General features: G+C 38.9%; 1 protein-coding gene across 1 annotated transcript; it reads left to right on the forward strand.

Annotated features, from left to right (window-relative positions):
- The first annotated feature begins 12733 nt into the window (after positions 1-12733).
- LOC138349766 (neuronal acetylcholine receptor subunit alpha-7-like) lies at positions 12734-80266 on the forward strand. The gene is made up of 10 exons (XM_069304848.1): positions 12734-13415; positions 55753-55898; positions 61374-61528; positions 66431-66614; positions 67264-67480; positions 69021-69155; positions 70341-70546; positions 73273-73450; positions 74026-74141; positions 77186-80266. Exons 1-10 carry the CDS (start codon positions 13349-13351, stop codon positions 77282-77284), a joined length of 1503 nt encoding a protein of 500 aa, XP_069160949.1. The 5' UTR covers positions 12734-13348; the 3' UTR covers positions 77285-80266.
- Positions 80267-125000: the final 44734 nt, after the last annotated feature.

Consider the following 125000-nt stretch of genomic DNA (forward strand, 5'->3'; position numbering starts at 1 on the left):
CTGTTATACGGATTAAAAATTGCAACTCGGGAGTGCATTCAACACCACCACAAGACCAGGGACTCCTGAAGTACAATATAGAAAGAAAAATACTGGACTAAATGACACGTTCAAACCATTAGTAGAATTATTCACATATATCAACAGTTGAATTATTCGTCAATATTAACAATAGAATTCAATCGGTGAATACATACTGCAAAATATATCATAGAATGTAACTGAAAGTTTATGCGTTATTCTTTTAACTGTTCATTCAGGCGCAATTGAATTGAATTTCACCAAACTTTGCCTAGTTTCCAAATTCCCTGAGGAAGGCTAAAGGCTTCCTACATCCCATCCACAAACTGTACTTGCTCAACTGAGGCTATGCCTAAAGGCACATTTATAAATGTTTTCATGTCATGTTATTAAAAACATCAGTTTGCTCAAATATAAATTAAATTTATATATGTATATTCCTAGATAGATTCTAGGAATCTACCTAGGAAATTTATAGGTAGATTCCTTCTGATTTTAATTCATTTTAATCCAGTCCATCCATATATTAAATGTTCATCCAACGAGACTTAGTTATTCAATTCAGTAATTTGATCGTATTTTAAAAATGAAAAACTATATTTTCTAGACTGTAGATGCCAAATACTTTCCTTATTATGAAGGCACACCTACATTAAGACAGTTCTGCTTTACTGAAAACTTCTCCATGACAAGAATATTTCTCTTGAAGTGAAAGAACCTCTCAGACCAATATTTTATTACCGTTCCTGAAAATAACTTTGGCATGATAATGCAACACCTTTATTTAGAGGAACTCCTCATTAGGAAGATTTCACCTTTATTGTGTGATGTTGAGAAGGACATATTTACAGTGATCTTAAATATAAACGCTGGTTACATTAAGACTTTGAGCTCAAGATTACGATAACTACGCATGGGATTATACTATAGGAATATAATCATGATATCCCACAAGAAGACTTTGGACAGAGTAGGCAAACATGAAAAAGGAAGGAAACAATAGTTAAAAACACAACTTTATTAGTAAAAAGTGTATGTGTTATATTAGGAAAGAAAATCCCTCTCAAACATTTTACAGAGAAAACCATACCATAATGAACTTTCTATGCCTAAGTCTGTTTCCTCTCCATACTTTCAACTGCAACACATATCCAGTTATCCCAAAAATCAACGAGAATAGATAACCAGCAAAACTCGAAATTTTTCCTTAAAAAGGACTAGTCCGCAAGACGGTTAACCAGCTTTCGGTGTAAGAAAAGGAGTAACTGCTTGACAGAGAACTGAGAGTTATGGTTAGAGAATGAAGTTTCAGTTGGAACAAGTGGCTAGACCCACAAGGGTCAACATAGGCATCTACCCTCTTCCTTTTAAGCAGAGGATAGAGGCCAACTGCAAAAAATAGCAAAACAATATGTCGCAATACAATACTGATCAAGAATGTGGATATTTGATTTCAATTATACTAAGTACAAGGTGATGAAGATGAAAATATAAAGAAGGCCAGTCCATGGGCTCACCACTAAGATGGCCCCTGAAATAACAAAGCAGTGACATCTACGAAGGCTAAATTAAATAATAGTTTTCGTTATTAGAAAAAAGACACACAGGAGATATGTTAACAATGTACAAAATCCTCAGATATATTCTCATGTAAATGTCGACCATCTATATGGCAAACGAACGATCAGGTAAACAATAAACTTAATCATTATTATGAAATGAGCCTAAATGACAAGAAAATAAATTGAGGAAAATATTTTGACGAAAGAGTATTTAGGAAAGCATATTGAACAAACTAGGTGAGAAGAACTGGAGGAAAACTCTACGTGTAAAATCACATTTGGTTACTGTGGAACTGAAAACTGCTAAGAAAATAGCTTTACCAATCTATTGATCAACGAGTGATGAGGTATAGATGCAAAAACACAGAGTTAAACTCGAGCAACACAACTAGTAACACCCACAGCAACACCAGACACCACATCACCAGATAATGCTCCATAACACCTGCAGATAACACCAGCAACAACACCAGCTAACACTTCACAGTACCTTGGAAGAAACACAACAGCTTACACTTTACAACACTAGCAAATAACACCCCAAAACACCAACAGCTAAAGCCCCCACAATGCTACCTAGCAACACCTCCCATTACACCCAGGAATACCCCACAACACCCAGAGGTAACAACCCCACAGTACCACTAGGTAATACTAGTAGCTGAGTCACAACAAACTATATTCCCTACCGTGACCTTTGAACTATTACAACCATTAACGACAACCAACTCGTGAGCTCTTTCTTGCTCCTTTAGGTCAACTTAATGACCTAAACTTATTCAACTCATCCTATTTCTGTGTGTGTGTGTGTGTGTGTGTGTGTGTGGTGTGTGTGTGTGTGTGTGTGTGTGTGTGTGTGTGTGTGTGTGTGTGTGTGTGTGTGTGTGTGTGAGTGTGTGTGTGTGTATGTGTGTATTTGTGTGTGTGTTCATACATGCATACATGAGTGAATGTAATAGTATGCATGCTCCATTATAATAATACCAACTTGTTTCAATCACTTAATGGACGAATGCCGACCATTTATGATTCAATGAATTTCTGGACAAAAAAAAGGTTCTGATTTTCCCATTCTCTTCTTTATGAGGAATTCCTCATATGTTTACATAGTATTTTGTAAACCTAACTATTTTCGACAACCAATGTTGAATTTCCACTCATTATTTTACCCAAGAGCGGGGGCGAGAGCTATAGCCAGAGAGAGAGAGAGAGAGAGAGAGAGAGAGAGAGAGAGAGAGAGAGAGAGAGAGAGAGAGAGAGAGAGAGAGAGAGAGAGAGAGAGAGAGAGAGTGAGTATACTAATTTCAGTGTACATCTAAAAATAACTGCAATAAATATAAGCTCAATAGGAAATGAATGAATGCTAGAAATCTAGATAAAGCAAATATATCCGAGACAATACACCTATTGAAAAGGAAACAGCATACAATTGCAATGATCTAGATCACGATGATGCCAATTCCACACACAATTTTAAAATTAAAAAACACTAAAAAACTACATATTTGAAAATCATTGCAAAAGGTGACCTAGAGATTTAAAATCCTGGATATTCATCTCCTTCTCCCATCACACACACACACACATACACACACAAACACACACATACACACACACACCCAAACACACACACAACACACACACTTTCCAACACTGGTTCATGAATATTTTACCAACGCTTGGAATGGGTTCAACCAGCACGGATTGCGTGTCATCGTTTCCTGCAAGTATTTGCTCTCAGTCAGTACGTTACGAGAGGAGAGTTCAATAGCGGGCACCGACCATTTCTCTTGAGTTGGTTCATCAAGCTGTATATCTGTATGTGGGAGTATATCCACATGTATACATGTATACAGGACTTGAGGATATGCACAATGAGAGATTGAGAGATTGAACAGGTCGCTGTCATTTAGGATGTATACGAAGGGAGGTATGCAAATATACATTTAGAATGTATTCACTAAGAAAAAGACAATGAATTCTATTAAATGTCGATCATTTAATGAACGTTGCAGACAGTGAGGTGAACGTGACTGAAATCTATGAAATCCTATAGACTCAACTATAGGCCCCCCGTGTCTAATATAGTTTATAGAATCTGAACAATCCAATATACAGCATCAAAAATGCTCCCATCACCACCAGCCACGATTCTCACCCTTCCTCGATTCAAGACAACTACGCATCTTCCCACGATTCAATGATTCAAGGGTGATGAGCACCCATTTACGATTCAAGGGGGGTACTCTAGGACGCACCGAAACGTGCTTGTAAATCAATTATGTGCGATGAATTTTTGTTTTTTACTAGTTTCCAGCAAAAAAACACCAAAGAAATATAGAGAGACGATATACTATTGAAAAGCTTTATTTTTTCTCGATTAGTGAATGTAAAAAAGATAGAACTATTAATTTGACTGTGCTTGCGTCCGGCTGTGAGTCAATAACAATTGTATATTCAGTTTACGGACGCTTTATTTCTCCGATGCATTTTAAAGGTAGTTATGTTACAGCGTTTGACAGTATTCACTGTTCTTCAGTGCTGTCAGGTGCTTGGTGGTCCAGTAATCCAGTGTGTTGATATACTGTGTTCCCCTCTGGGTCTAATGGTCTAGTGATCCAGTGTGTTGATATACTGTGTTCCCCTCTGGGTCTAATGGTCCAGTGATCCAGTATGTTGATATACTGTGTTCCTCTCTGGGTCTAATGGTCCAGTGATCCAGTATTGTGTTATATTGTGTTTCCCCTTATGTGTCTAGTGGTTCAGGGATCCAGTATAGCGTTACACAGTGTTTTCTTAAATGCCTAGTTTCCGATCATTAAATATATTGTTATACTGTATTCCCACTAAAAATCTACTTGCCCCCGACGTTCAAATAGATTCAGTATTAAAATTCAGTAGTGCTTGCTTTCTTCTGCTACCGCCATACGGCTCTTGGAAAGACCTGAGAACGCTCGCAAGAGTTGGACAAAGAGCAGAATACACTTAAGAGAGATCTAATGGAGAATACGGTAGAGGGGAGGGGGATGGGTTGCCTGCGTGAGGCGAGGGAGATGTGTGGTATTTGCTCTGTCTCCAAGATCGTAATATATTCAGACCTGATCCCCAAATGTTCTGTGAAGGAGGGTATAGCGAGCTCCTTCCTCTGCCAATCCATAATCTGTGATGTAAGTTGAGGGTAATGCATTTATTTCAGAAAGAATAATACATCTTAATTATTAAAAACCCTCGTAAGGGTAATTTATTATTTCAGTTTTCAAAAAGCCGATAATATGTATAGTGAAAGTAAAGGAAAAACCGAATTTATATTTGAGTTGAAAAAAACTAATTTTTAAAATGTAACCCTCCAGCCTTTTTCATGGTACTGTATACAATGTTCTGCTGTATGTAATGTTCAGCAGAACATTGTATACAGCACCTTGAGAAAGAATGTAAGTTACTTAAGAATTTTTTTTTTTATAAACACTTACGCATGCATTTGATCATTTCTTCACCTTCAATCAGACGCTACGGCATTGTAGTAAGTTTCTCCATATGCTTAATCCTAAATTTCATGTCTCAATAGTGTTGTATTTCGACTTTTTTATTTTAATTCTTAAACAAATAATTTTGCATCTAGGTAATTCAGTTTATTGGTTTTAATCCCTTCCTGAGAGCTTTAGTTCAGGGCTGCAAGCACAGGAAGTTGGTCCTTAAGACCAGTGAACAGAAAGCGACTGGGAGAGTTCACCTAAAAAATATCACCACTCAGGAATCGCTAAAGAATATACCAAAAACTTCTTCACAAAATTGCAATAATATAGCAAAAGAACATAGAGATAAACATTACGTTGAAGTGTGCTATATTATTTTATATGAGAAATTTGGTTTTAAAACCTGCTCAACATTTACATTTCCCAGTCTTCCTTGCATGAAACCAGCTAAGCATCTTTTGGCGCGGAAAATAATGCAGGTGAAGTAACTTACAGTCCTCAAAGAAATGTCCACGACCAGTTAATTTAACTACAGTAAGATCTCGACAAAATTTATTAGGTTTTTGTTTTGTTGGGAAAATGCATTAATGTCCCATTTCTCGGCCAGAGAAAGTATATTGCTGGATCAGAGTTGCTTACAGACCTTGCAAAATATTTTGGGGAATTCATGATTCTATATATCACGAGTTCGAGCATTTTTCATGTTCTGTGAAAACTCTATAAGATATGTTTGTGCAAGAATAAGAGAAAAATAAAGTTTCACGAAACTTAACCTCTTTGTGGATTGCCGGACATCGTTTTCTCGATGATACACGCGTTAATTTTGGAGTATTTTGCTTTAACAATAAACGTAAAAATCAAACCCACGCGTGTAGCCTATTGACGGCAATGATTATTAGTCTGAGGAACCGACAATATCAGAGTGCTTTTAAATTCACTCTTGTGACGGTAATTGCGACACTCTAAGTATACGTAAAGAGCTGTGTGGTAAACTTTATGAGCAGTGACATTAGTTACACAATGCCAATCAACATTGCTCATTGTGCAACAATGTTTCACAATGAAAGGGATAGATTGCAATCTTTCAATATTCTCTAGATTTGTCTACTCAGCTTGACGCTAATCATATGCAAATATGGTCAGGTCTTAACCGCATCACAAACAAAACAACGTAAAGTATTTTATAACGTCATTACGTTGCTGAAACGTCGCATCAACGTAACAATATAAAAAAAATAACGTTATCGTCATGCAAAGATACAGCAATACTGTTTTGTACAGCAATGCTGTTAATGCTGAGGCTAAAGCTAATACATCAGCTTGAACTGAAACATGTAAATAGGAATATGTACCACACATAAACACCCACGCAACCAGAGTTGCAGAGGAGGCCAACATAAATATTACTGAGGGATGCGAGGAACAGTATTCCTGAGAGAATGGCAGCACGTAAAACTTGGAACACAAACTTGGGAATCATATCCCAGGAGTGTGGCATCTGGATGATCAATACCTCTTACGGAAACACAAGGCCATGATGTTCTGGAGGAAGGAAGAAACTTGCTTGTAGTCATTTCCTAAGGAAGAATTCTATATCAAGTTTTCAAACAGAAAAATATACAATTAATTTATTTCATTCTTCACTCATTAACACACACGCACACACACACACACACACACACACACACACACACACACACACACACACACACACACACACACACAGTGGAAAAGTGGAATGCACTTGGGGAACAGGTTGTGGAAGCAAACTTTATTCATAAATTTAAAATTAGGTATGATAGGGAAATGGGACAGCAGTCATTGCTGTAAACAACCGATGCTCGAAAGGCGGGATCCAAGAGTCAATGCTCGATCCTACAGACACAACTAGGTGAGTACACACACACACAGACACACACAAACACACACACACACTCAAACACACACACACACACACACACAGTCCTAATGTCAGTGAAAGAGTACCTCTTTAGAAAGAAGCAATTTTCACAGTAAGAGCAATCAGAGAAGAAAGGGTTACGAGTCCCGAACTGTGAGGGTTGACTCTGGGGTGTATCCTGTTCTAATATTTGCAAACGACCTGACAAAGGGGTATTGTCACCTTTATGTAAATGTTTGCATACAATGCCAACTAATGAGAAGAATAAGGACAGAGACTGATATTCTTGACTCCTCAGAAGGGGCTTGAAAAGTGTCTGCTAGAGTTTAACACAACCAAATGCAAAGTTATGAAGACTGTAACAGAAGTGAGATGATCTCTACAACAAGAGATAGATAGCCCTATGAGTTCACATTAACCCGAATTTAATGCCAGAAGCACTCATTGGCAGAATAATGTGAGTGCTTCAGAAACATGCACAAAAGATCCTTCCGGGTCCTATTCACTTCCTGAATGAGACTTTCAGGCCCAAGCGCATCCTATGTGAGACCCAGTCTTCTGATATACAGCCCAGGCATGAAACCTTGCATGAAAATGACACGGTAAAATTATAAAAGTTTTAAAGTAATTAGACCAGGTTTGTTGCTGAACTGAAGGGCAAACACTGAGGGTATTATACTTCACCACACAGAAGGAAAGAAGGGTTGAAAGGGACATGATAACGGCGTTTACGATTATAAATGGAATTGATATGTTATGGCAAGCAGCATTTTTTTGTGCAAGGAGTCCCAGATATGTTATAAAGAACTTTAATAGTGCTAGAGCCGCTAGTTAGCCTAATGGGTTAAGCGATGAAATCGTTAAAGGTAAATAATGAAAAAATAATGGATGGACTACCCGGCGGTGCCCAGGTCGACCTTTGGTCAAGGTCTCACTCACACACTCTTGCATGTCTTGCTCCCCCTCACCTTTCCCATTTCCCTCATAGTTGTATCCCAACATACACCCTTCCCTTTTCCACACACCCAGCCACATATATTCATATCCCCCATATCACTGTAATCACTATCACCACACACTTTACATCACTGCAATCAAAAGATTGTATCGAGAATACAAATCTGTTATCAGAACCTTTGTTTTGTATGTCAAAATCAGAATGCCCTGATATTTAAATAAAGTCTGCGGACATTTGGTTGCACATTTCATTTACAGCGACTTCATGAGGAAGGGGTGTGGGTGAGAAGGTAGGTTTCTCATCAAGGTTGGCTGGTATAGTGTCAGACCTCAAACCCCTTTCTGAGATTTTCCATAAGGGGCCCCAGACACCATGCAAAGCTGTGTGAGGCTAGCCTGAAGCGTCGATATCCAATCTTTTGACAAACATATGGGGTAGCAAGCAGGTGTCCGAGTCTGTGTCTGTCCGTCTCCCATTCACCTTCAAGCGAGGTAACAACACAGAGAAAACATAGAGAACATAGCAAACCTCAACTCTAATATTCGTGAAGTCTTTCATTGGGGCCACAGATAATAATGTGATGTTTTATATAGATAAGTTCCAGCTCCTGCACTATTGGAAAACGAAAATATAGAAAAACGGACACCCTATATAAAACGCAGATTAATCACACTATAGAACGAAAAAAGCATTGCAAAGGATCTGGGAATAATCATGTCGGAAGACCTTATCATTAAAGAACTCAATTAAGTAGCTGTCACAACTGCGAGAAAAATGACCAAACCAAAATTTTTACCCAACCAAAAACGGTTGGATAAAAAAATAATATTTCAAACAAGGTGTCATAAAAATGATGATACTTTTCAAGACCTAGTATTCTCTAGAATGAAGTACTGTAGCACACTCACAGCTCCAATAAATCCACTCTAAATGCTATAAATCCACTCTAAATGCTATAAATCCACTCTAAATTACTGAAATAGCTTAAAAATTCTAAATCTATATTTTCTAGAGCAGAGGAGAGAGAGATACACAATAATTTAGACCTGGAAAATATGAGAGGGACTTGCTCAGAATCTGCCCACGAAAATAACATCACAGGAAATCAGTAGACATCGCTGGATATTCAAACTAGTCCTATTGAAAAGCAGAGATGCAATAGATACGCAGAAAGAGATACGCTATATCAACATCAAAGGCCCAAGACTGTTCAACACTCTCCCGCTATACATAAGAGGCATAACTGGCTGCCCCCTCTCAGTGTTCAAAAGAGAACTTGATAAACACCTCCAAAAGAGAGCTGTTCAACCAAGCTATGATACGTCAGGCTGCGAACAGTCGCATCCAACTGCCTGGTTGGCTTAACCACGAACCAGGAGAGCTGTTCAGAGACCGGGCCACGGGGAAGTTGATTCTCGGAACCTCCACATGGAAAGGTAGGTAGGTAGCTTCATACTTTCTCTCTCTTTCTCTCTCTCTCCCTCTCTTCTATTCTTCCATTCTCCCTTCATCCCATTCTACCCTCCTCTCTCCTTTTCCTTCTCCTTCCCTTCAGTTCTCCATCCTTCCCTTCCTCCCTCCCCTCCCATTTTACCTCATTTTGTACCTCACAGGCTCTCACAATGCCATTCCTCCCTCCCTCTTTTGCTTTCTCACTTTCCATTTATTTAATCCTTCATGTTCTCTCTCCCAATGAGCAAACTATGTTCCAGTTATACTGAATCAACATTATCCTCGTTGAAGGAACGTTATCGACGCCGAATCATTGTTATTGACGCAGAATCAACGTTATAAACACAGAATGAACGTCATCGACGCTGAATCAATGTTTTCGACGTTAATTCAACGCTGCTAACAGCGGATAAATTAATTGGAAAACCTTGGTGGGAAACTCGAACTCACATTTCAGGCTTCACACGATTCGCTGTTTGTTGCAATAGGAGTCAATTCTATTTATAGACGATCATGGGAGTCGAACCCCCCGAACAACCAGCCTGCTACACTTCCCATTCACTCACCATTTACCATGGAAAGTTGCGAGTGTGGCTAGCCGTGACCTTCTGGCCTTCAATCACAGATAGACAGACAGACATCTATCTCTTAGAGATATGGATGAAAACCCATGAAATAAGTCGGAAGTCAGGCCTAAGAATCCGAGTTCGTTCTTTGCAAGCGAGAATAGAACTAGTCGTTTTACTACGACTAGTAAACCTAATCACCTAGTTATCTAAGTCGGTATCAATCTAGGTGAGAACCCAAACAAGGGTGGAACTCTCGCACTATTTTTTTTACAGTCGTATATACAGTTTACGTTTATACTATACACAGTTTACAGTACTCACTCTCGACCAACTAGAAATGAGAGTGAGACGTGTAGAGAGTGGCTGGATCTTTAGGTATATATATATATATATATATATATATATATATATATATATATATATATATATATATATATATACATATATACGCTTGTATATATATATACAAGTATATATACATATATACTGCTCTTTTAATGCAGAACGCTTTAAAAGAGACCAACGTCGTCTATGCCTTCAAATGCGCTCTTGGGGATTGTAAGCCTCAAAAAACTCAGTATATAGGCAAGACAACAAAATCTCTTTCCAGGCGTTTATCGATGCATAAGCAACAGGGCTCCATTAAGGAACATATAGCCTCTTCCCACAACTAAACAATCACCAGAGAAATCTTAGCAAACAACACAGAAATCATCGATAGATACAGCGATAGCAGGCGGCTTGACGTCTGCGAGGCACTACACATCAAGAAGTCAACACCAGCAATCAACAGCCAATTAATGCACAACTATATTCTACCCACTTCAAGACTCCGCTCCAATATAGAAGCATCAAGAAATATGGGCCAATAAAAATTGGCCTTCTGCAGTTACCTACCTTTAATACCCATTGTTTCGTGTTCTGTCTTGTGTAAAAAGTTTATTTTCACCTCATCCAAAACTATTGTAACATGTCACCTCACCCAAATGTAGGTATAAAAAACTCGAAGATGTTTAAGCTCTATTCAGTTAAAGTTGTGTGTGTGTGTGTAAACTAAAGTCTTTGAAAATGTAATAAGTTTTACGAAACGCGCTCAAGTGTCGCGTCAGACTAGAAAAAAAAATGAATTTTGGAGAATTGATTTTTGAATTACCATCAACAGTGAAAAGAAACGTAAGAAAGATCGAGAAAATTCGTGTTAGAATTATTAATCTTACTTTTTCGGTCATATTTAATAATATATATATATATATATATATATATATATATATATATATATATATATATATATATATATATATATATATACATATATATATATATATATATATATATATATATATATATATATATATATAATTTATATATATATATATATATTTATATATATATATATATATATATATATATATATATATGTATATATATATATATATATATATATATATATACATATATATATATATGTATATATATATATATGTCGTACCTAGTAGCCAGAACTCACTTCTCAGCCTACTATGCATGGTCCGATTTGCCTAATAAGCCAAGTTTTCATGAATTAATTGTTTTTCGACTACCTAACCTACCTAACCTAACCTAACCTAAGTTTTTCGGCTACATAACCCAACCTAACCTATAGAGATAGGGTAGGTTAGGTTAGGTAGGGTTGGTTAGGTTCGGTCATATATCTACGTTAATTTTAGCTCCAATGAAAAAAAATTGACCTCATACATAATGAAATGGGTAGCTTTATCATTTCAAAAGAAAAAATTTAGAGAAAATATATTAATTCATGAAAACTTGGCTTATTAGGCAAATCGGGCCATGCATAGTAGGCTGAGAAGTGAGTTCTGGCTACTAGGTACGACATATATATATATATATATATATATATATATATATATATATATATATATATATATATATATATATATATATATATATATATAGTGAAATACCGGCAATATAGAAAATATGAACAAGGGTGTAATGTAGAGGATATGAAGCAGTATCACTCACATGCAGGGGACGGCCATATCACTGGAAAACACCAAGCCATTACGACTATATAGAACTTGGAAGGGTTCAGAATAAGGATTTAAGATACGATGGGGGTAGGTTGGGGGGAAGTGGTGCCCAACCACTTGGACGGTCGGGAATTGAACGCCAACCTGCATGAAGTATCACTCAGAGTATGTAAAGGTGCAGTTCCACAGAGAGGATGTGAAGGAGCAGTGGCCAGGCAGAGCGCCAAGGAAGAGAGAGAGAGAGAGACCTCAAAGAGCGGAACTATCAGGCGGTCGGTGCAGCAGAAAGAAAAATTCCAAGTGGGGGAAATGGCTTGTAAAAAAATGGCAAGTGAGGTGCCAAATACAGGGCGTCCCGAGAGGCCGGAAATGCGAATTCTCGACCGAAATTAAATGGCAAATAAGAGGATGGCAAGATTGCTGGCAATGTGCTTACCTATCAGTGACTTACCTATCAGTGACTACGGAGGAGGGAGCTCTAGCTCTTTAGCCCCCCCCTCTGTTGTGAGGCAATGTTGCGATGCAATTTAATTATTATGACTTGAATCCTCAACTTAAAGTTGAGGATAGAGATGACTTCCACAATTTCTTATTGCAGCGTATTTTACATTTTTGTTCACTTGGATAAGGTATACTTGTCTTTGCTTACATTCCTTCCATGTATTACTTATATATTATATGTATTATATATACATATATATTATATGTATTATATGTATTACATATATACATTGATGTGTTTTTATTATATTTTCAGAAAATGGGGAAAAAAATACTGCATTGGTATTAGAATATCTGTAAAACTGTTAGAAAGTGTTAACAAATGATCATTTATCTAAAATTTAAATAAACGAAGGGACAAAATAAATATTTAAGGGAAAAGTCCTATTTACTGATTTGAACGATTGAAGAACGATATATTTCAGCAGTGTGAATTAAAAATGAAAAAGTGTTATAATAAATTTATAAAATAAAATGAACAGATATGCAGTGTAATAGTTTACTCAACAAAATGACAAGTATTACTGAAAATAAATGACAACAGATTTAAGCTAATTTTTTACTCTCTAAAAGATGTAAATAGATTAGGGAAGCAGGAAAGCTAGGCATATTTTAGCTAGCTACATGAGGGCTCAAGTCTATGAAGGCTTCGTTGGAGGTGGATAACGAAGCCAGACTGCCAGATCCTGTAATCCACCTCGTACCAGAAGCGAGTGATTACACTCCAATCCATGGCGTGTAACTCACTTCCGATTGAATGCACTCTGACCCACATTCAGCGCCCAACCCCGTGACCCACCTCAAGAACCCGAACCCTGGGTCCCAGCTCCAGTGCCACAGTGCCAAACATCGTGACCTCCTCCAAGTGGAAGGAATAGCGAGATGCCCCGCGTGACCTCTCTCCGGAGAGTCAGTTTTCTCCTCTACGCGATCACTCTCAGTGTAAAAGGTCAGTACTAATCCAAGTCTTTTGTATTATTATTATTATTATTATTATTATTATTATTATTATTATTATTATTATATTTGCTCTTCTAAAACCTATTTTTTTTACCATGACCTATCTACTTGGACTGCATGGTACTGCGTCGGCCTAGCTTCTTGCAGGTCGGCGTTCGATTCCCTCTAGCCCTAGTGTTTGGACACAATTCCTTCACTCTGTCCCTTTATCTCAGCTTCAATCATATCCTCATATACCTTCTATGAGCTGTATATTAATACCGGCTTAGTAATTATATCGAGAATAACCTCTCTATTCAATTACAGTATACGAACAACTTGAGTCTAGAACAAGTCAATTAGCATATAGCTGAATATTTAGAATTTTGAAAGGGGGTTACTTTAGATATTGCGACAATGTCAGACCACGGAGGAAAAATGAAACAGGAAATTTCCTTAAGTACTTTCGTATATTAAATACATCTTGGAAGGTCTTCAGAATATCTATCTTTAGATATTGCGTCCATGCAGAAGTCTAAGGCTGAGTTCACTTATGTTGTGTACATTGGACTACATACCAACTTGGCCTGATTTCCGGCGGCTGCAGCCAGTAATTAATGTGTATCTGATGGGATTCTGTTAGTTTTTTGGCCTCTATGGTCAGATTTGGTTTAGTGTTAACTCACAATTTGTTATTCTGTTTTATATTATGGAATCTACATTTCACTCATTGTGTAATGGTTTTGTAGTCAACTCTCCTCTCTCCTTCTCTCTGCTGCTCTTAAAATTGTTGCTCTATTCATTCCTCTTTCCTATTTATATATGTCGTGTTTCTCCTCTGTTGTGTGCTCCCTGTATTTTTTCCTTGCTCTATTGTAGCTTTCTTTTTTTACCTTTGAAACATTGTCTATTAAACAATGGGCATATTTTTATCATGGTTAGTTTATCCCTTAGGGGCGGTATAAATCTTCCAGCTTCTTTGCTTTGGCAAGTTCTTTCATGTAGTCCTTCTTGCATTGTGCTGTTTTGTCTCTTAATTTTATTTCCCCCAAGGTATTTTCTCTAAAAATTTTCTGACCTGGTATTTGACTTTATGGAGAGCTAGTTTTACCCTCCCCTCTTCTCTTCCACTTGTCACGGCTTTCATAACAATTACATAATCAAAGATTAGTACACAACAGTCACTTGTCCCAATGGCATTTCACATTAAATGTTCTCAGTGTCCATTTCGCTCTGTGTGAAGATTAAGTCGAATGTTGCAGGGTCGTCTATGCCTTGTTTTCGTGTTTCCTCCATAACATGTTGTGTTAAGAAGTTTCTTTCTGCATCTTCTATTGGTTGTGCTCTCCATGTTTCATCTCCTCCCTCTCAAATACAATGATTCCAAGTGGGTCTGCCCTTGATTGTAATTTTCTCATTACTAGAAGGTTTGTTCTCAACCTATGAGATAATTCAGCCACACTTTGCATTTATGGAAGCGCAATTTGCATTCTCATATTCTTGTCTGGATCTTCTGTGATTCTTTGATAGACTGTAAATTACAGCCAAAGTTACTTTTTTTCCTTCCACTGAAATTATTTCTGTGACAATCTGCATTTTTTGGTATATTCCTCTACAGGGATCTCTTCAAAGCAGCTATCTTTTTTGACAGCAGTGATACTCGCCCTCCCCTTCTCTACTCTTTTTCTCTATTTTTTATCTATATTTATGGGAATATTGCGTTATTGAAAATTTCAGTTAATTTAGATTGAACTGTTGCTATTATTAGGGGGTTTGTTGCACCATTCCTATGTTTTAGGTTATCCACTTTGTTTGACATACCATCAGCATTTCTGTACCACATTTTTATTATTGATACTCTGGTCTTTGTATGGGCAGCTTGGGAATGAGATACTGGGTTAGTTCAGGTGTAGAAGGAATGGAAAAGGTTGGCAGTTTGGTTGGAGGAAGAGAGCATTGGACTGCAGAGCAGTGAGTTAACAGTGGCTAATTGGATAACAGGAGATTGGGAGGGAGGGAGGGAAGGGCTTGTAGGCTTTGGATATATGCTGTGGATTAGGAATTAGTGAGGTACAGAAATAATAGTTATGGAGTGAGGAAGAGAAGATAGGTGGAATGGTAAATGGGTGTTGGGAGGAATGGAGAAAGGTGTTGGGGGGAGGGATTGAAGTGTGAAGCCTCAGCTACTTTCATATTGGCAACACAGGTTACCTGTCGTAACTGTATACCTCCTTGGTTGTTGTTCTTGTTAGCTATCATACTCCTGCTTATTTCCTCTTTCTGCCTCATACAGAGTTCCCTCGTAACCTTAAGATCTTTTTTTCAGTCTTTTTTTTATTCTAACTTCTATCTGTTGATTTGCTACAGCGTAATTCTCCACTCGTGACGGATCTATACATTTTTTCTCTCTACATCTTCATCTACCATCTACAATGATTTAAACCATGAGTCCCATTGTCAGTTTTCTCTTCGCCATCCTGTGCATCCTCGGAAGTTTAATTCCAGCTGTGTGTGTATGTACTCACCTATTTGTGCTTGCGGGGGTTGAGCTCTAGCTCTTTGGTCCCGCCTCTCAACTGTCAATCAACTGGTGTACAGATTCCTGAGCCTACTGGGCTCTATCATATCTACATGTGTGTGTGTGTGTGGTGTGTGTGTGTGTGTGCATATGTGTGTGTGTGTGTGTGTGGTGTGTGTGTGTGTGTGTGTGTGTGTGTGTGTGTGTGTGTGTGTGTGTGTGTGTGTGTGTGTGTGTGTGTGTGTGTGTATGTGTGTACATTTGCGTCAACAAATACAGTTTTATGTGAATTCCTTGACATATTGTAGCAGGCATAAATCTCCCCCCTGTGGTAAACCCAGCTAACTGGAATATATAATAAATTGAAATGACTTGTAGATATATATTCTCACGGCGTTACTCAGCTCTGTGCTACAATCTCTCAAACTACAATCTTTCCTCAAAGTAATCTTCAGAAGCCTATTACTAATACACATCCCAGTCACCGTTGTCTAATGACTAACGACATAGTCTAACGACTATGATTTTTGTAGTATATATATATATATATATATATATATATATATATATATATATATTTATATATATATATATATATATATATATATATATATATATATATATATATATATATATATATATATATATATATATATATATTATATATCAGGCCATTCCCACATCAAGCACTGAAATGTTTATTAACAAAACACTGTCCAGCTTACTGATAACAAAAGTGCAGATAATGAAGCTTGAGTTAAGACCCCAAGGCAATACGACTGTAAACGAAATAACGAGGTAGTAACGGAGGTAAGACGTGTTGACATTCAGTACGACTAGACTCAAAAAACAATGTTATGAGATGTATTAAAGGCTTATTGCATGCCAAAGACGGCAACTATGTTGCAATATCCAGCTCTGGGATGTTGTTGTTGGACAAATCACATACAGATGTCAAATTGAGTTTGTATGAATGAACTCACTTGTAGTATATTAAATATTCCTGTAAGCTTGGCTTACCAGCGACAAACATTGGTTCTATTCCTGAATATTGGGGAATTTGTAAGAACTGTACTTTACACACACACACACACACACACACACACACACACACAAATACACACGCAAACACACGCATATATATATATATATATATATATATATATATATATATATATATATATATATATATATATATATATATATATATATATATATATATATATATATGTATTTGGGTTGGGTATATATATATATATATATATATATATATATATATATATATATATATATATATATATATATATATATATATATATATATGTATTTGGGTTGGGTATATATATATATATATATATATATATATATATATATATATATATATATATATATATATATATATATATATATATATATGTATTTGGGTTGGGTATATATATATATATATATATATATATATATATATATATATATATATATATATATATATATGTATTTGGGTTGGGTATATATATATATATATATATATATATATATATATATATATATATATATATATATATATATATATATAATATGAGAGTGTCCGACCACGGAGGATGAATTGAAACAGGAATTTCCTTAAGTACTTTCGTATATTAATACATCTTCAGAATGAATTCCTTCTGAAGATGTATTAATAAGCAATAATCATCAGGTAAAGAAACTCTGCTTTCTTTACCGAAGAGTTAATATTATTATTAACTTTGATTTATTATAACATTGGATTATTGAAGGGTTAGTATTCTAAAACGCTCCGTTCCTCCCTGGAACACCTTTAAATGAAACATGGTGTTAAGCATATATGGTAAGATGGGGGGGGGGTATATTTATATATATTTACACACGGATAGAAGTGAGGTAAATGATAAGTGAGTCGTGGGTCTCATCGACTTTGCCTCATTATCTACACTGAGGTCCAGACCTGAAAAAAGTTAAAGAGAATATCGTAGCAGAGGAAAACCCCAGCCCATACGTCAGCACCTGAACCCCACGGTCATCTACCCTTCCCTGCAACTCAGTTTCATAAACCCCATTACGAATGTTATCCTACATGTCACAACCCTTCTACATCCTACACACACATGGCTTGATAATAGTCCATGACGGACTGACGAATCTTCACTTTCAATATCTTAATATGTATTGGGTATGAACACTTTCTTTATATATATCTGGCTATACTGTACCCATATATATATATATATATATATATATATATATATATATATATATATATATATATATATATATATATATACATATATATATATATATATATATATATATATATATATATATATATATATATATATATATATATATATATATATATATATACCCAACCCAAATACATATACCCCCATTATAAACTCCCACTATAAGTACATTCCAACTCAAGTTATTCTGGACAAACCCGCAATTAGAAATATCCTGACTTTATCCTGCCACAAACCGAGATTTACCTCGTTGCCTTTCAGTGCTTTTCTTGACTCTACTCTTTCATAACTTATATCAAATTGCCTCTACTTCCTCCTGCTCTAGTGCTGTAGCTTCCCCCTTGTATTGTGATCCTTATTATATCTGGGCATAATTTGGTTTTAATTTCTTCCTCCATCATCCTCAATTATTTATTCATTTTCTAATCTTTAATAACTCTTAGCAACTGTGTGTATATATATATATATATATATATATATATATATATATATATATATATATATATATATATATATATATATATATATATATATATATTATATATATTATAAATGTGTATATATATATATTATATACACATTTATAGTGAACGTATCATAACAGTAATAGACATTTGCTGAGCATTTCAGGTTTTCATCCCCAAGAAATGTGCATATGTCTCTCCTCTCTGCTAAAGTGTGTTCTGTTATTACGTTTATATTAAATTATTGCATGTCGTCGCTTCACACAGTTGATGGAAATTCAGCACTTTGCCTCGTCGATGTGTACATGTGTACTTTCCAAGGTTAAAGTGCATTGGAAAAAAGTATATGTTGTAGTTTTGTGCAATGAGAGTTGATCTTCTTGTTGCCATCCTTTACCTGCCAAACTTTCAAATAAAATCTTCCTTAAGTGGAAGAAAATCATCATTATGTCTTGGTGATCACATGGACATCAAGTTTCACTCTCGTTTGTGGTATAGAGTGCTCTAAATGTCTCATTTTTGAATGTGTCTGAATCATGTTCTCATTTTTGCTAACATTGCGTATGTTATATATATCACTAACATATTCATGTGTATTATCGGCGATGACTGAACTTTAAAAGACGCCTATTTGGCCATTCCTCTTTTTCCTTACATAGCATGTGGCGTTAATCAGTAGTGCTCTGCCTTGACTATGCAAGCTATCATTTTTATATCATGTTAAATTTTCACATGTATTGGTTTAATATTCTTACATATTCGGTCCAAAGAGTGACTCTTTTGCAGCTCCACCTATACTCTATGGTGAATTTGTGTTATTTCACTACATATTAAGTTTCTTACCTTTTCTATTCACCTTATTCTTAATATTTTAATTTATTACCTCGTAAAGTGTAAATATTAGTGAACTGGTCTGTTGTTAAGTCCCACCGAACTTATCTACTTCCTCAAAGTTCTCAACCTGTGAGAGTGAACATAACAATGAAAACTTAGCATCGTATAAAATAATGTAATTGCATATGGGGTATTTTAAAGAAGAGTCTGAGAAGTTCATTATAGTCTCCTAGGCATCGCTTGAGATATAAGAACATTTCCATCGTCGATGCTTATATATAGGATACATGGATATATATCTGGGACCTGTTTATCAATTTTTTTAAGAAGTACACTGTCGTCTGTGGTCCCACTATTTGCATAGGTGACGAATGTGAAGAACTGCATGACTGGAAACCACGAGAGGATTGTGACAAAGCAGCGAGTGGCTTAAGATTCAAGATATTTGGTGAAGCTGCGGATCAGGTAAGGGAGAGAGGCTACCATGGAGGCTGTTTAAGACAACGAGGCTACAGGCTTCCTCTTGCCTGAGCTGAGGAAACACAGCGACAATTTGATTAGTGTAGAGACGCCTGAATTAAAGAGCGGGATTGAGGGAGGAAATTCGTGTCAGGAGTCACCCACTTGCTTCTACATGGGAGACGGCGACCCATGTAGAAGCAAGTTGGTGATGCTTGCATCTACATGGAAGACGGAACCGTGATGAGAAAGTGGCGACCGGAGAAATGAACCCCAGACAAGACCTGGCAAAGCAAGATTTACTGAGTGATACATGAAAACTTGTAGAGAATAGCTCTTACCGTTAGAAGTGAAAAACAAAGCTGAGAAAGGTGTCAATATTCGTGATATTCTCCAGGGTGTCAGTTTTACCTGTGTTCTTCGTGGTTTCAATTACACGTCTGTTCTTTAGCGAATTTGTGATCTCGGCGTTCTTGGTGATTTTACATATGCTGGTCTTAACCGTTGATTTAATCCTCTCTGTGTTTTTGTAGGTGCCTTTAACCAGGTGATCTCCATAGTTTGAGTGATCCTGGAGGTAGTAATCCGGGGTGTCAGCTAACCAGGTCTTATCGTTGGTGTTATATATCATATAGTTGTCTATTTTTTAATAATCACGTTATCAGTTATCAGGTGTTGTGTTTTCGGCAGTTTCAATAGTCAATGTGATCTCTGTGGTTTCAGTGATTCTGGGATTCAACGTTTATACGTTATTCACTGAGACTCTCACAGTGAGAGTCCCAGTGACTCACAATGTAAGCTTAAAGTTACCCACATTCACCGTTCATTTCCTCAAAAAACATGAACTGAAAAAAATACATTTTTCATGGGTGGGATTTTTTTTTTCCACTGTTATTTGTTTCCGTAGGGAGCGACCCTCTCACCCACGCTCACCGGAGACCCTTCATCAACGTGGGTCCGGACACACTCGTGATGGGTAAACACACTCAACTCCCTTCAGTTACCCTCTAACCTGCTCCACAATACTCGACGTCTCCGCGTTACTGCTCTCTCTCTTCCCCTTCAGAAGGACGCACTCGGGCCACGGTGGTGAACAGCATGAAAGAGAGAGAGAGGGAGAGATACTCACCGTGTGAGTAGTGAGTCAAGAGATACTCACCGTGTGAGTAGGGAGTCGAGAGGTACTTCTCGACTCACCGTGAAGTCGAGGCCTCTCACCACCCTAACGTTGTTAATCTGGCGCCAAAATACACCAAAAGCCTCAACACCTTTTGGTGTATTTTACCGGTGTAAAAAATCATTTTTGTGTATACCTCTTTAACGAACAATAGTTGGGTTTATTATATAAAGAAGCCTGATTACAATTCGCGATAGAGAAATGCTTTTGGAAACATATAACACAGAACTCTATAGTCTTAAATTTTGCAAAGTCGAAATTAAAGTCCACATTTTTCTCATAAAAAAAAATTCAAGACAGGTACGATACGTGTCCTTCAGGTTGGAACTTATAGAGGTTTAATAAGCATAGCTATATCACAGATGTAAAATATTTACTATTACAGCAATACTGTAAAAATGATAATTACAAATATATTATAATGCCAAAAGCTCTTATCTTGCTATATCTAATGTCTCAACCACAACTTCGGTTCGATTAGATTGTTGCAGATAATGTCAACAAAAACAGCTTGTAGGACAATCAGTTGTATAGCTAATCAAATCAAAATATACTTCGAGGAGGTTAGGCCAAATTAAACAACGTTGTTTGTTCTGGTATATCAAAACTATCTAAAATGACTTTGATAAAGAAAGTACTTGCAGTACTTAGAGATATTAGCTAACGTCAAGCAGCACCTCGAGGTTGAACAATACGTCAAGCAGCACCTCGAGGTTGAACAATACGTCAAGCAGCACCTCGAGGTTGAACAATACGTCAAGCAACACCTCGAGGTTGAACAATACGTCAAGCAGCACCTCGAGGTTGAACAATACGTCAAGCAGCACCTCGAGGTTGAACAATACGTCAAGCAGCACCTCGAGGTTGAACAATACGTCAAGCAGCACCTCGAGGTTGAACAATACGTCAAGCAGCACCTCGAGGTTGAACAATACGTCAAGCAACACCTCGAGGTTGAACAATACGTCAAGCAGCACCTCGAGGTTGAACAATACGTCAAGCAGCACCTCGAGGTTGAACAATACGTCAAGCAACACCTCGAGGTTGAACAATACGTCAAGCAGCACCTGAAGAAGACCAACCACACAGACGTTTCAGACAAAGTGATTGGCACTATAGCTATAATGGCATCTCATAAAACAGTTTGTCTGGTCAACAACCTCACTCACGGTATAATAAATGTGGAAGTTGGAAATTCTTGCCTCGCAGCAGACTCGTTTGACAGACCAAAGTGCCCATATAACGTGATGAGAGGTAGTAAGGATGTATTTCCTAAATATAATATGTCCACAGAAGCTGTAAAAATTACAAAGCTGTAAAAATTACAAAGCTGTAAAAATTACAAAGCTGTAAAAATTACAAAGCTGTAAAAATTACAAAGCTGTAAAATGTAGCTCAGCTGTAAAATTACAAAGTCAAACTTCGTCTTAATAGACACAGTCACACAGAATTAATAATCATGAAAAGATACTATTAAAACTATATAGTTTGTGGAATTTAATAGACTGAACTTCATCCTATGGATGGTAATTTAAAAAAAAAATAAAGGCTGTAACTTTCTAGTTATTATTAGTATCATTAATATATTATTATTGTTGTTGTTATTAAGTGTTGTTGGTAGCGAAAGACCTTCTGATGTTGTCTTTGTCTTAATTGTTTACCATGTAATATTTTGATGCCTCTTGGAGTAGATCTTAATGTGCTAGTCCGAGTCCATTGATTTAAACCCTTTTCCACACATTTATTTGGGCCGTGTGACGCGCTTGGATCTGTTACTTAACATCAGTATATGTTTTGATTGTCATACTTTCCTTAGCATCTGGAGGTATGTTGATTCTTATATCTTCTTTAGCATGTGGAGATGATTAGAAAAAAATACATACTTTTTCAAGCTTGTGGAAACTTTCCTTGGCATCTGGAGATATGTGGAGGGTAGTTTTTATCCCAAATATCCGGAGAGGTCTTGGATACCTTTCAGTGTACCTTCACTGAAGCTCTGAGATGTGCTGGGTTATCTTATATTGATAACGAGATCACTAATTGGTAATATCAACACATTTTCCTTGCCTGTTCACCATACAGAAAAAACTATACCTAATGAAAATTTAATACATATATTCATTAGTCATTTGAATTTCGCAGTATGATAGTACCTTATAAAATAATCAAATGAGAACTGGTAGGAAGAAAATCCTTGCATTTTAGTTATTATTTAATATTTTATTTAGCTCTAAACAGGAAGCTGTATTCTCCGATCACTAAGAATATTATAAAGATCAGAATCAGATCAGACCTTTGAAAGCAAAGATTGCTTTAAAAACTGAACCAACTAATTAGAAGAGGCTAAGTCTAATCTGAAGAATAAATAATTAAATCTTCATCTCAAGGGGGGGATGCTGTGACTTTGCTGAAAGACAATTTGGTTGAAAGATAACAGAGAATAGTTGCATTTTAATGGGTGATGACTGGCGATAACCCCTTGTATACCTGAGATTTGACCAGATATCTCCACAGCATAGAGGTCCACCGGTAGTGTTGTCGACGCGCACTTTGGGTGAAGGAACTGCCTTGAGGCGAATCCTGTGACTATGCATTTACAAGCACCACGTCTGTCGTACGTGAAGGCAGCCAGACTGAAGGCCATGCAGACAGCCGTGAGGAAATTGTCGGTTGACTTCAAGAGATAACATTTTCTCTTTTCCTTTGCCTCATAAGTTAGAAGAGGCAGAAAAACTTGTGAGCTGCGGGGCAGTGTGGAGTGACAGCTTTGCGTCGAGTGGACGCGACGTGACTGGCAGTCTTTACCGTGAACACATTCGTTTGTGAAAACATTCGCAAATAGGCAGGAGTGAAGTGTGATCAGCTCACACACACACACATCACCGAGTGTTGTTTTAATTCAATTAGCAGCATTAGATCTCACCCTGGTCAAAAAGGTATCTGGTGCTCAAGGGCTTGTAAATGTAAATTTAGTATTGGTAAATAATAGCACACGGTATTGGATGGTTACTGTGTGACCAACCCACCATCTCTTACGTTACTAACTCACCATTACCATACTAACCACATCACCATCACAATGCCAGTACACCATCACCAGTGCTCACTAACCCTCTGCATTGCATGTACGAAAACAGATTAATTCAACCCTGTCTCCCTAGGACAGATGTATGGAGGTTGGCATTGTTAAGGCTCTTAGACCACAATCTGTGGCTGCTCGTTCAGTAACTCACTACACAACATGGAGTCTAACAGACCTTTTACCCTGTCCTTGGAGGACAGAGGGAAAATGTATTTATGCTGGCTACCATTGTATAAATAAATGGCCACGTATATGGTAAATAATTTACTGTAGACAAAAATTGTTAGACATACACAAACTATTATTTATACACAAACTATTATATAAATAAAGTTAAATATTTAAAATGACTCGTGAGTGCAATGTTTGAGTCCATGCATTATTTTTGCTATTCTCTAATATTCCGGGCACTATGGTTTCTATATTCTATATTCATGGTGCTATGTTTGCAATAGTTCTTATTCCTGGTCCAATGTAAGCTGTATTCTTCATTGACGATGCCATGTTGCTTAATTTGGATATTGTTGGAACGATGTTTGTTTAGTTCCATCTTCTTTGTGCAATGTTTGCTATATTCCATATTCTTGGTGCCATTTTTGCTATATTCTATACTCGTAGTGCTATGTTTGCAATTTATCCTGTTTTTTTCCCAAATATTTTTGCTATGTTGCAAATTCCTACAACAATGTTTGCTATATAGCGTATTCTTGACACTATACATGCTCTGCACTCACCTAATTGCACTCACTTAATTGTGGTTGCGGGGATTGAGCTCTGGCTCTTTGGTCACGCCTCTCAACTGTATATACTCCTGGTATATGCCTGCTATCTATATCTGACAATAAAGATTGTATGTCTGTCTGTATGTCTGAGATTGGAGGGCGGATGTAAGAACATCTGAATGTTGGGAGGAGATGGGGAGTGTACTGTATGTGGGAGGACCTGAAGAGGGTGTGTGGGTGAAAAGGGGGAAGAGATGTGAGGGGGGGGGAGGAGACCAAGGTACCAGGTCGACCTGGGCACTACCGGGTTCCCCCTCATAGTAAAATACAATCAAGTCTGTATATTTTCTGAACTGCATTTCAAAAATATTTACTCAATATAAAATGAGCATTACAAGTATAATTAAAATTGCAATTGTTTCTGTGTTGCCTGTTGCTACACCTTCAGTGGAGCTAATTGAAATACGTAATTAAAAAGAGATTTATCAAAATATTTAAATTGTATATAAACTAATTTTGTTGTGGATACACAGTCCACTCATAAAGAACTTTTATCTGACATTATTTGACCACAAATTAAATTTATCCAGAGTTATTAGCGAAAATTGTATATATAAATGAAACATATTCCTGGGCCCTTGAATATAAACTTGCCTCGATATTTCAAGAGAATGTCGTATATCATTATCTCTGTGGCTCAGTTGGTCACTATATTCCCACCTGTGTCCCCTTGCCAGTGTATACTGACCCAGGGTCAGTATTGTTTGTCCTTGTGGATCCAAACTAATTCGTCCATGTATTTGGTATGTGGTGATTTATATTTCTCCGGTTTTTATCAGCTTCAGTGGCATTATGACTCGGTATTTCGTATGTGGTGATCATGTTTTCGCTCACTTTTCTCAGAATCACTGACTCGGTGTTTGGTTTCATTAGTTTTTGAATTGTGACACATATTGGCTGTATTTCTCAGCTCTGGCACTTGCTGGCAAAGTGTAACTAGAAATACCAGTGTTGTGTCTTTTGGGACAAGAAAAGTCCGAATTTTTCCAAGGTATGAAGTATGTGGTAAATGAGATGTCAAACAAAAATAGACTAGTTTCGGCCTCACATACATGGAGTCGGCAGTTCGAGTCTCCTAGAGCCCAGATGAATGGAAGATTACAAATAAATTATTACCCATATTTCTGAAGACAGTTCTTGTACTCGACTACAAATGCTGACTGGGTCGATAGATGGCGTTATTCTTTTACCATAAATTGACTGGTTAAGGCAGCTACTTTATTTTAATGGACATTATTATTTTTATCTGTGAAGCTGTGTATTAAGGATGCTGTAATAACTTTAATTTCTATCGATATCCAGTAATTTAAATCTTTTATACTTAAAAAAGTTATATATATATATCTTTGTGACTCAGTTGTGGTTCCTATTTCAAATGACAGTTTTTTGTTCCACCAAATTCCACGGAAATCTTCCATTTTTGGTACACTTTCTCGAATTGTCTTATAATTTTGAAAGTTTTATCATTGTCTTTCTTATTCCTCATGTTCTTCAGGATGAGATTTCTGAAATTTTTACTGAAGTTCATTTCTCTTCTTTCCAAAATATTTTTTTTTGCATATATCTTGACTTTATTTTGCGTTTCTTCATTTAGGTAGTCCTACCGAGAGGCGTACATGGAGGACTGAAATATGTTGCCAAGTTTTCTGAAAATTTCTTTGGAAATGTTTCTCTGAAGAATATTTTTTATCGTGGGTTCTTTTATAAATTTTGTCTTAATTTACATATATTTAGCGGCGCTCTAAAAGCATCTTTCTTGTTTCTAAAAATAAGTGCTTAAATAAATTACGAATCTTAATGGGATGCAAATCAAAGCATCATTCGTGAGTTTTTGTGGAAGATATTAGTGTGACCAGCGTTAAGTCTTTACAAGGGACAGAACGCAAGACGCAGCAAGACGCATTGTCGTGCGTCTTGATGCGTCATGCTACGTCTTGGGGTAAGGATCAAGTCTAAAAAAAACAGTAAAACTAACTTTGGTACAATTAGTTTATTTTAATTTTGGAGTGATCAGTTCGTAATGATTTACAATATGGCAAAACACAATTATAATAGTAATGGTAGTAATAGTTTAGAAACATAATGGTACAGCAAGATTTTTGATGAGGGTCACTTTGGCAGTGTCACACAGCCATTACTCTTAAAAATTACTAGCTCCAATCGTCTGCCCTTCAACATCAAACAGCCAGAGTTTTACAATTATAAAGATTTATAAGATTGTGTTCTTATGAAGACGTTTGCTTCAGAGAAAAGACTATATATATATATATATATATATATATATATATATATATATATATATATATATATATATATATATATATATATATATATATATATATATATATATCACTTTAGAACACTTTCCCACCAGGAGACTCGAACCCTAGCCAGCACAGAAGCCTTCCAGCAACTGGCATAACAGGTACGCCTAATGTGTTTTAGGTGTACCTGTTATGCCAGTTGCTGGAAGGCTTCTGTGCTGGCTAAGGTTCGAGTCTCCTGGTGGGAAAGTGTTCTAAAGTTCTATACTTCACTCTCGTGTTTAGGAGAGTTGTGCCTCATATATATATATATATATATATATATATATATATATATATATATATATATATATATATATATATATAGGAAGTATACTAAATTATATGCGACAAGCTGTAGAGCTCCCAAAGCCACACTCGTTGATGACAGGAACCAAGAATGTAGTGTGTGATGTTTCCTCTTTATTGCCTCACTGAGGCGCCAACAGATCTTGGCTTTCTTGTCGATTTATTGAACTTATAATCCAGGTTCTTTGATAAAGCTTCTTGGCAGTTTTATGCCATTGCATCAAGGGTCTCCGGAGCGTTGGGGTCAAAGTGATGATCCCGTTTCCTGTGCTCTCAAATCTTGGCTGATTCGCTGTGGGTGGCAGAGACGTCCACGTGCCAAATACTGAAGTCAATGAAGGAATCAGTCAAGGATTATATACATGTCAACTCCACACCATAATCTCACGGATCTCCCTGCTGGGCTACCTACAAGATGGGCAGAATTACAAGGACGTTAGGAAACTTGGCTCTTTGCTTGGCACCCTTCTGTGCTAAGGGTTCTCCTGGTGATTTTACTGTGCCTCGAGTGCCAGCCCCACGCTCTAGCAGAACCAGTGATGATCGTATATATTAGTAATAAGTTTATACAATTACATCACTTCCATCTACCCGTCTGTTTGTTTGCCATCATTTGTGTAGTCGTGTAGTTTGATCGTTCTTCGGTCAGATTTTCACGCTTATTACTCTAGCCTGTTAATCTGTTTGGTGTGTTTGCTCGTCTCTCATAATATCTATCTAACTGTTAACTTCTATCGACCTGTCGCGTGTCCTGCCGGCTCAGTGCTTCTGTTCTCTTTACCGTTATTAATGGTATTTTTCCTTAGGCAACCAATTTCCCATTTGGCTTAAAAAAGAATGTAATTCTGTTTTGTGCATACCAATAGACAGCCAACTAGTTGCGGTATGCAAGAGACAGCGCTACCGATCTATGTTCTGGTATTAATATTTACTAATTCCATCAGAATGATTACGTCGTTATGTGTCGTTTTATCACAGATTCTGCAGTCAATGATTCTTATTAACATTGGCTCCAGTAAATCATTTACATTGTCAACGAGGCTCTTATGAAAGTACCTATGTTATCACATTGGCAAGACTGGCTTAGTTTTACAAGCTTACACAACTTATAACACTAACATTACCCAAGCCTTCCTCCACTACTTCGGGAATAATAACATTTATACTCCCAACTGGCTCCCAGAAACCGATGCAGAGCTCCGGTGTTGGTACCTAAAGATCTTTAAAAGGGTGGCTCGTAGATTTCCTGGAAACAAATGTAGGGAAATTACACCTGCTACAATCCATGAACACATGTCGGGTGATCGTTATGTAGTTAAAACATGTAGTAGGAAAGTAGGAGGTGAATATGCTTCTTACAAGAAAGTCGAGGGCCCGAATACTCTCGGTAGAAAAATGCTGTGTGAAATATATCTTGGCAGGAATATTTTTTTTGGGGGAGCAGTTCATTTGCTCTGGTGAAACATACGTGTTTAAAACACAGCACAAGGAATTTGGTGATGCTTTTGTACAGGTTCAAACTAACAGTAATATTTTAAGAAAAAATAGCAATGATATATATATATATATATATATATATATATATATATATATATATATATATATATATATATATATATATATATTAAATATGACCGAAAAAGTAAGATTAATAATTCTAACACGAATTTTCTCAATATTTCTTATGTTTCTTTTCACTGTCGATGGTAATTGGTGATTTTTTGTCGATGGAGAATTGATTTTTCAATTACCATCGACAGTGAAATTAAGAAACATAAGAAATATTGAGAAAATTCGTGTTAGAATTATTAATCTTACTTTTTCGGTCATATTTAATAATATATGTTTACAAAAAAGACTGCTACCAAAATATACTAATATATATATATATATATATATATATATATATATATATATATATATATATATATATATATATATATATATATATATAATTTTGTCGGCAATGGGGATGATTTTAACCGGCTTTCTGGTGATTTAGACAACCTGCCATAACCCCACTCAGTCACCTTATTGCCCCAAAATGATTTTCTAACTGACATATCACGTCAGTGTGATTTCTTAGTGATCTGAAGAAGAAGGAGCGTGAGGGGTGTGAACATCATTACCCGGCGGGCAGAGTGTAGACGGGTCTATCGTAAAATCCTGTTTGGGTACCGGCTCTATCCTACAAATCCTCCCAGTGCATTCGATGGAGTTCAGGGATGATAGACTTTTGTCCTCTCGTGGCTGAGTGGATTAAGGCAAAGTCACTTCCATGCGCCAAAATTATTTTCTCATTGATATATCACATCATTGTGATTTATTTGTGATAACTTTATAAGACATAAACTTATCACAATACAATCATTCTTGTTGCGTTATATACACAACAAGAATGACTGTATGATGTATTATATACACAACATTTCGCTCCTGCCTGAAATACCTTCAAGACAGATGTGGTGCTTAACATGATTGATGAAGATTATGACTTCCTAGACTTGACACGGTCATGAATAACCCGTAAGTGGTAAAATTTTTGGGGGGTAAATGTAATCTTTGGCCGTGAAGCTTAACATGGATGGTAATGGAGATACATACTCAATTAGTGGTGAGTAAAAGGTTAGGTGACTCAAAAGGAAACTTTCCTTATTAAGACGACTCAATAGCTCGGTCGATAGAGCTTCGGCTTCACACGCTTGGGGTTCACAGTTCGAGTCTCCTAGTGCCCAGATGAATGGGAAGGTATGTGTCTCAAGCCGCGGAGCTCTGAGAAAGGTCGAATCTTCCTCAGCTGTTAAGCCATCGTCTATTGGTTGGCATCTATCCCTAAGTGTTGGTATTGAGGCAAACTATTGTTTTGAATGTAGATATTAATTCTTTTTTTTTTGTCTTTGATGAGGACAGCTTCTAGAATTTGTAATCTCCTGCTGTCAGTCGCAGAGATTACACATTCATGATTGTGCAATTGGCAGCAGGAGATGAAGATATGTGCATCTTATTAAAGATATTATGTGCTTTATAGTTTATGCTGGCACTTCTATCTTGTTTCTCACTCCTTAAGCTGGTACCTCTATCTTATCTCTCATCACGTATGTTAGTACCACTATCTAGTCTCTCACTTGTATCCTAGCACCTCTATCTTGTCTCTCATTGTATGCTTGCACCTCTATCTTGTCTCTCATCATTTGTGCTAAATCCTCTATCTCGTTCCTCATTAGTATGCTAACATCTCTATCATGTCTAACCCTGTATGATAACACCTTTATCTCCCACCGTGCATTATAGTACTTCTGTAATGTCTCTTACCCCGCATGCTTGCCTCTGTCTCATGTCAGTCATCCTGTATGTACCTCTGTCATGTCTCTATATTCTAACACGCCTTTCGTGTCTCTCATTCCGTATGCTATCAAATGCTATCATATGTCTCACCTTGAATGCTCGTACTTATATTGTGTTTTGCGCTGTGTGTTATCATTTCTATCATGTCTCCTCGCATTGAACGCTAGCTCCCTTATCATGTCTCTCCCCGCACACCAAATGGTTGAAATGTCACCTCACCAAATTCTCTTTTTCTCATTTTCGCCTTTAACTTGCGCATATTTTATGGAAATTTCCTTTTTTCGGCATTATTGCGTCAAGAGAGAATTATGATCATGCATTATCTGTGAAGTTTAGAGCTGGCGAATACTTATCTGTTAGTGTCGACGAGGAATGGAGCTCCAGCTCTTCATACCCCGACTACTGGTCTTCTTTCACCTGTTGTGTTGTCATTTACGTTTTCTAATCTTCGAATTCTTGGTCGGATCTGATCTTACAAACTGTGGGTGAAGGTGGGTTCTATAGAGTTTTCTTTCAGTGTATTAATCCACATGTTGATTACTCCTGTAAATGGGTATGAGTATTACTTTATATTCCTTATTAACTTATTAAAAAGGAACATATGTTATTAATCTGATGATCATAATTAACTTATATATTAGGTACTATTCTCACTTTACGGTTTCTAATACCATATATATATATATATATATATATATATATATATATATATATATATATATATATATATATATATATATATATATATATATATATGTCGTACCTAGTAGCCAGAACGCACTTCTCAGCCTACTATGCAAGGCCCGATTTGCCTAATAAGCCAAGTTTTACTGAATTAATGGTTTTTCGACTACCTAACCTAACCTAACCTAACTTTTTCGGCTACCTAACCTAACCTAACCTATGAAGATAGGTTAGGTTAGGTTAGGTAGGGTTGGTTAGGTTCGGTCATATATCTACGTTAATTTTAACTGCAATAAAAAAAATTGACCTCATACATAATGAAATGCGTAGCTTTATCATTTCACAAGAAAAAAATTAGAGAAAATATATTAATTCAGGAAAACTTGGCTTATTAGGCAAATCGGGCCTTGCATAGTACGCCGAGAAGTGCGTTCTTGCTACTAGGTACGCTATATATATATATATATATATATATATATATATATATATATATATATATATATATATATACATATATATATATATATATATATATATATATATACATATATATATATATATATATATATATATATATATATATATATATATGTATATATATATATATATATATATATATATATATATATATATATATATATATACATATATATATATATATATATATATATATATATATATATATATATGTATATATATATATATATATATATATATATATATATATATATATATATATATATATATATATATATATATATATATATATATATATTACAGTATTATTTTCCCTTTATACTAACTTATATGGACAAAATCACGCTCTCTTTCTTTCGGTATATGTTCTTTCTGTTCAGAATATCTCCCTAATTTTGTTCTACTTTTCTTTCGCGTTCTCTTAAGTTCTGCTTCATCTCAGATAACATGATCTAATCTAATGGTCCACTGCAATGATCTAATATAATTAGCCACAGGCATCGTATGTTCTAATGTCTGTCTGAGAGAGAGAGAGAGAGAGAGAGAGAGAGAGAGAGAGAGAGAGAGAGAGAGAGAGAGAGAGAGAGAGAGAGAGAGAGAGAGAGAGAGAGAGAGAGAGACACACACACACACAATCGACCGTGTCTAATGAGGAGGATATGATAGCACCATAGAGAAGTGCAAGGACTCTTCTGAAACGCCAGAGTAGTCATATAAGGAACAGGTGCAGCTGAAGAGTTACAATAACATGGCTGAAAAATGTTGATCAAACCACACACTAGAAATTGAAGAGACGTTTCGGTCCGTCTTAAAGGGCAGGTGACTGCCTTCACAACCTGTTGTGGCTTCCTTCCCAACTGGCAACTGCTTTCACAACCGGGTGTGGCTTCCTTCACAACTGGCGAATGCTTTCAGAACCGGTGACTTCTTTCAAAACTGGCGACTACATTCACAACTTTCAATTACCGTCACAACCGCATCTGTCTTCACAACTGGCGCCTACTATCACAACTGGCCACTGCCTTCACTGATGATTGCATTCACTGATGATTGCCTTCATCAGTTTGTGTGCGTGAATGCGCACAAAATACCACTTAGTAACGATTCATCTCCGCGATAACTCAGGTTTCACCCGCATATTTCAGGTCCCTTTTACCCTCTCCCACATTTCCTATTATGATAATGGAGCAGTTCCTTTGCTCTTCCCGAAGCTGATAACCATAAATTCCAAGGCTAACACATGCAGAAGCTTTTAGGGTCACGATCCATCCGAGATAAGTACAGGCTAGAGCAAATGGGGTACAAACGCACGTGTCTTCACTAGTATAGATGTATTATTGGTATACATAGTCACTCATACAGGATACTCTCACTGTGTAGTACTCACTCGCATACAATATTCACTCTGTAGGATATACACCTACAATCATTCCATGAAATGCTCATTCATACATATATCACTCTGTGGGATTCAAATTCCGACAGCACTCAGTCTGTGGGGTGCAGAATGCAAATACATAACACTGCCTTTGTGAAAAACACTCAACACCTACTTTCTGAGATATACACTCATTTATACTACACTCTCTGTGGAACACTGTGTTGTGTGATTTTAGGGAATACAACACTCTCTGAGAGATGCACTTTCACATACACATCACACTCGCTGTGGAACACACTTACAAAACTCGCACTCTTTGGGATACACACTTACACACACAACATTCGCCGTGGAATACTCATTTACAGAGTGTATTGTGAGTGTGTGTATCATCAACATGAACCACTCGGTCGTACGTACACATTAGAACATAAGAACAAAAAGAACAAAGGTAACTGCAGAAGACCTATTGGCCCCTACAAGGCAGCTCCTATTTATATCGACCCAATCCCACTCATATTCATGTCCAACCCACGTTTGAAACAATCGAGGGATCCCACCTTCACCACGATACGCGGTAATTAGTTCCACAAATCAACAACCCTGTTACGAAACTAGTATTTACCCATGTCTTTATTAAATCTAAACTTATCCAATTTATACCCATTGTATCGTGTTCTGTCTTGTGTTGATACTGTTAATACTCTATTACTATTCCTTTTGTTATGTCCATTCATTCACTTGTAAACCTCTATCATGTCACCCCTAACTCTTTGTCTTTCAGTGAATACAATTTAAGCTTTGTTAATCTTTCTTCATATGACAGGTTTCTAATTTTGGGAACTAACCTTGTCATTCTACACTGGACACGTTCAAGTGAATTTATATCCATTCTATAGTACGGCGACCAAAACTGAACTGCATAATCTAAATGGGGCCTAACCAGAGTAAGATATAACTGAAGAACAACACCAGGTGTCTTGTTACTAACGCTTCGATTAATAAATCCCAGTGTCCTATTTGCCTCATTACGAACATTCATGCATGGATCTTTTGGTTTTAAATTCTTACTAATCATAAATCCGAAATCCCTTTCGCAATCCGACTTCGCAATCTCAACACCATCTAGCTCGTATCTTGTAACTCTATCATCATTACCTAGCCTCAAAACCTTACATTTGTCGGTATTAAACTGCATCTGCCAATCTCTTGACCATTTCAAAACCCTATTTAGATCGCCTTGATGTGATAGTGAGTCTTTTTCAATGTTTATTTCCCTCCCGATTTTTGTATCATTGGCAAATTTGCAAATGTTGCTGCTCAAACTTGAATCTAATGCATTTATATATATTATGAATAACAGAGGTCCCAGGGCAGAGCCTTGAGGCACTCCACTTACAACATTTTCCCAGTCTGACTTAACCCCATTCATACTAACTCTCTGTTTTCTTTGGTATAGTCATGCCGTAATCCAACTTAATATAGCACCCCCAATACCATGAGCCTGTATCTTTTTAATCAGTCTTTCATGTAGCACCAACTCAAAAGCTTTGCTACAGTCAAGGTATACAACATCACAATCCTTACCCTTTTCAACTGCCACAACTATGCTGGAATAAAATGATAGCAAATTTGTTAAACATGAACGGCCATTTGTAAAACCATGTTGTGAAGTGGTTACCATGTTGTGAAATGATTGAATAACATACAACAGTCGATCTTTTGAACACACATACACACGACTCTGTGAAACGAACTCACACACACTATAAACACACACGCATGCAACACTGTACAACGCACTCTATAGAACACTCACAGTCACAGTTCTCCTGCTGTGGGTCACACACACACACACACACACAAGAGTCAAGAGTCAATGCTCGATCCTGCAGACACAACTAGGTGAGTACACACACACACACACACACACACACACACACACACACACACACACACACACACACACACACACACACACACACACACACACACACCAAAATGACCAAAGAGCCAAAGCTCAACCCCCGCAAGCACAACTAGGTGAGTACACACACATACAGATACACACACACACACGCGCGGGGGCCTGATAGCCTGGTGGATAGCGCGCAGGACTCGTAATTCTGTGGCGCGGGTTCGATTCCCGCACCAGGCAGAAACAAGTAGGCAAAGTTTCTTTCACCCTGAATGCCCCTGTTACCTAGCAATAAATAGGTACCTGGGAGTTAATCAGCTGTCACGGGCTGCTTCCTGGGGTGTGTGTGTGTGTAGTGTGGGGGGAAAAAAGTAGTCAGTAAACAGTTGATTGACAGTTGAGAGGCGGGCCGAAAGAGCAAAGCTCAACCCCCACAAACACAACTAGGTGAATACACAGGTGGACACAGGTGGACACAGGTGACACAGGTGGAAACTGAGTGCCCAAATGAGCCACAGAGATATTAGAAAGAACTTTTTTAGTGTCAGAGTGGTTGACAAATGGAATGCATTAGGAAGTGATGTGGTGGAGGCTGACTCCATACACAGTTTCAAGTGTAGATATGACAGAGCCCGATAGGCTCAGGAATCTGTACACCTGTTGATTGACGGTTGAGAGGCGGGACCAAAGAGCCAGAGCTCAACCCCCATAAACACAACTAGGTGAGTACAACTAGGTGAGTACACACACTGTGGAACATACACCCTCGACATTAAATAAACATACTCAGACAACGCACAACCTGAAACAAGCACGCGGAGCATCTTGAAGATACACAACGTTAAGTGTTGACACAGGCATTGCATTAAATACACATGTATCCACTTCGGGCGCCCGCGATACACACACCCACGCTCGCACCAAAGACAAAAACAATTTCAAGAAGTGAAGTGTCACTATTCCGTAGTGTTACCTTAAGGAAATCTGCTCGAGTCGCACAGAACCTCGTTATCTTGAGGTTATCTTGAGATGATTTCGGGGCTTTTAGTGTCCCCGCGGCCCGGTCCTCGACCAGGCCTCCACCCCCAGGAAGCAGCCCGTGACAGCTGACTAACACCCAGATACCTATGTACTGCTAGGTAACAGGGGCATAGGGTGAAAGAAACTTGGCCCATTTGTTTCTGCCTTGTGCGGGAATCGAACCCGCACCGCAGAATTACGAGTCGTGCGCGCTATCCACCAGGTAACGAGGCCCCCGGCAAACCTCGTCTGTGTTCTCAAATACCCCCTTAAAGTTTCCCATTTAAAGAGTCAACATTTAAAGTAATCAAGAGACAACTATGCACAAATACATAAATTATGTAAATGATTTACATAATTTTAAGATTAAAGGATGGCTAATGCCGTGGCCAGCATCTCTTCTTAATTAATAATTTTGTTTAAAAACTTCGTATACCGTTTCGAACAATTTCCGTCTTCACCATCTGATCTAGAAGACAATTTAGCAAGAATATGATAAATGCATTAAAAGTAAAAACGGTTAGATAAAATTCAACTATCAAAAACATAATGCTAGAAATTAAATGTAAAATTAACTTAAAATATTTATAAATTGACACTTAACTAAAAAAAGACGACATAGCTCTAATAACATTACGCTCGAAATAGAAAAGTAGATATTCAAGAAAATTTGAATTACTTACTCCAAAAAAATCGAAGAAAGCATAGCGAAACTGGGATTATATACACAAAACACACATAAAAGAAAATATATAAGAACTGTAAACCAACATTTAACATTTCAAACTCAATTATTAAACAGTAATTAACGTACACTAGTTTTCTAGTTACACTAGAAAATATATAAGAACTGTAAACCAACATTTAACATTTCAAACTCAATTATTAAACAGTAATTAACGTACACTAGTTTCTATAACCGATAACTACAAAATAACCAATTAACACACTCTAAATAAAACAAAATAACAAAAATCTAACCTTGAAACAAGGGGGGGGGGGGACTAAAAAATCTGACTTAAGTCTAAAAATTGCAAGATTGCAAAAAATGTGACATATTTATTCAATATATAGCCCGAAGTTTATTTATATACAAAGGCTCCATTATTTTCAGATCAAATAACCCGCTATTTCATATATTTAAAATCTGGAAACTAAAATGATTGAGAGGATGATTCTCTCCCTCGAGAATGATCTCTAATTTCAGACAACGACGGTTTCGATAATAGCATGTCAATATAATACGAGATTTCTTTATTCTCCATCATCCTTATTGTGAAGATCGTGATGGAGCTGCCAATGTGTCAGGCGTTACAGCTGGAACAGTTGTATGAGTAAACGATGTTGGAACACACCTCAATGAGTCCTTAAACTTAAAATGAGAACCAATGTTACTTTATTAATAAAGGTAAACCTAAAATCGTGAGGATAACACTGTTGAAATAATTAACTCGGCTTATGGAGAATAATAAAACCATAATATGGTAAATATAATATATTTTTTATATATTTTTCAGAATTTTTTCCACAGTGGAGACCTGAGTGGAGGACAAAATTTATCCTGTAAATGATATTTTTATTTATAATTGTACCATAGGGAGCCGGTCGGCCGAGCGGACAGCACGCTGGACTTGTGATCCTGTGGTCCTGGGTTCGATCCCAGGCGCCGGCGAGAAACAATGGGCAGAGTTTCTTTCACCCTATGCCCCTCTTACCTAGCAGTAAAATAGGTACCTGGGTGTTAGTCAGCTGTCACGGGCTGCTTCCTGGGGGTGGAGGCCTGGTCGAGGACCGGGCCGCGGGGACACTAAAAGCCCCGAAATCATCTCTCAAGATAACCTAACCATATGGAGTGGGACACGTTCCTGTAAGAAGTGGCGGACCCTCTGGGTTATAATGGATTTGTGGGCCTGCGGGCTGCTCCAAGCAAAAGCCTGTTGTACCCAATTATCATACGTCCAGCCTAATCCTAGTCCGGGGCTTGGAGAGTAGTAAAACTCCTAAACCCCACTCGAAGTATATTGATTAGTATTAGAACACCTCCATCCTCTTTCTGGCGGTAGCGGTAACAGCTTCCAAAACTCGCAGTCTCATTGCTGGTAGCCGACACAACTTCCTAAACTCGTAGTCTGCCAGCTGAGCTCTCTGTCGCCACAACTTTCTCAACACCATCACTGAAAAGCGGATTGAACGAGCATCCGCAAGGATTGTAACATAAGCGGATGGAACTAGGGAATATTCCAGTCTGGAGTGAGCTACGTGCTAAAGATTCACACACACACACACACACACACATACACACACACACACACACACACACACACACACACACACACACACACACACACACACACACACACACACACTCTCTACAATTCTGTCTTCTACCCTGTGGCTGCCAGGCGGTTGTGGTTGGGTATTGATGTGGTTTTTGTGTGTTTGTGATGTGGCTGGGTTGTGGTTTGGTGGGGGTGCGAATGGTATTGAGATGAAGTAGTGGCGTAGATTGGGGGAGCATAATTGGTGTGGTTGTCCGGTGGTTGTGTAGTTGTGCGGGTGTGGTGTATTATTGGTGCTGTAGTGTCGATCCAGATTGACGGTGTTGTTTTGAATATAGTGATGTGAAGGCAGACACTTTTATGTAGTCTGTATAATATATGTATAATGTATTATAAAAAAAATTAATCAATATTTTGTAAAAAATTAAAACTAAGATACAGTAAGTTATATGATAACAGAATAACACAAAATACATTTACATCAATTATCAGTTACAAATTGAAAGGCCAGTGTATGTGATTAAAACTACAAGTGAAAGCTAAATGTGATTAATTATCGCGTCGGACAAAGCCCTGATTCCTCAGGGCAGAAAATAACATTGAGGTTAAATCAATTTAGAGAGAAGGTAAACCGAGCCAATTTAAGTTGAGAGGAAGGTTACTGAATGGGAGGGAACTACAAGGGCCTAAATGGAGGGCGGTAATTGGAGGGTTTCACAGTGGGAAAACTCCTCCCTCGAGTCTGTGGATCTGCGTCAGAGTCTAATAGGACGAGTGGTGTGTAGTGTATGCATAGCGGGCTGAGCGCCGGTGGTGGTGGTGGTGGTCGTGTTGGGTTGACGCTGGTGGTAGAGCTAGTGATGGTGGTAGGGACATTGGTACTGATAGAGATGGTGATGGCGCTGTAGGTGGTGGTAGTGGTGATGATACTAGAGTTGCATATAGTACTAAAGGTGCAGGTAGATGAAATCTACCACACTCACTGCCAGATTGCAGAATGAAGTTTGACCAAACAATGCTTAGCAAACATAAGTTAGTGGATTCAAATGATATTTCCAATTCCTAAAATTGCCATATTGAATGTAAGATTCCTCAGTCTATATGTATTCGAAAATATTCGAAATATTCGAAAACTTTCAAATGTTCAACACTTCTTGACAACCCTAAATATATATATATATATATATATATATATATATATATATATATATATATATATATATATATATATATATATATATATATATATATATTAGTATATTTTGGTAGCAGTCTTTCCTGTAGACATATATTATTAAATATGACAGAAAAAGTAAGATTAATAATTCTAACACGAATTTTCTCAATCTTTCGTACATTTCTTTTCACTGTTGGTAAATCAAAAATCAATTCTCCAAGAATTGATTTGGAGAATTGATTTTTGATTTACCTCCAACAGTGAAAAGAAATGTACGAAAGATTGAGAAAATTCGTGTTAGAATTATTAATCTTACTTTTTCGGTCATATTTAATAATATATATATATATATATATATATATATATATATATATATATATATATATATATATATATATATATATATATATTTATATATATATAAATATATATATATATATATATATATATATATATATATATATATATATATATATATATATATATATATATATATATATATATGTTTTAAAATATAAAATGTACTCGGTAGAATGTCATACACATCAAGAAAACTGTAATATATAAGTCTGTGATAATTTGACTATATCCTTTAAACAAGAGGAGTCACTGGGGAGTTATGTCAAAAATTTTCATAGTAGGATCATAGTACATATATCGACGTACAACGCAAGTAGAAAGTACAAATCGGTACGATTGAATTTGGGCAAACTTGAAAACGATTTTTAAATATCTGCTTTACTAGGTCTAGGAATATTTAAATTTGTTTTACAGCTTAAATGTTTTCGGATTCTATAAAGTGAATAGTACATAATTCTACTATCGAATTGCTTACTGCGTCAATATTTGTACTATGCTGCACATAGTTACTAAAAGTAATATCTGAAACAGTAGGATGAGTTGTGTATATATGTATAATGAGCCTGAAGTTGATATGATCCAAACTTGTTCCAATAAATGAAAATTTTCCTTATCCCTGAACAAGTTTTGTAGTTCAGGAGAAGGTATAAAGAGCACTTAATATGCTTAACCAATATACACACGGTGATCACCTTATGCATCCAATATAAACTGCCTTAAAACGTTAAGCAATGAGATCAAGTTTGAAAGTTATAGCACACTTAGGATCCAAACTCCTTTGGCTCGATCTTGCTGCCCGCATTGCACTTTATTATAATTAAACTCATTTTGCATAATTCTACCAAACGTATTTAGCATAGCCATAAGAGCATTCCTCATGGGGATCAGTAATGTCTTCTGATATGTTAAGATAATTATGAGGGGTGTGTATGTGCATACACAAATCACAGCTGAAGATAACCTCCTTGAGAATGTCAGACTATCAGAGAGAGAACATCGTGAGTGTGTTATCTTATCTTGAGATCTTGAGATGATTTCGGGGCTTTAGTGTCCCCGCGGCCCGGTCCTCGACCAGGCCTCCACCCCCAGGAAGCAGCCCGTGACAGCTAACTAACACCCAGGTACCTATTTTACTGCTAGGTAACAGGGGCATAGAGTGAAAGAAACTCTGCCCATTGTTTCTCGCCGGCTCCTGGGATTGAACCCAGGACCACAGGATCACAAGTCCAGCGTGCTGTCCGCTCTGCCGACCGGTTCCCTAGGTTAGATCACAAGACAGAACCAGGCATCAATAAAGTCAATGAATAGTACCAGAATACCATTCAAACAATGAAGCATGTTTGTTCTTTAAATAAAGAGATATCAGAGAGAGAGAAAATAGACCGATATTTAATAAGCAAACAACCCATCAGTTCTGGAGGACCAAAACCGACCGTTCTGTTATTTCCAAAAACACACTGTTGTCCTCCTTCATAATCCGGATTAATTTATTGATTGTTTGCTAATGCGATTTGAAAATTTGCAGTGCAAACACACGCTCACCTATGGTGTGCGAAAATGATATATTGTGTCATCCCCTTCTAACGAAATGGAATTAAATAATATTCCTGTTGCATGGCAGTTGTTTAATATTTTAGTGACTGTTATTCTGTTATTTAACAAGTGATGTTTCCAGTCAGCCGTGACAATAGATGTATCAGTGCCCTGAGTGGTACAATGTTAGTACTGTGAGGCTTGTTTGGTACAGTGTTAGAAGTCAGTCACTTTACCGGTACGGTGTTTATAGTGAATACCCTGACTGGTACAATGCAACTAAAGGGTTTCCTGATCAGCACAATGCAAGTCCATAGTGTTCTGACTTGTTTGTGCAAATAGAGAGTATCCTGACTGTTGAAATATGAGAAGTGAGTTCCATGACAGCTATAATGCAAGCTGAGAGTACAATCACCAGTAAAATACCAGTACTAAATGTTCTGATTCATACAGCGTAAGCAGAGATTGCTCTGACCGGTATTATACAAACAGAGACTACCCTGAGCGGTTACAGTGCAAGCAGAGACTACCCTGAGCGGTTACAGTGCAAGCAGAGACTACCCTGAGCGGTTACAGTGCAAGCAGAGACTACCCTGAGCGGTTACAGTGCAAGCAGAGACTACCCTGAGCGGTTACAGTGCAAGCAGAGACTACCCTGAGCGGTTACAGTGCAAGCAGAGACTACCCTGAACGGTTACAGTGCAATCAGAGACTACCCTGAGCGGTTACAGTGCAAGCAGAGACTTCCCTGAGCGGTTACAGTGCAATCAGAGACTACCCTGAGCGGTTACAGTGCAAGCAGAGACTACCCTGAACGGTTACAGTGCAAGCAGAGCCTACCCTGAACGGTTACAGTGCAATCAGAGTGCCCTGACCGAAACGAGTAAAATATTTCCAATTCCAATATCCCCAATTTTTTCTTAAAACAATTAGCAAAATACCTTAGATATTGATAGCAAATGAAGGTATCCCCAACCGAAAAATAATGATTTAATTAGGTCTGGAAACCACTAGCAGAAGACTAGCAAATCGTAAATGGAAATTGTGTGTCGTTGAATTCAACGACGTGCCAAATAAAAGATACAAAAACCTTTTAAATCGGTGCTTATCCTCTTCCCTGAAAGCCTTCGTGGGATCCTATTTCCCTTGAGGCACAGCAAGTCTGTATTATATGGAATTGCATACCAATGTACTGCTTGATGGGGAGGTGTATACAATATACTGCATGATACTAACGTATTCCCAACACACTGCATCCTACTGAGGGGTACACAACACATTGTATGATACATATTTGCTCACAGCACACTACATGATTTTGGTGTATCATTCAGTGCACTCGATACAGCGTATGGAAGCGAAGTATTTCTGATACCCCCATAAAATACTGACGAATAAGTGACATTCCTTAAAATACTGAAGTTTATACGACCCTCTGCATGATACTTAGATATATACAACACTGTATGATACCGAAGTATACACAACACTGACATAGGATACTGAAGTATACACAACACAAGCATGATACTAAAGTATACACAACACTAACATGATACAAAGTATACACAACACTGACATATGATTCTGAAGTATACACAACACTGCATGATATCAGGAGGAGATAGCTTTCAAGAAGATCGCACGAACCTTAAATAAGAAGAAGCAATAGAAAAAGACGATATCATAGAGAATCTTACACAGCTCACACGAAATCCTGCAATCTTCCGAGCAAGACAAATATATATACAGCCCCCAGATTATATTTTCCAGTGATATCAATCCCTCACTCATCTTGAGCAACCATGTGGAATTAAGATTAAATTAATTTACATTCATTATACCAATTTAGCCAAATTTAAAGAAGATTCACGGTGTGTAATGGGGCGCCTCAATGCTCGTCCCCCATTTCCCCTGCACGACAGGGAGGGTATTTTCAAGAAAGCTAAACTAGATTAAGTCGGATTGTCAAGAGTGAGCCAAATGGGTTTCTCTCTTGTTACATGGGTCCTTACTCTGGCTCTTGTTTATGCCCAGTATAGGACACGTTCTCCAAGTATCCAATTTTCAGGGAAGCAGATGCAGGGGTGAAGATTAGAATTATATATTTTAAGCCAACCTGCTTATCAGGTCTAAAATAAATACATTTTGTTTGTTGTTATTAAGAGTATAGGAATAATTTTTTGGATGGGCAATGCAAAATTGCAGGTAAATAATATTTTATATGTACACATACATGTGTGTGTGTGTGTTATAGTGTATGTATCACATTTCCAAGTAAATATATTGCATTTCCGTTGGTCCTGAAACGAGGTATTCTCCTCACGTTCGTCCGGGTCGTGGAGCTTGGAAGAACGTTTCTCTTCCCTCTGAAGCTTTAAAAGCCCGTCACCAGATGCATCGAATAGGGACTCCTAAGGTGGAGATGGAAATTTTGAGATCGAACATCATTGCGGGAAGTATGAAAGAGCATGTATATGCATAGCTCTTAGTATCTGGACAATTTCCGAATGTCTACAAACTTAAACGAACAAACATTTACTTTGTAAATGAATGTTTCGATTATCCTGATAAAAATCCCACCGTTCGCCTTCATTTCGGGTAAATATTGTCATGGCACTTGAGAGGGTGATATTGTCGTGGTGTTTAGTGAGGGTGATATTGTAGTGGTGTTTAGTGAGGGTGATATTGTCGTGGTGTTTAATGAGGGTGATATTGTCGTGGTGTTTAGTGAGGGTGATATTGTCGTGGTGTTTAACGAGGGTGATATTGTAGTGGTGTTTAATGAGGGTGATATTGTCGTGGTGTTTAACGAGGGTGATATTGTAGTGGTGTTTAGTGAGGGTGATATTGCCGTGGTGTTTAGTGAGGGTGATATTGTCGTGGTATTTAGTGAGGGTGATATTGTCGTGGTGTTTAGTGAGGGTGATATTGTCGTGGTGTTTAATGAGGGTGATATTGTCGTGGTATTTAGTGAGGGTGATATTGTCGTAGTGTTTAATGAGGGTGATATTGTCGTGGTGTTTAATGAGGGTGATATTGTCGTGGTGCAGGCGAAGGAAATATTGTCAAATTGTTCAATGATAAGTAGAGGAGAATAACTCCACTCTCTGCCTCACATAAACATGAACAGTTAGGGCTGGTCGCCAATCTTTAAACCACACAATCGATACGTAAATTATAGGAACCAGGAGCTGGAGCTCATTCCTTGTTGTCATAACTATTATAACACATCACAAGTAAACAAATCAATTAAGGTGACAGCCGAAGTAGACACACAAAATACTTTTAGTTTAAGAGTAAAACAAAAGGTCATACTGATGCTGGAGATCCACTTGAGTCGCAGGAGAGCATGGAAACACCTCTTCAGTGGGGATTGAACAAGGGAATTGAAAACGAGGAAGATAGTGGAGGTAGACTCCACACACACAGCAACCTCCCCTAGCAAAGACCTGATACAATCTTCCGCTTTGTGACAGGATCGACTCCGGCCCTGTGGGGGTGAGTGTGTGAATGAGCTGGTGGCTTGTGTGTGTGTGAAGTTGTCGCTGAGGACGTCAGCACGGCTGCTGGTGGCTTGTGTGTGTGGGGGGTTGTCGCTTAGGACGTCAGCACGGCTGCTGGTGGGTTGTGTGTGTGTGGGGTTGTCGCTGAGGACGTCAGCACGGCGGCTGGTGGTGGCTTGTGTGTGTGTGGGGTTGTCGCTGAGGACATTAGCAACGCTACTTGTGTGTGTGTGTGTGGTTGTCGCTGAGGACATTAGCAACGCTACTTGTGTGTGGGTGTGGGGTTGTCGCTGAGGACGCCAGCACGGCTGCTGGTGGGTTGTGTGTTAGTGGCTTAAATCGTGTGTCTGAAGATATATTGCAATGCGGTTTATTTTGAACTCTGAATCTGGGTATTTTTTTATACAAATTGCTCAACAGTGAACGCCACGCACCGTGGCAGTCGATCACTTAATCCTTAGAGGATGCCACTTGAGTCCGTAGCTACCCTGATGCACTTAGCTCTCCTGAACGCTGAGAGGAATTTGAGTGCAGTGAAATATATATATTTTGTCATTACACGAGAGAGAGAATGATAGAGTAATCATACAGTAATAATTGTCTTAACCCGACCAGCTGCCCTACGTCACAGTAAGATAACCAACCAGCTATCCTACATCACAGTATGATAACCAACCAGTTGTCCCACTTCACAGTATGATAACCAACCAGCTATCCTACATCACAGTATGATAATCAACCAACTGCCCCACATCACAGTATGATAACCAACTAGCTACCCCACATCACAGTATGATAACCAACCAGTTGCCCCCCACACCACAGTATGATAACCAACCAGCTACTCCACACCACAGTATGATAACCAAACAGCTACCCCACACCACAGTATGATAACCAACCAGCTATCCTTATCACGGCCATAATATGAGGACAATTGGATTATCTTCCAAATTCTCTCAGCGCTGTAATCTATGTAATTTAATTAAGAGGAGGGTACTAGAGAACAGTCACCAAGACTTTCCAGTCACAACAATTTGGCAATGGTTGTGCTACTCACTAACTGTTGCTACTCTGACGAATGTAGAATCTTATGATACTGAGATACTGTGCTATAGGTATATGAAATTGTAATAATGGCTTTCGACGTAATGTTATTCAATTCATCCGCGAGAAATTGGTGATTATAAGCTATAGTGAGTATCTTTTAGAGGTACGTAAATGGGAACTGTTGCTATCAGAGGAAAGGCAACCTTTGTGCAATTGCTGTGGTAGTTAATAATAATAATAATAATAATTTTTATTTAGGTAAGGTACATACATAAAGAGATTTTACAAAGTTTGTTGGCTTTATAGATAGAGCTAGTACATACAATGCCTAAAGCCACTATTACACAAAGCGTTTCGGGCAGAAAGATAATAGTGGAAAGTTGATTTGAGAAGAATTGCAACAACCTAACCATCAACCTCAACTTTATATACCAATATAGGACTACATAAACTTTATTAGTTAAAGGGAATTAAAGGACTATATTTTCTACATGCCAAGTTTTTGAGTGCAGTGCCTTTGCTATATCATTCCAGATCATAAAAAAAGTTAAAATAAATATGGATTCTTATAGCTTTATAGATGAAAAAAGTATATTATGTGAGGATTTCAGAGATGAAATCCTTCTGTATTTTTTTATTTGGAAGCGTACAGAAATACCTGACTTCCCAGATAACGAATTGCTCGACCCACACCATGGGGGCACGCTCCCAGACAACTCCCATTATTGAGAATGTATTCACCGCCACTCATAATTATATCATAAAGGATTTCAGCAAATTCTGTGTGTCTGTGTGTGTGTGTGTGTGTGTGTGTGTGTGTGTGTGTGTGTGTGAGAGAGAGAGAGAGAGAGAGAGAGAGAGAGAGAGAGAGAGAGAGAGAGAGAGAGAGAGAGAGAGAGAGAGAGAGAGAGAGAGAGAGAGAGAGAGAAGGGAAGGGGAAGGGAATTATCATAGGAAAGCGCCAAGGAAATACGATTATATAGCACTTGGAAGGGATCAGGATAAGAATTTGGGATGGGACGGGGGAAAGGAATGGTACCCAAGAACTTGGACTGTCGGGGATTGAACGCTGACCTGCTGGAAGCGAGACCGTCGCTCTACTGTCCAGCCCAATTGGTTGGTTGAGAGAGAGAGAGAGAGAGAGAGAGATAGAGAGAGAGAGAGAGAGAGAGAGAGAGAGAGAGAGAGAGAGAGAGAGAGATGATATTGTGTGTGTGTACATGTACTTTCCTCAGAGTGATTCTGCTCCAATGATTTTAGTCAATAGAAAAGCTGAATCTCATATCACAGAAGCCTCGACTTCCATTCATTACTGGGCGTACTCAGGTCTTATCACTGCTGCATAGTCACAGTTAATTGAACTAATTATCGATAGAATGAGGTCAGGTATAAATGATGGCCTCATATAGCGCTTGTAACGGGGTCATTTTCATTATAATATGATCATTAAGAGTATAATTAGGAGTCCTCCTCATTGTAGATAGCCAAGGAGAACGGGAGTATTAGCCAGTGCGACTGTGAGGGTGTCGTGTTCGGTGTGTGTGTCGTGTTTGGTGTGTGCTGTGTTCGGTGTGTGTGTCGTGTTTGGTGTGTGTTGTGTTCGGTGCGTGTGTGTCGTGTTTGGTGTGTGTGTGTCGTGTTTGGTGTGTGCTGTGTTCGGTGCGTGTGTGTCGTGTTCGGTGTGTGTGTGTCGTGTTTGGTGTGTGTCGTGTTCGGTGTGTGTTGTGTTCGGTGCGTGTGTGTCGTGTTCGGTGTGTGTGTGTCGTGTTTGGTGTGTGCTGTGTTCGGTGCGTGTGTGTCGTGTTCGGTGTGTGTGTGTCGTGTTTGGTGTGTGCTGTGTTCGGTGCGTGTGTGTCGTGTTCGGTGTGTGTGTGTCGTGTTTGGTGTGTGCTGTGTTCGGTGCGTGTGTGTCGTGTTCGGTGTGTGTTGTGTTCGGTGCGTGTGTGTCGTGTTTGGTGTGTGTGTGTCGTGTTTGGTGTGTGTGTGTCGTGTTTGGTGTGTGTGTGTCGTGTTCCGTGTGTGTCGTAATCGTGTGTGTCGTGTTCAGTGTGTGTATCGTGTTCAGTGTTTGGCGTCATCTTGAATGGCGTCACCCTGGAGTTTGAGCGCTATCTTCACCTAAAATTCCGATAGATTGGAATTAAGTTAACTGCATTAAAACATTCTTATTGTAAAATTTCACACTATAGCTTACTGTTCGTAATGTTACAGCCTTAAGCCATTTCCGTACATGCCCTAGTCATAGCTCTGAGGTGACAAAGATAAAATAAAAAAGTATCTTTTTTTGCTTTAATATTGACAGTCAAAATATCAACGCTGATATTTTGTCTATGATTTTTACTTAGTGAAGTATTATCTGTCATCGAAATTCCCTTGTAAATATCATTCGAAGAATCTTTCAAGGACGAATTCGACAGGTTTTCATGGATTCTGTAACTAAACTGCCTATTGATCTGCGAAAATGTTGTCGTGCAACAAGACGAGAAGGTGTCGTCACTTCGAACCAGGTGGGAAACGATATGAAGCCATATTGTGTTCTCGTTCTTCCCCTAGAACACAATTTGCAACAACACTCCGCACCAGAACTCTGTGCTAACACCCAGGAAAAGTTATTTTGTTTACGGGACTTTTATTTTTCCACAAATTTGGTAGTCGAGTCTGAAAAAACACACATACGAAAAGTTGAGAGGCAGATAACAGTGACCTGAATTTCTTTTTGAAACTCGTGTTCGAGCAGAGAGCTGATGACTCTTGAACAAAAATAATTTAATGGGGAAGGAACTAGCCAATGAGATCCAAGATCTTGGCTTGTGTGCGAGAAGGTTGAAGTGACACCACGTTATTGGAAGTGTTGAAACAAATAATCCAGAGTACAAGAGGTTCAGAACCTCATTCCAGTGTCGGATGTCATAGAAGCAGTTTTTTCACTGGTCCCAGTTGAATACAGGAGCGAATTTGGGATACAGATTGGTTGATTTAAGAAAACAAGAGCACTGAATCGTTGCTCTCACCCCAGAAGGTCTGCAAAGAAAATACGTGTCACAACTTCACTGGTGCGGACTAGTTAAATCATCTCAAAACACAATGGGCCAGAGCAGGGGACCTGGCAATGATCTCGCGACCTAATGGTGAAAATCACCAAGTCGTACTGGACGCATTGGTGCTTAAATGAGCCATTAGTCATTATTAAACTATCTGAGGCTTGTGCGGAGAACCAAAAGTTCAAATTGTACAGATCGTCATTGTGAAGATAGCGAACGATATATTACCAGTTAAGTGAAAACTGAGAAAAATTGGTATCTTATAGAAATAATTGTCCGAGCTGTGCAGTGTAACATTAGCGTAAACAAGTTATTCATGCAACATTTTGTGACATTTGGTACTCAGTGAACGACAACGAAAATTCGAGGAAATGGCTGTTGAAGATAGAGTTCCATCTGTCGGCACTAATATGAGTCTACGGTACAATCCCTCACGTGTTCGAGTGCTGATAGAAGCTGTTGGTTTACCGCATTTCAAGGGTATACTCACAGACAAGATAAGTGAGAACCGCGTAAGCCCCGCTGGGAAAACTAGTGTTATTGTAACTGGTCGATTTGTGTTGATAAATGTATATGGCTACGTCTAATTCATAGCTTTCCGTCCGTAATACTATTTAACATGTTGCAATATTGAGGGCTTGAAGCAACGCGTCACTAGAAGTGGTAAAGACAGCAATTTTAAGGAAATGTATAGAGAGTTTTTATAAGATTACCGACATGGGTATCCTGGCGGTGGAAGCGTATATATATCTGCTAAGAGAGATAAAATAGTCTATCAGAGACATTACTGGTTGAGATTATCAAGGTATTTCGGTAGAATAGATGTCAACCTCACATTAAACATGTTCCCAAAAATCTCAACCAACCAACCAACTCTGGTTTACAGCAAACCTCGTCCAGAATCAAATTCTGGGAGTCACCATTTATCAGAGATACCGAGCTTATGTTGAGTTATGTTCTTGCAAGACATAACAGTTTATCAGAATGAGATACACTGCTTGGCTTAGGGGAGTGAAGGAGACCTATATAACATCTTCGAAATAAGTTAGTAAAGAACAAAAGGCACTTGTTTCTAGAATAAATATCTGTTAAGAACCTGAAATAATCCGCTCAAAGTTAGAAATGATAGTGATTAAGATGATACACTTGCAGATTATGATAAGGAATATCTGGAGGATGTTATGTATAGTCTATTGTTTCTTGAAGATCAAAATGAAACATGTATCAGGGCTAAGTGAGTTCTTGTTTACGGAGAAAATGCTGTTATTTTCAATGGTTATGTTGGTGAGGATCCTGAGTGCCATGCTTATAGGTATAGGTTAAATATGTGTAAAAGAATAGGAGTTAGGTCAGGTGTGTGGAGTAGAACACAAGCTAGGTCAGGTGTGTTGGGTAGAAGAAGCGCTAGATCAGGTGTGTTGGTTAGAAAGCTTGGTAGGGTCAGAAGGGTGGAACTTGATCATGGATGTTCGGGAAAAATAGCAGCAAAGACAGGTAAAGTTGGGGAAAAAAGGGTGTTAGGTCAGATACGTTGGAAACAACAAAAAATAGGTCAGATATACTAGAAAAAAATTAAGGGCAAGGCGAAGTATGTTAGAAAATATATGATATATAACAGGTGTGTGGTGAAAAATAAGGGCTAGGTCAGATATGTTGGGGAAAATATGGGCAAAGATATGTAGGTTGGGGAAAATTGAGGATAGGTCAGGTTCTCTGAGGAAAACAACTTTGGGATTGCACAGGTATGTGGGACAAAAATACCCGCTAGGTCAGATAAGATTGCTAGAACAGGAAGTAGGTCACGTATGCTACGATAAACAGGATGCTATCTTGAGGTTATCTTGAGATGATTTCAGGGCTTTAGTGTCCCCGTGGCCCGGTCCTCGACCAGGCCTCCACCCCCAAGAAGCAGCCCGTGACAGCTGACTAACACCCAGGTACCTATTTTACTGCTCATGCTTGATTATGCTTGCCTTATTTTAGAAATACTTGTTCATAGGGAAGATTTTTCACTAAAGTCCAGTGTTTACAGAAAGCCTACAAATAGTTTATCCTTTGTTCATGATTTTTATGGGCATAGATACAATGTGAAACAATAAATTTTTTCCTCCATGTACTTATGATCTCTTTGGGTTGTTAGTTCAAAATTCTTAGAGGAAGAGTTTAAGAATATTGATTATATTGGTCTCAAGCTTTGTTATCCACTGAGTTTTTTGGAAGTTTTCCGTAGCAAAGCACGTCGTACATATTATAATAATATATGCAGTAAAAAAAATTCTCCTCCAAAAATGTATTATGTTTACCACATTTTTCTGAGTTCACAAAATATTGTCAAGGATTTGAAACGTTTTGATATACATGTATTGTTTAATTACGAAAATTATGTTGGAAAACTATTAGTTAGAAACAGTTGTCTTAGTAATAATTGTGTCATTTATAAAATACCTTGTAAAGATTGTAATAGGTTCTATGTAGGGCAAACATCCAAAGATCTGAAACTTAGAATTTCACAACATACTCTGCAAGAATCGGTCAATTGTCCAATGCTTTGTTTGTTCATTTACCACAAAGTTATCATCAAACTGATTGTTAGAGGGACTCTCCAATAACAAATTGTAAAAGTATTTTTAATAGGAACACACACACACATACACACACACACACACACACACACACACACACACACACACACACACACACACACACACACACACACACACACACTCACACACACACACACACACACACACATTTATTTATTTATTATTAGGAAATACATGTTGTCAACTTCATGATAAAAAAAATGTCAGATGCTACAGCCACAATTTAATAATCTAAAAGTTGTCATCACTGTAATTAAAGGAGCAACAGATTTGTACCCAAAAAAGATTTGTACCCAAAAACGATTTGTACCCAAAAAAGATTTGTACCCTAATTCATTTGTACCCAAAACCCCAGAAATAATCAAGCAACCAAGTTCAATCACCACAGTTTACATCTGACTGTCAATGAACACCCTCCATCTCAGGACATTATAATGAACTCCCGATGGGCTCAGTCACAGTCACGATCAGACCTGAGATCCGGCCCATCAGGAACCATTACATGATCAAGCTTCTTAGGCCATAACAAATCACATATAATTTACCATCGAGGCATAAATATAGGCGAGAGGGTAGAGGTTTAAGTGTTTGCCAAGAGATTCTATACAATTATATTCATTATATATAGATAAGGATATAGATACTTAGTCAGTATTCTACGAAAGGATAGACTGGTTAAAAATGTATCCTTCAAGAGGATGAAACTGCTGGGTCAATAGTCTTTAGGAACAGTTACCCAAAAATTAACACACTGTTAGTAGCTAATGATGCCGTCAAGATAACCAATTTAAAATAGCACAAAAATGGCTCCTTCATGTATGCATAAAACATCGACCGGGTTCCGTGAATTTAATGCTCGATCAGCAATTCAAGGAAAATTATCATGTAAAAACTGGATCTCGATTTTCTGTTCGTCGGTCTGTAAAATAAGGCTGTTATTTATACGAAGAGAGAGAGAGAGAGAGAGAGAGAGAGAGAGAGAGAGAGAGAGAGAGAGAGAGAGAGAGAGAGAGAGAGAATGAGCAAGATAAATAGAGAGAGAGTGCCAGGGAGAGTGCGTGTACGAGTAAAAATTAGCTAGTGTGTGTTGGAGGTGTTGTGTGTGTGTGTGGCTGCAGACAGGGTTCCACCACCACCACATCCACCACTCCACAACCACCACCACACCACCACCACAACCACCACCACCACCACCACCACCAGCTGCACCACCACCACCACCACCACCAGCTGCACCACCACCACCACAACCACCATCAGCCATCCTACTCATCCTCGCGTTAAGATAAGAGCCACGTTTTCCTGCCCGGTGACCATTATATCACATTATAATTTTTAAAACGCAAGTTTTCTCCGTAGTATTTTTTGCGACATGGACGAGACTAATATTTATGTCAGTTTAGACTTAATAAAAATATTCGTTTATCACTTCTTTGATTAAATAAGAAAATATATAATTTTTCTTGACGTGTTTATTGGATTTTAATATATTATGATAAGGACACGCATCTGGCCTCAGATTCATCTGCAGGATTCTGACAAAGCACCCAACCCTTCTACTGGATAATACCTTAGAACATATCCTTCTACAGGATGGTAATCTCCCACTTTAGCATTCTGCAGAATACTGTCGCAATCAATATCCTACTTCAGGAGATTGATAGGAGCACCTTATCCTTCTGCAGGATCATGATATTGCATCCTATATAATATTTGTTTTCATCCATAATTAACTAAGGCTTGATATTTGTACACCAAGCACTGCATTTTAAGCTTGTGATAGCTTATCTTGCATCTAGAATCTAATTGATACTCCAGCATGAGAAAATATCTAAATTAGATTTCTAGAAACCATCCTTTTCCCTACATAACAACCTTATTTAAGTATGAGACACAACTCCTTAATAGTTTAACCCACACTCAGGCACCTCCAGAACCAGCACGTGGCTATTCAGAAAAGCTATACAGTGTCATACAGGCACAAGATCAATAACTTCCCATGTGGTTGGTGGATCAGCTTCGCCCCTGACTTACCTTCCCTGCCTTCCGTCCAACGAGACAGAGACAGGTGGCTCTCGTGATGGCCCCTCCTGGTTTTTGTATTAATGAATGATGAGCCAATCTCCTCCCTGTGTCAAGGGGTGGACGACCAAGCGTGATAAGGGACGAGGAACGAGTTAATTTTTCCTTGCTACTGTCATAGGGACGGGGGTTAGGAAAAAAAATACTCTTATTGACAATTAAGCCCTAAAAACAAAAACAAAACAGCTACATAAATACCATGGTTGATAATGTCAAGTTTGGTTGCTAAACTGCTAGAGAATCTTCTTTTTTTTTTACAGAGAGTTCGTACTACTTTAGAACGAAGAGATGGTAAGCGATTTACGAATCAAACTTTCTTAATCTGAGCCATGACTATGGGTTAAGTTCTGTAGGTTCAACACATTGGAAGAAATCCTGATGTAAAGTTGGCGAGAAGTTCACGATCGGACAAACCCGGAACGCACACACACACACACACACACACACACACACACACACACACACACACACACACACACACACAAGAGTCAAAGAGGGATCCAAGAGTCAATGCTCGATCCTGTAGACACAACTAGGCGAGTACACACACACACACACACACACACACACACACACACACACATGCTGTGAGGGGTCTCACGGCTGAGTGGACAACGCTCGGGATTAATAGTCCTAAGGGTCCGGATTCAATCCCCGGAGGAGGCGGAAACAAATGTGCAGAGTTTCTTTCACCCTAACGCGTCTGTTCACGTAGCAGTAAATAGGTACCTGAGAGTAAGACAGCTGCTACGGGCTGCTCCTGGGGATGTGTGTGTATGGGGGAAAAAATGCGTTGATTGACAGTTGAGAGGCGGGCCCAAAGAGCCAGAGCTCAACCCCAGGAAGCACAACTAGGTGAGCATACACAATTATTAACATTAATAATAATAGTAACTAATATTAATAATAACTAATTTCCATATTAAATTAACATCAAATGGTGTATATCTTTTTTTGAACACTTTATATCACATTTATGTACATTTATTTCACATAAATTAAATGTTTTGACCGTGTACCCTCACCAACGAAGACCTTTCCCTCCCTCACCTCACTTCACACGCCCAGTGATCACCACCAAACCTTTTTACAGATCTCGGTAAAATATATGAGGCACCTTCCGGGGCTGTGTGGACCAATACTTTCTCTCTTCACCTTTCTCACCATTCATCCATGGTCACCGAAGAACTGTACCACACGCACACACACAATATTATATATATATATATATATATATATATATATATATATATATATATATATATATATATATATATATATATATATATATATATGTGTGTGTGTGTGTGCATGTGTGTGTGTGCATGTGTGTGTGTGCATGTGTGTGTGTGTGTGTCTTGAAATGTCAGTGTCTGTCCTATCTATTTGAGGCTGAAGGCCAGACTCTTAAGGCTAGTGTCTCCTAGTTTTTCGCAGTAATTGCTGCTGAGTGAATGCACATCATGGGCGGGTCGGACTGTCAAAAAAAAAATAGAGTGACACTGCGAAACATATCTCAATACTAAATCTGAGAAACACCATTTAAGAGAGACACAAAGAATAACAGAGAGAAAGAGAGAAAGAGAGAGAGAGAGAGACAGAGAGAGAGAAATATCCATGAAAATGATTTAATACCTTACTCCATTATCACATCTCTGTTTAACATGTGCATACGTATGAAATGGGATATTATGTCTCCTTACAGTGTTGGTGGTGCTGAGTGACGAACAGGAATACCGCCTCACCCGCTACCTCATGGCCAACTACGATGCCTCGGTGCGACCAGCGAGGAACTCCTCCGAGGCACTATCCGTCATCTTCGGCCTCTCCCTTCACAGCATAATTGACGTGGTTAGTATTGAGTTGTCGTGTCCGGTACTCGGTCGAGAGTGGGGTCTGTACTCAGCTTAAGAGCCTGTACCCAACTAAGAAAGGTCTGTATCCAGCTGAGAGTGGTTAGTAGCCGTCTGGGATTGGTTATTGCTTAGGAAGAAGTGGTTATTTTAGGAAGGAGTGTTTAGAACTCAGCTAGGAAAGTTTATTGCCCAAAAAATAGGTGCCAATACCCAGCCAATAGTGACCAGTACCCAGCCAGTAGTTGCCAGTACCCAGGAAAGGATGGATTAGTACCCATCATGAGAGTGTTCATTACCCAACATGAATAAATTAGCACCCAGGAGAAAGCTATAAAACTAAAACCCTTAATAAAGGAACTATCTTGGGAACATACAGCAGAAGTCTTGATGAATAGTGGACTATATTATTAAATATGGTATAGTTTTCATGACTTTTTAATGTATTACATTTACGAAATAGTCTAGAACCCCTTTTTTGTTATAAATATGCAAAATTATAATTATATATTTATATTTTTTGTGTTTAGATTAGTAATATCATAAGTAATAATAAAACAATCGAGAAATAAGGCCGACAACTAGTCAAATACACAGAAAGTGCACTTAATTTATACTTATAATGATTTCAGCCAAATTCTAATGGTTTAATTTGTTTTCTGCCCCGAATAAACTGTATCATTACGTGTAAGATCCAAGTTCAAGTTTCAAGAATGTGAAGTTTATCTATGAGTATATCAATCTTAACTAGGTTACCATACTGGAACTTCACAACAAACCGACGAATATTCGGCTTACAGTTTGAGTTAGAATTGATGACTCAGGGACTCAGGGAAGGAGAACCAGGGCGAAGGAATATCAAAGCTTTCTGGCCTGCTCGAATCTGTCCACACATTCCGGTACATTTAACGCCCAATATTACGAATGTTAGGGGTTTAACCCATGAATAGAGTTTGAGGTTTCAATAGCGAACTTCTTGAGGAAGAGTGTGTTGTATAGAACTTTTAATAATGTTCAAATTACTCTTTCATGTATTATTTTTAAAAGATCGAAACCATGAAAAACATACTCACACACACACACACACAGCTACCAGGGGGGTCTAGTAGCTGAGTGGATAGCGCGCAGGACTTGTAATTATGTGGCCCAGGTTCAATTCCCAGATCAGGCAGAAACAAATGGGCAAAGTTTCTTTCACCCTGAATGCCCCTGTTACCTAGCAGTAAATAGGAACCTGGGAGTTAGACAACTGTTACAGAGCTACTTCCTTGGGGTGTGTATGTGTGTGTGAGTGAAAAAAGCAGTTAGTAGTTAGTAACAGTTGACTGACAGTTGAGAGGCGGACCGAAAGAGCAAAGCTCAACCCCCCGCAAGCAAAACTAGATGAATATAACTAAGTGAATACACACAAACAGCTTATTAAGAAACACATATCAAGCTCCCGAAAAACAACAACATCTTTAATAACACCCTACACCACTATGGAGATCCTACGAAAGACGAAATATATATCATGTTTGTCTGCTGGTAATGAAGAAGACACGTCCAGTAACGCTGAGAGACGGAAGATAAAAGGACACAAAGAGAAGGGATTTGTAAAGGTCACTGGGAGAGAGCTCACTGAGAGATTGAAAGTTAATGATCACTGAGAGAGAGAAGATGAGGGATGGGGGAGGCACTGAGAGAGGTAAGGTAAACTGTGGGTGTGATATTATAGGTGGGGAAAGTGACCTTGAGTTAGGGAAGAGAAAATGACCTTGAATTAAGGAAGAGAAAGTGATTCTACAAAAATTAAGGTAAATGTTCACCCAGTTTGTGGGTTTAAGGGAAGCTCAGATTTCTTCTTCACTAATATAAAATCTCTGGAGCCTGGAAAACACCGAGGTATAATACTGCTTGGAAGATTAATGCTTCAGGTTTCGATATAGATAACTACAGAGTAGTTTTCATAATGGTGGTTATACAAACCACAACGTTAAAGACAACCTTGTAATCCTTACAAGCTACACAAACAACAACAACGTAGTTGTTGTAAACTACAACAACTAGAAGAGCACAAACAAAGCATATGAAGTTTAATAAAAGATTAGAATGCTTTTTAATTAGATTTCAAGGCTTGTTGGCACGCCTGCAGAGTAGTACACAGAAGGGAATCAACAAGATAACTTAATTGAAAACTTAATCTAGTATACTAGAATAAGTCTTTAGTTCTGTGGAATAAAGAGTACAAACAGGCTGGTTGGGAAGAATGCGCCATCAAGTTAACGCCTAGAAGTGGGTTATTTAACGTGACAACTTAATTAATTATAAACTAGGGTTTAGAGTTTTGTAGTAAGCCATTTGTGAGAGACCTCTCGTCTAACAATCCAGAGAATACATTGTATGTGCTATGGGGCTATTGTTGAACTTATGGATCTTTACGTCTGTGCAGTGAAAGAACACATCATATTTTCCAGCTCATAGCTCACCTTCATTGAAAGGGAATTTGAGTAAAGAAGTAACTTGAATAGCTTGAGTAAAGAAGTAACTTGAATAGCGTCATTAGTGAGATGGTTCCCCTATCATAAATGCTCTCATAATCTTCCCCCCTTATCTCACTGACACAGGTTGCAATTGCTTGTTCTTAATATTAGACGGTCAAATTATTATTAATATGTTTTAACTGTTCTCTATGGGATTATCTGATTTTTAGTAAATTGATCATTGAAAAAATCAATTGTAACTATGAGGGGAATCGAACCCCTCGATCTGGGATACTCCACAACCACTGGATCACGACATGGTATACGTTAAGTAATTATCCAAGCTCACATACATCACTGGCTTTTGCTAGTCTCAGAGATTTAAAGCCTGGTTTTGTATTTCCTCTCAGCACCTGCAACGTTTTGCGTATGATCACGTACTTTCAAAAAGGAAAACGGTCGAATAACTTGTCTTTACCATTTTGTTGACTTATTGTATGGTAAACATCGGTCTGTAATTTGTTTCCTATACTTCGATGCCTCCTGTGGGTAGAAAAGATATTTTCGCAGTTTTTAAGAGAGTGTGAACTCTCTCTCACTCTATATGACCTTCTGAAGATGTATTTAATATACGAAAGTACTTAAGGAAATTTCCTGTTTCATTTTTCCTCCGTGGTCTGACATTGTCATATATATATATATATATATATATATATATATATATATATATATATATATATATATATATATATATATATATATATATATATATATATAATATGAACGTTATCTAAAGTGTACTCCTGTGTCATAAATATTTGACATTTCATCATAAATTTGGAGGTCAAAGAATGAGGCCCTTAGACCGAGAACGTGACTAAGATTATAGTTTATTTGTCAAAGAGTGTAAGATATGTGTTAATATAGAAATTCTGCAAGGATCTTCCTCATGCAGTGTCCATCCGATTGCAAATGTTTGTGCAATTCTTTAGGAATGGTGTATTTTTAGGATAGGTGTATAGACCTTGTCTTGCAAGCAGCAGGCCAATGCAGGAAAAAGAATATCAACTTTGATTATGCATAAGTTTACAAGGTTTTGTTACAGTTTTTGTCTTTAATTTCTTTGTCGAGACTTCCAAAGTCGCGTGTTTTTTTGAATAGCTCGATTTTTGGCTAAGTAGGGTTGCTTACTTTTTTTTATTTCCTTGCTTATATATATTTTTCCAGTGGATATATTATGCAACTTCCGTTCGCTTCTGTATTCAACTTGTACAAAGTTTGCTTTTTGGTTAGAATGCAGAGGTCAGTCTCACTATTGTTAAAGTTAAATTAAATAGACGTTCAGTCAAGCTGGATATTTACATGGGATATATTATGCGATTTTAACTTTAAGTTAATGCATCGAGAACATAATTTGTATGTCATATATTTGAGAACATATCATGAGTAAAGCTATACAAAAATATTGGTGGAATGTAAACTTGTATTATATGCATAAAAGTATTAACTTTATTTTATGTAAAAAAAAAAAATATTATCATACATAAAATAAATGTTGATGGAGATATTACAGGAATAAAATAACAACAGGTACTATATTAATAATAACCAAAGAAACAGTGCTAGTAAAAGTAATAATAAATTGTAGAACTAAACAATATTTTACTACAATTATTTTTTATGTTTAATAATAAGAACGAGACAATAATTTAAGTCATTATACATTAAGATGAATTCAGTGTTTGCCTTCAGTTTCTTAGTTCAAGATAAGTTATATAGAAACATCGTTGTGCGATAGAAACATCCGTTGTGAGTTATTTACATCCTTATGAGACCATAAAGACATATCCGGTGTGTGTTTCTAGTCCTATTTCCATCCTGATAATTTTTTTTTCACATCCACAATGTTTATATCCCAAATTGAATACATTTATGTTAAACCATTTATCAAAATGATCACTTTCTATCAATAAACTAAAGCTTATTTGTTTCCTAATTCCTGATTGTTTCCTAATCCTATGCTACTTTGAGGAAATATTTACTGAAACACTACGTATTGATGTAAATTCGAATTAACAATGCTTCGCCTTCCTGGCTGATTCTTATAAAATAGATTTAAGGAGAGGAGTAACAAAAGCCTGAAAAAATCTTGAAACTTTTCCTGGAGATAATATGAAATGAAAAAAGCTTTCAATTCCTGAGTATAACTTATAATGCAACATCTGGTAATGTCTTCAGTTAGCTGATAGTAGAGAGCGATAAAAGGATAATTTATTGTTAATTGCTGATCATTACTGCTCACTTAAATTTTATGTCTTCAATAAAAATTAACGTAAATAATAATTAGGTTGTAATTAGGACACTTTACATATGAAATATTTAACAGTGTGCAATGTAATTATCTCGAGAAAACGCTCTGCCAGTATGACTACTGTATACAGCAAAGTGTAATAATAAACGCAATAAATATGTAATGAATGTAATAAATATGTAATACAAGCAATAAATATGTCGTTCTGTGTGTCCGATGTTTGAGCCAAAGAGAGAGAGAGAGAGAGAGAGAGAGAGAGAGAGAGAGAGAGAGAGAGAGAGAGAGAGAGAGAGAGAGAGAGAGAGAGAGAGAGAGAGAGAGAGAGACAGAGAGAGAGAGAGAGAGAGAAAAGAGATAGTGAGAGAGAGAGAGAGAGAAGAGATAGAGAGATACAAGGTTCAGCTGGAAGAAGAGTTCACCAAAAGTCATGTTCGTACATGACTGCATAAATTATTGTACATTATGACATAATGTATATAACGACACAATGCATACATTAATGGCCATCTTAAACCCAGCTTAACACCTATGATACATCAAACTTCCTAGAATGTGTCCGGGTTTTAACACGTGCCCACGAAGTACCAGGAAACTACCAGCTTGACATCTACACCCTAACAACAGCCTATAACTACCCATCAGTTCATGACTAAAACACCTCACCCCTATGCACATTAAAAAGGTCCATTGTCCCCCACAGGATGAGAAGAACCAGATCCTGACTACTAACTGCTGGCTGACGCAGATTTGGCATGATGCTCATCTCACCTGGAACGCTTCCGACTTCGGAGGCATCCAGGTCATCAGAGTTCCTTTCCAGAGGGTCTGGAAACCGGATATTATTCTTTATAACAAGTAAGAAGAGTGAGCTTTGATTTTGGTAGATATGTATCGCTACGGGGAGAGAGAGAGAGAGAGAGAGAGAGAGAGAGAGAGAGAGAGAGAGAGAGAGAGAGAGAGAGAGAGAGAGAGAGAGAGAATGTTATGAGCAGTGGAGAGTGAGAGAGGTTGGGCTTTACAGTGAGAGAGGACGTAATAGAAACACTTATAATAATGAATTATATTTTTCTCATTTCCTTAAGTGTGAAGTGGGCCAGCTGTCGCAGCTGTAGTGTGTTTGTGTACTCATCCAGGTTAGGTTGTGGGATCAAAAACTCAGCTCTTCAGCTCAAATCATGGCATTTGGTGCCCTATTCATGACACTCTGTCTTTCTGACATTTAGTTCATATCTCAAATTAAGCATTTGGTTATATTCTTTAAACTTCTCATAAGTTAATGGGTTTGCATTTCACAATAGTAGTTACAATTTGTCGCCGTGAGTCAAAGCGAATTCCTTTTAGTGGGAAATTCATCCCCCAAAATCCATGATTTTTAAAATCCTCCTGAAATTAAAGTCATTGTGAATTTTGTACTATATTATCAGTTTATCAGACGCTTCAGGAATGTTACTACAGTCAATAATACACTTAAGTCCCATGTGTAGGTGTAGTATTCATGTTCACTTCTAGGTATATCTCAACGATTATTTATATTTTCCTAAAACCTCGCATTAAGACACGTCATATTATTTTGTACATGTAAGTAGAGAGGGCTGTATTGCATAAGACTACAAATACATGGATCTTACTTTTAATTTTCAGTCATAGCTCTGAGGGGAATGCATGTATAAGTCTACGGGTATCGATCTTCACGTTTCACTATCTCAGCATGCAAGTCGTCAACCCGTTCTCGCAAATTTAATAAGTCAATATTGACTTATTAAATATGTGCATAGGTGACATACTTAACATAATAGATACCCTTAAAAAGATTCATAGAAAACACCTACCTTACCTAACCTACTTAGTATGTTAAGATAAGCACCTTATTGCTTCGTAATTACAATTATTACCTAACCTATAATAGGTATAGGTTAAGTAATAATTGTAATTACGAAGCAATAAGATGCTTATCTTAAGATACTAACAAGGTTAGGTAAGGTCGGTGTTTTCTATGAATCTTTTTAAGGGTATCTATTATGTTTAGTATATCACCTATGCACGTAGTTAATAAGTCAATATTGACTTTACGAATTTGCGAGAACGGGTTGAAGTCGTGCAGATATTCACGCAATATCTGACTATCGTTTTTGCCGCCATTGTTAAACTACATAGTTGTAGGAAGCGAGTTTAATTTAAGGTTGACTCCTGTTTGTCATGAATTAATAATGGATTCTTTTTAAAAACGTTGAGTGTAAATCAAAGAAATTAATAGACAACTTTAAAAAAAATTGAATTTGTCGATTGTTACGTCACTTTTGTTATAAGCTTTTACTTAGATATAAAATTATTTTAGCATTATCAAATGTTTAGTTATTATCTCATCTCACAAGACTATATATTTACTTGAATTTACCGAAGGGGTGACAATCTCTAGTGGTCTCGACTGTTACTGACAATTCAGCAGGAATTTCCAGTAGGAATTTTTCCTGCTGGATTTTAAGCTGTAGCAATGTTTTTTTTATTTACAGCTTCGGCAGAAAGAATTCCAAAGTATTATTACCATCTGAGTGAAATACAGATAGTAATAATGAAATACATGAGGTATCTTATGCAATTTGTCGCAAAATAATTATTGATATCATAATTCACCTTATAAATTGGATAATTCCATCTGGAAATCAAATCTACAATAATATCAGTATAAACAAAATGTTCAGTGGAGAGTGTTAGATATTAATAATTATCATATCAGCAAAGCTGTTACAATTTTAAATAGACGATTACCACAATGTATCGGATAAGGCCGCAGCCAATCACTTCATATTAGACAATATTAGATATCATATTAGGTATCAGTGCATATTAGATATCCCAATATTCAAATTAATACTGAATCGTATTGTCTCTTTCACATTTAAACAGATGATTCCAATTGTATGTAAGAATACAATCGTGTGAAATGTACAAATATAAAATATTGTTGCACAATTCAGATAAGATTAAGACAGATCACGTAACTAGCTGTTCAAACTACTTAATGTATATCAACTTGTGGAAGATCATAAATGCAACTTAATAGCCTATTGAATAAGCAGCAAGTGTATTTTGGGCTTGGATATAGTCCAGGACTAAAGTGATTTCTCAGTTTATATACACCGAGAAACAGGTTTCACCTGTTAGGGAATATATCCCTTGTTATGTCCATATTTCACAATTGAACCCGATATATGGGGTATACGAGGTCCTCAATAATGATATATTTCAGATTTATAAAGCCATTCCGCATGTAGAGAACCTCTTACTACTGATATCATCAGTTGCACATATGTAGTTATCGAGACACATGTTTGGTGTGATGTCACTCCAACAGGTGTTTTCCCAGGACTGAGTTTCGTTATTTTGCACTTCCTTGAGTTAACATCTATTAATCACTTCTTGGAACATTCAATAAATTTTTAAGTACAATTTGCAATTCATTTCAATCTAACACCATATTTATGACAACATAAATTGTGGGTTAATGACAATTTTTTTAGGTAAGAAAACTCATTTTTTAAATCATTTACATATGTTAGGCATAAGATATGTCCTCACTTTAACCACTGTCAAATCTCACTGGTATAATCTCGTTTTGTTTAATTTCTCCTCTCACGACTATTCTGTATCTTTTGATACTAAAATTTGTTATTTTCCCTTAGCCTCTGCAGAAAATTTTCAGTAAATTTCTGCTTGTTTCCCAACTTAAACTCAAGTTTCAAGTGATATAATGCTCAAGAAGCTTTCTGACAGTCCAAAAAAATGGCAGCCATCCTACCCTACTCGGTCTTGCCTGATCTTGGTCGTCAAGCTATAAAGGCTTTGAAGTTTTGAGAGATTATGTCGTTCAGGAACTGATGCTAAGGGTTACTTCATACATCCTCTGGTCTTCAGATCTACTAAAGCTCTTACGGTCTTTTTCAGCACCTTCTGGCTGTCTCTTGTTTTGTAAATTAACACAACATTGCATAGATTTCAAGGATTTTGCTGTTATTTTTCTAGTGAATTATTATATGTCAAGGAAAGCTTCCAGCGGAAGTCTTCAGATTCTTCTCTTAGTTTCACACAGTGAGGTCTTGTCTCGACTCACGTGTGAGTGTTTGAACACGTCTGTTACTACGTTCAGAGTTGAACGTCAGCTCATAAACACATAAACACAGCTCTTTACACCTGTTGATTGACGGTTGAGAGGCGGGACCAAAGAGCCAGAGCTCAACCCCCGCAAACACAACTAGGTGAGAACTAGGTGAGTACAGGCTTTCGAGCATTTTCAATCCAAAACAATTACTCTACTCATTCATTTTATCTTATATTTACATATAGTTTAACACGTAAATTACGTTCCATTTATATATAACTTGCGGTGAAGATTTTTTTCAGAGATCTGTGCCATTAATTCATGTGTGTTTTGGTGTATGTGTATACTCATATTGTTGTACTCACCTTGTCGTGTTTACGTAGGGTAGAGCTTCAGCTCTTTGCCCACATCTCTTAACCTTCAATCGATTTGGTGTATACCTTTCCAAGCCCTCTAACATTGTTGATTATATTAGAAGAAAGTTTTCACCTGTCTTCTCCTACGCGTGAACCAGCAATGCCAAATATTTGGTAATTGTCTGCCCTGTCAATTTACAGATATTTTTAATGTGGTGATCACGTCTTTCTTGAGACTTCACTCATCCTGTGATGGGAGGTTTAATTCCTTGACTCTTTCTGTGCTACTCATACCTCTCATCTCTGGTACTATTGTGCTGGAAAAACTTTGAGCTTTATACAGATTAATTCTGCATTTAAACGGAATATAAGCGGTGGTGTGGCATCTGATATAATTGGTCTGATGTGCGTGATATGCAAGACTCGAAAAAGAGTCTGATTACTAGTCAGAAACTGAAAATGACAAACAATAATTTTCAATTAAAATAAACTCTAACATTATTTCTCTTTTTCCGAAACATGTATTTGAAACGTTTTCTATTATGTTTATTTCTGATCTCCGATTTTTTTTTTAAATATCGATACCAACGAACGCCATCGCTAAATTCATTATCAAGAAATTCTTATATTTCGACAATAATGCAAAATACGATTTCGCAGTACCCTTTTAATGTTTTAATTTAGTGTCTGAAATTAGTTGAAACATATTATCAAAGGCTAGGAATGCAACAGCTCACTGACTGCAATCATTCCTCATCGAGTTTTGTTCAACGACATTGATGGCATTCTTCTCCTGTAAGCGCAGGTAATCAAAAATGCAATTGCCAACAAATTAATTAAGTAATCTCTGACGGACCCAAAAATCATCGTTTCATTAGAATTTTTTTCGCTAAAATCTAATGCCGTTTACTGAAGCATAATTCCTCTTAATTAGCATACTGCCTCTTATATTGATATACTTCTAACTGCATAATACTGTCTCAAATGTGTAGCAATCTGCATTTACCTGAAGCACACTGCATTTAACTGTAGTTTACCACTGCTAACTGAAGAATACTGACTCTAATTGTAGCATAATGCCTTTAATTGTTGCATATTGTATCCAACTGTTGTCCAATACAGCTTTCGAGCTATCTTGATATAAAGTGCCTTTCAATGCTGCTCCCTGTAGACAGCATAATGCATTTCACTGTGGCATAATGCCCCAGTTCTCTAAATGTCTCCTCCCAGCACTCTATATATATCTTCCCAGTATCCAGCATATCTCCTCGCAGTACCCTACATTTCTCTCCATTTCCCCTTTAGTGCAGACTCCCAGTACTCTGCGGCCACTATCAACACCAATGTCATTGTGACCTCGGGCGGAGAGGTGACCTGGCTCTCCCACGGGATCTATCGCTCGTCTTGCGACATGAACGTCGAATACTTCCCCTTTGACATTCAGTCCTGCAAGATGATGTGGGCTTCTTGGACTTACGACGGGTATCAGGTTAGTCATATGCTCTTGATCTGGTTCATTGGGAGCGTCTTGGAGGGTCATAGAATATTTGAGATGTTCCCGTGTGTGATTGTGTGGGTGTGGGTATGTGTGTGTGTGTGTGTGTGGGTGTGTATTGGTCAGTGGGATGAGAAAGTGTCAGGACGGATTCTTCAAGATAATCTGGGTAATCTGGGTTTCCCAACACCTGCAGTTACTAGAAGAATTTTGGCAACAGTTGTTTTGGGTAATATCGTAGCAACTAGATGGGAACAAGAGCAATTTGGACGATGAGTTTTGGATAGAGAGAACTAGTTGAAATATTGGACGGAAAGGTTGTATGATAATACAAAGGATGATGAAGTCAGTACAGCATTAATTATTCGAAGAATTAATTAATATGGAGAGAGGAACCCGGTGATCTAGCATGTTCCCATTTGAATAATAAGCCATAATTAAACATTTAAGAACCACGGGCTCCAATTATGGTTCCTACTTAGAGAACCACCACAAACACGGTTGAAATTACTGGAAAGTCATGTATGAAATAAAACTTCCTTTGCCTGTCAGCATGACAAAATAATGACACGATTTAACCTATTTCTTAAACCTATTAAACCTCCTGCTGAATCTAACCCCCAAAATGCGTGTCCCTCTTCAGCTTGACCTGAACAAGCAGATGGACGAGGGAGACATGTCTAACTACAAGTCCAACGGAGAGTTCGACCTGGTAGAGTTCACGGCGGCCAAGAACACTACTTTCTACTCCTGCTGTCCGGAGCCTTACCCTGATATTACCTACACTATAAAACTCAGGCGTCGACCCATGTTTTATGTCTTCAACCTCATCCTGCCCTGCGTCCTCATCAACGGCATTGGTAAGTCGTGCTATGTCCCACCCGAGGTATACAGCAACGGTAAGTATTGATGTGTTGTGTCCTGCTCTGCGATTACATCAAGAGCAACGGTAAGTTGTGTGGCATCCTTCCCCTTGGTTCTCCTTAACGGCAACGATAAATCCTGCTGCGTCCTACGCTGCGTCATTTATAATGGTATTAGTAAGTTTTTTTGCGTCCTGCCATGCGTTCTCATAAAGGCATTGGTAATTCTTGCTGTATCCTGCCCTAAGGGCTTATTTACAAGTTCCGTTAAGTCACCTTCATCCTGCCTGCGTTCTCATCAGATTTCATCAACATCTTCAGTAAGTTCTGATGAGTATTGACTTGTGTCTAGAATGCTCTTCTTCCATCGTTCATATCTTTAATAACTCTTTCCCGTAAGGTATTCTCGCTATCAGAATGTCCTGCCTCTCTCTTATAATGTGGATTTAATGAGTTCCTTGTTTCAATGAAGAAAAAAATCACAAGATAACTCTCACAGTTAAATTAATAGTATTTGATAATTTGACTTTTACATTTGTTTCAGCTTGCCTTTAAGTCGACAATGACAACCTATTCGTGAGCTGCTCGCGATTTATAATACGTGTATCATGTGTCCACTATTTTCAGTGTGTCAATTAAGTGTCGTCTATCTAATAGTCATGAGTGATTTTCAGAAAATTTAACATTATAAGGCATTTCTTATTTTTAATTTGACATACAATTGAGTTTGGATGTTCTGGGTGTGTAGAATCAGAATATCTTGGATGACAATCTCATTTTTTGTTTTTTACTCTTCAAAATGTCAAAAATTAGGAACAGACGACTTGCTCTCCATTACAGAGATCCATCATATCCACAGAGCAGGGAGAAACCAACTTGCTCTGCACTCATAGAGTCCTTTTACAACAACAGAGCAGGGAGAATTCCACTTGCTCTGCACTCCTAGAGTCCACTCACAACCACAGAGCAGGGAGAAGCCCACATGCTCTGTGTTCAGCCCTGAAGTGACTCAATTATTCTCCTTCCTCCCCCTACCGGACTTAGTGTGAGCAAGGGGCGTTTGTTGACTCTGCTCTTCACTGACTTTACCTTATCTGTTCCCTAATGCAAAGTTTATTTACATAACCGTAAACAAACTTTTCCGTTGGCTGTCGAATGTCTACGCACTTATGTTGCAACATGTTGGTGCATCAGCATCATAAATGTTGTCTTAAATTTGGATCACAAATAATACGTAGAGAGGGATTAGGGAGACACATTCATGATTATAAGTTTTAAAAAGGATACTTATATAAGGTTTCAAGTAACCAGATTGCTTTTGTGTAAGATAATTAGAAAATTGATTTTTTTTTTTTAAAAGGTGCTTCAAGCATCATTCACACGAAAGGTTTTAAATTACGTTCTGAATCACCAAATTCTACGAATTTTTGTCTGTCGAGTGACAGACATAGAGCCAATTATTAGGTAACCAGCCCTGGTATAACCTCCTGTCTCTGCGTCACCAACACATACAATCTTCCCTCCCTCTCTCCCTCAGCGCTGCTGGTGTTCTACGTCCCCAGTGAGTCAGGGGAGAAGGTGACTCTGGGTATCTCTGCGCTTCTCTCCATGACAGTCTTTCTCATGACCATCCGGGAGTCGCTGCCCCCTACAGAGAAGACACCTCTTATAAGTAAGTTGTGCTTATAACGGATTCCCTTCCCCTGTACCTAAGTCCTGATCCCTGGTTAAGTTGTGCTTAGAACTGATTCCCTTCCTATGTACCCGAGTCCTGTTCCATAGTTATGTTTTGAATTGCTTACCTACACACCATAATACCAGGTGATGTGCTGGATAGCCAGATATTAAATTACTGGGAAAATATTAACACTAAAGTTTTTTTCTGCGATTTTTCGTGTTTTAACATTGATGATTTAACGTGCGGTCGGAATATGATAAACGGTCAAACTGAATTTGTGAGAATTTTTATGTATTTCAATTGTGTTGTGCAATATAGTCGTAATGGCTTGGCGAAGAAGAGTCAAAGTTCAAAGAGTATGTATGGGTCAAAGAGTTCTTAGTGATATATGGCTTGCGCGTTCATGCAGTTTTCTCACACACACACACACACACACACACACACACACACACACACACACACACACACATTATATATATATATATATATATATATATATATATATATATATATATATATATATATATATATATATATATATATATATATATATATATATATCTTATATACACATCCTTCTGAAGATGAATTACTAAATACTAAAGTACTTAAGGAAATTGGTGACATAATCCTCCTTTCGTGGTCTGGCATCGTCACATTGTTCATCACGTGTTAATGTCTTCGTAATTTACACACACATATATATATATGTTTATATAAGATAAGAAACGCTGATAAATTAAATGCAAGCTAACCACATTGGAAAATGGAAAGTAACGCCTTAGTGCTTTCCAATCTTCTCGCGTCCTTAATCAAAGGAAAAGGACATTTTCCTTTGATGAACGACCCGAGAGGTTAAGAAATCGTCAACGATTTTTTTGTTCATTTTCAAATGTGGTTGTCTTTCATATATTTAATGTTACTGAATATGACAGAAAAGGTGATATCAATGATCTTAGTTCGAATCTTCTCTATTTTCTCTATATTTTTTCTTTTCATGAGATGAAAAGAGTTGAAAAAGTCAACTCTATAAAGGTTATTTTAAAGTGTTTCGTTAAGAGATTCATTTCGCTGCCCCTGTTAACATTTTCAAAGACAGTGTACAATTAGCCATTGATCTCCTCCACCGTCACCAGGCATGTATCATGAGTTAACCGTGATCTCTCCTTGCCTCACCAGGCATGTATTACGGGGTGACCATCTGCCTGGTGAGCTTCGCTTCGGGCATGTCAGTGGTGACCCTGAATATCCACCACCGAGGAGTGAGAGGGACAGAGGTGCCTCGCCTGGTGAAGATGGTGGTGTTAGGATGGCTATCCAAGCTAGTCTTCCTCCACTTCGAACCTTCAGAGGGACCAATAGATGACAAAAACATTCATCTCAACGTAAGTGAACATAAACTTCATGCTTTCCGCATCTTTGAATTGTAAATAAATACAATTTTATATTCCTCTTGAATGTTCTTCAATAAAAGTGGTTTTTATTATGTTGTTTCTCTACATATTTAAAAGATTTTTAACGTGCAAGCACAACATAGAACAATGAAGACATAGATGCAACTTAGATTCGTTGAGTTATACAGAAAGACCAATTGGCTTTCTGCTGTGTCGTTTTGTTTCTGTGTATTTTACGTTCCTATATTCTTATGTTCTTCACAAATATTCTCTTGCAAAATTATCTTCTTAAATTATTATCTATAAAATAAATAAAAAAAAATACAGTATGACGAAACACAAGAGTAGATATTCAATAATACTTTAACGCATATTAATATTGCTTTGTGATCAATACCTGCGAGAAAACACTTTTGATCAGCACCTGCTAGAGAATACTTTTGATCAATACTTGCAAGAAGATACTTTGATCACTGCCTGCAATTTAATTATTTCGATCAATATTTTCAAAAGAATGACTTTGATCAATACATGCAAACCATATTTTGAAAACTCATATATCAGTTCAGTTTTTCATAGCTTGTTATTTTTTTCAACGACAATCGTGATTAACAATCATTATAGTTCATCAAACACGCATACTGAAATAAAAACAATTATTTTATTTCACCGGGAAAACTATATATCATATTTACATTCAAGCAGATATATCAAACAATAGAGAAAATTAATTGTTTTACAAAAATAATTTTTAATGGTAACGAATTACTGTACTCAGTGATTTAAAGATAAATCCGAATTGTTATATGATAAAAGATATTAGATAATATTTACGATGTTATACAAATGCAATATAGAGTAGAGTACTCTATAGAGTAGAGTAGAGTAGAGTAGAGTAAGTGGTTTCACAGATTCAAGATTCCTGTAAGGAACCTGACCAATGAGAGACTGAGCAAAGAGGGAGGCCGGTCGGCCGAGCGGACAGCACGCTGGACTTGTGATCCTGTGGTCCTGGGTTCGATCCCAGGCGCCGGCGAGAAACAATGGGCAGAGTTTCTTTCACCCTATGCTCCTGTTACCTAGCAGTAAAATAGGTACCTGGGTGTTAGTCAGCTGTCACGGGCTGCTTCCTGGGGGTGGAGGCCTGGTCGAGGACCGGGCCGCGGGGACACTAAGCCCCGAAATCATCTCAAGAATCTCAAGAGAGACGTGATTGTACATGAACTGAGGCGGCAGCTGCTGGAATTACAATAGATGAAGGCATTTTTTTGGAGCGAAGTCTCACGATGGAGAATGAAAAAGGCATCAAAGGTGCTACACTTACCCTTTTTTCATTGCTCTTTAACTCTACAATGAAATCAAATAGATTTCCAGGGATGAGGAAAACAGCTAGTTTGATCCACGTGTAAATGAATGACAGCCATGTTACGACGATGAAACAATATGAGAGATGGGTGGACTCTGGAATTATTAAATGGGACAAAAATGCAATATTTTAAATGTGAAAGAGACGGACTATGAGACACTGGAAGCAGCTAGAGGGACAGATAAGCCGGAGGTGAGTCAGGAAGTAATTATCTTGTGCACGTCTCAAGAAAGTGGAATGGTCTTCAAGAGCAGATAGACGAGACGAAATCAATATGTAGTTTATAGGATTTTTATCGATAAACGTGAGTTGTGAAAGTCATTGCATTGACCGACCAGCGTTCGGAAAGCGGGACTTGGGAGCTAGGGGGACGTTCTATAGGTGCATCTAAGTAGGCACATAGTTGAGAAGAGACACTCATACACAAATGTACACACAATACGGTTCGCTCAAAAATATTCACACAAACGCATCATTTAACTCACAAAACTCAACATCATTAAAACTTGAATCATTAAACTCAACAGGTAGGTATTCAACCTACCTGTTGAATACCTGTAGTTAGTTCAGGGAATTAACGTCTCCCCGGCCCAGTCTCTGACTGGGTCACTTGGTTGGTGGTCTAATCAATCAGGCTGGTCAATCAGACTAATCAATCAGGCTGACCAAATTCTCTTTTGAACACCGTGAGAGGTCGACCAGATATGCCTCTTTTGTATAAAGGGAATGTGGAGAAGTTTTTGAGTTCTTGATGTTGATAGCTTTCTCTCTCAGTGTACCTATTGCACCTCTGTTTGTGAACGGGGGTTATTTTGCACATCCTGCCATGCATCCTGGTTTGATGGGGAGGTATTTCCGTGTTCAGATTTAGGACCAGTACGCAAGCTATAAGCGTTGCTTAACAAAGTGTTTTATGCGAATGATTATTCTCAGTCTTCAATGCAATGTAATGCACCTAATGGCTATCTTGTGGCACCCACTGCTTTCTGCATTCCAATGGCACCCACTGCTGTCTGCATTCTAGTGGTACAGTAATATGATTAATATTCAGTATCTGTGTGCGCATCTGACATGAGTAGTATTTACTCTGGCGAAACAAATTACTCACACACTGATACCCCCTAATACAAAAATAATGCTCATTTACTATCTTACAAAAATTATAGTCAAGATTGGAATGCAAAATTGTTAACATACCAAAAAAAAACCTCAATAAAGTTTCCTGATATGACTTAAAACAGTGCAGGTATATAGTGATTAATTAAAGTTGTAGAATACCGGTGTTACCTGAGCCGCCCTTGAGGATCAAGAGGGACCAGTGAACACAGCATCCTCAAACTCTTTCCACCAGGATCTGAGGCCTGAACGCAGCAACAGGATGGACTCCATCAGCGCCGAGAAACTCCACATGACCGACCTGGATAACGTGGACCACTTTAGCGTATCACCGAGGTTCAACCCCAGAAGACACGTCACCCCCAATAATGATCCAACGCCCACAGCGACCCTCACAGCAACACAAACCTCAGGTGGATAACATGCTCCTTTTGTGCATTTCATGTGTAGCTTTTTAGGATATCTGTATGATGTGTGTATGAGGTAGTGTGTGGGAATGATGAAATTATAACATTTCTAGAGAAATAGAGAGAGGAGAAGGAGAGGCTTCAGATCAGTTGAGAAAGGGAGGGGGGAGAAATAGAGAGAGAGAGAGAGAGAGAGAGAGAGAGAGAGAGAGAGAGAGAGAGAGAGAGAGAGAGAGAGAGAGAGAGAGAGAGAGAGAGAAATGTCTACTACGCAAAAACTCAAACCCCATCAGATAGTTCAGAAAAAGAGGCTTTGCAGTATAAGTATTTAATAAAAAGTATTTGATAAAAATATCTCTAAACATAAAAAAAAATCTCTCATTCAAAATTGTTTTTTCAGATTAAATAAATTATTCAGATTTTCCATGAGTGGAGAAAAACTTGTGTCATACTCTGCATCATTGCAGCATCACTCAACACGGTCATACTTTGCATCATGCAAAGCGACTTAGCTGCAACTCGTGTAAACAGGAGGAGACCAAACAAATCAACGCTACAGTGTAATATTTTCTTGCTTGCAGACTTCGAGAGTCAGTTCATGCGAGTACTCAACAAGGTGTACCACACCATAGAGAAGAATGAAATGAGACTCGGGGAGCAGGATAGGAAAGAAGCCACGCGTGTCGAATGGCAGCAGGTGAGTGTAGCGACAACCAGTAGGTGTAGCTGCTATAATTAAGTGTAGCGGCCACCAGTCAGTCAAGGGAGGGTTAATCAGTAGGTGAAGCGGGAATCAGTAAGTTCAGTGGGAAAACCGGTAGGTGTTCAGCAGTCTAAATGTGTAGCAGTAATCTGCAGGAGGCGTAGCAGGAGTTCTCAGGAACAGCAGAAACCCATAGGTATGGCAGTGAGTAAAGCAGGAGGTGAGTCTAGCAGCAGTCTATAGCTGTAGCAGCTGTAGGGGACTCAGAGATTGAAGTGGATGGAGGCAGGTGTAGTGATTAGAGGCAGGTGTGGTGATTACTGACAAGTGAATTAGTTTGAAATCTATCATCGCAAACTCCCGTGTAGATATTGCTGAAAATTATTGAATACTAACTTTCGTGTCACTTGGAATGTTATTTTTTCATAAGTATTAAAGTGCCAATAGTAAAGTGCCACCAGTGCCACTCTTCGTAAAGAGCCTTTACGAAAGATCAGCAGCAGAATGACTTAGAAAATGACATTCTCGATCACAAAGTAACAGTTGATGGTAAAATTATAAAATAGTACCATCAATGGTTTTGATATTGTTAAGAATTGTTACAATCATTGAAAGCAGTAACACCTGTCTCTAGTTACTTGTGCTGATCTTACATGTCACTATTCCTCTCACCTCTCTCCCCTTTCTTCTCACCTCTCTCTTCTCCTGCCTCTCACCTATCCTCCTTGCCTCTTAGCTCTCTCCCTCTTTCTCTTGTCTTTCAGCGTAATATAAAAATCCAGGAAGGAGTTAACACTGTAAAGAAAAATCATAATGGTTTCTCGACGCTTCTGAAGGTCACAGATGATGAGAAGTATATGTTCTCGAGAAACAAGATTTAATACATTAACACATATTCCTCCCATAAATAAATGTATTTTAGGATACAGTTGTATTAATACAAGATTATTCCCTTCCTTCGTTTCCTCCTGATCTCTCACACTACACACTTGGTCTCTCGCTCCACACACCAGGTTCATCATTCCACACACCTGGCAATTCACACCATCACACACATGATCCGGCACACCATAGACCTAACCCCTAGCTCCTCACACCTCATACCTCACACCTGACACCCCGTCCCTCACACAGTAAACTTGATCCTCCCTCCCCCCCTCACACTGTCACACACCTGGTCCCCTCACACTGTCACACACCTGGTCCCCTCACACTGTCACACACCTGGTCCCCTCACACTGTCACACACCTGGTCCCCCCACACTGTCACACACCTGGTCCCCTCACACTGTCACACACCTGGTCCCCTCACACTGTCACACACCTGGTCCCCTCACACTGTCACACACCTGGTCCCCTCACACTGTCACACACCTGGTCCCCTCACACTGTCACACACCTGGTCCCCTCACACTGTCACACACCTGGTCCCCTCACACACAATACACCATGTTCCATAAACCACACACACAACCCTGGTCACTTACACCATACATCACACATCCCACACCTGTTATCTGAACACCTCAAACAATACCATATGTGCAGATATTCCATTTCCCGTTAAGCGAGTGATTCGTACTCGGACTGCATGCAATATTACTTCTCCCCTGAGCTCAATACACCGCAGAGCGTGATGAGTAATTTGGCATCCGATATATTGCAAGTTAATTTTCGGCTCACTTTCCTGCCTATTATACCCTCACGGATTATGGGTTGCCCCTCGAGAGACGCAAAAATGGGAGAAAAATATATATTGTGTTTTATGAATTAATCAAAACCACGAGCTGTTGCTTGCGGACATCATTGAGTTATAAATTGTTGTGACATGAAAATTAACAACTAACTCCCCCAAACTGAACCAGATTCAATGAATTCCTTGATAAGCTTATTTGGTTATTACATGTTGTTGGCTCACTAGACCCATAGCGTTGGGGGACTCATTATACCCATAGTGCTTGGAGCTCTATCAAACTATCAGGAACAGCCAAAAGGGAAGTTCGTAGAGTTAATGACTTCTGGTTAACCAAGAACTTTGTTGAAGAAAGAAAGCTTTTTGAAACATTTGCCTAGTTCATCAAAAAGGTTTACTAAATAGGGAAGAGCAGCTATTGTAGGAGAGTTACTGACTAGTGAGAGAGTGACTCATGCAGAAGAGTTATTGACTAGCAGGAGAGTGGCTCTTATAGAGAAGAATTACTGATTAGTAGAGAGTGGCTCTTATCAAACCCATAGAGTTACTACCCTGCAGGAGAGCAGCTCATGTGGAACAGTTACTGACTGGTGGAAGAGTGGTTCGAGAAGAGTTACTGACTAGAGGGACATTGGCTCTTTTAGAAGACTTACTGATTAGTGGAAAAATTGCTCTTGAACATGAGTTCCTAATTAGATGATGATTGGCTCAAGAATAATTACTAGCTGGGGAAAGGAGTAGGATTCTGCTGAATAGGATGAGGATGATTCGAAACTATGAGCTGTGAAGTCCCAGACACGCACTAGACCACTGTAACTCGACATGCAACCTGAGATTAGGCTTCAGGGGAAGCCTCAGGAACCCTAGAGGATTCAGGTGAATCCCAGGTTGCAATGTTTTTGACCATGTCATGGTTTAGTGGTTCAGAACGTGCGTGGAAGTACCCAGCTCATAGGTTCGAATCATTCTTATGGCTCCCACTGATTTTCTCATTGATACATTACGTTAATGTGATTGCTTAGTGTAATTACTGACTAATGGGAACGTAACTAACATACAAGAATGACTGAGCAGTGAGATAGTAGTTCTTGTAAACGAGCTGCTAACTTGTGGGAAAGTAACTAATTTACGGTTCCCTAAACTGGGTTAAAATTTCACTATAGAGGAAAGGCATCTAAAATTATTATATATATGGAAAATAATTAATTGAGAGCCGCATCTTGTGATTTAAATATGAAAGAAAATGAGAGTAGAGTAAATAGTGAAATATGAAACAGAATTAAAATACTGTCGTTTGGTAATTAGAACATGCAATTAGTCAGTGGTTTTCCCGTCTCTTGTGCAGGTGGCGCTGGTGTTCGACCGTGTCCTGCTCGCCTGCTTCCTGCTCTCTACTGTCATCGCTACCACCACCATCCTCTTCTCGTCGCCACACGGACCTTGACGTCACCTCAGCGCCCTCTTCAGCCGGAGTAGCGAGACACCTGTCCCTTCACACAAGGACTAGCGGTTCGCGATAATGCCCAAAGGATGTGTTTACTGTACTGAGAGATTATCTGTTACTTCCTTTGTTCATGTTTGGTTTCAGCGTGTCGCAGCGGGTTCATGCAACACGCTACTGGGGCTCCAGCAACGAGCTGGAGATATTGAAGCAAGTCATGCAACTTGTAATCCGTTGTAGCAGTGGACTGGCCCAAGGAGGTGTGTTTATCTGTCCTCTCCTGACTGTGCTTCCACGAGTGAAGATAAATGTTCCTCGACGACGGCCTCCACAGAAGTGTGGATCGTGGGTTGTTTGGCAGTGATTAAAGGCGCAACTTGAAGTCGTGATCTCTTACTTGGAATACAAGTTTAGCGTACATGAAAGCCCTTTCATACACTATCACTGCTTCATATAAGTTCACCCCCCCGCCCTCCATACAACCTTTTTCCTTTCCAAACCCTGGTTTCATATACCTTGGCCCCTAGGTATACTTTGGCCCTTTCATACACACTGGCTTCCTTTTTTATACACTGGCCCTCTACATACACCTTGGCCCGTTTTATACTCCTTGGCCCTTCCATGGACTCTGACCACATATATTTAACAAAGCCATTTCCCATATGTACGAGAACCTAACAACGGAACATGATGAGTGGAAAGTTGTTGATCACCATAACCCATTATATTATTACAACTAATGATATATCTCTCCATTTTACCCCTCTTACAGCTGCGAGATGTTCACCGTTATAACGATGAAATCATGTGATATATTGACATACTGAAGACCATGAGACAATAATTAATTACAGAAAATGTTGAAATATGCATTGTATGTACGCATGAAAGATTCTCGATAGCATACTAGCGTTTCCTGCACCGTTAACTGAACGAGCTTGCTGCTCGAAGTTACAGTGAATAAATATACCCTTGAGTGTGTTATATTTATACAGCAATCAACTCATCAACTCATTTTGTTGATGATTTAAATTTCTTAAACTTCGTGACTGAGAATATGTTATCAGATTGTTTGAAGAGAATTTGAAAATAATGACATTTATATGAGACAAATTGGCTCTTACGAAGGAGCTCCAATATATCTGAAGTATTGAAGATATTACTTCAAATTTTCTTATAAGTTAGCGTTCATGTTAATATAATTTGTATTAATTTTTACCAATTAATTTTTCCCATAATTCTCACACTTTATTTCCTAATCATAATATATCATTATTTTTAAATATCTGCATTTCTTTAATGTGACTTTATTACTTTATGTTCAAGGGTTGGTTACTATATTACTTTGTGTTCAACATTACTAATATTTCGTAAACCATTTAACCTACCCAGATTAGCCCGTATCCCAGACCATTTCCCTTCATATTTGAATTCGGCAAGCCGCTAACGTCTGATCTGCAACGTTGGAAGAACAGACATCTATACCATAAGAAAGAATGACTGTCTGTAAACAGGTGGAATACACACATATAAGCAATTGTTTAAGCCCCTCTCACTTCTCCGTTACCATCGTTAGGTAAGCACTGTTAAGGAAGCACGGAGGAACAAATGCTCAATTTGCAAACATACAAACAATCATTCATCACTCAGCAGGGATGCTGAGTGATGGATGAGGGATGGATGCTGAGGGATGCTGAAAAACCCACATGCTTCAGCAGACATATAATCCTCTCTCATCTCCACACAGTTAGGCAGAGGAAATAAAGGAATGTTCAGGGGAGCCGGTCGGCCGAGCGGACAGCACACTGGACTTGTGATCCTGTGGTCCTGGGTTCGATCCCAGGCGCCGGCGAGAAACAATGGACAGAGTTTCTTTCACCCTATGCCCCTGTTACCTAGCAGTAAAATAGGTACCTGGGTGTTAGTCAGCTGTCACGGGCTGCTTCCTGGGGGTGGAGGCCTGGTCGAGGACCGGGCCGCGGGGACACTAAAAGCTCCGAAATCATCTCAAGATAACCTCAAGAAGAAGCACACGGTATCCAAATACAAAAACAAAAAAAAATACCTGACTAGATAACCCGTCGCCATTAAATCACAATATATGATATCTCGAATACAATATAAGAAATCTGAAGCACAGTATAAATGCTCCTGATCACCTTATAAAATATATGACCACAATAACCTAAAATTCTCAGCAAAAAGCGCAAGTACGTCTCTGATTACACTGATTTAATATAATGGTCCACGACCGTATCAGCTTAATTCTCAGCGCGAATATCCCGGGCGCCGTTTGAAGTATTGAACAGCGTAATTTTTTGGATGAGCGATCATTAGGGAATCGTAGAACGAGTCGTCCGGGGGTAAAACTGCAAGCTCGACTAATTAGTGATATCTAAGATTTTTCATTTGTTCTGTCGCTGGGTGCGGAAACTGTTGAATTCTGGGCAAGTTCAGGCGAGGAAATGCTTATATGAGAGGGGGGGAATGCTAATTGTTTCCATGGTGTTGTGTTAGAAAAATATGAGAATTCCTGAATAGGAAAATAAAAAAACAATGGCAATACTTGAATATTCGTTGGTTCTTAATTATTTTACACAATTCTTCTTGTCTTCCATTCATTCTGTCAGTCTCTGAGACAATATATATATATATATATATATACATTCATACATACATACACATATATATATATATATTTTAAAACCTTTATATATTGCTAGGTTTTTCCGTATTAGGTAGATGGGGAATTTTCAGTCCGTTTTCATGCCGTTTCTATTTCTGACTTAATCAAAATCTCTTGGATGTGTTGGGTTACTCGCTGTGTTTCACGAAGCATTTTAATTTAGGCCTACTCCAACCAGCCTATATTTGTCCCATACCCCAGACCAGTCCCTCTACAAATTTGGGTGAAGCTAACCCGAAGCATCTGGACTGCAACTTTGGACAGAGAGAGAGAGAGAGAGAGAGAGAGAGAGAGAGAGAGAGAGAGAGAGAGAGAGAGAGAGACATTCTCTCATATATATATATATATATATATATATATATATATATATATATATATATATATATATATATATATACACACACTAGGAGAGTACCCAGCATTAATAAGATGCAAAAATAGATTATGTGTGGTGTTAAGGAATATACCACGAAGATACATAACCCCTAGAGAATGGGGGTTGACATGTCGGTGGTTCGATATTTAAGCATTGACAGAAGTGACTCTATATCGCATGGAGGAGCACTCAGGATGTGCATCAAGCTTAACTATAACATTGGGCGTTAGTTTGAGTCTCGTTAATATTACGTACACGAGATCTCATGTATGACCGTGATTGATATACTCACGTTCAACGAGAGGAACGTTGAACGTGAGTATATGGGCCACTGTTCTTGGAGCCCTTAACTACTGTGTCTCAGTCCCTCACGGCCTATTGAGGAGAAAAGCCCTGCTGCTGTTTCTCCACTCAAAGAGTTCCTGATAACTCCCTCATAATTGAATTGATCCTTGTGAGCAAAAGATAATTATTAACTTTTCATTCGGAACAAACCATTTAACGAAGGCTTTCTCGTGATGCTGAGGATTCCTACATTAATGGCTCTCCAGCTACATACTAATGGAGTTTAACTTGTGTTCAGGCCAGTCTGTATAACCCATTTCTTCAGTGTAAGTTACACATCCTTAGCCTCCATGTCCAGTGTTTGGGTGTCTCGTTCACCCATTAATCTTGTGTTATAATGCTGTGGAATAAATGTGTATATTGAATTGATATGTAGAATTTATATATATATATATATATATATATATATATATATATATATATATATATATATATATATATATATATATATATATATATATATAGGGTTATATCCCTAGCACCGTTACTAATGTTGTCATTCTAGGCATGAGCCTTAAACCATCAAACTCATTGTAAATACCATAATTCTTACCCATGAAAATTTATTAAATGTATGTCTGATTATGCCTAGTTTGTTTACCTACCTAACTCCATCATGCCAAAAGGGCACCCACAGGGAACGCCTAAAGTTCCAGTTATACCCGTAACTTAAAAAATGCTAAAATGTCTTCAGAGAAAATGGAAACAAAAATTGGTGCCTTCTCCAAGCTGGGGATCTCGTCAAGGACTGAAGGGAACGAGCACTGGTAAGCCCTGGTAGGAAAGAGGAATGGAGGAAATAAAATAAGAGATAGAGGTGCCAATTTATTGGAACCGGCGAAACTGATTAAACACCGACAAAAGTAATAATATGAACTACAAAAAGAATCTAAACTAACAAAACGTTATGTCTCAATTAACGCAACGTGTCCTCATGCAATAATACAGCAAGATAATAAGACCAAACCTCCTATGAAACAATTTGAACCCAAAAACAAAACAAAATAAGAAATAAACAGCACTAACAGGATATCCCAAAAATGGAGCGGGGGAAGCAAAAATGACATATGCAAGACAATATATTACACTATTATCCAACATGCAATTCTTGCATGCAGTTCCATGGAATCGAATCAAAGATGTTGGGTAACAACAATTTCAGGATTCTAGATTTCCGGAACTCGAGTAGACTGGTAGAGTTGTGTTAAAGATGAGAACCGCACATTAGGGACTTGGGGAGTGTGGTCAGAAATGAAAACCACTCAACGGTTCAAATTATATATCAGAAATTAAGCAATATGCAAAATAATTACTTGGCCTCATTGTTTACCAGTGGAGACCTAGCCAACTCTCCCAACTTAGAACAATATTCAGGGATTCCAGCAAATATGCATTGTGCAGCATTCAAGTTAGCAAAGTTTGTATATTACGTGAAACCAAAGATAAATGGTATTTGCAATTTACCAAAATCAGGAACAAATTTGCTAGGTACCATGTTAACAAATGCCACATTTGTTGCTGTAGTATATTTGTTAAGACTTTTCAGTGGCGTATTGAGATGCAAGGTAACATGAATAGCACTCATTCTCCACTATGAGTTATCGTTCATCCCACACGTGTAACAATCATTCTTCTCACCCACCATCCAACTTCATCAGTAATTTAGCCTTTCAGAGTATCCCTGCAATAAAATACTCTCTATATGTTTAATGTTCAGAATTCGAATTTGCCGACGAATCTTTACAGAAAATTCCAGTTGGCATATCTGTAATACTATTAAATAGAAAATACATTATGATATCATGAAATAAAATGAATGTTGTATCATACTCGCCCCTTGGCTTAAAGTTTGTATTGATTATGTCTGGCATCTAAAGAACAGTAACTTGAAGTATATACAAGCATGAGACCACTAACCCGTCGAGATAAAGCCGTCTAGGAGCGCTCTTTTGTGTCCAGATCTGAAATTGCGTCCAGCTAAGTTAGATGTTTATGCTCTCCTTCAGAAAGCAGCGGAGTAAACAGCCAATCCACAGCTGAAACTGACATAAACAACATGTCCTGTTTCACTGAGGAGATATCGGGAATGTACTGAGGGTCAGAGTTAAGAGTTAGATTGATGCAAGCTGCTATGGATGATGATCAGGGCTGGGTCATCATTATTCATTATAATGATGAATATATTCATTATTAATCATCTGTGATTTTGCAGGAAGTTTTTGAACTGCAATGTGCATGAAATCAATCAATAAATACGAAGACGAAAACTACAATAAACTTGATAACATCTTAGGATCAAAACAGATGGATTCAAACAGTGTATTTTTCACTCAAAATAGGCACCTTAACCCATGCCTTGATGCAGAACGCAGGTTCGATCCCATCTTCCTACTCCAAAGATTTTCTCATAGATATATCGCGTTACCGTGATTTCACTGTGCATTAAAAATCTTCATCGGAAGTGTCTGCTAAATTAGATTCATTCAGGACCCACAACGAAACCTACAATCGTCTAGAATATGCAGATGAAGAGTCACAATAACGTGGCTGAAAAAAAATTGACCAAACCACCCACTAGAAGACAACGTATCGGTCCGTTCTGGACCATTAAAACCGACTTGATATTTGTCCAGGACGGACCGAAACGTTGTCATCTAGTATGTGATTTGATCAACGTCTAGAATATGCTCTTTGCTTGTCTCACTTGAGAACTATAGTAATAAGTGCCAATAACTTGCTTTATTATAATACCTTCGGATACAGGCGACCGGATCTTGTTCTCTCTATCGATAGATCTAAGTACTATTAACTTAGAGATTAGATCTAAGTACTAAGATCTCTCTAGCGATAAATCTAAGTACTATTAAATTAAGAGATGCGTCGTTGACGCATCTCTTTCAATATGTTATGAGGACTCAGATCATCGTAAGATTTTGCTGCTTTCGTGAGATCATGCGCGAAGCATTTGTGCAATTGTTAGATAATAATTTATTTGAGTCGGGATGTGCTTCGTTATGCGATAAAGCCATTTTGTTTGTTATAAAAAAATATATTTATCTATAGCGAGGAAATTTTTTTAAAAATATAGCGATTATTATTATGGATTTATATATATTATAAATATAGCAATCTAAAATATTAACATTTTATATAAATATAAAATAAACATTTTATTATAGCGAGCAAAACAGAAGGCAAACAGTGTGTTGACATAAGTTTCATCAGCCTCTAACATGACGTGAAAGACCCAATAAGAGAAGGTCCCCGAAAGATGTTCTGATTGGTTGAAAGCTACAAACTCAACCAATGAGGGAAAGTTCACTCTCATAATACACAAGTACCCACACATACATCTACTTTCCTTCACTTTGCTCGGGATATTTTTCGACTGGAGTTCCGGAAGCTCATCACAAGATGTGATTTAATATTTGTGGAAAGGTCCCACTCATTGCTCTAAGAGTTGTGTACACTGTGTGTATATATACAAGAAAAAAAGAAAGAGATTTAGCAAGATATCAGCGACAATACACAGCTATCGTAAGGACTAACTGTCGTATGTAATCCAGTTAATGACTGACTTAGAAGCCAGTCATCGTTGGCTGTTAGCGATTAATGCGAGGCTCTTTTCGGCTCCATAACAATTTTCGTTCACGATAGCCATGAAATATCTGAGCCTTGTTGATTGGCAAGACTTTTTGGTAAGTTAACTTGTTCGTTAATCCATTGTCGCATTCGTTAATTTTAACGTGAGGGGAAACAGAGGTAATTTTTTACTTTAGATGTAAAGTAATACCAAAACAATTAATATCACAGTTATATTCATTAGATAAACAAGGGAATATATACACCGGTAGGTTTATTTAGCACTCGGTAAATATATACATTGAGTTAACTCGTCTTGAATGTTCAGAAATTTCTGAACAGCATTTCGATCGTTTTGAACGTCAGGACGTCACCGTTGTGAAGTTCTTTCACCAGTCACCGTTCACATCACCGTCACTCACTGCTCTGATGTTACCTGTCACTCATCCTCCATACTCACGTGCCCTCTTGACGGTAATCACGTTCCTAATTGATATCATTACCGTTCCTTCCTCACTCATCTAACTAGCTCTCGTTCTCTTTCGTTTCATTAACACAAAGATTTCTCAATTCAGAATCGTTCTCAAATAAGCTCACAGACATCTCTCGTTCTCAGCTCCCAGACATCTCTCTCGTTCTCAGCTCCCAGACATCTCTCGTTCTCAGCTCCCAGACATCTCTCTCGTTCTCAGCTCCCAGACATCTCTCGTTCTCAGCTCCCAGACATCTCTCGTTCTTAGCTCCCAGACATCTCTCGTTCTCAGCTCCCAGACATCTCTCGTTCTCAGCTCCCAGACATCTCTCGTTCTCAGCTCCCAGACATCTCTCGTTCTCAGCTCCCAGACATCTCTCGTTCTCAGCTCCCAGACATCTCTCGTTCTCAGCTCCCAGACATCTTTCGTTCTCAGCTCCCAGACATCTCTCGTTCTCAGCTCCCAGACATCTCTCACATTGCTCACTTCTCTCACAGTTTGCACACAATTCGCCTGGTATTACATTTCACTTTTGTACACCTTTTCAGGTCAAGTGGCACATCCTTCTCTTCAGTTTAATTAAGGAATCCATCTCCTCACAGATACATTGCCTACTTCTGCTTTAGAATTGATAAAATCCAATATTAAATTAAATTTTCTTTGTTGTGGGCTAAATAGAATCCGTTGCACATTTTGCGAAAATAAAAAAAATTTGAGTATTACTGAGACATGAAAAGGCTTTATTTTCTTAAGAAGCATTGTGCTTTTCTTCTTCTGGCCTCAGGGAGCCGGTCGGCCGAGCGGACAGCACACTGGACTTGTAATCCTGTGGTCATGGGTTCGATCCCGGACGCCGGCGAGAAACAATGGGTAGAGTTTCTTTCACCCTATGCCCCTGTTACCTAGCCGTAAAATAGGTACCTTGGTGTTAGTCAGCTGTCAGGGGCTGCTTCCTGGGGGTGGAGGCCTGGTCGAGGACCGGGCCCCGGGGACACTAAAGCCCCGAAATCATCTCAAGATAACCTCAAGATAGTATATAAACAATAGTATTCTCTAGTTATGTAAAAAGAAAATGCAATTTGTCATCCAATGAACCAAAACACAATTCGCTTTCTCTGAAATATGTTCAGTCATTATTTTTCTTTAGGAATATCATTACTCAACGTTCACCTCAATATTAGCAATGCATGCCTCTATTTCACCCTATCTTCCCCCCTAATATATGTTGCCTGTTCTTCTCACATTTTCTCCCTTGAAGATTAGCTGCGTATTCTTCTCTCCCTAATAAATGGTGTGACATATTGTATTATAGTGACTTCCTCACCACCCTGTTTCAAGTAGTGACTTCCTCACCACACTGTTACAGGTAGTGACTTCCTCACCACACTGTTACAGGTAGTGACTTCCTCACCACACTGTTACAGGTAGTGACTTCCTCACCACACTGTTTCAAGTACTGACTTCCTTACCACGCAAAATTGGTTCAAAGATTGTACTGTAAACAAGACAACACCTACCCTGCACTCTAAGATGAACAACAACACCTTCGTACCCTTAGATGAACAACAACTTCGTAGACAGACCACACACTAGAAGTTGAAGGGACGACGACATTTCGGTCTGTCCTGGATCATTCTCAAGTCGATTGAGAATGACTTGAGAATGGTCCAGGACGGACCGAAACGTCGTCGTCCCTTCAACTTCTAGTGTGTGGTCTGGTCAACATATTTCAGCCACGTTATTGTGACTCATCGCCTGCAACAACTTCGTACCCTAAGATGAACAACAACTTCGTACCCTAAGATGAACAACAACTTCGTACCCTAAGATGAACAACAACTTCGTACCCTAAGATGAAAAAACACCTTCGTACCCTAAGATGAACAACAACTTCGTACCCTAAGATGAACAACAACTTCGTACAATAAGATGAACAACAACTTCGCACCCTAAGATGAACAACAACTTCGTACCCTAAGATGAAAAAACACCTTCGTACTCTAAGATGAACAACACCTTCGCACCCTAAGATGACCAACAACAACACCTTTGTGCCCAAAGACAAGAAGTTCATTCTTTCTTAACACTTTCGGCTCTTTGCTTAACTCTGCAATTCAAGTAATGAGACCCTCTTTGCTTAGCGTAATTACTCCTACCACTCACCCTAGCGTCATTAACACCATTTTCACCATCGTATAAGATATGGAACAAACTTTTTTTTTTAAGTAATTAAAGATTACGGTTCCTAGTGTCTGTAGTGGGAGTCAGACAACTGTTCCCACTTGGGGATCACTGTTAACTGTGTCAGAAGTGGGAAGAGGTGGGACCTGTCAGGAGAAAGTGCGAAAGCGTTACGGCTATATGGCACTCGGAAGAGATCAGGATGAGGATTTGGGATGGGACGGGGGGAAGAGAATGGTGGCCAACCAATTGGATGGTCGGGGATTGAACGCCGATTGAACAGCAGTGAGACGTGTAATGTGGTTGGTATTAGCAGTGATGGTGACCCCGTTACTAGTAGTAGAAGTGGTAGTGGAGGTAGTAGTACCCCTGTTGGTTGTTGTAGTGGTAGTTGAGGTGGTAGTGTACCGGTTGATCGTAGTTGTGGTAGTGGCCCTGTTAGTAGCAGTAGTTAGTGGTGGTGGTGGTACCCCTGTTAGTTGTTGTGGTGGTAGTCATGGTGGTGTTATTGTACCCTTTTGGCAATATTAATAGTTTCACGTCTCATCTGGGCTCTAGGAGGCACGAACTCTGGACCCCAAAGTGTGTGAGGCTATATCCACTCAGCTATGAGTAGTCCATGATATAAAGAGGTGGTTGTAGTATCCCTGCATGGTAGTAGTAGTTGTGGTGTTGGTGGTAGTGTCCCTGCTGGTAGTGATAGACGTTGAAGACTAGACCATATACTAGAAGATGAGAAGACGACGACGTTTCGGTCCGTCCTGGACCATTATCAAGTCGATTGATAATGGGTCCAGGACGGACCAAAAACTCATCGTCTCCTCATCTTCTGGTATGTAGATTAGTCATCATATCTTCAACCACGTTATTGTGACACATCGTCTGCACACGCAACGTTATTGAATGTCCAATCATTGGACCTTTCAATCCCACCGGTATGAGGTATCTGGAGCTCTGTTATTAATTTATCCACTCCACGAGGAGTGGATATCCCTATAATGCATCCAACGTGTATCAGTGCAAGTAACTGATCACATAGCATCGTAAGATGAACCATCTGTGAAATAGGGGATATTTTTTAATCACATAAGTTGTGATTTTGCACAAATTATATATCCCTTCATATAGTTGGTGGTTGTTTTCTGTTCTTGGTTGTGGTAGTAGTTGTAGGGGTGGTTGTAGTGTCTTTACTTGTTGTGCTCGAGATGGTGGAGAGATCCTGACGGTATTAGGAGCAGAGAATGTAACTGTAGCATTAGTAAAATTTGGCTAATTATTCACATTTACTTTTCAAATTTTCATGTCATTCTTCACTATAAGAGTGTGTGGGCTACTTCTCAAACTGTTTTTTTGAGAAAACAGAATAAACTTCAGGTAGTGGCAAGGTGGGAGAGAGCCATCTGCATTTCTATCTTTATTCTCATCATCAAGATTACTTATAGGAGATAAGTAGTCGTTTTCAATCCCTAGTTAACCTTTTGTTGAAGAATAATTGGTCTTTTCTTATCGTGTTTTTCTATGTGGAGCCAAAACCCATGATTGATGGGTTTTCTCATTAATCCCTATGTAGTACGTGTTTTGCCATGCAGTCCTTCCCTCATGTCTTAGGGGAATACAACATGAGGCCAACATGAGAGGGTATACAACATGAGAGGTGTACAATATCAAGTCAACACGCTATGTAGTCATTGTATTGTCCTCTTGCCATTCAGCCAGCCACCTGACACCTGTTCATAACAGCTGTTACACATCAATCACACACCTGAGAATATATAATCCAAGATGGGATTACACTAGCTAGAATCAATCTCTCATGAATCTTAATGACATTAGCAGTTTAGGCCAAATTCACGAGGAGTTTTATTCAGGAAGAAGCAGACTTACTTAATTATTTTTAAAATATGTTGACTTGCAAGAACCATACTAATTTTGTTCCAATTAACAAACAAAAGCCTAGACAATGGAATAACATTATTTATAACAGCATTTGCTTAAATAATTAAAATTATTAACCAATAATTTGTATTCTACGTACAAGATCAGTTTACCAGAACCAGACCAAGAAGTAAGTCATAAGAAATCACTTTAAAGTTTAATGCTTTTCATGTTTCCTCAAGATTTCAAACTAATATCCAAACGCATGTAAAAATATGACTCAAAAGACTACTCGGGAAGAATTACCGGAACTCAAAGTCCTAACAACCCTCTGATACAAGTTGAATGTTCCCTGGGGCGAGTGAGAGAGCCCAGGAAACTTAACTTGCCTGAAGGGGAAATATTGCTTCTCCAGAGAATGCTATGGACTGGTGATATTAATTGGACATAACTTCACCCAAGAGTTACTTGATTAGTTTCAAATTTTGCTGTAAACGTATTTTTTTTCCAACAAGCTGACAGATTTGTAATTATGCTGACGAAAGTTTTTATGATGTAAGAAGTTTTTATCAGTTTTTTTCTGCGCTGTTGAAGAACACGTGGATAAACTTGCTTCTTATGTATGAAGGAGACTCCAACACACAAAGCATCAGTTGTGTTGGAGGTTTCTTCAGTACAACTGCTGCTATTGGTGAGGTTCACGAGCCCCGGGCTCTATAGACCATGTTGGGCCATCGAGTAGATGGCAATGTTCCATTCGGAATGTTCCATTCCGTATGGAATGGAACATTGGTTCCATTCCATACGTAATGGAACGGAACATTGGTTCCATTCCATACGGAATGGAACCAATGTTCATTGTGCAGTCAAGGTCAAGGAGACTTGAGACTCTGGTTCCTCGTCGTGAACTAAACGAATCTTCAACTTCGACTTCCTAACCGGAAAGTGACAAGTGCTTGTTTAAAGTATTTCTTGAAACGACAAGTGTTTAAGTCCTTCTTCAAGGGACACTTGTCCTTCTCTAATTAGTAAGGTACATTTATTCACGAAACTTTGCATACAGATGGAATTTAGTTGTTTAGTTATTTACATTAACTTTTCACATATCGATTATTTATCAACATTTATTGTGATTAGATATAAATCGAACACTTGTTCACGCAAATAATTATAATTCGACAATATTTAGTTCCAACAAATCAAATTAACTGATATACTTTGACGAGTTTAAACATCGTAAAACTGTTAAAATTATTACATTTTAATAAGCTGTAAATAAATAAACTGTTAAACTGTAACAAGCATACACTCTTTTACAACTTACAGTTAACCTATGGTTTCCAAAAAATAATACAGATAATTTGACGAAAAACAAAAACTGAATTCGAAAAGGTTCAGTTTCAATTACTATGTAACATTAATCTACTCTCATGTCATAACAATACTGTCATTACCCTTAGCGTTCATTAAAGTTTTTCCTGAAAGTCTAACATTTCGTCGAACGTGTTATCAAGTTGCAATTGACGAGGCTCAATAATGCAATTATAATTTCCAATGAGTTTTCGAATACTTCTCATTGGCGTTTAATTTTCCTCCCTGTCCCTTTGGTCTGTATTACTGTCACCAGGGACATAATATTCTGTCTTCTTCTGTACTACTATCAAAGAGGGACTTGAAATCTTCTATTGTATATACTGGTAGATACTCAGAAGTACTAAAGCGCATGCAAGAGAAGATACGAACTTGGTGTGTAAAGCACTTCATTTTTTGAGGAAACTTCTAACCAAGATATGAACCAAAAAATATACTGACAAAATCAAAAATGTAAAATCAAATAAAAACAGTTTAATTAAAAACACCGACTATTTGGAGACAGATCTTAAGAAATAGAAAGCATGGACACATAAAGAAAATTTTAGAATGAGAGATGGGAAATGAGTGAAAACAAAACGGCATGAAAATACTATGTGACGAGGAATACAGAAGCAATTTGGCAGTAATATTGCCTCAGAGGCCTATATCTCAGCTCAAGCTACTCTGCGAAAAAAAATATCTGATGCATGTTCAACATTGAACAGGAACATTATAGAGGAGAGCTACGCAAAAGGTCAAGAAGATAGAGCCACAAAAATGACGAGGAGAGAGCCAGAAAATGTGAGAGAAGTTCCCTATAGTGAAAAGTAGAGATTGCACAGGTATGGTGAAGTGTGGTGTATGGTGAAGTATGGTGTATGGTGAAGTGTGATGTATGGTGTATGAGTACATGGAAATCATACGAAGTCGTAGAGTATAGTTGGGGGACTCATTGAACAGCAGGGTTCAACGAGTACAGTCACGGGAAGTAGAGTTCAGTCATGGGAAGTACAGTACAGTCATGGGAAGTAGAGTACAGCAGGAAGACTTAGAGTACAATAGGGGGGATGGTAAGAACAGCACAGGACGTAGAGTACATCAGTGGATATGGAGTACAGCAGGGGGCCTGCGGAGTACAGGAAGGGAACGTGTAATACAGCAAAGTAATGAGGAATACAACTAAGCAAGGGAATGAGGAATACAACGTTGCAAGAGAATGAGTAATACAACGGAACAAGGGAATGAGGAATACAACGTTGCAAGAGAATGAGTAATACAACGGAACAAGGGAATGAGGAATACAACGGAGCAAGATAATGAGTAATACAATGGAACAAGGGAATGAGGAATACAACGGAGCAAGAGAATGAGTAATACAATGAACAAGGGAATGAGGAATACAACGTTGCAAGGGAATGAGAAATAAAACGGAGCAAGGGAATGAGGAAATTCAGCCTGGAAAGGATGAGGTGAAAACGCGCAGGAGAATTATTCGAATATGAACCCTGGTGTCAGCCATTATCGGCGGTGTCATGAGCCCACGAAGGTCGTCATGTCTCAATGACAGCTTCGGCAATTACCAGCCATCACAGACGGTTGTCAGCCGTGTCCTGTTGGCAGAGATGAGGTCAGGTGTATCCTGTAGTCTGGGGGGGACGAAGTCAGATGTGTCTTGCCTTCACAGACGAAGTCAGGTGTGTGCTACTTGTACAGACGAGGGTAAGTTGATTGCAGGCACAGATAATTCTGTCAGAGTATTCTGTTGAAACAGGCGATTTCCGGCCTCTCTTGTTGGGGCGGGGACGATGTCGGGACTTCTTCAGTGGGCCCGTTTCTGGCCCCCAGGCATCTTCAGACCCATCTTTGGCCCCCAAGAACAGCGGTAATGAACGTTGTCCACCTCTTCGGCTTGTTCGAAATATCCGTAACTGTCTCAATTGGAAACACAATTTCTCCTTGAATGGTATTTAGTTAATAATTTGTGTGCGAACAAAGACTTTAAGCTGTGATATGAGTTCAGGAATATTTACTTTAATAATTTCCGAGTTTGTATAATGTGAAATTCCTTAGAGTTTCATTAGAGTTAGAGTACATTAGTACTCTAGAATTAGAAAACATTAATGAACATATTGAGAGGAATGTGAGGACTGATAAGGGAAGGATTTGAGGATTAGGAACTGTTGCAATGTAAGAGACAGCAGGTCAAGAATATTGCAGTATTAGAAATGACAGCTCGAGAGTATTAAATCACTACCTAGCCTTAGGGAAGGATAAGGATTTAGGATAAGGCGAAGGAAAGGAATGGTGCCTAACCACTTGGAGGGTCGGGGATTGAACGCCGACCTGCAAGAAGCTAGACCGTCACTCTACCGTATGTGAGGTAGACGGAACTTACATACCTAAGTATCGAAAATATTATATACTGTTTTGAGACTTTCAGGAGCCCAGATAACAAGATGAATCGCTCTATGGCAATATTTTCGTTTAATGTGTTGAAAAGTAGAAATAAAGTAGTATACGAGGCGATACTTATAAAATAATTCGTGCAGTCGACAGCAGCAGAGATCTCCTGGATGCTGTAATGTAGCAGCAGCTATCTCTTGCATGCTGCAATGTAGGAGCAGCATTACAGAATTTAGGAAAAGTGGCTCTATAAATAACAGCCAGAACTTTACACTCACCTGAGGTTAACTCCCCATCACACGAAAAGTTAACTCTTCCTCACACGAGAGATTAACACTCCCTCACACGAGAAGTTAACTCTCCCTCACACGAGAAGTTAACACTCCCTCACACGAGAAGTTAACTCTCCCTCACACGAGAGGTTAACCCTCCCTCACGCCAGAGAGTCACACACTTCCCCTGGACGTAACAGCCTTGCCAAACAGACATGCATTAACTGAAGCCTCACAGAGTACACACCCTCCCTTTATGTAGCAGCTTACGGTTAAAGCAGATGAATTATCAACATTTTTCCCTAAGTGTATTTATTTTTTTATTAGATTTTCCATTTGAGTTTTACATCTCAAATGTAAATTGAGTTTTTACATCATTTACATTTTTTACATCATTTACTTTATTGTCACTAATTATTCAAGACTGAATAATCTCGAGAAGATTATTCAAGAATCTTAGCCTTTTCTTCCCAGCTTTTATTTTGTATAATCAATAGTATTGATATGAAATGCAACATATGGATCACAAATTATCACCAACTGCAGGTTAAGACGATGATGAATCTGGGGACAAACTACGAGCGAGTTATGCCATGTGACCATTATGTCATCTTAAGTCTGATCACAAAGTCTTCAGTTAAGTGATCAAAAGTCTGATCCCAAAATCACAAATTAGGTGTTACGCGCCTCATCACAAAGTCACCACTAAATTAACAAAAGTCTTTGTGAGATCTACTAATTACAAAGTCCAACTCCGAAAATTATCTTATATATGGAGAGTGTGTGCTAATTTGTTCTGTAAACAGAGAGTTAAATTGTTCCAAGACACATTGATGTTGACCCAAGACGCGGTGTAGTGGCTTCCAAACGCACTGGAAATGTTCCAAGAAACAATGGAATAGTCGCATGGCGCAATTAAATTGTTCCATGACATACTGAAATTGCTCCAAGACTGAAATTGTTTTAATGCACATTGAAGTCGATCGAAGATACACTGAAATTCTTACAAGACACACTTAAATTTTTCAAGTCACACTGAAATTCTTCTCAGACACAGTGGAATTGTTCAAAACACACAGGAATTATTCCAACGTGTACCAAACGAGTAACATGTCATAGGAAGAAAGCATAGGAACTCATAGGAATTCATAGGAATTCATAAGAAGAAAGCTAAGTATCAGAAAGAACCCGTTGTTGTTCAGTGTCACTTATGAAAAACCGTCATGAGCTAAAAAGTGAAGTAAGACAGACACAATACACAGCCTCAAATGAGATATAAGCTCCCCCACCCACTCAAAAAAAGGGCTGAAGAATCTGAGTATCAATTAATTAAATGCTAAGATGCATGACCAAAGAACTGACACTCATCCCACACACACAATCCTAGATGATATCATATGAGTACAGTTTTACGATACGATAACGTAAATCAAACAATAGGTGTACATATTCTTATGCACACATATATATATATATATATATATCTATATCTATATTATATTTATATCAATGAAAATTGGGTATTAAAATTAAATTCCACTTCAGTGTTTCCAAGTTATAATGTGCCAAACTTTAGGAAATCTTCTCAGCAGTTGTGAACTCAGCTGCTGTAAGATTTTAGGCTTGGTATATGTTAAAGTTTTTTTCACGGCTTCTCTTCCATCGTGAAAGAAAAAGAAAGGAGGGGGGGGAGACAGAGAGAGAGAGAGAGAGAGAGAGAGAGAGAGAGAGAGAGAGAGAGAGAGAGAGAGAGAGAGAGAGAGAGAGAGAGAGAGAGAGAGAGTTTCTTAATGATAAATCGTAGACAAAAATAATAATCCTTCAAATACTATTGCACACTTCCAATCATCTATTCACCTTAATCTACTAATCTCACGTCTCTTCGCATATTTCTACAACTCTCCTATGACTTCCGACGTCTGTCCTTCACGGATCCACGCTGGCATGGACAAGACACTGAAGTCACTAGCTTCTGACGTCCAAGAATTACCTTTGGGTAGAATAATAAACGCTAAATGGTCTATTATAAGCCTCAGCAACCATCATATCTACCTCTGACTGGTCTGATCTGTGTTCAATAGACACTGTCCATCTTCTAGACAGAGCTCAGACCACCAACACTGACCGGTCATTACCTAACACATGCTGTTGTTTGACTGGCCCCCTGGTACCACACACACACACATACCGTTGTTCCTGCCTACCACTAAACACTGTTAGTACACCCCGGGTACCACACGCTGTTAGCACAGGCTGGTACCGCACACTGTTAGTACAGTGAGGCCTCCCACACTCTGTTAGTACAGTGAGGCCTCCCACACTCTGTTAGTACAGTGAGGCATCCCACACTCTGTTAGTACAGTGTGGCCTCCCACACTCTGTTAGTACAGTGAGGCCTCCCACACTCTGTTAGTACAGTGAGGCCTCCCACACTCTGTTAGTACAGTGAGGCATCCCACACTCTGTTAGTACAGTGTGGCCTCCCACACTCTGTTAGTACAGTGAGGCCTCCCACACTCTGTTAGTACAGTGAGGCCTCCCACACTCTGTTAGTACAGTGAGGCCTCCCACACACTGTTAGTACAGTGAGGCCTCCCACACTCTGTTAGTACAGTGAGGCCTCCCACACTCTGTTAGTACAGTGTGGCCTCTCACACTCTGTTAGTACAGTGAGGCCTCCCACACTCTGTTAGTACAGTGAGGCCTCCCACACTCTGTTAGTACAGTGAGGCCTCTCACACTCTGTTAGTACAGTGTGGCCTCCCACACTCTGCTTCAACACACACTATTAACTCCTCAGGAGACTGGTGTTGCTCTCCCATTCAGGGAAGTTCCCAGGTGGGAGAGACTGCAGCTCAGCGCTGTGTTGGTCTTGCTGGTCCCGGATTAAAGACGCGTGGGTCTTCCTAGTCTTGTATTGAAGGCGTAACGGTCTTTCTGGTCTTTCTGGAAGACGCAAGGGCCTCCCTGGTACTAGATTAGATATTCAAAGGTGTCTCTGGTGCTGGATTTACGGGATTAAAGGTTCAAAGGTCTTCCTGCTACTGGATAGGAGATTCAAAGGTCTTCCTGCTACTGGATAGGAGATTCAAAGGTCTTCCTGGTACTGGATTAAAGGTTCAAAGGTCTCCCTGGTACTGGATTAAAGATTCAAAGGTCTCCCTGGTACTGGATTAAAGATTCAAAGGTTTTCCTAGTACTGGATTAGAGATTCAAAGGTCTTCCTAGTACTGGATTGGAGATTCAAAGGTCTTCATAGTACTGGATTAGAGATTCAAAGGTCTCCCTAGAACTGGATTAGAGATTCAGAGGTCTTCCTGGTACTGGATTAGAGACATTAAAGGTATTTCTGATCCCGGATTAGAGACACAAAATGTAAATTTGTTTTCACCATCTTCTCCTGCAGCCACATTTTACTTAAAACCCCGAGAGGGATGCCTGAATATTAAGGTATTTTCAGTTGTCCATCAATCCCGGCCTTGGCTGGACGCGTTACAGTTTTAATGTAACAGCCTTGAACTCTTTTTATGTTGATATCGTAACAATATAACAGTTTCCTTCTCACACTAAGTCTCACGCTCTTTTGCGATATCATGAATATCGCCCATTTTTATATTTTGATTGATATTGAATTATATATTCCGGAAATTTGTTTACGTTCGAATATATACGAACGTTTGAGTAGTGTTTGCATGTAGACTCATCTAGATATGATCACCTAGATGCACTCACCTACTCGCCTAGATGTACTTGCTGGGGTTATCTTGAGGTTATCTTGAGATGATTTCGGGGCTTTAGTGTCCCCGCGGCCCGGTCCTCGACCTGGCCTCCACCCCCAGGAGCAGCCCGTGACAGCTGACTAACTCCCAGGTACCTATTTACTGCTAGGTAACAGGGGCATTCAGGGTGAAAGAAACTTTGCCCATTTGTTTCTGCCTCGTGCGGGAATCGAACCCGCGCCACAGAATTACGAGTCCTGCGCGCTATCCACCAGGCTACGAGGCCCCGAGGGGTAGAGTACTTTCACCTACACTTTGCTGTTCTTGCTTCAGGGTAAATAATCCAATTATGAACATCCCTCTTGTTGCTCGTCACTTTTTCTCTTGAAGTTGCTTATTGAATTTGTCGCCAGAAATTCCTGTTGTTCGCAACTCTTATCTCGTCTTTTACGTCCAATCAAGTCCGGCTCGTTCAGTATATATGCGTGTGTGTGTAAGTGTGTTTGTGTGTGTGTGTGTGTGTGTGTGTGTGTGTGTGTGTGTGTGTGTGAGTGTGTGTGTGTGTGTGTGTGTGTGTGTGTGTGTGTGTGTGTGTGTGTGTGTGTGTGTGGGTGTACTCACCTAGTTGTACTCACCTGGTTGTGTTTGCGGGGGTTGAGCTCTGGCTCTTTGGTCCCGCCTCTCAACCGTCAATCAACAGGTTAAAGGTTTAAAACACACACACACACACACAGGTGTGTGTGTGTGTGTGTGTGTGTGTGTGTGTGTGTGTGTGTGTGTGTGAATATTTGTAAATGTGTATGTGGCTATAATAATATTGATCTCAACAACATTCCCATTAAATCACTTAACTAAACACCACGAAATGCATTAATGAACCTTAAATACCAGAAAGACAGACAGCCAGACAGACTGGTACCATTATGTCAGTGATTTCCGTACCGCGCATGTTCACTCAGAAGCGAATGATCTAAATCCAATCATGATAATTACTTGGACCCACGCCACAGGGCTGACAATGAGGTCCCTGCTGGAGACACATAGTATCCAGGAGCAAGGGGCTGGAGGCTCATTGTACCACGATGGAGAACTTATGCTGTCTTGACTTAGGAGAGTTCATTGTTTCCACCACAATGAATGTAATGTGATTTGAAGAAACTTTCTTAAAGGCTTCATCTGTTGGATTGGAGTGCTTATCGTTACTAGCTGGTGTTATGTAAGCCATATAATTGTCGTTAGATTGTCGTAGAGATTTAATAGGTTCGTAAGATCAGGTGGAGTAGGTGTGTATCTTCTTCCCTTTACATTGTATCATGTTTAACATGTTAGGAAGTTCCTTTCGGTAACTTCCACTAAATTTATGCTCCATGTTTCTTTCCTTAAGAAAGTATCGCTGATACTTTCTTGACTTGGAAGGTATAAGACCCAACTTACCCGCAAGTAATTTGTCTCAATTATGAGGTAATTTGTCCCTATTTTGAGGTCCTTTAATGAGCCTAACTCTCAAATTCGTCCTTGATTTGTTACGGTACAGTTTTTTTTGGATTTAATTTGATTGAACATTTCTAGCTGAATGTTGAATGTTATGGAAGAGTCAACGTTGATTCAACAAAGTTATAAGAGGTTGTACACACGTCACATTGAAATCTTAAATCATCAGGTCGTCCTTCAAGAAAAAAAAAATGAGTTGAAGAGCCCCAGCATCTCTGGTCGTCTGGGGGAAGAAACACTCGACAGTAACTCAAATCATTTCAGCCACTTCTGGCCCTTCTGCCGTTGGAACTCTCGTCAAATTCAATTCTACTCTTAAACTGATGAAGGTTGCAGACCTCAACCTTTCTTCAGTCTAAATTCAGGAAATTGTTCATGTTGTTGGACACAGCACGTCTGGTCGATGTCTGTACCATCACAATTCAATGTAATTGTTACAAATACACAGCAAGCACTTTCTATCTGAATTTTAATAGAGAAAATGGTCGAATTATCTCAAAATCAGGAAATAAGTGTTCCACAGACATTCAATATCGCTGTAAATACAGCTACAACACATAGTTGCAAAATATATTTTTATATTGGTTTGGTGTATTTTTGTATGTTTTATTTTTTTGGGGGAAGTCTTCTTAATTATTAATAGGTTACTTATAAATTATACAAAATAAATAATAAACTCTCTGAGTGACTATATAAAACTAAAATACTTCCAGTAACTAAATTTTAGCACACACACGTGTCATCAAGGCAGAAAATGTCATTAAAAATAACTAAAAAATATTTTTAAGCTATGAAATTTGGCCTCCAAATAATTCCAAATACAATCCATATCCAAATTTTCAACCATCCCACTGTCAAGAATCTTTCCATTAATAATACTAGCTCCCCCGTCACCTACCGTCTCAAGGGATATATACACCGAGAGGCGTGTGTATATATATATATATATATATATATATATATATATATATATATATATATATATATATATATATATATATATATATATATATATATATATATATAACAGGAACTAAAATATTCCTGCTGGCTCGTCTAAGCTGTTGTTGTGGCTTACGAAGGGGAAAAGACTTTAGCTATCCTCCTTCTACCTATCTTTAGCTATCCAGAGGTTGATAGGCCTTATAAACCAAGAACCCATCCGGCAATCACTATGCAGCTCAGTATCTTTCATCGACCTCCACCAATCCGGCTGTCATCCATCATGCACCCGTCACCCTCCTCACCTTCATCCAACTGTCACCCACCCTGCCATCCATCTCACACCAGATAGGGAACTAAGGAGGAAAGATTTCATGAACTCGGTCTCGGAGACCTCGTATGTTAGAAGAAATTTTTTATATTGAATAGTTTATGTTACATTTACTTTTGGAGAAAATCTCATTTGGGAGTTTTATCAAATATTATATAACGGGCATCCACTACCCTATAGCAACCATCCACTACCACGGGACAATCATCCAGCTCACTGTGGCAACCATCCACTACCATTGGGATGAATATCCACCATCATGTAAGAACCATCCAGCTTCCAGTGACAACCATCCACTGACCCTTGGCCAACCATCGAAACCCCAGAATCCACCCTGCATTTGACCACCCAGCTACCAACCATACATCAACTTCCCTGCCACCCACTACCATACACCACTGTTACCCACCACCCTCATGTCCACTATCCTTGTAGATATCACCCTGCCACCAATCACCCATCACCTTAATATCCACCAACCTGCCAGCCACCAATCTCTGACCACCCTGCCACTTAACCACCCTAAAGCCCATCACCCTGCCACCCACCACTCTGCCACCCACCAAATATCCACCCACCACCCTGCTACGTGTCTTATCTCGATCAAGAGGCTCTGACTCACAGCCCTATCACTGAGAGGGAAAGTGAGTCGTTTATATTGGAATGATTAGCCAGTGTGTGTGTGTGTGTGTGTGTGTGTGTGTGTGTGTGTGTGTGTGTGTGTGTGTGTGTGTGTGTGTGTGTGTGTGTGTGTGTTTTCTGGCTAATTTATGGTGTGATTTTTAGATTATCAGATGAGCTGTTGTGAGGATTTCTGATGGCGAATATTTTTTGTTCGCCAAGACAGGCAAATGCAGCCTAGAGTTCTGCTGAAACCTCAGGGGTTTCCTGAGGCTTCTACTGAAGCCGGACCAGGATGACTTTCACACAATTCCCTCATGCACTCTCGCTTTGCCATCTTGGACTGTTCTACCTCAGACAGATGAAGATGACAGAGCCACAGTGCTTGGGGGGGATAGTAAGAAAATCATCCTGGTCCAGGTTCAGTGGAAGTCTCAGGAAACCCTCGTGTGTTCAATAGCGCTCCAGGTTGCAATTCTTTTACCATGTCGTGGTCTAGTCATTTGAAGGGTGTGTGTGGGAACACCCACTCCATAGGTTCGAACCCTCATTACTGCTCGTTTGGATTTTCGCATTGATACAGTCATTTTAGTGTGATTCCTTGCTGGGAATAACGGTAATAATATTATTATTCTGGAACAATATATTATTATAATATATAATTCCCTCATTATATTATATATACTATAATTATATATTATATTATTATAAAATAACACAGTATTTTATAATTATAATATATATTTAAATATCAAAATATATTATTATTTTACGCCCCACAAGGCTCCCCCGGGTGCTATATTTCCTCTGTTTCGAGGCCGAGGGTCTCCTACACACGCAACCAGAGGTGTACCCTCTATATTATTATACAATACAATTCCATATTATACCAATATGCAGATGGGGAGCCACAATAACGTGGTGAAAAATGCTGAACCAAAGCACACACTTGAAAGTGAAGAGACGACGATGTTTCGGTCCGTCTTGGACCATTCTCAAGTCGATTGTCGGTTATCATAGATGACTTGATAATGGTCCAGCACGGACCGAAACGTCGTCGTCACTCCACTTTCTAGTGTGTGGTTTGGTCAACTTATACCAATATATTAATATTATATATTTAAACATGAATTTTCAATTCGTGTTTGAAGAAAGCTTCTCTTACTCAATTTGGCGAGAATAGTCTTAGCTTAAGGATCATTTAAGGCTCTACATACATTTGAGAGTCAGTGCGATCACATACATATAGATGACAACATCTATCTGAGTGGTTAACAGTACTGAAGGGCTAGGAATATGGTACCCTGGAAGGCTCGAATCCTTTGCAACAAGGCGAAGGTTTTTAGTATGCCAAGTTACGGTCCAACGACGCCACTAGGAGCTAAGACATTACTCACGGTTTATGGTCTGAAGATAACCCGACTCTGACTACTTGTCAAAGAGTGCTGCCTAGCTCGACCGCTTCAAGGGGAAAAAAATCAGACGTGAATCACAGGTGTGGACACTAACAGTCACCCCATAATGGTTCTTCCCTTAGTGAGCTGCAACCATTCCATAAATTTCCAGAAATCAGTTCTTCTGTTCTTCAGAGCTCTTGGTGTTATGTAGACTAGGCAGAACATTTCTTGCCCGAAACGCATTGCGTAATAGTGGCTTTAGGCATTGTATGTACTAGCTCTATCTATATATCAATCCATTAATGTAACATCACTTGTATGTATGTACCTTACCTGAATAAACATATTTATTTATTTATTTATTTAATGGGAGACTACTCCAGCTGGAATGGTTGCCTACGTATGTGTCTATAACTGACCGTATCTAACCAGCCACCTTTCCTATGTCGAGTTAGTTAAGTTGATAGGTTTAATCCTGTTTTATAGCCCCCTTCAATGACAACTCTGATCCAATAAATAAAATTAGCTGCAAATGACAGTTTGCAGCTAGATAAGGACTTTTATCTTAGCTGTTAAATGAACTGGCAATAGGTCAGCCTTTCCTTGATTGCTGGCTGTAATGGCCCCATCTTGTTGATTAAGTGATGAAATTGTGTCCTTGGAGTACCAGTCAATCTCTCTCTCTCTCTCTCTCGCTCTCTCTTTCTGCCACATTTGTTTTATCAGACTCCATGCCTTCTGGCACATCCCCGTCTCATATCCTGATACACTCATAACTCCACAATCCTCATAACTGTTTCTTACCATCTCTGGCATCAATAACATTTATGACCTGATCTGTACAAGTGTGTGTGTGTGTGTGTGTGTGTGTGTGTGTGTTTGTGTGTTTGTGAGGTCCTTGGCACATTCGTCCAATTCAGTGTCAGTTTTCTTCTCGTCTCAGTCCATCACTTCTGGGAGAGAAAATAGACCCCTGGAGACCCATTGTCTGTCTGGCCCTATCATTCAGCGTGTAGCCGCACACACTGCTGAGGGGTGACAGAGGCCTTTGTCCGGGTCCCTGCATCAGTGTCAGGATGTTGTGTGTGTGTGTCAATAGTGTGGTGGTAGTGGGTGGGGTTGTGGTGGTAGTGGGTGGGGTTGTGGTGGTAGTGGGTGGGGTTGTGGTGGTAGTGGGTGGGGGTTGTTATGTCTGTGCGGTGGTAGTGGTGGGGTCGGTAACACTATGTGCAGGTAGTGTTATCATATACTATGTGTTACTACAAAAAACGTGTTATCGTATGCAAAACGTCCTTATTAAGTGCATGTTTCTTTGTGCAAGCAAATATAACAAAAACATTGAGCGACTAATGCCTGTAAAAAGCTCCATTATCTTTATTTCTTTGATTAAAGAATCATTACAAATAGGCAAACTTTCAAATTTACTTTTATCTTTTGAAAATTTCGAAAGATGGCGACGATTTCTCTTTATATATTAAAGGCAGTCTTAGAGCAGACTGCTGGAGGGGCTGCTATCTATCCCGCGTCAATCTACCCCTCTTCTCTGATATATAGTGATAACTCGGCCCGGCAGAGCCTAACCTGCCTATCCCCTGCCTTGCTCGCCTCATATTCCCGCTCCAAGATTTACCCAGCACTACGGCCGGCGTGATGAAGAGGTGAAAATCTCAAGGATGGAGTCTGGCTTTACTGCAGCTAGGTGCTTATGGCGTTATGAGATACCAAGCTTACATGATATCCTTTGCCTGCCTTCCTGCCCGAGTCATGTTGCATAGACTAAGGTGCCGCTGTTCACCACTGTTTTAGGATATCCTGAGGTACCTTAGTGCACCTTAGTGTTGGTAGGGGTTCGAGGAAGAGGAGAGGTTTGGACGTGACAAGGACGGGTTCGGACGTGAGAGGGACGGGTTCGGACATTAGGAGGAGTTCGGATGAGAGGACACGAAGGGTCTTGCAATTTCTGGATTTTATCAGTGCAGACGAGGAGTCACAATAACGTGGCTGAAGTATGTTGACCAGACCACACACTAGAAGGTGAAGGGACGACGACGTTTCGGTCCGTCCTGGACCATTCTCAAGTCGATTATCATTGTTTCTTGTGATGCATCCTACCATGGGTAGGTAGTTGTGGGTTAAGGAGCTCAGTGCAGCTATTGTAATCTTGGGAACCTCTGTAGATCCGCTTCATGTACTGCAGCCTTGAGTGACCCAGTGATCCGCACGCTGAAGAATCCGAAGCATGAGAATCCAATCAAACTGACCACGTTCAGTTCCGTTGTACTGTCTGCTGTACAACCGTTATGATCCACTAGACAGCACAGCGTGAGGTGCCTGCGCACCACACCTTGTAACTGTGGCGCTTGCCTTAATAAAATATTATTAAATTAAACCCAAAATTCCCACCACCGACCGCCATGGTCTCTCTCTAGCCAACAAAGGTCAAGGTTCCTTTGTTCAGATTTCCTTTGAGTCACGTTATCACCGAGATATTGAACCACCAGGCATAATGAATGAGTCGTCTCGGTGGCTTGAGGTTGAATTGTGTTACACGAAGCCTTTGTGACGAAGCGAGTAACAACTGCTGAGCATTTATTAATTCTGAAGCATTTATGTGAGATGTAACATCACGTGATGGTTAGCACTGAGCTTGAGTGACTCGTTGGTGTTCGGTGTCTTGTCAATAAAAATATATTCAAATTTGTGTTTATTTTGCAATGCCTAGTTAGCGTATGTTAGACTTTAGATTGCTTATGTAGTTTTTGTTAATGGAATCTCCTCTAATTTGTAATACATTCCACAGTCACTATGGGTACTATCATTTTTGGAAAATTGGCTAAATACAGAATGAATCATACATTTTTTTCCTATACTGGTCAATTATCACAACAGGAATAAATGCCTGTATTTTTTTTATATAAAATTCACCTGTATTAAAAATCGTTTCCTGGCTCACTGAACTATTTCTCACACTTCTCACAATATTTGTAAGTTTGGAAGATAAGCGAATATACTAAACACTGTTTAATGACAGTAAAATAATTACGAGTGTATGCATTTATGCACTAATAACCATCTACAAATGTGATGAGATGGTGAAGGTTCGTCTTCATATATTTAGAAATTAGAAAGGAATTCAAACAGCAATTTATTAACATATGAACTACACTGTTTGTTTATGGGAACTATATGGTGGTAACAACAAATTTAAAACGGGAATGTCAAGTACGACTGAATTTTAATATATATATATATATATATATATATATATATATATATATATATATATATATATATATATATATATATATATATATATATGTCGTACCATATATATATATGTCGTATATATATGTCGTACCTAGTAGCCAGAACTCACTTCTCAGCCTACTATGCAAGGCCCAATTTGCCTAATAAGCCAAGTTTTCCTGAATTAATATATTTTCTCTAATTTTTTTCTTATGAAATGATAAAGCTACCCAATTCATTATGTATCAGGTCAATTTTTTTTTATTGGAGTTAAAATTAACGTAGATATATGACCGAACCTAACCAACCCTACCTAACCTAACCTAACCTTTCTTTATAGGTTAGGTTAGGTAGCCAAAAAGGTTAGGTTAGGTTAGGTTAGGTTAGGTAGGTTAGGTAGTCGAAAAACAAATAATTCATGAAAACTTGGCTTATTAGGCAAATTGGGCCTTGCATAGTAGGCTGAGAAGTGCGTTCTGGCTACTAGGTACGACATATATATATATATATATATATATATATATATATATATATATATATATATTGGTGTATACTGGCAGCAGGTTTTCTTTCAAACATGTTTCATTGAATATGACCGCATATTCTGTATTTATTATTTTCTGGTTTAGGGCTTCTATCCCTCTAACTATTTTCTTAGCATCAGGGCTTAATTGGAATAGGAGTTCTCCAAAACTCATTTTCGTACTTTTAAGGTGAAGAAAAGAAGTGATTTACTATAGAGTGTATTACACTTATTTGTATAATTTGCACGACGTTTCGAACCTCCATGGTTCATTCTCAAGTGAACAGATCTTACAATACTAGTTGATTTTATACCCGCATTAGGTCAGGTGATAATACAATGAAGGTGAAAAACATGGGGGGATACATAAGGGATAAATATAGATTAGATCTCTTCCCACAACCAAACCATCGCCAGAGAAATCCTAGTAAACAACACAGAAATCATCGATAGATACAGCGATAGCAGACGGCTTGACGTTTGCGAGGCACTACACATTAAAAAGTCAACACCAGCAATCAACAGCCAATTAATGCACAACTATATTCTACCCACCTCAAGACTCCGCTCCAATATAGAAGCATCAAGAAATATGGACCAATAGGCTTTCTACAATCACTTCCATTCAATACCCATTGTTTCGTGTTCTGTCTTGTGTTGATGAAATTAATACCCTATTAATACCACCTCACCCCATCCACCTCACTCAAATGTAGATATAATCAAATCGGAGATGTGTAGTTCTATTCAGTTGTGTATGTGTAAACTAAAGTCTTTGAAAATGTAATAAATATATATATATATATATATATATATATATATATATATATATATATATATATATATATATATATATATATATGTGTGTGTGTGTATATCACGAAAATAAACACGTGATTAAGAATGTGACAATTTCAGACCACGGAGGAAAAATGAAACAGGAAATTTCCTTAAGTACTTTCGTATATTTGGACCTTCTGAAGATGTATTTAATATACGAAAGTACTTAAGGAAATTTCCTGTTTCATTTTTTCTCCGTGGTCTGACATTGTCATATATATATATATATATATATATATATATATATATATATATATATATATATATATATATATATATATATATATATATATATAAGCGGTATGGTGAGTGTGCTTAGTCACTACTCACGCTGCAAGTAGGTTTCTTGTTATTATATTACACAGTTCATCGGAAAATTAAATATAAAATATTTTGAGAAAAATACATACATGAACACAGTTGCTGAGGAGTTAATAACATAACCAATGGGATGTTTTCCTAGTGTTCGTTAGTTGTTTGGATCTTACTCGTCCTAGCTGTCAGTGGGAGCCGTGTCAATCTGTCTATCAACCTAATCATTCATGCTGATGTGTATACCGTCGGCCTTATCCAGGGTAAACACAGCACTAGAGAGCGAAGCAAGATGAGATGGCAGAACACACAACACAAGTTGGCTACTCATATATTCTCTCATCCATCCTCTCAAACTCAAACGTATCCTCGCTGGATTTACGCGGATGTTCCTGACAGCCCAGATGGCTTCACGCAACTCTTGTCACATTAACCTGATTTGTTAAGCTCTTAAACACTCTCGCCTATGCAATTAGTTATGTAAATTTACAAAAATACAACAGTATATTTCAATACTTTTGTATTAATACATCCTCAGAAGAATGAATATTGCAATTCATGGTTATATATATATATATATATATATATATATATATATATATATATATATATATATATATATATATATATATATAAATATATATATATACTTATGTTGTGGGTACATAAGTATATATATATATACTTATGTTGTACCCACAACATAAGTATATATATTTACTTATGTTGTGGGTACCACCTCTGGTTGCGTTTGTAGGTCCCTTGGCCTCGAGGAAGACGATATGCAGCATCTGGGGGAGCCTTGTGGGGCACCCGCGTACACTCACATATTGACTTATCCTACCATCCCTTATATATATATTGTGTATATTGTCATTTTATTTTATTTAAAACTTCATTTCGCAAAGTAGGTAAAAACATTGGTAACATGCAAGGTACACGGCTAGTTGTCACAGGTTGTAGAGTTCTTCCAGCTCCTCTGATGGCGGGCAGGAATCACCCAATTACAGGTAAATAGGAGATTTGAAACTTGAAACACTACGACATCTCTCCAACCATCTTGCCAGAAGTGATTGCAAAATATTACATACAGCTCTTGGACCAAACGCATTGACAAGCAGAAGACGGCACCTATAACACAAGTCGCTCAGTCACCAAAACGCCTCGTGCAGGCTGTGTCATCCTCTTTAACATTACTTTCATCTGCGCTATATCATGCCTAGGCTGTCTCGCAAATTTGGACGTGTTCTCTCATCAAGGAGAATCTCTTTAAAACACGTCACCCGACCACATTAAAGCTCTGGTACACAGTTGGCTCCAGCCATTATGGTTGTAAGAAAAGGAAAATTTTTGATGTCTTATGCAAAACTAGAAAAAAATAATCAGATTAAACTGATAATTGTTTTTAGAATTAGGCGTTTGAATAGATGATGTAGACTTTTGGTCGTACAGTTTCATTCAGGAAAATGATTACTATGCTATATTAAAGTAAGTCCAATTTGAGAAAGGAGAGTGATAGAATAGAAGAGTAAATAGTTGTGATAGATTGAATAAAGAAATAAAGGAAAGAAACGAGAAGAGACAAAAAGAGAAAAGAGAGATAAAGGGAGGGGGGGGGGGGAGAGAACGAGAGATACAGCTTCTCAACAAACAGTTTACAAGTCAACAATTATCCAAAATATATCCACACTTTTTATGTGCATGTGTGTATTGAACCAATGAATGTTTTGATTAAAAAACAAAAAGTTTATATTCCAAATGTTTTCCAACTATGTTGGTCAAACGACACACACTAGAAAGTGAAGAGACGACGACGTTTCGTCGTTTTCAAATTAGTTTCCCAAACTATTTTCGTTTGGGCTAATCCTCGGCCTATCCTCTCTGCGCTCTGCTAATTATTATTTGCCAACAAGAATGCAAATGCGACACGGAAGAAACCACACTCTCTCGGGATCTTTATCTCTCTTCAAAACAAAAATTTTGCAGAATCTTCCAATGTGCAGATTACCTCTTAGTTCAGAATTTGTGTTATCGTCTTTGTGACGTGTTTGACCACGCTCAGATAGCTGCTCAACACAGTGCTTGATTATCACTACAGCTAGATAATTTCTTGATCATAATTTCACTCTAATTTGAGACCTATTTGATCACATTTTCACTGTGGTTTAATACTTCCTCCGGATAATTATCTTGATCATGTTTTTCACTACAGATAGAGAGCTGTTTGTTCATGCATTCTCTACAGTTAGGGAACTGCTTTATCCTGCTTTCACTATGGTAGAGGAAGAGCTATCTAAATAGAAGTACGGCAGAGAGGTTTCAGCAGTCTACTTCTGAGGTAGACCAGAAGAGGTCTATTTCAGTATACTGATATAATCCAATAGAGGAGGCAATGGTCTACTTCAGTAACATTCTAACGACAATCTATCATCTTGTCAGAAGACTTCGTATCGGATCTATCACTGAGGTCAGTCAAGTCTAACTCACTCTAGCGCAGAAGTCTGAAACCATTGGGTCGTGGAACCTAAATTCTCAGCACCAGTAGGTTCGAAACATCTAGGATGTTGGGCTAACTGGCCAGGATGCTGGTTCGATCCCTCCCTTTCTATATAAGTTTTCTTCTGATATACATCACGTTATTCTAATTTTCCTGTGTATTTGCTATTACAAGTTAGCATAGCGGTTTCCCCGGCATTTGTCAGGAAATAACCGCGTTTCACAATGATTTGGACCGGAATGTGAATATAAATATATTTTTAAACAATACCAACAACACAAGTTTTGTGCAACAGGTGCAAACAGCTGTGCAAAATTTGTTTTCAAAATGCTATTTGGTAGCATTGCGAGCAGGCAGGAATACATGTTTTTCTAACTAGGGCCCATGCGCAGAAAAGAATGTTCATCAAATTCTGAGTGTGGCAGCAACTGACCCACGCCTGTCTGGCGAATCAGTTGACCAAACGTCATCCTTAATGAGGTGGTGGCGGGCCTCCCTAGGCCTACCTGGTGGGGTGGCAGCTAATTCTAGGCCTACCTGGTGGGATGGCAGCTAATTCTATGCCTTCCTGGTGGGGTGACAGCTAATTCTAGACCTCCCTAGTGGGGATGGCAGCTAATTCTAGGCCTACCTGGTGGGGTGGCAGCTAATTCTAGGCCTACCTGGTGGGGTGGCAGCTAATTCTAGGCCTACCTGGTGGGGTGGCAGCTAATTCTAGGCCTACCTGGTGGGGTGGCAGCTAATTCTAGGCCTACCTGGTGGGGTGGCAGCTAATTCTATGCCTTCCTGGTGGGTGGCAGCTAATTCTAGGCCTACCTGGTGGGGTGGCAGCTAATTCTAGGCCTACCTGGTGGGGTGGCAGCTAATTCTAGGCCTACCTGGTGGGGTGGCAGCTAATTCTAGGCCTCCCTGGTGGGTGGCAGCTAATTCTAGGCCTACCTGGTGGGGTGGCAGCTAATTCTAGGCCTACCTGGTGGGGTGGCAGCTAATTCTATGCCTTCCTGGTGGGTGGCAGCTAATTCTAGGCCTACCTGGTGGGGTGGCAGCTAATTCTATGCCTTCCTGGTGGGTGGCAGCTAATTCTAGGCCTCCCTGGTGGTGTAGTAAAAGAGCTGAAGCCTTCTTGCGAGAGTGGAAACTGAGCCTCGACCCCATTACCAGTGTGGCAGCTTGACCATTGACTTCCCTGATTGTGAAACTGACATAAAGGTTCGTAAATCATACTATGAATACAATCACCTAATATTTGTGACACAGAGGGTGTCAGCCCATGCTGAGGAGGACCAGAGTCATCAAGGACATGCCGTGCAGAGGTGAATAATAATAACTAAATAAAATGAATAAAATTAATGATTATTGATTGTTCGCGAATGTTAATTTAACCCAGTTTTCATATTTACAAATATGCATGAAAAATCTTCAAGTTGTCAACTGAATATTATTATGAACAGAAGGTCTTCCCGGTACTTATTTTTTGCATGAATATCCGGAAATTAAATTTGTTTACATATTTGCTATCTTAAATATTCTGCTTCATTTTTCTTTCACTGTTTGAGCTCGTCTACCCAGAGCACCTATTAAATTTAGAACATGCCAAGAAACCGCTGGAGAATATAGCAGATATTAGGGAATCTAGTAGTCGCTCGAAGATCTAGAACGCGACTGGTGCATCTAGTACTCTAGAAGGAAGCTGAGAGATCAGGGAAGCATTTGGTACTCTAGCCTGCCGTTAGGTTGGGCGTGCGAGCTTCTGCCTTCAAACCCATCAACCTAAATTATGTGTGTGTGGGGTAAGGCCGTCGCCACCGCTGCTTAGTCAATGTCTTCTCTGTTTACAGTAATTAAACGGGACCATGGGGCTCCCTGGCACTCCCTGGCACTCCCTGGCATACATTACTCCGCGGCATTAGGGTAATGGGTGCCAGGGGGTGCCAGTCCCGTCTCACCTACACTCATATAACATGGTTCTTCTCATTGTAATACGGTTCATCACTCTCTTTCTCAGTGTCCAGTTTTCCTCAATGTTTCTATGACTTTTTTCCATTTCAACTCACTCCGTATCTCTGTGTCCTTTTTCTTCATCTATCTCTATTCTTCTACTCAATCACTCTTCTCACTAAGGTTCCATTCAATCATTTTCAATCTATATGGTTCTCGTCCCCTCGTCCTCTTCCTCGTTAGCGCTGTCTATGTTATCATCAAATTTAAATACGTTTATCTCTCTCTCTCTCTCTCCCTTTCTTTCTTTCTCTCATCTACTGTACAATTCATCATCTAGCTTCCTACTCCCCTACTCCAAATTTTGTTTTACCGTTCCTTCCGCTTTCCCTCTCTTTCATCTCCTTCTATCTCTCCTTCCTGTCCCCCCTCTTCCTCTCCTCCCTAACACCCCCCCCCTCCTCCTCCATCCTATCCACCGCCACCCGTCACACTCATTATTCATAATTACCTGCCATTGCCTTCAAGTTATTCTCAAAGGTCGTCAATTTTGCGCTAACATCTTTGAATAATTTCAGCTCCTCTAACTTCTAAAATATTTGAATATATAGTTGATTCTCTCTATCCAGGTATTCTCAAATGTCAAAGCTCCCTCATTAGCCCCTCTGAATACACGAAGTGTGGAGCAATTATATTCCTTTTCATTCTAAATTGATTCAACAGGGTAAACCGGAAATTCTTTTCAGCAAATATAATATGTTCAGTTTGGTAAAATTATTTGACTGAATACTGTCTCTGGGTCTCCCGACACACTGGCTTCCTACTGTTCAATTGTTTATAACTACAAGCGTCTCAGGTAATATCATATCAGAACATGATATTCTACTTTTCAAGGATCGTGATTATAGCGTGAAAAACGGGAGGGTTGAGATCAAGTGGGGGTGAAATCAGTGAGGTGATAGTGAGATCAGTGAGGGGATGGTGAGATCAGTGTGGCAGAAGTTAAGTGAGTGTGGTTTAGGTGATGACAGTGATGTGAAAGTGAGGTCTGTACAATGAGGTTAGTGTGGATACATATTCCAAAATTATATTTCTTGTTGGTTAATCCCCAGAGTATTTCCTGTGTAAATGGACTACCTATGCAGTAAGACAATGTATATTCATATCTCTACTGTCATTTGTCCATGTTTAGCTCCTTAGTACACTGATGCTCAGTACAACCTGGTAATTCTAGAACTGCAATATTTTCTTTTTGCATCAATATAATTAACAGTAACTCCTTCATGTTCAGTGACCACTGCTGTAATATGCTGTATTGCTATTCATTGATGAATCTTAATCATAGAATGTATTAATCCTCATTATCGTTACAAAGATTCGTGCTCAAAGGACATTAGAAAACTATAATGAATTTTTACTTGGGCACATTTCAGTTTCTCAAAATTTTGAATTCCGAAACTTTGCATGATGTTAATTGCAAAATAAGGTAAAAATTTGATATCAATAAAAAAAACTAGTCGCTTTCAAAGGCTTTAAATGAACTGCTTGAGTTTGTAATAACTTGATAAGATATTTTAACCAACACTTGAAGAATTAGCATAATTAAACCATTTAAAACAGGTACCAAGAGCTGAAGCTTAGTACCTTATGTCCCCAAAGTATTTAGACCTAAATAAAAATGGTTATTATTCCCATCAAACTTTGCTTTTGTGACAAGGACAGTGACCACGACATAGATATTTAGAATTGTCCTATTTTCCAAAACATTCCAGACAGATTCACTGCTGAGTAAACATGTAGTAACTTCTAAAATTGTCTATAACATTGTATATACATACGAACATTTCACAGCTGGTGCTAAGGAAAGAAACTCAAGCTACCACAATGAAAAATACATCATATAATGTGTCCTGGACAGTCATACATCAAACAATGTATCCCGGACAGTTATACATCATACAATGTGTCCTGGACAATATTAACTTACATACTGTATGGTTTAAGAGTGTAACAGCACAAAACATCTGATAACAGCATAAGATAACAGCACACGATCACACAACATAAGATAACACCACACGACAATGCAACTGTTAACAAGCATTGCTCACGCAATATATTTTCATATATATATTGAGAAAACAGACCCGGTCAATATTTTGTGCCCGACAAAACACACAAAATCTCCCGCTCCATTAACTTGTCAGAACGATTCAACAGGTTGCAGGAGTAAAAAGCCAGCATTACAATCAGCAATTTTTCAAAATTCTTTTTGATGAAATTTTAGAATAGCCTCCAACATTTGTGAACCATAAAAGAGGTTTAACTCTAAAAAGTACATAAGAATATGTAGATAATGGTAAATGAAAGGAAAGTATGATGTCAATGGTGAGAGAGAGAGAGCGAAATGGGAGATAATACAGGAGAGAGAGAGAGAGATAAAGGGAACAAAAATAAATTAAATGGATTATAAACTGCTCTGGTGAGAAAATAGGATATTTGATAGATAGATCCCAGTTAAGTGTAGCTAATTGTTATATAGGGAATTATAAGTGTTGATTGTTGGTTGGGTTGAGTAACATTGCAACTGAGGATGAATTATGAGTGATTGTTGTGTTGCGGAGCTGTGTGCCTGCAATGAATAGTGTTTGCAATCTATATTTAGTATGCTGATGCCCACTGGTAGTATATTATGTTGCGCGGTGATGTAGGTGATGGATTCTGATTGCGTGAGGTGGAGAATCATGCAACGGACAGTAGATCCGAAACCATTCAATGCGGTTCATGTAGTGATTTGAGCGCTGATGATCAGAGTGCCTAAAATAACCCTTAGAGAACTGTATAGAAATCTGGTCGTCACAATATGTTTCAAAATGAAAAAAAACACGTGAGGATGCTATACTTCAAAATTGCAGCATTATGCAATCTTAATTTATGCCACAAGTTATTCTTCCATGCTCATAAACTGGTGATGAAGAGTAATCTTAGTTAATGGGATGCCTCATAATACCTGTCTGATAACGTAGGGTGCTGTAATATTAGTTAATGAGGTACTCATAATGATTTTGTCGTCAGACTTTAAGCTAGCCCACGTGCAATGGGGGTGAGGATCCATGCAAGCTTCGTGCAGTCTTGGAGATTGTCTATGAAGCCTTTCTACAGTGTTGGAGAGAGTCCAGGCTGGCTTCGTGCAGTGTTGGAGATTGTCTATGCAGCCTTCCTACAGTGTTGGAGAGGATCCATGCTGGCTTCGTGCAGTGTTGGTGAGAATCCATGCTGGCTTTGTGCAGTGTTGGTGAGGATCCATGCTGGCTTCGTGCAGTGTTGGAGAGGGCGTTTCCTGGCTTCGTGCAGTGTTGGTAAGGTCCAGAAGAATTATTTAGATAATAGGTTTTTCATAACTCTTTTTTATGGATATTCTTTTTATGATTTCTTTTAGATATTAAAGGTTCTTAAGGACTCTTAGATAATATTGGAAGATCCGCGTCCAGTGAGCTTCAAGACTACAAAATAATGCTGGTACAAATTCAAGATCTGAAAAGATACGGATTAAAACTTAGCTACTGTCCACTTTATTGGAAGCTGTTCAGGTCTCCAAAGTTCCATTAGAAGCTTGGTAGGCTTCCAAAGTTCTATTGGAAGCTTTGTTACCCTCGGAAGATCTACTGTAGGCTGGGAAAAAAGGTTTGTGATGATTCTGAGGGTTCAAGAAGTTTACTATGATGCTGATGAGATGTTTTGTGATGCTGGTACGAGGCTTGTTGATGTTGTGTATTGCTGGTAGAGGCCAGTGTAGTGATGTTGGGACCTTGCCTTACCTTGAGGTGCTTCCGGGGCATAGCGTCCCTGCGGCCTGGTCGTCGACCAGGCCTCCTGGTCGACGAGGTCAATGACCTCCTGGGACAGGTCAATGTTCTACGTATTTCTGGTAAAGGTCAATGTTTTGCGAATTGCTGATAGGGGAGTCAATGTCTATTTCCGTCTCCCTTCCAGAGAGTACATTTTGAGAGCTTTGAGATGGTTCCAGCTATTTAGGATGCTTTATCGCGTCTGTGCGTGTCAAATACGTTCTCTGCATTCCATCTATTTCAGAAATCTGTCCTGGCTTAAAAAGCGAAGTGAGTACCGGGTAGTGAGGTGTAGTAGAGTCGGTTTTTGGTGGTGACCCTGGCTGGGTGGGTGGTACTGTGGATGACAGTAGCACTGGTAGTGGTGGTGGTGGTGGTAATGGTGGTGGTAGTGATGGTGGTGGCATTGATTGTATGGTGTTGTACAAGTGGTGCATGCTGGTTGCATTCTAATCCCCCTCTACTTTCACTCCCACTCTTCCACCCTCTTAGAGAGGTGGAGGTAAATGTGCTTAGCGAGTTCTATTCCTTCCTCCACCCATTCAGGTGTGGAGGAAATAGCCTTAGTCACTCTACCCACTTAATAGTGGAGGTTATGCGCTTATCGATCCATCCAATGTGTTCCTCCACACACCCATAAATGGTCCATTTCGCCAGCTCTCCTCTCAACTCGGATCGCAAGTGTTCAAATTATTGCCGAAGAGAAAAATCCAATTTTTCCCAATTCCCTCTTAGCTAATTAATTTACTTTTATAGAGTGTGGCAGTCAATAACACCCGCTTCAGAGTCATTTACGGAAAATTGCCAGTTGACAAATATTGGTAATTAGAAATGAATAGCGGTGTTGTTGGCCTCGAAGAATAATCAAATGAACCAATCAATCAAATGATATGGGGGGGGGGGGGACTATTACAGTCCCCGTGGTGTAGTGGTAAGACACTCGCCTGGTGTTTCGTGAGCACTTTGTCCTGGGTTCGTATCCTGGCCGGGGAGGATTTACTAGGCGCCAATCCTAGAGTGTAGCCTCTGTTTACCCAACAGTAAAATGGGGTACTAGGTTGTTAAACGATTTGGCGGGTCGTATTCCAGGGAACACAGGATTAAGGACTTGCCCGAAACGCTATGCGTCCTAGTGGTTGTACAAGAATGTAAGAACCCTTGTATATATAAATAGTAATAATAATAATAATTATAAATCGAGAACTATTTATTGAAAGGTTGTAAATGTATTACTAAGTATAAACAGAATTACAGTATATTAATAACATAAGTCACAATGATAGCACCGCACGCAGAACTTTTCATTAAATAATGAATCACTTTGATTGACTGTTAGAGGTCGTCACATTATACCAACTGGGGTCGAGTGTGACACAAATGTAGAGTTTACGATTTAGCTTAATCTCACTTTGCTGTTCTGCCTTACTGACTAGCTTCTTCATAATCATCATTATACATCTCTCTCTCTCTCTCTCTCTCTCTTTCTCTGACATACGGAACCTATACTAAATTTAATGCACCCTTGAGGAAGCTTATTGCTGGGGGGAATGTGTCACTCTAGTACCAGTGGCTGCTGTTCTAGTGCTGAAGGCTGAGTGAATAAGTCACTCAAGTACCACTCGGAGCTGTTCTAGTTCTGGAAGCTTAGACTGTGTAACTCTAGTACCACTGGGAGCTCTTCTAGTGCTAGAGGGTGAGGAAATATGTCACTCTAGTACAACTAGGAGCTGTTCTAGTGCCCTAAGATGGAACTTTTATGTTGGGCCATTGTGTGGTGGCGTTTGGTGGCATTAGGGAGGTACGGCACATTGTTCCTTCCTTTATTACCTCTCTTATCTCTTTACACAAGAGCCTATTGTTGGCAATACTCGTAAGTAGGGCCATAAAGCCCTCGACTGGCGGTATTCTCACTCGTTGGGTTTAATGATTCCCAACGGACATGTTTGGTGTTGGCCTTGCAGAGATAAACGTTATTAACTTTGTTTTAATGGTGTCGCAATTTCTTAGATTTTTAATTCTGAATGTTTATTTTATTGATTTATTATTATTTTTAAGAACGATCATTTTAAGCAAATAGTTTCCTCTTAACTATTTCATTTCCTTATCGCTTGTTTTTATTCATTGTTTTTCAATCTGCTGTTTGAGTCCGGGGGTTTGGTTTTCATTTTGTTTCACTGGTTTACTTGTTTCGTCATTCATATATGATGTCGCCTCTCTCTTGTTCACTCGTTCACTCACTCTTCTCGCATGTGTCTCACTAGTTCACTACACAATCACTTAGGCTGAACGGTATAACGACGGTCTCGCTTCATGCAGGTCGGTGTTCAATCCCCGACCGTCCAAGTGGTTGGACGCTATTCATTCTCCCCGTCCCATTCCTAATCTTTGTCCTGATTCCTTCTCAAACACAAACATGTGTGTGTGTGTGTGTACTCACCTAGTTGTACTCACCTAGTTGTGTTTGCGGCGGTTGAGCTTTGGCTCTTTGGTCCCGCCTCTCAACCGTCAATCAACAGGTGTACAGATTCCTGAGCCTACTGGGCTCTATCATATCTACACTTGAAACTGTGTATGGAGTCAGACTCCACCACATCACTGTGTGTGTGTGTGTGTGTGTGTGTGTGTGTGTGTGTGTTCATCTAGCTGTATTCACCTAGTTGTGCTTGCGGGAGTTGGGCTCTGCTCTTCCGACCACCTTCTCAACTGTCAATCAATCAACTGTTACTAACTACTACCTATTTTTTTATTTACCCCCCCCCACCCACACACACACACACCCACCCACCACACACACCCACCCACACACAACCAGGAACCAGAAAAGCTCGATTCTGCAGCCACAATTAGTAAATACAAATAGTACAAACACACGTACTCGCCTCCTTTTGGAACATGGAAGCAAAATAAGGTTTTCAGAATGCCGGATGTGCTCAATATCCGAGTAGCCTTCAGGTCCTTAGGTAAAGAAACCTTCGCAACATTCTTCAGTTTTATATACAAGCTATATAAATCCAGCCCTTGAATATGGAGACTCGGCTTGAAGTCTCCTCATGTTGTATTATAAATACAAACTCGAGCCAGACTGAAAATGTGCAAGAAGACTGCACCTAAATCTGTGTGGAACTCTGTTGCAACGAGACTCAACAAGAACTCAACCACTCAACGTTGGAAGAAAAAAAAGTAAAATAGAGAAGATAAAAACAACGTTTAAGATATTGAAGGAAATTGGAAGAGTGGACAAAAAAGGTAAAGTTCCCCAAAAAGAGAAAGGTTAGATTCAGTGCGGACTGGTGGAAGAAGAGACAAGGATGCGCCGGGGGGATGTCAGGAAACAATTCTTTAGTGTAGGAGTTGCGAGCAAGTGGAATGGGCTACAAGGAGAAATTGTCCAAGCGAGCTCAATAAGCAACTTCAAAAGGATGTACAACGAGAAACTTTCAAGGATAAAAGTCCATTGCATTCACTGACGAGAGGTTGTAAAGTCGGGACCTAGGGTGTTAATGCTTGAACTGTAATCACATTTAGGGCCATCTTTTTTAGATAAGCGCACACACACACACACACACACACACACACACACCACACACACACACACACACACACACAGTCCTGGGGGGAACCGGTCGGCCGAGCGGACAGCACTGACGGTTGAGAGGCGGGACCAAAGAGCCAGAGCTCAACCCCCGCAAACACAACTAGGTGAGTACAACTAGGTGAGTACAGACACAGACACACACACACACACACACACACACACACACACACACACACACACACACACACACGCACATGAGACTGCTGTTCAAGCTCGAGAGGCAGGCGGGGGTGGGGGGAAAGGTCCTAGAATGGATAAGGAACTACCTAACAGGAAGGAGCCAAAGAGTTACGGTAAGGGGCGAGAAGTCGGACTGGCGAACAGTAACAAGTGGAGTACCACAAGGATCGGTGCTGGGACCAATTCTATTTCTTGTATATGTTAACGACATGTTTACAGGCGTAGAGTCCTACATGTCGATGTTTGCGGATGATGCAAAGTTGATGAGAAGAGTTGTGACAGATGAGGATTGCAGGATCCTCCAAGAGGACCTGAACAGATTGCAGAGATGGTCAGAGAAATGGCTACTAGAATTCAACACGAGCAAATGTAAAGTTATGGAAATGGGACTAGGAGATAGGAGACCAAAGGGACAGTACACAATGAAGGGGAACAGCCTACCTGTAACGACGCGTGAAAGAGACCTGGGGGTGGACGTAACACCTAATCTATCTCCTGAGGCACATATTAATAGGATAACGACAGCAGCGTACTCTACACTGGCAAAAGTTAGAACATCATTCAGAAACCTAAGTAAGGAGGCATTTAGGGCGCTTTACACTGCCTACGTAAGGCCAGTCTTAGAGTATGCCGCCTCATCATGGAGTCCCCATCTGAAGAAGCATATAATGAAACTGGAAAAGGTTCAGAGGTTTGCAACGAGACTCGTCCCAGAGCTACGAGGGATGGGGTATGAAGAGCGCCTGAGGGAACTGTGCCTTACGACACTAGAAAGAAGAAGGGAGAGGGGGGACATGATAGGAATGTATAAGATACTCAGAGGAATTGACAGAGTGGACATAGACGAAATGTTCACACGGAATAGTAACAGAACGAGAGGACATGGGTGGAAGCTTGAAACTCAGATGAGTCACAGAGATGTTAGGAAGTTTTCTTTTAGCGTGAGAGTAGTGGGGAAATGGAATGCACTTCAGGAACAGGTTGTGGAAGCAAATACTATTCATAATTTTAAAACCAGGTATGATAGGGAAATGGGACAGGAGTCATTGCTGTAAACAACCGATGCTCGAAAGGCGGGATCCAAGAGTCAATGCTCGATCCTGCAAGCACATATAGGTGAGTACATATAGGTGAGTACACACACACACACACACACACACACACGCACACACACATTTCAGAGTGGTTGACAAATGGAATGCAATAGGAAGTGATGTGGTGGAGGCTGACTCCATACACAGTTTCAAGTGTAGATATGAAAGAGCCCAATAGGCTCAGGAACCTGTACACCTGTTGATTAACGGTTGAGAGGCGGGACCAAAGAGCCAGAGCTTAACCCCCGCAAGCACAACTAGGTGAGCACAACTAGGTGAGTACACACACACACATACATGTATGTGTATGTGTGTGTGTGTGTACTACAAACATGTGAAGTAGATATATATGATATTCCCGACTAAATATGTCGGGAATCTGAACAATAGACAATCGAATGTAGGAAAAGCCGGTATCCAAGAACTAACATCTCGATCTACTGGCAGAAAAAGTAAATACCAATAACTACACACACACACACACACACACACACACACACACACACACACACACACACACACACACACACACACACACACACACACACACACACACTGGTTGGGGGCGCGCTGGTAGCCGAGTGGACAGCGCACGGGACTCGTAATCCTGTGGCCCGGGTTTAATTCCCGGCTCCGGCGAGGAACAATGGGCAGAGTTTTTTTCACCCTGATGCCCCTGATACCTGGCAGTAAATATGTACCTGGGAGTTAGACAGCTGTCACGGGCTGCTTCCTGGGTGAGCGTGCGTGAAAAAAATTGTTAGTAGTTAGTAACAGTTGATTGATTAACAGTTGAGAGGCGTTTCGAATGAGCAATGCTCAACCCCCGCAAGCACAACTAGATGAATACACATACACACTAGTTGATAAACAGGTGAGTGACAGAACTAAATAGATGAAATTTAACTGCATAAATGCGTAAAAAATGTCCAGGACCTGCAGGCAAGAGCAGGTTCTCACCTCTCTCAGGAACATATAAATATAAGAACACATTTGAAACTCCTTCAACAACAATACCAGATGGCACCGTTCCTGTGCCAGGTAAGTCCACTACGGGCTCATCATAGCCCGTGCTACTTGCCCCGCTCCTGTGCCGGGTAAGTTACGGGCTCACCATAGCCCGTGCTACTTGCCCCGCTCCTGTGCCGGGTAAGTTACGGGCTCACCATAGCCCGTGCTACTTGCTCCGCTCCTGTGCCAGGTAAGTCCACTACGGGCTCATCATAGCCCGTGCTACTTGCCCCGCTCCTGTGCCGGGTAAGTTACGGGCTCACCATAGCCCGTGCTACTTGCTCCGCTCCTGTGCCAGGTAAGTCCACTACGGGCTCATCATAGCCCGTGCTACTTGCCCCGCTCCTGTGCCGGGTAAGTTACGGGCTCACCATAGCCCGTGCTACTTGCCCCGGTCCTGTGCCGGGTAAGTTACGGGCTCACCATAGCCCGTGCTACTTGCCCCGCTCCTGTGCCAGGTAAGTCCACTACGGGCTCACCATAGCCCGTGCTACTTGCCCCGCTCCTGTGCCGGGTAAGTTACGGGCTCACCATAGCCCGTGCTACTTGGAACTTGTTCCAAATAGCTGAATCTAAAACATGAAGCTCCTTGTCTGTGCATCGGACCGTCATGGTATCGTTCCTTATCACTTGAGTTTCGTTTCAACGTTTCGTCGAAGTCGCATTTTTCCCCGGAAACTAACGAGTCCGTTGCTAAAAGGGTCCTCTCATCCACGTCCCCCTATCACGCTGCGTACGTTGGCCTTCGTAATGTGTGACTTCCTCCTTCTCTACCGAGATGTCTTGGCGAGACATCTCGCCGAGAAATGTCTAAATCTCAACCGAGATATCTACTGGATTTATCCTTCTGCCTTACGTGTGAATTATTTTAGAGGTAAAGTATGTATCATTTTTAATCTTACAGTTAAAGTGTTGAGCATATATGTGATTTTATATTATTTATACGTACCCTGACAGCTGTGTGGGCTGCGCTTCGGATTCGTAGTCCTGACGACGCCAGGACTACGATTCCTGGTTCGATTCCCGTCCTGAGTCCGGGTTCGATTCCCGGTGGAGGCGGAGACAAATGGGCAAAATGTTTCTTTTACTCTGATGCAACTGTTACCTAGCAGTAAATAGGAACCTGCGAGTTAGACAGCTGCTACAGGCTGCTTCCTGGTGGGGGGCCGGGCCGCGGGGACACTAAGCCCCGAAATCATCTCAAGATAACCTCAAAATATGGAGACTTTCTCAGATAGGTGCTCTATCTGAGAAATGCTTTGATAGTTTTTTTTTTTTTTTTTTTTTTTTTTTTTTTTTTTTTTTTTTTTTAAAAAGATATATACAAGAGTTGTTGCATTCTTGTACAGCCACTAGTACGCGTAGCGTTTCGGGCAAGTCCTTAATCCTATGGTCCCTGGAATACGATCCCCTGCCGCGAAGAATCGTTTTTTCATCCAAGTACACATTTTACTGTTGCGTTAAACAGAGGCTACAGTTAAGGAATTGCGCCCAGTAAATCCTCCCCGGCCAGGATACGAACCCATGACATAGCGCTCGCGGAACGCCAGGCGAGTGTCTTACCACTACACCACGGAGACTAAATTTGACCTTTGTGTTTTTTATATTCTCATTTATAGAGCAGATGTGTAGCCAACTATTATGCTGGAAGTAAGTGCCCAATTTAGTCTTTTAAGTAAATCTTATGTACTTGACCACTTTAACCGTTCCAAGTCGTAACGAGCGAACTAGTGTCGCCGGCTGCTGCTACTTGTATAGCGAGGGACATGTCTACAATTCCCTTGTCAACAGCAGGAGCGATATCAACAGTAACCAGTATTAACATTAACAACAGCAGTGACAGTAACAAAAATAGTAACAGTAACAACAGCATTAACAGTAACAAAGTCAGTAACAGTAAGAGCAGCACAGCTACGCCCCCCCCCTCGAGCTGTCCTGCCTCAGCCATCAGCGAGCAACAAATATGCAACACTTAAAAGCCCCATCCTATTTTATGCAATGTGTTCATGCAAATTCTATTATGGCCACCATTTTCCTTCTAAAAGGAATTTGAAAATACATTACAAAAAGAATAACTTATGAGATGGTAATGTTGTTGCAACAATTTTAAAAAGTCGTGTTACATATAATTTTTTTAGCCAGTTAAATAAAATAATTTTGTTAAAATTAATTAATTTTGCTTTGTAACGAGGGTCATCTATATTATGTGGAATAGTAAGGTAATAATGTTAATAATTTCCGTAATTACTTGCAAGTTTTTTTATTATTTATATTGTCTAGTCATTAATTTTTTTTAGTTGTGTTGCTGAGAGCTGAAAATTATGATTTATTAAAAAAAAATAATTGTGTTATATGCCTTGCACATTTGGCATGAATAATGTATTGAAATCCTTGCAAATTTAGGTGACTAACCAGTTGCCAAAATGAGTTACAAAATGTTGTGTCTTCTGGATAACACGAGCGGCTGAACTGTTTAATACACAGGTACAAAACTATGAATAACTTTAGGATGTTGTAGAGGTATGCTCAGCACAAGTAGTCTTGCTCACTCTTCCCACTATTACAAGTGGTCTAGTTCACACTACCAACTGGTACAATTGGTCTTGCAAACTACTCATGGGTACAAGTGGTCTTCTCAAACTACCCACGAGTACAAGGAACAATTTTTTTAAGTTTTCAAGTAGGAAAACATTCACTGAGCTCTTCACTTTACAACAGATTAAGCTCAGATGCTTCTGCAGTTTGCAAGGCAATGACACACGTATTTTTTTCACAACTTCGTCTATTATTTAATTTTACAGTCATCAGTCTAAAGTCAGTTGATCTGCTTCTTTTTCAGTTGAAATGACATTCAATGTTTCTTAGAAAATAATTGTTATCATGGTAGTATTTTAAAGTCAACAAAAGATTTTTCATGGTTCTTCAAAATACTTAATTGGATGTAATTGTCAATAGTGTCCTTATAACAGCCTGTTTTTCCATCTGTGGCTAGTCTCAAGTTTCCTGGCAATTACTGGTCAAGTTTGTTGATAAATGCAGTCTAGGCAGACAGATACAATGGAGAACGCTGGATGAGAAATACCCAATTTAGGTTGGAGGAATTTTCACAATTGGGTCCTCTGGTTTTGTTAACATCCGAGATAAATGGGGGATTACAATGAAATTACAATGACCAAAAACACATGAAATATAAACGAAGCTGTTTGTTGATGGGAGGCTTAGGGTGGTACAGGTTGTACAAACAATATATGGCGTACAGTCGGTAAGAAGTGCTTGTCAACTCAATCTTTCAATTTATTCCCGACATTATAGAGGCTATATCATTTGGTAGGCTGCTCCGTGTGATTACTAATCGATCAACGAAAAAATATTTTACGTTCAATTGACTGAAAACGTTTGTTTTCAATTTTAATTAAATTTCATTAGACAATTAAAACTTAAAATTTTGCTGATGGTTAATACTGTCATGGTCATTTATGATTGTAAATAATTCAACTTTAAATCCCTTTTATTCTACTTCTGATAATTTTCTTCCCTTTTCTTCCATGGCTGAATAAATTTTGATTTCTGAAATGGGCTCTGAATGATATATTTCTCAGTCTTCTTATAATTTTGGTTGCTCGAACTAACTCTCCCTTTACGACCTGCCACTGTAGCATCAAACGCAAGGAGGTCGTCTTATCCCTCTAAAACACACTGTGTTCATAATTTACCTCTACAATGCTCGCCAGTTCTCATTCTACCTCCGCTACACAACTGCATGAAGATCTCTCCAACACTGAATGCTAGGTTCTTTATCATCACTCGGTGTTCAGTATACCTGTTTCTTGTTGTTGTTTAAGATTTGCTACTTGGAACAAAAAGTTCCAAGTAGCACTGGCTATGGTGAGCCCGTAGTCAGTATACCTGCTAGATGACGTCCACTATATAGATGACACACAGATTGATTTTCCGCAAAGGCAGCTATCTTCTCTAGATAGCATGAATTAGAAACGTTGTTCCCGTTTATATTAATAATAATAATAATAATAATCTTTATTTAGGTAAGGTACATACATAAAGAGATTTACAAAGTTTGTTGGCTTTACAGATAGAGCTAGTACATACAATGCCTAAAGCCACTATTACGCAAAGCGTTTCGGGCAGGAATTAATATACTTCTAGTATATTAATATATTAATATACAGTATATTAATATACTTCCAGCAGCTCCCATATGCAACGGAGCATTTGAGAACTTTTGCTGCGAGAATCATTTTCCGTACACACCATTACATACATGCTACGTCTGTCTCCCTAATTACATTAAAAATTGGCTTTTGTCTGAAAATTTTGACTTAACTTTAGAAATAATCATTGCGTTTAACAATAATCATTTTGCCTTGACCTAATGACTGCTCGTAGATTATTGGTCGTTAAGCGCAAGAAAAAACGAGTTTGAATGCATCAGTAATATATTGACTGAGAGTATCGTGCACTTCAGGAACATGACTGAGCTTTGTCTTTTGTGCAAAAGCCTCCAGAAATGGCCGTGGTAAGATAATTAGTTTCTCAAAGCTTACCGACACCGTTGGAGAACTGCCCAAGG

The sequence above is a fragment of the Procambarus clarkii genome, chromosome 53 (genome assembly GCF_040958095.1).
Source record: "Procambarus clarkii isolate CNS0578487 chromosome 53, FALCON_Pclarkii_2.0, whole genome shotgun sequence".
In the NCBI taxonomy this organism is placed as follows: Eukaryota; Metazoa; Arthropoda; class Malacostraca; order Decapoda; family Cambaridae; genus Procambarus; species Procambarus clarkii.

Coding starts and splice junctions, on each gene's coding strand:
- LOC138349766 (XM_069304848.1), top strand. CDS start 13,349: ATGCCCCGCGTGACCTCTCTCCGGAGAGTCAGTTTTCTCCTCTACGCG. Junction 55,899..61,373: donor TTCACAGCATAATTGACGTG/GTTAGTATTGAG, acceptor TGTCCCCCACAG/GATGAGAAGAACCAGATCCT. Junction 73,451..74,025: donor CACAGCAACACAAACCTCAG/GTGGATAACATG, acceptor TCTTGCTTGCAG/ACTTCGAGAGTCAGTTCATG.